A 127785-nucleotide genomic window follows, 5' to 3' on the forward strand; every position below is an offset into this window, starting at 1 on the left:
TTCCTCCCTTTCCCCTCTCACAACGGTCCCCCTACGCCGGGTCCTCCATTGTTCTTCCCCTTCCCCTCTCACAGCGGTCCCCCTAGGCTGGGTCCTCCATTTTTCTTCCCCTTCCCCCCTCACGGTGGTCCTCGGCATCTCGATAAAGTCCAGTAGGCAACAAATGCTCTGTAACTGGGAATATGATTGACAGCAAAATCGCAATGGGAGTTGCACTGGGGTCAATAATTCCCAAATTTAACACGTGGTGAAAGGCATTCTCAATGTGAAGGGCACTGTAATTGGGGTCAGGGGCTGGCAGCCAGAATGTAATGAGAACGAGAAAACCTCATTCTAAACAATGTGTGTCATCAAGGTTAATTGGTGCACAGTCACGTGCAACAGGAGTGTAATTGGGGCCTGGGAGAAGCAGTGAGCGTAATAGAGGTTAGAGAGTGAATGATTTACTGATGAGTATGATGGAGGTTAGGAGACGGCCCGTTGTAATTGTATGTTTCAGGTGGATGTGGGTTTATTTGTAACTTTTTAACAGCAAATTGAATTTCAAAGTATATAGAAATAAACACATATACAGAACATATAGTTCACTGAAAAGATTTTAATTGATTTGGAGCAACGTAGCTTTGTAGCCATGATACAGATCATCTAAACAGGAGACTTGGGTTTACACAACTGTTTATAAAATAGGAGAATGCAGGATAAAAACTAAAACCAATTCATGTACAATGCAAATAAAACAACTTAGTGGTCAGCAGAAGGTCAGTTATCAGACAGCTGGGTTATTATTTGTATCAGTGATTTTTGCCCTCTAATTGTGTCGTCTCCTCACTTGAAAGCACTGGTTATCATTGATGTACCACGAAATGGCATTGATAGTGGTCTGTCTCCTCATTAAAAGCAGAGTCTGGGCAAGGAGTGTCAGTAGAACATTTATTTCTTGAGACAGATTCCACTAAGTGTGACGTTACTCTCTCTGAATATCAACTAAAAACAGTTTCTGTTGGGATTCACTGGTAGACCAGGTGAGCAATCAAGAGCAGGAACTTTATTTATTTTCCTGAAATCCTTTTAAGATCGCTGGGTAAACTACGTACCATGGTCCCTACTCTGATTGCTTACCTGGTCCACATTTAGCGGCAAGCCCACCCACGTACCTGACTCCCGGTGTTTCCAATCCTGCCTCCGGTTACACATGCAGTATGTCTGGCCGATCTCCTACGTACACAGATAGCAGGTCTGTGGATAATAATGACTGGATGTGCAATAAGTGAACCAGAATGCTAATGGAGATTTATTGTTATAGTGGATTACTGCGCTATCAGAGTTGTATGTCTTGAATCATTTGGTAGTGGAGACTCAGGACTTCCATGATGTGACTAGCAGGTTCTAAAGTATTACCTGCTGCCTTTGTACATAATGCTCACTTTCCATTCCCAATCCTACATCAGTAAGCCAAGATCGGCTGCTCTGGCAAAGAGAGTATAAATCCGAGGAGGTGTCATCAAGCAATACTACACCATATCCAGACCCAACCTCCAGCAATGTGTCCAGGTCCAGGAACTCAAGCTTTGGAGGGAATGCACATAATAATCCCTAAGAATGACATAGTAAAATAGCTTCATTAATAAGAATGGCGATACAAGAACTTAAAAGAACCAAACCGCCCTCTCACCAGCTAGAGTGAGGTCCTGGCCTCCCATCTACCTTATCAGAGACCTTTGAATTATCTTTAATCAGACTTTATCTTGCACGAAATGTTGTACTCTTTAACTGTACAATGCAGACAGCTTGATTGTAATTAATGTAATCAATGTTTTGTCTTTGACTGGATAGCAAACAACCAAGGCTTTCCACTGTAGCTTGGTACACATGACAATGATAAACAAAGCCAGGGAGTTCAGCCAGAACAGAGGATGCTGAGAGGTGAAATTAAGGTGTCGGATGCTGCTGTGGTAACATCAGGGAGGAGGTCTTTCAGCCCATTGAGTTCATACTGGCTTTATGTAAGATCAATCAAGCTGGTTCTACTCTTCGCCTCCCGAGCCTCGCAAAAACTTCTCTTCCACGCACTATCTCCTCTCCTTCTCGGACACTCCTACTGGATCACCCAACTGCACATTCCACCCCAAAACTCTCGCTGCTTGAAGCAGTTTTTGCCAATGTCACCAATCACTTTCACTCCACGTCCTTGGTTTGCTACCCCTTTGCCAAAGGAAATCAAGTCTATCTATACCCTTTGCAGGGTTCGTACACTTGGAACAGCAAAAAATTCAAGGACTTTTCAAGGACCAAAAATCCCATCTTCAAAGACCAAAATCCAGCAAACATTGATGGTTTTTCCCAGTTTTTCTCCGTATAGGTGAGAAAATATTGTTTTTAAAACAGTTAATTTGGTGTATATATGGTTAATTAGTAAAAACTACGATGATTTTGTAGGTTTTTTTGCTTTATGCGGCGAGTTCCCCTCAACTCTCCCCGACTCTTTAACTTGTCCCGGAGCTGTGGAACCGCGGCTGGGGGACTGGAGGCAGAAGCTGCCGGCGAAGGTTCACCGGAGAGCGGATCGCCACTGACCCAGAGCCGGGACAAGGCGAGAGATAGCAGCGCCCCCTCGCAAACAACAAACCCAAGGAAACTTCCCTCCTCGCCGCCGCTCACCCCGGGGATGTGGGGCTTCTGAACAACAGCCACTACACTTGTGTTTATTCTTATTTCGCTGCACTAGAGGGAGATGGGGTTGGGGAAGAGAGTGGAGAAGCGGCGCAGATCTCGCTGGCGCTGGGAGAGAGAGGGGGAAGAGAGAGAGGGGAGAGACAGAAAGGGGAGAGAGAGGGCGTAGAGAGAGAGAGGTAGAGAGAGAGAGAGGGGGTCGATAGAGGTGGGTAGAGAGAAAGGGGGGTAGAGAGAGAGAGAGGGGGGAGGGAGAGAGAGAGAGAGAGAGGGGAGAGAGAGGAGGAAGAGAGAGGGGGTAGAGAGAGAGAGAGGGGGTAGAGAGAGTTGGGGGTAGAGAGAGAGTCGGAGGAAGATAGTCGGGGGTAGAGAGAGAGTCGGGGTAGAGGGAGCAGTGGGTGAGAGCGGGAGCGCGGGGAGGGTGTCAGAGGGTCCGGTGAAGGAGCGCCGCCACTTGCGGGAGCTGCTCTCTCCCCTCTCTCGCTCAGCGCCAGCGAGATCTGCGCCACTCCTCCACTCTCTTCCCCGGCCCCGTCTCCCTCTAGCGCAGCAAAATAACAAACACAAGTGTTGTAGTGTTGTTCAGAAGCCCTGGGGTGAGCGGCGGCGGCGAGGAGGGAAAAATAGGCAACAAAGACAAACATATCTAACAATGTTTCCTGACTTGTAATAAAAACACGCATTATAAACGATGAAAAAACGCCACATTACTGCATGAATGAATACTTTTATCACAAAAAGTGAATTTTCAAGGACCGCACGAGCCCTGCCTTTGTGATATTCCATCCCTTTGTCAGTTTTCTGCACAACCTCTTCAGTTGCAGGGAGAATGACCTCAGCCTCTCCAGTCCATCTACAGAACTGCAGTCCCTCATCCCTGGAATCACTTCAGTAAATCTCTTCCACACATCTCCTAAACATTCACATCTTTCCTCCAGCTCCGCCGAACCAGAGTTTTATGAAGGTTTATCATTATTCCTTGTTCTCGTACTCTTTGGCTTTATAAAGCCCAGGAACCTGAAAGCTTTTTTTAAAGCAACTTTCTCAATCTCTGCTGCTACTTTTAATAATTTTTGCAGAGATATCCCCAGATCTATTTGCTCTTATGCCTCTTGTAGCAGTTGTACCCCCTGATTTACACATCTCCTCCTTCTCTGCCCACCTTGTCAACCACTGTCCATTCCCCTAGCCTTCCCCCATTCAATGACAAGCATATTTTAGAATAGATAGCAGCAGCTTATCTGAGCAATCAATATTTGCATTAACTTTCTGGATAGATTAATAGAATCTAGATTATGCATGTCATTTCAGAACTAATTGGACATCATGAGAATGTTTATATTTACTTACTTAATAGACAGCAATTAATAATCCATTGACCTCTGACAAGCTTTAATGTGTATATTCATACCACTAATCGACTGATAAATAACTAATCCCTGGCAAATTATGTTTTTGTGCTTGCAGGACATATAACAGGACAAACTGCACGGTTGCATTTATACTATACAGACTAATGTTTATATGTGCATCACTGGCGTTTGAGGGTGTGCCATTACATGCTGAACTGCAAACCCATGTTGGAATGTACTACATTTACCTCACAGACTAATACTCTATTTACATCACTGATCACTATTATTTGCATCACTGACAGGCTATAACATTGTATTTACATAGTTGACCTCCCCCCACCCCAATCAGCTGCCCCAGGGTTCATATCAAGCATATTTGGCAGATGAGAAACCTGCCAAATCTCCCCTGCCACCCCCCCGTTCTGCAAGCTGAGCTCCTTCGGTTGGGAAGGCGGGGCTCTTTCTACCCACCTAATCTCACCTGCCCACCTTCTCAGACCAGAGAAGGCTGGCAATACCTGGCACCCCAGGCAGCACCTGTGGGTAGAGAAATTGCTGACAGTTCAGGTCACAGACCAATTTGTGAGTTTCAACAAAAGGTCATTGACCACTAGTGTTGACCTTGGCCTTTTCTCCAGATGCACCTGACATGAATTTCCTGGCATTTCCTTATTTATACCAGATTGTCAGCATCAATTGTATTTTGATTTTGGTATCCTAAACAGCGTAACTCTGCACAAAGATTGATGACTTCTTCAATATCCTTCCCCATAAATTGGTTCTTATCGCAACTACTCTTCGGATGAAGAGGTTCTGTGCAACATTCTTTTTCAGTCCTAATTCTCTGAATTTTACTTTTTAATTTCACTTCACAGAACACTTTGCTTGGGCAACCTAAATAATTGAGACTGAATTCTATTTCAACCATTGAGCTTAGAGAGAGGGTGGGGGGAGGGGATGGTGATAGTGGGAAAGGCAGATCTAGTGGTGATGGGCAGAATATGGGAATGCAGCCAAAATATGGGAAGCTACTCACACCCTCTGGGCTGTCACTTTGATGGGTCCCAGATGAGCTTATAATCCAGTTTACCAATTAATCTACGGACCATCCAATTTCAGAGTCAGGACAAAGTGATGAAGACAACAGTACAATGTACCAAAATCATCAAAAAATAATTGCCTCATGGATAACTGACGTTCTGCTTTAAATCTCGGGCATACTTTTGGCAAACAAGAGAATTTACCAAAACACAATGTGCTTTTTTAAATATATTACAGTGTATATAGGTATATAGCTATATAGTTTGTTGCTTTAAAATACAGGAGAAAGTGAGATACATAGAAAATAATGACGACTGCTGTGTGTGAATTCACACCTGACGCTTGTCCCTTGTGGCATTTTGTAATCTGCAATGCAAGCACATTTGTGGTTTCCAGAACGCACTGCACATGCGTTGGGTGATGTTCCGTGGGGTGGGTGGGGGCATGGATTACATAATTTGTTGATGGATCCCTCCCTACAATGGCTCCGTGCACAGGATCATCTCCAGCTCCTGCCGATATAGTTTGCCCCCATGAGACAGGGACAAGATATTTTTCTTGTATGCAGTTACTTTCTTAATATCCATCTCCTAGGAGGGGGGAGTTAATAAACAATGCATCAGATAACAATACTGGTCATGTCACATGTAATAATTATATCCACCACCCTCTCCTCTTGACTCCATCTTCCCTTTTATTAACCTTGTCAGCCTTCACCCACACCTCCCCGTCCCCCACCTGACTCCAGCTGCCCGTCATTTTTCACGCCTCCTCAGTCACCTACTGCTGCCCGTCTTAGACCTTCTCTCCTCTTTATACGGGCTAACGTTCTTCTTCACTCTCAGTTGACAGTTCCCCACCGCTCATAAATGCTGCTAAACCTGCTGAGTTCCACCAGCAGACTGTTGTCGCCTGTTCTGAAACTTGCGCTTGGGATGGTATGGTAGCTGTATAGAGTGTTTGTGCAGTGTAGACAGTCTTTAAACCTGACTACAATTGCAGCCTTCCTGGGAGTGTTTGATAGGGCACCATAGAATGAATTGTATTCTGACCTTTCCTGTTTCTGGACTGCAAGTGTGTTTTGAGATAGGATAGTATGATTCTTGCTTCTAATGTGCACATTAACTGTCCTACGAGTGGTTAATGGGTGAATATTGAGGGATCTTTAATCTGCATCAAAATTGTTCTGTTCCTGTGTTGGGCATGTCTGACAATTTCCAGGGAGCTAAATTGTTCTGTCTCTCCTTTGGGTGTGCTTGATGAAAGAGCAGAGGGCATGCCTTACATCCTATCCATGGAGAATGTTGTTGGCATGGAGTAGAGGTCTTTACTCTACATCTAACCCATGCTATGGATACCATGGGAATGTTGGGCGAAGCAGATGAGAAAGTCGCTTGAATTCCTAGCACCGATCAGGGTAAAATGAGCACCCATACTCTTGGATATTACTGCTTCATTCACCAAAGACCCACCTTTTTATTTCTCTCATACAAATCTCTCAGTAAAGCATCCAGCTCATGACTGTCGATGTAACCGTTTCCATCCTGAGAAGACAGACAGAAACCACAGAATGATATGGTGAGAAATGCCAGTCAACAGGAACAGTCAGAGGGCAGCCTGCTCTGCTGAGCAAGGGACAATGTTCTTTGTATCACAGCTCTGGGCTTTCATCTGAAAATCTTTTCTTTGTGGAAACCTTGACGAGCATCTTAATCCTCAGGGTCAGGTTGCTTTGCACGTTCAACGTGCACCTGCACCACCCCCAGATCCTCCTGAAAGCGGCAGGGGTAGGCTAGCAGAACCCAGGTGGCAACTGCTGAGACTGAGACCTCAGTGTCAGGCCATGATGCAACACCAACCAAACCCAACAGTGAGCATGTAAAGGTATTTCCCTGCAGATCTGACAGACACCCACTTTTCCTGAGGCTATGGTCTAATCTCTCTAAATTTAGGAACCATCCTCACAGGGTGTACACTGTCAAACTGCCCAAATCCCCGAGAATCATTTTCCATTCTTGTAAATTTAAGGCAGAATAGGGTCATCCTCAGCTCATCTATCTTACTATCTTGACCCAAACATTGGGCTGGTGGTTCAGGTATGGGTGTCCTGAATCTCTGGGACAGTTCACCTGAGACTTGTCCATCTTCAGAAGTGAGGGGGGGGGGGGGGGGGGGAGGAATGAAAGGAGTGTCAAATTCACCCATTAAGGTAAAAACCTGCGGATCCAGGAACAACTTCAATGGATATAACTACAAAGCAGAGGTGATAATTACCCTGTCATAAAATGTGAATATTGCATTGAACTCCTCTGCATTCAATTTCATGCCCTGTAAATGCAAAAAACATGCATTAGAAACATTTAACACTGTTTATTTTAGGTCAATTCTCCAGACTATAATCTCCACATTGTCTTATCTGTTTCAAGTTGATTTATGGCTTCTGTGTTTGAGCCCTGGAGTCATTTTTCCATCACCTCCCATTGCTCCTCCCTGAACACACAGTTGAGTGTAACAGATGAGGCTCGAGGGCTGGGAGAATGGACCCCCTTTTCCAGGACCCAATCTCAGCTGCAGGTGGGGACTCTTCCTCTAGGAAGACTGAAGGAAGGCAGCAGGAAGTGTGAGGAAGATGAGACTGGAGTTGTAAGTTAACCACTGGAAGTGCGGAGAGACTCCGAAGAAGCCAAGCTCTGTAACCACAATGCCCTCATCACTAAGACTGTCCTCCTCTGACACCTTGTTCCTGCTGTGAGTGTCGAGCACGGACACAGTGATTCTGGGACCAAAGCTACATGTCTTATCTTCTGAAAGTGCCTTCTACCCCAAAACTCAACCATAACAACCTCTACTTAACCCCACACACATCTCCTAAAGAGTCCAAGTAAAAATCTAACTCTCATGTTCACAGCTTTGGCCCGTCCTATTTAAAAAAAAAAAATTGGGGATCCGAAAGTTACTTCATTATTTCTCAAAATGAATAATCAAGAGTTTGTTACATACCATTGAGAAAAAATTAAACTTCACAAAATTATTTAGGAATTCTGTAACTCAACAAATTAGCCTCGGTAATGAAAAGTTCAAATTACAGAACTCTTGATAAATATTCTCATTTCCCAAACTAGAAGGGACCAAAGCCAACAAGGAAACCACCAACAGTTTTATTTCACAAAATAGCCAATGTTTCTGTAAAGCTAGTTTTACACAAAAGCAAGTTTGATGATCCACTCTCACCATTCAGCCCCATGAATGTGGGTTGCTCCACCAATTTTTAGCCACACAGTCCCGTCACCTCTCCTTCTGCTCTGAATGAGGGATTAATTTGCATGCAGTGTTTGTCTTTTCTCAGCTTCGAATGTTGCTTGAGAGAAAGGTGGGAGGTGGATGTGATTGTGGGGCTGCAAGATTGTAACTCAGAAGGCTGTGGAGGCCAAGTCAATGGATGCTTTTAAGGCAGATAGAAATAGATTCTTGATTAGTACGGGCATCAGAGGTTACGGGGAGAAGGCAGGAGAATGGGGTTGAGAGGGGTTAGATCAGCCGTGATTGAATGGCAAAGTAGACTTGATGTGCCTAATTCTCGTCCTATCACTTATGAGCTTCCTGAATGGCCTGACTCAGTTCTTCCAGCCGCAGTGAGCACCAGGTGTTCTCCTGAGGATCAGACACATGGTTAGGGCTGAGAATAGGAGCTTTGTACATTATCTGAATCATGGTGTAACTGCCCTGGGAGTGGTTGAAGAGGTTTTATACTCAGTATTCTCTTAACACCAAACACAATTTCAATCAACCACAATGCCCAATGTTTTAGGGTGGCTGTTATGGCACCCACGTTTGCCACCGTGACAGATGAAGTTTTGTGAGGCATGTTGGTAGTTTATAAGGAGGTGCACACTCCCTCCATTTACGCTGTCCTTCTCACAGCCTCGGGGCTCCCTGACCCCTATCAACTTTGACCAGGCATGGGCTGCTTCAACACTGAGGAAGCTTGACATCTTACAGGACCCACAGGCCATCCATTACCATTCACTCACATCAATGGAAAATGGTAGCAGTGTGTATCATCTACAGGATGCACCAGTAACTCACTAAGCCTTCTTTGACATCACCTTCCAAACCCACTACCTTTATCAGCTGGAAGGACAAGGGCAGCAAAGGTATGTGGACACCATCACCTGGAGGTTTCCTGCCAAGCCACACACCATCCTGAATTGCAAACAATGTGGCTGCAAGAGCAGGTCAGAGGTTAGGAACCCTGCAGCAAGTAGCTTGCCTCCTCACTCCCCAAAGCCCGTCCACCATCTACAAGGATCAGGTCAGGAGTGCGATGGAACACTTTCCACCTGCCTTAATGAGTGCAGTTTCAATAAACTCTATAACACACAGGACATAGCAGCCGCTTGATAGGCACCCCATCCACAACTGTTCACTCACTCCACCACCAGCGGCACTGCAGCAACTCACCACTTCTCCTTAGTCAGCACTTTCCAAACTCACCACCTCAAGAGCCAGAAGGACATGGGCAGCACAAGCATGGGGAACACCACCAGCTGGAACATGCCCTCCAGGCCACAAAGTTCTTGACTTGCAGGGTCACTATTGCAGGGTCAAAATCCTGGAACTCCCTTCTTAACAGTGTTGTGGGTAGCCCCAGACCTCAAGAACTAATTGCTTAATTTAACTCAGCACCACCTTCTCAAGGACAATAAAATGCTGGCTCAGTCTGTAAAGCCCAAATCCCTTGAATGAAAAACAAAGCTCCCAGGAAAAATGCAGCATTCCTACCTTCATTGCATTTAACCAGTGAAGAGTCAGCATTACACTGGTTGCCAACTTAGCAATCCTCCACAGAGCACTGACCGGGTAGAGTGATCTCGGTCATCCAGTCTGAATACTCCCAGGTTTCTAACACTTACTGCACCTGTCTGAGGAGTGTTGATGCGACACTGGAACAACAGATTTACTTTAAAAATGACACCCACTTCGGGTGGGATCTGTTATGCTGGGAAACTGCCGCTCTCCCCAGGTTTGGTGCTGAGATGCTGGTGTTGACTGGGGTGGTCGGTTGCTTAACACTGATGTGGAGATGTGACCGTTGCTGGGGCCTACCCCTTCTGCTGATGGGCCACCTGGATCCTACGGTTTCTTACATCATCCCACTTGTGATGGGACCTACTATCTCTTCCGAGGTTAGTTTGACTGCACAACTCTCCCCAGCCCGGCTGACTATGGTGACATGATCCATGGCCAGCAGCACACCTCTCTATATACAGTGAACCCTTCTTAGTGTTGACTATGTTAACTTACCCATTCCCAAGCAATAGGAGAGATACCAATGTATTATTTCTAATTCTTACTGGACGTGCCTTGGGAGTGTTTGGTGTGATATTGGAACAGAAGATTTACTTGGTGTTCTGCTTATGGTTTGCCTGGCCTGGGAGTGTATGACAAGGTAGTGTCGAAGAAGCCATACTCTGCATTTACTCTGCACTCTTCCCACCTTGTAAGTGTTTGTGTGGAGGAAGGATTAACTTGGTGCTGAATCTGTGCTGTTCTTGCCCGTTTGAGTGTGTGATGGGAGAAGAAGGGAATTTTGCTGGGTGTAACTCATGTTGAACCAACCCTGGCATTGTTGGATGAGCCAGATGGAGTTTTGCTTGGTTCTAAATCCTGGGAGTTCTAAATGCTAGAGAACCAACCATTCAGCCTCAGTTAATGGTTGATTTAAGAATATAAAGGACCCAGCTCCATCCATCGACCAGACAGCCATGTAAATCAGCCACAAAATTAGTGAAAGTCAGATGAAGCAGCTTTACACAGTAATAACCCTGCCCTGGGAGTCTTTGCTGGGACAGTGTAGAGGGGGGGGGGGGGGGGGGGAGGGTTCACATTGTTGATCACATGCCATTCTTGTCCTCTAATGTTTGATGGGAGAGGATTAAGGGAATTTGATGTGAGATTTGAGCTATCCTTTTGATGAGTCAATATAGAGTGTGCTGAACCCTGGAACCTTGACTGAAGAGAGGAGAGAGGAAGAGAGAGAGGACAAAAGACAGTGAAAAGGATTGATGTACTCATGGGCAGAGACACAGGCAGAAAAAGGGATAGAAACAGGAGAGAAGAGAAGTGGGAGAGAGATAAAGCAAGACGTTCGTAGAGAATAAATTAGAGGGTGAGAATGAAGTGGATGTACAGAACACCACAGTGAGACACGGAAGGACGGAGGGAGACGGCGACAAAAGAGGAGCAGATGCAGGTGACGAGCGGGAGGCCGCGACACCCTAGAGAGCAGAAGGAAGGCAAAAGATTTGATAAATGGGCAAGGGCAAGAACCAAACACAAAAACGGATGCACACTCCCACACAAATAAACATGCATACAAACATACAATCACATGCACACACCCACAATTACTGAAGGCTATTTGGTTAAGCTGAGGCTCACAATCTGAATGACCTCGGTACCTGCTCTGATAATCTACTCTATTGCCCTGCCCTGTTGTTGGATGATCAAGCTCTGGTTGGTTTTGTGGTTACAAACATGCCTGGAAACATCATCTCTTTGGGCAATGCTTTAATGTCTCACAGGACAGAACATAATCAAAAACCTGATCACATACATGAAAAGAAAGATAAACACACTATGCACACCAATAAACTATATAAAGTGTGGTAAATGCATGTACACTACTATATGGAGGTGTGATTAGCGTGTTGTTAATAGGCTAAACTTAGGTAATGGAATTATGGGTTAGTTCGTAGTAGAGTTAGAAAGGTTGTGATAGTCATTCTACCTACATTATGGGGAGACAGGAAACCATGTGAAGAAAGGGAAGGTCAGAGGAATAATTGAAGAGTGTTCTTCAACTGAAGAGCTTCAAAATCTCGTTTTTGGCAAAGTTCCATCGGCAGCTGGTGAACTGAAGAGATCAGCAGGGTCTGGAAGCATCACTCTGGAGTGGGATGGACACACCTGACTGGCTGGATAAAGGGGACAGGACAGCCTGGTACCTGTGGGCAGGTGGGACAGTTAGATCAATGATGCTGGTGCTATCAATGGGCTTACCCGGAATATGTCTTAGCAGAACGTACCTTGGCCGCTGAGTAGAGTCAGAGGGAAGGAATAATCACAACTTCATGACCCAATAGAGAAAGGGTTGGTTACAAATTTGTTTTTTATGCTTGGTCTGTTCATGGGGTTAAGTGATTGAGATAGTGACAGATGGGAACTTTTCCAACCACATGAAATTAAGGTTTCACCCTGAGCATGAGGGGAAACAGGCTGGCAGCTGAGTGGGTGTTTTCTGAGGACACCTGGATCAGATGAGGGGATGGAGCCTAAGAAAGAAACCAAGAAATATCTGCTGCCCACAGCCAATGCCAACATCTTGTGGTATACTGTCTAACTGACCTGTAACCTGCTATGGTCATTCAGTATCATTACACTAATATAATAACCACAATTTCTTCATGGGCTAATAACACTGTTCTATTCCTGGTCTTTTAGGCAACCTGGAATCCTTGGAGCCCATTATTGTCTTCCAATGTGCACCTCATACCTGAAGCAGGCCTTAACTGGAGGGCACAACCTGCTGTCACCTTGGTCATGAGGTGCATGCTGACCCAGGATTTTATCTTTTCCCAGCTACTTTCTTCTTTCCACCCGTGTCTCCTGTTGGCAATGTCTTGGGGCCCTTGATTAGCACCAGCCCCTCAACTCCATTTCTCTCCCAATCATTTGTCTGACCCATTAACCAGTTCCAAACAACCCTTTTCCACATTACTTCTCTCCCACTTCTCCATGACCAATCCCCCATCCCAACTGTTACCTCCACCTCTGACATCTTCCTGCTGTTGTCCACTCCCCATTCTGCCAGCCCACTGGAATATCCTGTTAGCTGCATCCATAGAAAGGATGGAGATTGCAGTCTGAAAGCCTTTGGTTTAATGTAGAGGGTCAGGTCCACCACCCACAGCACTCCACACAAGACTAGGCTGTACCCTCTGATGCAACAGTAGCAAAACTTAATTTCTAGCACTTAGTGGTGGCCTGATGTTAGTCTCCTATTTATTTAACTGGCCCCAACATCTCTAGTCACCATTCACAGAGATCGATCTGGCCGTCATATTACTTGGCCATCCATCTCACGCTGACTTTACACTCTTTGTCAGATCGCTACCTCTCCATATCAGTCTGTGCTCATAGAATTTTTGTCAAGGTCTTGTTTTTTTTTACAATTTCGAGGTTCTATTCTTTGTTCCCAGAGTAAGATCTGTCTGCAGCCTTTAAATTGAGCAAATCCAGCATTTCCTGGAACACCTGTGTTCTAAATATTGGGAATACTGATGCTTTGTTTCTGATCTCTGCCACCTTGGGCAGCCAACACGGCCACAGGGGGAACATGCAAACACCACACAGGCAGCATCAAAGCCAAGGACTGCACCTGAATCTCTGGAGCTGTGAGGCAGCAGTAATAACTGCTGCACCACAACGCAGCCCTCACATTGCCCAATTATTATTTATCTCCCTGTCTGGGGTAAACCCGAGTCCTGGTAAACTCAATTAATCATCACTTAATGATTAAACATGATCCTGAGATTATGACCACGTATTCACTCCCTTGCCAAGTCAGCTATTTCCAGAGACACAGAAGACTTCTCTAGCCTAAAGAAAGTTCGTGACCCAAAGCATTTTCTGTCAATTTCCCTACACAGATGCTGCCTGACACACTGGGTTCCTCCAGCAGTCTTGATTTGCTCAGCTATTTCCAGTCTGGATCCTCGCTCGATTCTATCCTCTTCTCATCCACGCTTTTGTCAACTCTAGACTGACAGTTTCAATGTCCTTCCATCTTCCCTTTTCTTCAATGACTGCTCCTCCAAGGCCCTGCTTCCCTATTCCCTGGACTACACCGATGTCTGTTTTTGCTGACCTGCTCTGATTTCTGGTTTTCCTGTGCCCACTGTTACTCCACATCCCTGAAACTTCTTCCAGCTCTACAACCTTCTTATTTCTGTGAAGCTCTAAATCTGTCCCTAGTGTTGACTGCTCTGCTACTGATGCCAATGTAGCTCTGGAATTCTGCCTCTAACCCTCTTTACTTTACCAGCTCCTGTAAGGCTCTACTACAATTTACAAGCTATTATCTACTTGTACTTGCCATGTTATTTAGTTTTGAAATTTCCTGTCTAAGATTTTATTAGTGAGATATATCGCGATGGTTAATGGTTCAACGTAAGTTAGGTTCTAAAACAAGGGGAAATGAACAGAGGATTGAAAGGGGGGGTGGATTGGGAGGGGGTGGATTAAAGGCCACAGATGTGAATAGGGTTTGGATTAAAGAGTAAGGAAGCAGCCGAAAATCTGGGGTTAAGAAAGTGGGAAGAACATTGAGAGGCTTCCAGAGCAAGGGCTTAAGACAACAGAACCGGAGAATGACCAGGGAGGCCAGCAGAGATTTAAATATAAATAACTGTAGAGAATGGCCAGAAGAATGACAGGAATGAGGCAGAGGGCTGTGGAATGAAAGGATGTGGGCAGAAGCTGGGGGGGGGGGGACATTAGAAAAAGGCTAAACCAGTTGAGCTGGATGCGCAGCTTTGTAGGTCAGCAAATTATCAACAACTTTTCTTGGGCGCATGAATGCATGAATAAAGTTAAACAGATTTTTTAAAAGCTCAAGCCCAAACACCCGTAACACAGAGGAAATGTGTTGTTAATATGGAATGTTGTAAGTGAAATTAAAATCACCTTAGCACTGAAACTTACCTTTGATCCTCTGTCATCCTGAGAGTAAAATAGAACTTCATCAATCTTTCACATATGTAATTAAGTTTTACCTGTAAAGAGCTCTGTTCTTCATGATGGAAACAAGTTAATTATTTATTTTCAATGTTATTGTGAGTGTTTTTCGGTGCTCAAAAACGTGTAGGAAGTCAGTGCTGGGAAATGAAACACCTGATGTTCAAGCTACCCAGTGTGAACAAAGCTCATGGGTCTGTTACAGAGGGTGGAGGCTGGGCAAGGGTCCCCTGGAGCTGCCCCAGCTTAGACTATTGCCCACTTCTGCCAGCCATTCTGGGCAGTTTCTCAGACTACTCGGGCACAGCAAGTTCTTTTGAAATCAACAGCCAGAGGAGATACAGATCTCCCATCTCATCTGGTGGATGAGAGGCCCACATTTCTGACCCACTCATACTTATTTTGTAAGTGTCCGAATAACCCCTCACCACACAAAAAGCCATGATCAGTGCAAGAACAGAGGAACAGGAAGAGACTATTCAGCCTCACAAATCCCTAATACTATTGAAGGCGATCGTAGTTAATTCTCGGACAAACTGCAAAAACATTTCTCAGTATCCATAAGAACAGATCCTCTTAAATCAACTATAATCGAATCAACTTGACGAAAGTAATCATACGGTGTAATCTTTCTCCATAATTTACGCCTTGTTGACTGGGTGTTATTCAGGTAAACCTATGCTGACCTTTGTCAAGATATATATGTCCTTCATATTCCTAGATTTGCTCTCAATTAACCTTGCTTCATCGGTGCCACTTTCTTGACCTCAGATTTTCTGCTCCTACTTCAGGCATTAATCCAATCTGTATCTGTGGCCTTATGCACTATCCATCCCCTCCCAATGTTTCAATCCCTCTGTGGGTCTGATTGATTCCCAGGCCATTGCATTCCCTCAAGGAAGCAATGGGCACATCGTTGAATATTTCCCCCAGCCTCCCAATAATCTTTCCCATGATAAACTGGGAATAGAGGTTCTGTTTCAGGAGTAAGATGTCAGGCATGTGAATGCCATCACCTACCAAGCGTAGCAGTGGGAGTGTAACTGGGGTCTCAGTATTGAAGATATTGTCTTGGGAGGGGGCACCAAGGTGAAGTGGAGACATAAAGAGTCAGATAAAGAAGGAAATAGAGGAGTGAAATGTAAAGCCAGAGGGAGAGGCAATGGGTGGATGTAGACAGGGAAAAGGGGGGCGGGGCAATAAAGGAAAATGAAGGATGGAGTGGGCAGCGGTGGAAATGAGCAGAAGGAGAAGGGGAAAGAAACAAGGTTGGTTCACTGAAGACAGACACAAAAGGCTGGAGAAACTCAGCGGGTTAGACAGCATCTCTGGAGAAAAGGAATAGGGATGTTTTGGGTCAAAACCCTTCTTCAGACTCTTTCCTCACCTATTTCTTTCTCCAGAGATGCTGCCTGATCTGCTGAGTTACTCCAGCATTTTGTGTCTCTCTTTAGTGTAAACCAGCATCTGCAGTTCCTTCCTACACACGAGGTTGGTTCACTTATCTTCCCAGTGATTTTGTAGAGCCAATGTTGGTGGGACCTTGCCAGTGCCTGGAGGTAAACCAGGAGTGGCTTAATCATGGGTCTGCATAATCTTGAGCCTCATGATTGCTTCCTGAGTTTGACCCTGACTTGAATGGCTTGGACCTTGTTGATCTTCTGCGGGCAGTTCTAAGGGTACTGGTCAGTTCATGGCTCCGCTTATTCCCAACTTCCATGTCTGAGCTTAGCTAAGCACAATGAGCTGGGGACAAAGCTGACACCACAAACTCTTGCTGTGCATATGCTTACACAACAAGGAGTCCAGTGACAAGTGCTTCATTTTGTTCGGTCAGCTGTACTGCACATCTGGACATCCAGCTCACTGTGGGGTAGCAAGAGAGTGTATTCTAGCCACAGTCATTGTTTCTGGTGCATAATGTAAGGCTCATGGTGTTGGAATATGTGTTAGCATGGATTGAAAACTGGTGGCTCATAGAAAACACATTTGGAATACATGGGTCATTTTGAGACTGGAAAGAGGTAAATAGTGGACTACTTTTGGGATCAGTTGTTGGCCTTAAATTGTTCAGTATTTACATTAATGACCTGGAGAAGGAATAGTATACCAGGTTTCCAAATTTGATGATGATATGAAAATAGGTGAAAGAGGATACCGTGATTCTGCAACAGAATATAGATAGATTGAGTGAGTGGACAGAAGAATGTCAATTGGAATTTACGGTGTGGAAGTGTAAGGGCATACATTTCAGAATGAGCAATCATGGGCAAATTATTACTTCAATGGAGAGACTGTAAGTGAGTAAAGTTCAGAAGGATAAGGTGTTCTGGTGCATGAATCACAAAAAGCTAGCTGACAGTTCCAACACATAGATAGGAAAACAAAAGGCATTTTGGTGAGGGTTTAGTTTAAAATTAGGGAAGTATTTTTCAATTGGACAGAGTGTTGTTGGGGCTTCACTTGGAATACTGCACACAGTTCTGGTATCCTTATCTAAAGAATGATAAAATAATATGAGAGACAGTTCAAAGGAGATTCACCAGGCTAATTCCTGGAATGAGAATGTTGTCCTACCAAGAAAGTCGCCTATTACGTAAATCAGCAATTTTCCAATAACTGAGGCTAGACAAAGATCTATCATGCTCTAGATTCCCTCTCTCACCTTGCAGCTGACTGTTATTTTTCCAATCTAAATACAGGAATAGGTCCAAAGTCAGGAGAATATTGGAGAATGATAGTGAAGGCCTATCACTTACATTGTCCAGCCCAGGCTGATGTGATGAAAGTCTATGTCTGCGTGAAATGCATTTAGAGGTGAGCACAATGTTTTTTCCATGCCAACAATACAAAATATCTTTATGGGCTTGACTGGTAATTTTACTCAGTAATTCTAGAGTGGGCAGACATTTGGAAGTGAAAATGTGACCTTGGTCCATTAGTCATGGAGAGCCACAGAGACTTAGAGAGACATAACACAGAAACACGCCTATCAAGTCAGCACCGACCATTTAGCACCCATTTTTATACAAGTTCTACCCTAACATATTTAATTCTCCCCGCATTCCTTTCAGAACCCCACAGTTTCTACCCCTCATTTACACACCAGGAACAATTTATAGCAATTAGCCTACCAACCAGCAGGTCCTCGAGGTGTAGGAGGAAACAGGAGCTCCCGGAGGAAACCCATGCAGTCAAAAAGAGACCATACAAACTCTGCACAATCAGTACCCAAGGTCATCATCAAAACAACACAACTAGCTGTGCAACTGTGATGCACTTAGAGTGTAGGACCTAGGGACACATGTGATACAAACTGATACCCATACCTGTCACCTGGTGCAAAGTGGGAATAGTTTCATTTGCCAGCACAGACATCCTCTTCTGGACGAAATGTGAAACTAACAAAATTCTTACCAAAAATAAATTAATTTAATGCAGCAGACACATTGTAAAGACACGAGACAACATATAGGACACAATGACTTGCTTCTTCTGATGGACAACCACAACTTGGACTTGTTTTTAATACAGCAAAACATGACAAAGCAGGGCTGAGGGCAGCAAGCAACTGTCAGGGAGCCAAGAAAGATGACGAAAGGTGTGGGTGCAATGATGGCAGAGAGCTAGTTGAATGGCTAGGCTTGAGAGGAAGTGACAGAGATAATAGAGCAATGAGAACTGAAGATGGAGAGCTTTGGAGGGGCTGGCGAGTATAGATGCTCATAACATCAGGATTTGCCATGTTTAAGATACAATTATTGTGGAAATGTGTCAGGACAGCAACATCGAAATTTGGAAATAAAAAAACAATGTATTGGAAGCTGCAATGAGACGAGACAAGAACTGGATGGCTGATTCATTCAGGAGCTGGAACCTGCATGGAGTGAAAGTTGGGGAATGAGGAAAAAGGAAATCTGAGCACAGAGATGCTGAGGGTAGGGTAGAGGGCAGTGAAAACAGAGTGGCCTACGTTATAGGAGTAAAAACGGGAGATGATCTCAGAGTCCAGGATTAAACAGGGACTAAGACTGCACACTGATGGCCTTAAACAAAGTGAGAAGTCACGACAGAGAGCAGGCTGAAGGCTCAAAGGTTGGATCACTGAGCATTCTCACCGGCATTTCAATGGAGACATTTCTAAATAATCCATTATCTGATTTTGAACAGGAGGCTTGACAACCCAACATGGTGATGGAATCAAGGGAGCTCCATACTGGGCTTCTGAAATCTGACCCTTGCTTCCTCAGTGTTGCTGTGATGCTATGTGTAGATGAGAGGCAGCAGACTGCTGACTGACCCAGAAGATGGATCTACTGCAGGAATGGTCCCAGCTGTATTTGGACAGGAATGAAAAAAATACTGGACAATGCTGTGGAGCTGGCGGTGGAAGACAAAAGGCTGATGTGTCAAAAACCATGAAGAGTTCCATGAAGACAATAACTGATCAGGTATCACAGTGCAAGTTAAAAAGTCCTATCACCCATAGGGCTTTTGCTATGTACGGATCAATGATCTGGGCTGAAGAAAGGATAGCAATGGAAATGCAGCAAGGGAGTGTGAACATGGATGCCTGTCCTTCAGAGTCTGGCCAGAATGTTTCATCAGAAGGCTTCAGCAATATCATTGGATGATTATTGCAAATGTTATGGGACAATGGCAAGTTACACTTAATGTCATTTCTTCTGCCTGTTACAAGGAACAGGTGGGTACATTCCATTCCACATTCCCTGATGGCCCATGGGTAAATGGGCCATAGAATTTATCTAAATTGTAAAACTCAAGAAGTCAGACCCCAAATTAAATCTCTGACGTGTTTAGTTAGGAGACCTCAGCTGAGTGTCAGGAACAGACATGACACCCTGGACAATGCAGGGGCAGTTGCTCCCAATCACTGGCCTGTGATAGAGAATGGATGTGTGAGGGCACTAGAAACGCTCAATGCACTGACTCTGCTGCCCTGCAAAGGTACCTAGGCAGCCATGGTTCAGGCGCACAGACGAAGGCTGAGCACGCAGGTGAACTTGTGTATGCGGGACTGCGTACTCAGCTTGGCAACATTTCAGGAAAAGGAGTAAAAAACAGGAAAAATCAAGCTCAGCACACTTACCTGGAACTTAAGCAAAAAATTTTCATGGACAGGTAATAAACTAAAGGAAGTAAAAAGAAAGAATTAGTCTTAAAGAGATAGAACACTGATCCTTACATATCATACAAAACGCCCCCCTGAACCGCATGTTTGGAGTGTGCAGAGGTACCGTCTGTTGTGGACTTGAGTGCTGTGCTGAGATCATCCTGGATCTCAGTCTATGGCACAGAAAACAGCTGTGGTGGCAGGAGACAGAGGGGGCTTGAATGGCCAGAATGCTTTCCAGAAGTACCTGTAGGGACACTCTCCCATGAAGCCTGTGAGCAGACTCCCTTCCAACACGAAGGACAAATTCCCTTCCAACCCTAAGGACAAATGTGCCAGCTCCTTGGGGAACTGGCACACAGGGTCTGCTGGTGCTTTCCTGACAATTCAACCCATTCACCCTGCACTAATGTTCAGCTTTTGACCAGCATGTAACCCCTTGCCTTTCGCCAAGTTAAACTTAATTTGCCACAGGTCCACTTGTTTGAACACTTTCCTTCTGGCTATCCTCCACAGCTGATTTTTTCTCCATATTTGACGGGTGTTATGTCAAGTCACAAAACTGACCAACAGGAAAAGAGCAAATCTTATCTTCATCAGGTCTAAATACTTCCTCTCACCCTTCCTTGATTCACATCCCAATTCCAATCACACCCTGCCAGTATTTTCATCTCCTGGGAGCCATCTCGAGAGACTAACTTACCGTGCCATCTCTGAAAGACCCAGCTTCCCATCGCTGTTTGCATCAAACATTTTCAGCTGTAATAGAAAATAGACATGGCATGGTGACTGATTCCAGCACCCACGTTTTTTTCTTTGTGCCAGCGGTGCTTGGAGAATGAATGGCGTTTGTTTAACAAGGAGTGAAGCCGCGGGTTAGGACGAGGGAGGATCCACAATCAGTTGGGAGAGTCGGTAGCCAGAGTTCAGGGTTTGAGAGGGGTAGCCAGGGAACGGAGGGTCAGGATGTAGGTGACTGGCACCAGATGGGTATGCCATGCAGCTGCAGGGGCAGCACTCTCCATCCAGAGACAGCAGCCGGGAGAGATAAGGGTGTTGTGGATCTAACCCATGCACAGCTACCACTCACTATTGTTTGTGTGTACTCCTGCAGTTTCTTGTCATCGTAGTGTCTGTTTGCTTTCTTCAAGAGGTCCATCAGGAAACTCTGAAGGGAGACATGGTCCAGGTTTAGTTATCTCACATTACAAACACTACTTGCAGCATACGACGTATCTGGTTTCTTTCAACCCTCCACTTCCAGTCAACGAGATGGTGGCAGTGTGTACATCAGCTCATCCGGCCACTCCCTTTGCCAAAATACCTCAAGGGAAAATCTCAGCTGGTTGTCAATGTTACTTTACCCTCAGTAACCGAGAGTACCAGCTAACCACCTCTAAGACAGGAGACGACTGACTTTTGTGGGGAGCCAGTTGAGTGACATCATGGATCGCTACCAAATAAAACCTGAGAGGCTGTAAACTGGCTGTCCCACTGAACGATGTCTGCCTGGCCACTATGACAAGGTGCTGAAGAAGGTGAGTGGCACACTTGTACTTCATCAGCTGTGGCATTGAGTAAAGCAGTCAGGACATCATGTTATAGTTGTACAAGATGTTTGACTGCACACCAGAGAAACGATGTGATTGAGCTAGAGAGGGTGCAGAAAAGATTCTCAAGGATGTTGACAGGGTTGGAGAGCTTGAGTTACAGGGAGAGAGAGAGGCTGGATGGGCTGGCACTGGTTTCCCTAGAGTGTAGGAGGCTGAGGAGGGATCTTATAGAGGTACACAAAATCATGAAATGCATAAATAGGGTGGATGGTCAGTCTTTTCCCAGGGCTGGGGAGTCTAAAAATAGAGGGCATTGGTTTAAGATGAGAGGGAAAAGATTTAAAGGGAACCAGAGGAGTAGGTTTTTCAACAGAAAGTGGTAGATATATGAAACGAGCTGCCAGAGGAGGTGGTAGAGAAAGATAAAATGACACACTTAATAGACATTTGGACAGGTTGATAGATAGGAACGATTTCGAGGGATATGGGCCAAACGCAGGTAATGGGATTAGGTCAGGTAGACACTTTGGTGGGCATGAGTTAGACCAAAAACCTGTTACCATGTTGCATGATTACAACTCTCTGAACACACCCTAATCATGCCAGGCATCGAGACTAAACCTTGTATGTGCAGAATTTGTCCTTAGGGTTGTGTTACTGAGTTTGATGTCTCCAAGCCACCCATTTAATGTGCTTGCGCCAATTCATATTCTGAGCCCCCTCCCTACAAGGAGGCACCATCTCTCTTCTGGCCTGGTGTGGACAGAACAAGCAATTGTAGGTTTGCTAGCAATGACGGCTCTTTGTCCGTGTATGCTGGTGGGTTACATGTGAAACAGGGAGAACCTGTGGCCCTGATCCATCAACCAGAGATTGTTGGAAAGACCTGCACTTGTATGGCAGCCTTCAGGACACAGAGAACAAACATGAATCATTGTAGAATGGCAGGAATAATGGTCCATTCTTGTCGGCTCACGGAATCATGTTCGCATTTCCCTGTCATCGCGCGCCAAGCCTGGACTGCTGGCAGGAGGAAACCCCTGCAGCAAATATGCTGCCCTGGCTGGACTTGTCCCAGAATTATCACTGTGCGACTTAATTAAACGTCTTCTACCATAATTGGATCTTTTACGGACTGATAAATAATAGTGGACATCGAAAGGGAGAGTGGACATCTCCAAGATTTCCCCTCTGGTTGTTTGCAATAACGTTAATTGGATTCATCTTTGAGTACTGGGAGAGAGCGGCTGAGGTTGTTGGTCTCCTGATTACTTTCATACCCTTCAGAATCATGTCCATAGGATGTCCTGGTGAGTTGCTGCCTGATTTTCTACACTTATTGTGTCCACCACAAATCACTGTAGTGTGGTGTTTGGTGTCCACCATGTTTGATTGCTGTTTACTAATTCCATACGGGACTCAGACATCTGTTAGTGATCATTAGGGTAAGTGGCTAGGCAGGCGTCACAGGGAGCTAATGGGACCCCACTGGGTGGGAGTGATTCTGAGCTCAGTTTCCCGCCACAGAGAGCCTTTATGTGGGCAACTCCCGGGGGAAGGTCCAGTATCCAAACGGTGGAGTGACTTACAGTGCCCTCCATACAGTTTGGCTCAAAGATCCACCATTTATTTATTTGTCTCTGTACTCCACAATTTGAGATTTGTAATAGAAAAGATCACATGTGCTTAAAGTGCACATTGTCAGATTTTAATAAAGGCCATTTTTATACATTTTGGTTTCACCATGTAGAAGTTACAGCAGTGTTTATACATAGTTCCCCCCATTTCAGGGCACCATAATGTTTGGGACAATGGCTTCACAGGCATTTGTAATTGCTCAGGTGTGTTTAAATGCCTCCTTAATGCAGGTATAAGAGAACTCTCAGCACCTAGTCTGTGTTCCAAACATTTGGACCATATCCCTCTAAACCTATCCATGACTCTATCCAAATGTCTTTTGCAATTGGACTCATCTCTCCCACCTTCTGTGGCAGCTCATTACACATACCCTCAACTCTCTTGTGAAAACCTACCACTCAGATCCCATTTAAATCTTTCCCCTCACTCACTCCACTCAAAAAGACTGTGACCGTCCAACTAATTTTCCCTTCACATGATTATATAAACAAGTTCACCTCTCAGCCTCCTTTACTCCAGAGAAAACAATCCCATCCTATCCAGTCTCTCCAGTCCAAGATACATCCCTGTGAACCTTTTCTGCACCCTCCCTAAATCACTTCTCCAGAAGCAGCTGCAGAACCTGCTGCTTCACACTTCGCTTTCTCTATCAACAGTTTCTTACCTAATCGGACTAAAGTGTGGAGGCAGGATTTGTTGAACACAGGGCTTGCTTCAATAATGCCCACTGTAATTGATCCACAGCCTGTCATTGTAGCTTGAGACTACCAACAGGTGTGGAGAGTGACCCTGAGTGAGGCAGGAATAAGGATTCAGAAAATAGTGTTTAGCAGAGTCTCAGCCCTTATACAGTGCCCTCCATAATGTTTGGGACAAAGACCAATCATTTATTTATTTACCTCTGTACTCCACAATTTGAGATTTGTAATAGAAAAATGGTTGAAGTGCACATTGTCAGATTTTAATAAAGGCCATTTTTATACATTTTGGTTTCAACATGTAGAAATTACAGCAGTGTTTATACATTTCAGGGCACCATAATGTTTGGGACACAGCAATGTCGTGAATGACAGTAGTCATGTTCGGTATTTTGTTGCATATCCTTTGCATGCAATGACTGTTTGAAGTCTGTGATTCATGGACATCACCAGTTGCTGGGTGTCTTCTCTGGTGATGCTCTGCCAGGACTGTATTGCAGCCATCTTTAGCTTATGCTTGTTTTGAGGGCTAGTCCCCTTCAGTTTTCTCTTCAGCATATGAAAGGCATGCTCAATTGGGTTCAGATCGGGTAATTGACTTGGCCACGCAAGAATTGACCATTTTTTAGATTTAAAAAACTCCTTTGTTGCTTTAGCAATATGTTTGGGATCATTGTCTTGCTGTGGAATGATCCGCCGGCCAATGAGTTTTGAGAAATGTGTTTGAACTTGAGCAGATAGGATGTGTCTATCCACTTCGAATTCATTATGCTACTACCATCAGCAGTTGTATCATCAATGAAGATAAGTGAGCCAGTACCTTCAGCAGCCATACATGCCCAGGCCATAACACCTCCACCACCGTGTTTCACAGATGAGGTGGTATGCTTTGGATCTTGGGCATTTCCTTCTCTCCTCCATACTTTGCTCTTGCCATCACTCTGATATACGTTAATCTTCATCTCATCTGTCCACAAGACCTTTTTCCAGAACTGTGGTTGCTCTTTTAAGTATTTCTTGGCAAACTGTAACCCGTCCTATTTTTGCGGCTAACCAGTGGTTTGCATCTTGCAGCGTAACCTCTGTATTTATGTTCATGAAGTCTTCTGCGGACAGTGGTCATTGACAAATCCACACCTGACCTGAAGAGTGTTTCTGATCTGTCGGACAGGTGTTTGGGGATTTTTCTTTATTATAGAGAGAATTCTTCTGTCATCAGCTGTGGAAGTCTTCCTTGGCCTGCCAGTCCCTTTGCGATTAGTAAGCTCACCAGTGCTCTCTTTCTTAACGATGTTCCAAACAGTTAATTTTAGTAAGCCTAAAGTTTGGCTGATGTCTCTAACAGTTTTATTCTTGTTTCTTAGTCTCATAATGGCTTCCTTGACTTTCATTGGCACAACTTTGGTCTTCATGTTGATAAATAGCAAAAAACATTTCCAAAGGTGATGGAAAGACTGGAGGAAAGACTAGGTGCTGAGAGCTCTCTTATACCTGCATTAAGGAGGCATTTAAACACACCTGAGCAATTACAAATGCCTGTGAAGCCGTGTGTCCCAAACATTATGGTGCCCTGAAATGGGGGGGGGGGGGGACTATGTATAAAGACTGCTGTAATTTCTACATGGTGAAACCAAAAGGTATAAAAATTGCCTTTATTAAAGTCTGACAATGTGCACTTTAACCATATGTGATTTTTTTCTATTACAAATCTCAAATTCTGGAGTACAGAGGCAAATAAATAAATGATGGGTCTTTGTCCCAAACATTATGGAGGGCACTGTACATGAGGGCACTGTACATCTATCGGATACCCAATACCTGCAGTATGTGTGGGCAAGAGTAGAGATTGTGCAGAGGAAAACCAATCTGACCACAGCCCCGTGGTACAGGGGATTATTCCATCTGAGGGAGTGACAAGGAATGTAGCAGTGATAAGGAACAATGGAGTGAGGTGAGGTGGTTACTGTTGCCGATAAACAGTCCTGAATGTTGTAATGTTACCCAACATTGGGGACTCTTCTTAGGGCTGGAGAGGAACGTAATGAGAGGGGAGAAACTCAGTTGCTGTGATCTAGATTGGAACCAGCAACAAAGATATTATAGGACAAAGTGGTGCTACTGAGGACTTTGGGATTAAATTAAAGAGCAGAACCACAAAAGTAATAATGTGTAGTTAGGAACTGCAGATGTTGGTTTACACCGAAGATAGACATAAAATGCTGGAGTAGCTCAGTGGGTCATGCAGCAACTCTGGGGAAAAGGAACAGGTGACATTTCGGGTTCTGAACCTTTTCATTCCTCTGGATTCCCTCGCCTCTGACTCCGAGTCTGAAGAGGGATTTCAACCCGAAACAGGAATCAGGATTCAGGGAGTAGCATTTGGAGGAACAAAGGCCCTTACACAACCAATGTTCAGAAGATGGAATTGATGGCTTTGTGGTCAAGTTTGCAGATAATACGAAGATAGATGGGGGGGGGGGGGGGACGGGTAGTGTTGAGGAAGCAGGAAATCTGCAGAAGGACTTGGACATCTCTCTAAATGGGAGAGTGGGTAAAGAAATGGCAAATAGAATACAGCATAGCAAAGAGTATGGTCATGCACTTTGGTAGAAGGAATAAAGGTGTAGACATTGCAAATACAATGCTAGCATTCATATTGCGGGGACTAAAATACAACAGCAAGGATGTAATGCTGAGGCTTTATAAGGTGCTGGTGAGGCCACATTTGGAATATTGTGATCAGTTTTGGGCCCCAAACCAGAAGAGGGATGTGCTGGTATTGGAGAGGGTCCAGATGAGGTTTACGAGAATGTTCCTGGGAATGATTGGGTTAACATATGATGAGCATTTGAAGTCTTTGGGGCCCAAACTCACTGGAGTTTAGAAGAATGGGGGGGGGGGGGGGATCTCATTGAAATCTAATGGATAATGAAAGGCCTAGATAGAGTGAACATGAAAAGGATGTTCCCAGTAATGGGAGAGTCTAGAACCAGTAGCCTCGGAATAAAATAATGTGCTTTTATAATGGAGATGGAGGAATTTCTTTATCCAGGAGCAGAGAGGGAAAAATAGATTCGCCATGATCAAAAGGCGAAGCAGACTGATTGGGCAGAATTGGGCTAATTCTGCTCCAATGTATTATGATCTAATGGTCTTATACCCAATTTTTGTTGTCTATATGGGCAACAGCAGAGAATGGAGGTAGGAGAAGCAACTGACCACAGCTCCCTGGTACAGGAGACGATTCCAGCAGAGTGAGTGACTCCGAAACTAGGAGTGATAGGAGACAGTGTAGTTAGATTAAGGTAGATATTGTTGCAGTCTATGAGTCTGTAATGTCTGTAATGAAGGCTGTAATGTCCCAACATTGCCAGGGTTAAGGACTCTTATTGGACTGGGAACAGAGTGACTTAGCTGTTGTGGTTCATATGGAACCCAAGGACAGAGAAAGGACAAGGACAGGAGTCTGCTCAAAGAGTATGAGCAGCTAAAATGGAAATTAAAAAGCCGAAGCACAAAAGCAATAACCCTCTGCAAACTAGCACAGGGTCAAGCAGATTGAAGAGCTGTCTGCATCAATCAAAGACCAGTGCGGGAGAAATGGGTTTCGATCCATGGGGCACATTAGAAGGTGAGCTGTTCCCTTGGGACAGGCTTCACTTGAACCGGGCTGGGGCCAGTAGTCAGCGAGTCAAACAAGTGCTGAAGCAAAGACTTCAAACCAAACAGGAGGGGACAGTCTGTTACATCTAGAAAGTTAAACAGAAAAGACAAGGCATGGGAGCAAAATTGGCAATTTTGGCATGCCGGAGTTCAGCCATGTGCTGTTTAACTCTAGGACAGTGTGTAGACACACTCCAATTGGAGTCAGAACCGGGAAAATCAATATAAAAGAGCAAAACGAAACTCTATCTGAACCTACACATATTTTGTAACAAGGTAGATATTAACAAGGGAGCTCTCACTGCCTCTCCCATCAGATGGAACAAGGATAGAACTCCCATGGTCCTCGCCTTTCTCTGCATCCAATACATCATCCTCCAACATTTCCATCACCTCCAACGTGATCCTCCTACCAGTCACATTTTCCCATCCCCATCTTTTTTCTGTAGAGGCTGCTCTCTCCCTTACTCCTTGGTTCACTCATCCATTCCCATCCAAACCATCCCCTCCGCAGGTACTTTCCCCAACAACTGTGAGGGATGTAACACCTGTCTTTATACATTCACCTTCATCCAGGGTTCCCAGCAGTCATTCCAGGTGAGACAGACGTTTACATGCACCTCCTCCAACCTCATCTATTGCATTCAGTTTTCCCAATGTTGCGTCCTGTACATCAGCGAGACCAAGCGTAGACTTGGTGACCATTTTGGCGATCGCTTGTGCTCGGTCCACCAAGATCTGTGGGATCTCCTGGTTGCTAACCACTTTAACTCCTCTTCTTATTGCCATACTGATGTTTCTGTCATGGGCCTCCCCCATTGTCAGAATGAGACCACATGCAAACTGGAGGAACAACACCTCATATTCCGCTTGGGTAGCTCACAACCCAATGGTATGAACATTGAATTCTCCAATTTTAGGTAACTACAAAACCCTCCCCCTCTCCCATATACTCCCCCCTCACTATCCATCCCTCCCATGTGCCCCACTTTGACTCACACCTATTTCTCCCCTCTTGCATCTACATTTCTTCTAGCTTTACTATTCGAACTTTCCAAACCTTTTGTCTCACAACTTCTGTCTTTAGACCTCTACCCTGTGTTCACCATCTGCCTATCAAAATGCTCTCTCATTGGTATCAACCCATTACCTGCCAGGCTTTGTCCTCCCCCTCTTCCAGCTTTCTTCACTCCAGCCCCCCCCCCCCGCCCCCAAATCAGACTGAAGTAAGGTGCCAACTTGAAATGTCACCTACCCATGTTCTCCAGAGATGCTGCCTGACACCCTGTTACTCCAGCACTTTGTATCCTTTTAGATTATTAATTAAATGAGTGGTTTAATTGCCATTACACAGATTCGGCTGGGGATTAAATAGTTCAAGGTTTTTCCAATAAAAGAAAAATGGAAAATGGAAAAGGAGAAGTTATCCTTGTGAAAAAGAACAGGTTAGAGAGAAAAATTCTTTACTGAGAAGAATTAGTTTTGGTGGAGCTACAGGACAGTAGAGGGCAGCAGACACCGTGGCAGATCCAGTCACCCAGCTGTAGTGGGAAAGCAGGGCCCAATATGAATTAGGCACGTGTTCCTCAGGTAATCACAGGGAATGTCACACATGAACTGGCCAGACTTAAATAGTAGTGATAGCGGGGAGGCAAAAGTAATAATATGACAGAACCTTTCATTTAGATTGAAAATAAAGACCAAGGATGTTAAATCTTGCCAGGATTTGAGGGTCTAAGCTATTGGGAGAGGTCGCCAGGCTAGGATTTTATTCCAGGGAATGCAGGAGGCTGAGGGGTGATATTATAGAAGGTTATAAAATCATGATCATCGAACACCCGTACACTAGTTCTATGTTATTTCCCTTTCGCATTCTACACACTGGGGGCAATTTACAGAAGCCATTTAACCTACAAACCTGCATTTCTTTGGATTGTGGAAGGAAACTGGAGCACCCAGAGAAAACCCACGCGATCACAAAAACATAAAACTCCACACAGACAGCACCTGAGATCAGGATCAAACCCGGGTCTTAGCCACTGTGAGGCAGCATCTCTACTGTTATATCACTGTGCTATTGTCAAGATTCCTGGGGATTGAGAATCTACAGAATTCAACAGAGAGCTGAGAAACTGAAAATGCAAGTAGACCACAAGAGGAGATTAATGAGGAACATGAGCATGGACTGGAAAAGGTTGTGGGTATAAAGAGGAAAAGGTAAACCTGGTTCCTTTTGTGGACAGGAAATTGTGGAGACAAAAAGGTTTGAACTGAATTTCAGAGCTGGAAAAAATCAATATCAGTACCACAATAGCATTGGAGAAATTAATGGGTCTCAAAGCCAATAGTCACCAGTGGTCGTCTGTCAAGATTCATTGTTTCTAGAATGGTTCCCACACATCTTAAAAATATATATTTCCCTTGTTCTTTGTGATAGATTTGTCAGGGAGGGGCGAGTATGGGAATATCTTTCTTTGTTTTGGAATTAGTGTCTCTGAGCCTGATTTCCTCACTGTCTGTCTTACTAACCAGATGAATTCGTCACTCACAGCCCTGCAAATGGGACATAAACACCAGCTTGCTTTTGTAGCCATAATCCTATTTGCGGGGACATACTTCAAAATAATGTCTGATTGCAATGATAGATCAATGCCTTAAAATTCTACAATAGACGACAGACAGTAGAGGTGCTCTGACAGCAGCAGCCCAAATCATCATCAGGAGGTTGGTAATTTTGAAGTGGGACCAGCCTGCAAAGTTTACATTCACAACCTCCTTCAGCTACAACTCTTGCTGATGTCAGCGTAGATTTAAAAAAGGAGACGTATCATCTTGAGTTCCATTTAATGTGATTTCCTGGAGAATAGGTTAAACTGCACAAGTACACTCCGTAACACACTCTGCAAAATAAGGCATGCTTATATAATACGACACAACTGTGCAGCCTCGCTCACCCAATTCCATACATAGCATTCGGGGCAGCAAGGTCCAGGTGACAGATTTAGTCAAAGAAAATCATACCACCAAGGCATCACGGCAGGGCTACACTTGGGTACAATCTCCAGCCAGGAGTACCTAGCCTAGAAGTTTAGTCCCTGACAACCTCATCAATAAACCCTGTCCAGATCACTCTATCCAAGAAGTGGAGTCTGGTATAATCTCAACTCAAATCCAGTTGAGCTTCAGATAATGTCAATAAAAAAATCCGGGAATTCAGCCATTGAATCCAGTCTGGGACCACTTCAGAAACCTCTGTCTGGGACAATATCAACAAGATTTCCACCCTGGAAATGAACTTCATGGAGCCTAGTCTCAGAGAATCTCACCAACAGATCTAGTCAGGATTCTCACTTAGGGACTGTCTCATTGTCATTTCCATTCTGGGACCTTCTCGTCTGGATATGCAGTCTGCGACAATCTTACCAAGTAACCAAACAGGACAATCTCTCCAAGGAACCCAGCCTGGGACAATCTCACCAAGGAATCTAGTCCTTCAAAATAGGAAATATTTCAAGAGAATCATATTGTGTCTGCTGGGATTTATGGAGTACCTTGTTACTGGGAGTATAATTCAGGGTTTGCTGTAAATAAAATGAAATAAATGTGTTGGCACCTTCAGTTCATTTGCTTCGATGTACCCGCTACAGTCTGAATCATATTTCCGCCAGGTCTGTAAAACAAAAAGAGATGAATTGAGATTAGATGCTGTGCTGGTAGGACCTTGTGATGATGGCATCATGAAATATACTCTCCCAGAGAAAGGGGAATTTTGGTCCTTCAGTTGACGTGTTGCATTTTGGGAAATCAAACCAGGGCAGGATCTTCACAGTAGATCCCTGGGGAGTATTGTAGAGCAGAAGGATCTAGGAGCACAGTACATAGTTCCTTGAAAGTCATGTCATAGGTAGAAAGGGTGTTCCAAGAAGGCTTTCGATACATTGGCCTTCATAAGTCAGGGTATAGAAGTTGGGATGTTATGTTGTGTCGTACAAACTATTGGTAAAGCCACATTTGTAGTTTTGCATTCAGTCTGAGTCTCCCTGCAACAGGTAGGATGTTTTGTTTAGCTTAGTTTAGAAATACAATGGTTCAATGGTTCTTTATTGTCACATGTGCACTGCACAGTGAAATTCTTTGTGCTTAGTTTACACACGTACAAATTGCCACAGCATGGAAAAGAGACATTCAGCCCACTACGTCCGTACCGACAAGCAATCACCCATTCACTAGTTCTATGCTGGACACTAGGGTCAATTTACCATATAACCTACAAACCTGCGTGTCTTTTGGAATGTGTGAGGAAACCGAAGGACCTGGAGAAAAAGGGAAGCATTAGAGTTGTTGCCTTACTGCACCAGAGACCTGGTTCCGATCCTGACTGTGGGTGCTGCTTGTATGGAGTTTGTACGTTCTTCCCATGACTGCGTGGGTTTTCTCTGGATGCTCTGGATTTCTCCCACACCCCAAAGAGTACAAGTTTGTAGGCTAATTAGCTTGGTGAAATTGTAAATTGTCCTTAATATGTGTAGGATAGTGTAGTGGGGATCGCTGGTCAGCACAGACTCGGTGGGCCGAAGGGCCTGTTTCCGCAATGTAACTCTAAACGAAAATAAAGCCAACACGATTACAGGGACAATGTACAAACTCCGTCCAGCCAACACCTGTAGTCAGGATCGAACCCAGGTTTCTGGCACAGTCAGGCAGCAATTCTACTGCTGTACCGTCCTGTTTTTGAGATACAGGGTGGAAGCAGGCGGGCCCACCCGAGTCCATGCCAACCAGCCAGCAAACATCCATGCACTAGTTCTATCCTACACACTAGGGTCAATTTAGGGAAGCCAATTAACCTACAAACCTGCATGTCTTTGGAATGTGGGAGCGCAGAGAAGATTTACGAGGATGCTGCCATGACTTGAGTGACACCTGTGGCTTTAAACTAAGTAGTGGGGGGGAGGGGTTAACAAATTGTGAATATGAAGATGAGGTAAAAAGGAATACAGGAGATATTGCAAAAGACTCTCGGAAGAATGGGAACAGAAGTTCTAGAGGGGAAAAGAAATTAAGGGCAGGGCCAATTGTGACCGATGTGAGAGGGGAGGTAAATACAGGTTAAAGTGTTGTACTTAAATGAGCATAGTATAAAAAATAAAGTGGATGAGCTTGAGGCTCAGTTAGTCATGGGCAAGTATGATGTTGTAGGGATCACTGAGACATGGCTACAAGAGGACCAGGGCTGGGAACTGAATATTCAGGGGTACACAACGTATAGAAAAGACAGACAGGTGGGCAGAGGGGGTGGGGTTGCTCTGATGGTAAGGAATGATATTCATTCCCTTGCAAGGGGTGACATAGAATCAGGAGATGTTGAATCAGTATGGATAGAAATGAGAAATTGTAAGGGTAAAAAGACCCTAATGGGAGTTATCTATAGGCCCCCAAACAGTAGCCTCGACATAGGGTGCAAGTTGAATCAGGAGATAAAATTGGCGTGTCAAAAATGTAATGCTACGGTGGTTATGGGAGATTTCAACATGCAGGTAGACTGGGAAAATCAGGTTGGAAATGGACCCCAGGAAAGAGAGTTTGTAGAGTGCCTTCGAGATGGATTCTTAGAACAGCTTGTACTGGAGCCTACCAGGGAGAAGGCAATTCTGGATTTAGTGTTGTGTAATGATCCTGATCTGATAAGGGGACTAGAGGTAAAAGAGCCATTAGGAGGCAGTGATCACAACATGATAAGTTTTACTCTGCAAATGGAAAGGCAGAAGGGAAAATCGGAAGTGTCGGTATTACAGTATAGCAAAGGGGATTACAGAGGCATGAGGCGGGAGCTGGCCAAAATTGACTGGAAGGAGGCCCTAGCAGGGGAACTGAAGGAAATCCACATTAGGCAGGAAATGGTTTTGGGTAGACTGATGGGACTGAAGGCTGATAAATCCCCAGGGCCTGATGGTCTGCATCCCAGAGTACTTAAGGAGGTGGCTCTAGAAATAGTGGAAGCATTGGAGATCATTTTTCAATGTTCTATAGATTCAGGATCAGTTCCTGTGGATTGGAGGATAGCAAATGTTATCCCACTCTTTCAGAAAGGAGGGAGAGAGAAAACGGGTAATTATAGACCAGTTAGTCTGACATCAGTGGTGGGGAAGATGCTGGAGTCAATTATAAAAGACGAAATTGCTGAGCATTTGGATAGCAGTAACGGGATCATTCCGAGTCAGCATGGATTTACGAAGGGGAAATCATGCTTGACAAATCTACTGGAATTTTTTGAGGATGTAACTAGGAAAATTGACAAGGGAGAGTCAGTGGATGTGGTGTACCTCGACTTTCAGAAAGCCTTCGACAAGGTCCCACATAGGAGATTAGTGGGCAAAATTAGGGCACATGGTATTGGGGGTAGGGTACTGACATGGATAGAAAATTGGTTGACAGACAGAAAGCAAAGAGTGGGGATAAATGGGTCCCTTTCGGAATGGCAGGCAGTGACCAGTGGGGTACCGCAAGGTTCGGTGCTGGGACCCCAGCTATTTACGATATACATTAATGACTTAGACGAAGGGATTAAAAGTACCATTAGCAAATTTGCAGATGATACTAAGTTGGGGGGTAGTGTGAATTGTGAGGAAGATGCAATAAGGCTGCAGGGTGACTTGGACAGGTTGTGTGAGTGGGCGGATACATGGCAGATGCAGTTTAATGTAGATAAGTGTGAGGTTATTCACTTTGGAAGTAAGAATAGAAAGGCAGATTATTATCTGAATGGTGTCAAGTTAGGAGGAGGGGGAGTTCAACGAGATCTGGGTGTCCTAGTGCATCAGTCAATGAAAGGAAGCATGCAGGTACAGCAGGCAGTGAAGAAAGCCAATGGAATGTTGGCCTTCGTAACAAGAGGAGTTGAGTATAGGAGCAAAGAGGTCCTTCTACAGTTGTACCGGGCCCTGGTGAGACCGCACCTGGAGTACTGTGTGCAGTTTTGGTCTCCAAATTTGAGGAAGGATATTCTTGCTATGGAGGGCGTGCAGCGTAGGTTCACTAGGTTAATTCCCGGAATGTCGGGATTGTCGTATGTTGAAAGGCTGGAGCGATTGGGCTTGTATACACTGGAATTTAGAAGGATGAGGGGGGATCTTATTGAAACATATAAGATAATTAGGGGATTGGACACATTAGAGGCAGATAACATGTTCCCAATGTTGGGGGAGTCCAGAACAAGGGGCCACAGTTTAAGAATAAGGGGTAGGCCATTTAGAACGGAGATGAGGAAGAACTTTTTCAATCAGAGAGTGGTGAAGGTGTGGAATTCTCTGCCTCAGAAGGCAGTGGAGGCCAGTTCGTTGGATGCTTTCAAGAGAGAGCTGGATAGAGCTCTTAAGGATAGCGGAGTGAGGGGGTATGGGGAGAAGGCAGGAACGGGGTACTGATTGAGAGTGATCAGCCATGATCGCATTGAATGGCGGTGCTGGCTCGAAGGGCTGAATGGCCTACTCCTGCACCTATTGTCTATTGTCTATTGAGGACCTAAGTTATAAGGAGAGGTTGGGCAGGCTAGGATTTTATTCCTTGGAGCGCAGGAGGATGAGGGATGATCTTTGAGGTGTATAAGATCATGAAGAGGCCCAGGAGCTGTTGGAGAGGTGGGAGCGACTGGAACAGCGTCCGTGCGGTGAGTGTAAAACCCGAGCGCGAGGCTTTGTTCCACAGAGGCCCAGGAGCCGTTGGAGAGATGGGAGCGTACCACTCTCTGCAACGTTCCATTAGCGCGTCACACTTGAAAAGTGACTTGAAAAAGGGAGCAGCTGATTGATGAGTAAGCGGGAGGAGCAGCTGATTGGTGAGTAACCCCAGGTTTGTATTTCTGCTTTCTGAAAGCACTTTGAGTTACGGGTTCTGGTTTTTTTAGTTAAAGGTACCGCTTAAAAGGATCACGATTTTTAAATCGGGAGTGTGCTGATTTGATTTGATTTAATTTAAGTGATTTGAGTTAATATAAAGGGTAAGCCATGTCAGCTGAGATCGGCCCCGTGGTTTGCTCATCCTGTAGCATGTGGGAAATCAGGGATACTGACTGTGTCCCTGATAACTACGTGTGCAGGAAGTGTGTCCAGCTGCAGCTCATGGTAGACCGCATTGAACGGTTGGAGCTGCGGTTGGATTCATTCTGGAGCATCCGCGATGCTGAGAAAGTCGTGAATAGCACGTTTAGTGAGTTGGCCACACCACAGGTAAAGGTTAAGCAGACAAAAAGGGAAAGGGTGGCCACTAGCCAGCGTAGCATAAAGAAGGTAGTGCAGGAGTCCCCTGCGGTCATCTCCCTCCTAAACAGATATACCATTTTGGATACTGTTGGGGGAGATGCCTCATCGGGGAAGGCAGCAGCAGCCAAGTTCATGGCACCGTGGGTGGCTCTGCGGCAAAGGAGGGGAGGAAAAAGAGTGGAAGGGCTATAGTGATAGGGGATTCGATTGTAAGGGGAATAGATAGGCGTTTCTGCGGTCGCAAACGAGACTCCAGGATGGTATGTTGCCTCCCTGGTGCAAGGGTCAGGGATGTCTCAGAGCGGCTGCAGAACATTCTGAAGGGGGAGGGTGAACAGCCAGTTGTCGTGGTGCACATTGGCACCAATGATATAGGTACAAAACGGGATGAGGTCCTACAAGGTGAATTTAGGGAGCTAGGAGATAAACTTAAAAGTAGGACCTCAAAGGTAATAATCTCTGGATTACTACCAGTGCCACGTGCTAGTCAGAGTAGAAATAGGAGGATATTACAGATGAATACGTGGCTTGAAAAATGGTGCAAGGGGGAGGGATTCAAATTTCTAAGACATTGGAACAAGTTCTGGGGGAGGTGGGACCAGTACAAACAGGACGGTCTGCACCTGGGCTGGAATGGAACCAATGTCCTTGGGGGAGTGTTTGCTAGTGCTGTCGGGGAGGATTTAAACTAATATGGCAGGGGGATGGGAACAAGAGCAGAGAGACAAAGGGGTAGAAAGTGAGGGTAGAAACAATAGGTAGCAAGGTGAAAAGTAAAAGTGGCAGGCAGACAAATCCAGGGCAAAAATCAAAAAGGACCACTTTGCAACATGATTATATAAGGGGCAAGAGTGTTATAAAAACAAGCCTGAAGGCTTTGTGTCTCAATGCAAGGAGTATTCGGAATAAGGTGGATGAATTAAATGTGGAGATTGTTGTTAATGATTATGATGTAGTTGGGATTACGGAGACATGGCTCCAGGGTGACCAGGGCTGGGAGCTCAACATCCAGGGATATTCTATATTCAGGCGGGATAGACAGAAAGGAAAAGGAGGTGGGGTAGCGTTGCTGGTTAGACAGGAGATTAACGCAATGGAAAGGAAGGACATTAGCTCGGAGGATGTGGAATCGATATGGGTAGAGCTGCAAAACACTAAGGGGCAGTAGTGAGGTTGGGGATGGCATCAAGCAAGAAATTAGAAATGCATGCACCAAAGGTGTAGCAGTTATAATGGGTGACTTCAATCTACATATAGATTGGGTGAACCAAACTGGCAGGGGTGCTGAGGAAGAGGATTTCTTGGAATGTTTGCGAGATGGTTTTCTAAACCAACATGTCGAGGAACCAACGAGAGAGCAGGCCATTCTAGACTGGGTATTGAGTAATGAGGAAGGGTTAGTTAGCAGTCTTGTTGTGCGAGGCCCCTTGGGCAAGAGTGATCATAATATGGTGGAGTTCTTCATTAGGATGGAGAGTGACAAAGTCAATACAGAAACAAGTGTTCTGAACTTAAAGAAAGGTAACTTTGAGGGTATGAGGCGTGAATTGTCCAAGATAGACTGACAATTGATGCTGAAAGGGTTGACGGTGGACATGCAATGGAAGGCATTTAAAGGTCGCATGGATGAACTACAACAAGTGTTCATCCCAGTTTGGCAAAAGAACAAACCAGGAAAGGTAGTGCATCCGTGGCTAACAAGGGAAATCAAGGATAGTATTAAAACAAAAGATGAAGCATACAGATTAGCCAGAAAAAGTAGCATACCAGAGGACTGGGAGAAATTCAGAGTCCAGCAGAGGAGGACAAAGGGCTTAATTAGGAAAGGGAAAATAGATTATGAGGGGAAAACTGGCAAGGAACATAAAAACTGACTGCAAAAGCTTTTATAGATATGTGAAGAGAAAAAGATTAGTTAAGACAAATGTAGGTCCCTTGCAGTCGGAAACAGGTGAATTGATCATAGGGAACAAGGAGATGGCAGACCAATTGAACAAATACTTTGGTTCTGTCTTCACTAAGGAAGACATAAACCGTCTGCCGGAAATAGCGGGGGACCGGGGGTCTAATGAGATGCAGGAGCTGAGGGAAATCCAGGTTAGTCGGGAAGTGGTGTTAGGTAAATTAAATGGATTAAAGGCAGATAAATCCCCACGGCCAGATAGACTGCATCCCAGAGTGCTTAAGGAAGTAGCCTCAGAAATAGTGGATGCATTAGTGATAATTTTTAAAAACTCCTTAGATTCTGGAGTAGTTCCTGAGGACTGGAGGGTAGCTAATGTAACCCCACTTTTTAAAAAGGGAGGGAGAGAGAAAACGGGGAATTATAGACCAGTTAGCCTAACATCGGTAGTGGGGAAAATGCTAGGGTCAGTTATTAAAGATGTGATAGCATCACATTTGGAAAGTGGTGAAATCATCGGACAAAGTCAGCATGGATTTACAAAAGGCAAATCATGTCTGACGAATCTTATAGAATTTTTCGAGGATGTAACTAGTAGAGTGGATAAGGGAGAACCAGTCGATGTGTTATATCTGGACTTTCAGAAGGCCTTCGACAAGGTCCCACATAGGAAATTGGTGTACAAACTTAAAGCACACGGTATTGAGGGTTCAGTGTTGAGGTGGATAGAAAATTGGTTGGCGGACAGGAAGCAAAGAGTAGGAATAAACGGGTCCTTTTCGGAATGGCAGGCAGTGACTAGTGGGGTACCGCAAGGCTCAGTGCTGGGACCCCAGTTATTTACAGTGTATATTAATGATTTGGACGAGGGAATTGAATGCAACATCTCTAAGTTTGCGGATGACACGAAGCTGGGTGGCAGTGTTAGCTGCGAGGAGGATGCTAGGAGGCTGCAGAGTGACTTGGATAGATTAGGCGAGTGGGCAAATGCATGGCAGATGCAATATAATGTGGATAAATGTGAGGTTATCCACTTTGGCGGCAAGAACAGGAAAGCAGAGTATTACCTGAATGGTGAACGATTAGGAGAAGGGGAGATGCAACATGACCTGGGTGTCATGGTGCACCAGTCATTGAAAGCAAGCATGCAGGTGCAGCAGGCAGTGAAGAAAGCGAATGGTATGTTGGCATTCATAGCAAGAGGATTTGAGTTTAGGAGCAGGGAGGTTCTACTGCAGTTGTACAGGGCCTTGGTGAGACCGCACCTGGAGTATTGTGTGCAGTTTTGGGCTCCTAATCTGAGGAAAGACGTTCTTGCCTTAGAGGGAGTACAGAGAAGGTTCACTAGATTGATCCCTGGGATGGAGGGACTTTCATATGAAGAAAGACTGGATAGACTAGGCTTGTACTCGCTGGAATTTAGAAGACTGAGGGGGGATCTTATAGAAACATATAAAATTCTTAAGGGGTTGGAGAGGCTAGATGCGGGAAGATTGTTCCCGATGTTGGGGGAGTCCAGAACCAGGGGTCACAGCTTAAGGATAAGGGGGAAGTCTTTTAGGACCGAGATGAGAAAACATTTCTTCACACAGAGAATGGTGAGTCTGTGGAATTCTCTGCCACAGAAGGTAGATGAGGCCAGTTCATTGGCTATAATTAAGAGGGAGTTAGATTTGGCCCTTTTTGCTAAAGGGATCAGGGGGCATGGAGAGAAGGCAGGTACAGGTTACTGAGCTGGATGATCAGCCATGATCATATTGAATGGCGGTGCAGGCTCGAAGGGCCGAATGGCCTACTCCTGCACCTATTTTCTATGTTTCTATGTTTCTATGAAAGTGAAAGATAGGATGAATGTGCAGTCATTATCCAAACTAGGGGACTCAAGAATCAGGGGACATAGGTTTGAGGTGAGAGAGGAAAAATGTAATAGGAACCAAAGGAGCAACTTTTTCACGCGGAGGGTGGTGTGTATTTGGAATGAGCTGCCAGAGGTGGTAGTTGCGGCAGGTACTATAACAACATTTGACACTAGCCGGGCGTGGACCCGTTGGCTCCAAACCTCTCCTGCGGGCCCGGCAACCCTCCCTCAACTGACGACACTCACCCACTCCATCCCACCTCAACCCCCCTTAAAACTCCCCCAGGGATGGGGCGGGCGAGGGGGGAGAGGAAAGGGGAGAGGGAGCCACTCACCCCGGCCCCGTGCAGCCATCGCGTCGGCCAACAGCAGGAGAGCTCTCCTCACCCACCCCCCCCTCATTGGCCGCCACTCCAATCACTCTGGCGGGTCCCGGCCCCCCCTCCGAGCGGCAACCCTCCCCCAACTGTGCACGTGCGGATCCGGCGACCATCTTACGTTAGTATTAGATCAACGGGCCCCAACAGCCTAGGCGCAGACCCGTTGGGTTCCCATTGTGACTTCCAACACAAAGGTATTACTGCGCAGGCACATCTGACAGGCAGGGAAAGTAGAAAAGGGATTTATTAAAGTTTAAAAAGTGATTTTTAAAGTTTAAAAAGTGAATCTAAAAACCATAACTCTCGTTTGTTTGTTCCTGAACTACAGCTGAAACGACAATTTTAGGCCCACCTTACTTACTGTCATCCCTTTGGTGCGAATGGAAGAAGTTGAATTGAAATCGGTGTTATATTTTAAAAGTTATTCACATTTTAAAGTTTAAATCTATCTTCTAGGGAGGGAGGGTGGGTGGGGGGGGGGGGGAGGGAAGGGGATTAGGGAGGATAAGGGGGGTTGAGGGGGATGGACTAGGGGGGAGGGGAAGGGAGAGGGAGGGGGCAGGGGGGGAGGAGAGGGTGCTGCACCAATGCAGGAGAGGTTTGAGCCCAACTTGGTCTAGTAATTTAAAAAATATAACAACCATTTGAACCGCAGACCAATGATGAGTAAGGTGGGCCTAAAATTGTTGTACTATCGTGGCTGTATTTCGGGTACGTACATCCAGACAACGGACAAACAAACAAGATAAGAGTTTTAGTAATATATAGATTTGGTCAGGTTTATGGATAGAAAATGTTTAGAGGGATATAGGCCAAATATGGGCAGGTTTGACTCGTGTAGATAGAGCATTTTGGTCGGTATGGACAAGTTGGGCCGAGGCCAACATGACTTCTGTGCACAGTAGGACGTGTGTTTCCCCAATGGTTCCCTACCTCCATGAACTCTCCGCTGGACCGTACACACTGCCGGAAGCACAGCAAGAAGTTTTCTTCTGTTGGGAGAATCTGGGCAAGCTGGAAGAGAATGGAGCGAGATTCATTATTTCCATCAAACATAGACGGCCACTGTCTTCCTCACCCAAGGCCCTGTGATTGTAGCCTTGCTTCCTACAACAATGCTGAATCTGGGGGTGGTGCCCGAGAGGGCCAGCAGATTCGGGGCCCCACAAGAACTCAGTTAAGCAGACACTCACCTCTGCGATCTCAATCCTCCCATCTGCATTCTTGTCATATTTTTCCATAAATTCCTTCATCTGTATTTCCTGTTTGTGTGAAACAAAACAATCCGCTCAGCCCAATGTATTGTCAGAGAGAAAGCAGGTTTAGGTTTAGGTTTGTTATTTAAACCTGATTTATTCCAGATTTACCCAACAGAGGGCAGATTCCACTGAAGTCAGAGCTCTTCTTTAATCCCTGCGTCTCCAGTAGGGAGAGACAGGGAGGGAGAGAGAGGGAAACAAACATATCCAGATTATATACCCACAGATTTTTATTAACACTAATCTTTCATTTACCAACACTGAAATATATTCTCCAGATTTGCCCTACTGCTTAATCTATTATTTCTAATTTTTAAAATGTGGAAATGTGAAACAATGATCCCTACATATACACAATACACACACCGCTATACATGTTCCTATCCCCTGCACACCTATTCTCATAATTATTCCACAAAATCCAGGCCCACTCAACATACATTCATTTCATTTACACACAGACTGTCAACCTCCATTTCATATGTGTACTCCATTGCCACAAATATCACAAGCACACATACTGTGAAGCATACTTCCATATGCCTACCCTGTCCATACACACACAGGTTCTCCTGTTTCACCCCATCTTCCTCCGCATTCAATTGATGAACATTTTCAATGTCCACCAGTTCCAACGAGATTCTGCTCTCCTCCCCTTTCAACATTTTTTGGGGATTGTTCCCTTTGCCGCTCTCTGATCTACACTTCCATTCCTACCAACCATTCCTATCTCATTTCACCTTTTCTTGCAACTGTTGGAGATGCAACACCTGTGTCAGACTCTAGTCCCAGAATAAGCAGCCACCTGCTGATTGTGGCAAGGCGTGCATGCTGTATCGGCTGCACAGTGAAGTCAGGTAGAATCGCTGACAACACATCACTCCCTGATGAGCTCCAGGCATTCTATGCTTCTTTTGAACAGAAGATTAGTGGAACGATGTCGTCCCAGTGATCAATGGAATGACAACCATGTTATCGATGGGTGCACTTGGCAGACATTAGATCGCCCTTCCTGAGAGTGAACCTGTGGAGAGTGACTGACCTGGACGGAGTCCATGGCTGTCTACTCAGAACCTGTGTGGACAGACCAACCGGCAATAGTATTCATCTTTAACCATTCTCTAGTTTAATCTGAAGTTTTCACTTGTTTTAATAAGACCATTATCATCCACTGTTAAAGAAAAACAAGGCGGAAACGCTTCAGTAGGCTGCTCGTGGTGCACATCAACTCCAGGGGGGGTTTGATAGTTACCTAACATTGGAGAATTCAATGTTCATACCGTCAGGTTGTAAGCTACCCAAGCATCAATGAATTCTCCAATTTTGAGGAGCAACCCCCCGCCCCCTCACCTCCACTTTCTTTTTCCCCTCACTCTCCCCTGTGCCACACCTGGACTTGCACCTATTTTTCCTTCCCCCTTCCCTTCCACCCACATTCCTCCCTGTAGCTTTACAATTTGCTACTCTTCAATCCTTTTGTCTCACACCTTCTGCCTTTTCATCTCCAAACATCTGCCTATCAAAATCCTCCCTCACCTGTAAGAACTTGCAGAGTTATGGATGAAGCCCAGTCCATCAGGCTAGCCAACATTCCCCCATCAACTTCATCTATTCTTCAGGAAAGCAGCCAACATAATCAAGGACCACTCACATCCTGATCATTCTCTCCCCTCTCCCGTTGGGCAGAAGGGACAAAGCTTGAAAACACATACCACCCGATTCAAGAAAAGCTTATTCCCCATTGATATCACTCTTCAACAAGGTGTCACATGCTTGGGAAGAATTCCTGAACCTTTAATCAACCTTGTTGCAGCCTATGCACTCTTTTTTTATCCGCACTTTTTCTATAAATGTAATTCATATACTCATATATGATCAGGTTGAAGAAAGGTCCGTCCATTTCCCTCCACAGATGCAGCCTGATCCTCTGAGTTTCTTCAACAGTTTGCTTTTATATTTCTATTCTTTTCCTGTTTTGCATGAATCTCCAAAATCTTCCTGGAAATGTAATTACTGAACAGTCACCATCTCTCCGTGAACCACAAAGTGCCGGAGGAACTCAGCGAGTCAGGCAACATCTGTGGAGGAAATGGATCGGTGTCGTTTCCAGTCAGGACCCTTCTTCAGACTGACAGTAGTAGGTGGGAGAAAACTAGAAAAGCAAGGGGAGGAGATGGGACAAATGCTGGTAAATGATAGGATACAAATGAGGGGCATAATTGGCAAATGGGTGGAATGTGACAAAGGCTAGATGAAAAAGATGCAAAAGGGATCAGATATAGAGAGGAGTGAAATGTAAAGCCAGGGGGAGGAGGGATATGGGAGGAAGGGGAAAGAGGGGAGACAAAAGGGAAATGAGGGACTCTGGAATGGAAGACGAGTGTATAAAGGAGAGGAAAGGAGCAGAATGATTGGAGGCATGGAGAGTCAGAGAAATCAATGTGTACCGGGAAGAGAGGGAGGTAGGGGGTAGGAGGGTATTACTTGAAATTGGAAAATAGGGCGGCACAGTGGCGCAGCTGTAGAGTTGCTGTCTTACAGCGCTAGAGACTCGGGTTCAATCCTGGCAGGTGCTGGTTGTACGGAGTTTGTACGCTCTCCCCGATCGCGTAGGTTTTCTCCAGGTGCTCTGGTTTCCTCCCACACGCCAAAGACGAACAGGTTTGTAGGTTAATTGGCTCCTGTAAATTGTCCCTAGTGCATAGGATAGTGCTAGTGTATGGGGATCGCTGGTTGGCGTGAACTCAATGGGCCAAAGAGCCTGTTTCTGCACTTTATCTCTAAAGTCTAAAATGTGCATACCATTGAGTTGTAAGCTATTGAAGCAGAATATGAATTGCTGTTCCTGCAGTTTGATGTGGTCTCACTCTGGCAATCAAAACGGCCCAGGTTAGAAAGGTCAGTATGGAAATGGGAAGTGAAAGTGGTTGGCAACTAGGAGATCTAGCAGCATTGACGTAGAGCGGAAATGTTCGGCCAAAGGGTTGCCTAGTCTTACGCTTGGTCTCGCTGAAGTAAAGGAGAATCAAACTTGAGTCACAAATGGAGCTGAACATCATGCAATCATCAGCGAATATCCCTACGTCATATGACTGAAGGAAGGAAAATGATGAAGCAGCTGAAAAGGGTTTGGCCTGGATGATAGCTTATTATTATTCAGAGATGTCCTCTGTTAAAAGATCAGTTAAGAGCTAACGTCTCAATTCCCAGCCATAACCATTAAGCAGACCTGTACTATTACTGAAGCTGAGGGATGTGAAGATCTCCGGGATGTAGGTGTCCTGGCAGCTCTTCTCTTCACCGACGCTTCTCAATGTCTTCAATGCGGCTCAGTAACTCTGAGCTGAGCATCCTCAAGCAGCAGGCATGGTTATCTGGAATCACAGTGGTGTCCAGAATCTCCCACATGCTGCAGTTACTGCAAGCCACCTGCCTTGCCAAATCTCTATGACCTTGATCCACTTTATAACATTTTTCTCTGCCTGACTTAGTTTACTGTTTTGTTTGCTGAATTGATTGTGTGCTGGGTAAATGAAGCTCATATAATAAATAATTAAAAGTATAACTCCACTTATTTTCAATTTCCCATTGGTTAACCAGATGTTTGTACAAAAAGGAACTGCAGATGCTGGTTTACACCACAAAATGCTGGAGTAACTCAGCAGGACAGGCAGCATCTCTGGGAAGGAGTGGGTGATGTTTCAGGTCAAGAAGGGTCTCGACCCAAAACATCACCCACTCCTTCTCTCCAGAGATGCTGCCTGTCCCGCTAAGTTACTCCAGCATTTTGTGTCTATGCTTGTCTAGACTTGTGGTTCTGTTTCTGAAATTGTCCAGGCTCTCTGTTTCCTCCTGAGGCCCAGGCCTTTGGTTTCTAATCTGAGAGGGACGGGATAGGAACACTTTATGAGAATGTACGAGACTGATTGTTCAGGAATAGATAGTGCCAGTGTCTGAGACTAACGGCAGAGGAGGGATTTGAACTCATCTCCTCAGGACTTTTGCCTGAGCTGCTGGACATCAGTTTAGTTACTGAACCACCAGGCTCCATGATGATGTTCGTCCTCTACACAGTATGATGTTTATTTAGCTGAACCATTTCTAGGCAGCTTCCAGCCACTTGGCTGTTGTATAGTACCTGTGAGAAGGGACCAATGGTCCCAGCTTTGGGTGATTGTGTGTTCAGACCAGGATATAATTTGCCCCCCAGCCTGGGGTACAAGACTCCAAGACCATAAGGTGTGAGAACTGTACGTTCATGAGTTGCGCTGTTGCAGACAGTCCACCCAAGCTGTCCACTACCTTTCAGCTGCTGAAGTTCCCTTTGATCTGCAGGTTTTGTTTAAGATAATAATAACTATGGTTTGAACCCAAGGCGGAATGGTTTCAAGTTTTAGAAGAACAGGGCAAAACCTTGCCAAGTTTACTTCTTTGCCAATGTCCTTGTACAAATCCTGGCAACCTCTTTTGCCTTTTTGTCAGGCACTGTTACTGTATTATTTGCAGGAAGGAACTCCAGATACTGGTTTAAACTAAAGGTATACACAAAAAGCTGGAGTAACTCAGCAGGTTAGGCAGCATCTTTGGAAAAAAGGAATAGGTGACGTTTTGGGTAAATTGTATTAGTGCTTATGGATAGAAGCAGCTGATCAATTCAATGCACACTCACAGGACATTCCCATTTTCCCACTAAATTGCTCTGTAACATACTTTCTCAATATTCATCTCAACTCCTCCCAGATTCTACCACGCACATACACTACAGACAATTTTCAGTGGCCAATTCACCTACCAACCCACACTTTTCTGGAGCACTTGGCAAAAACCCTGCAGTCAGAGGGAGAACGTGCAAACTCCATGCAGACAGCACCCAAGGTGCTGTGAAGCAGTTGTTTCATTAGCTGTGCCACTGTGCTAAGCCACATTAGAAAGTACTGAGTTCAGGCGGGGCGGTAAGGGGGTAGGGATTTTGAAAAGAGCTGGAAATAATGGCTTGTGTTTTTCAGATATCCGATTCACTGGAGTTTTAGCTCATCCATAATTGTTTTCTAAGAAATTGAGTAAGCTTGGGAAAGGTGGTGGATGAATGAAACAAGCTGCCAGGAAGTAGTTGAGGCAGGGAGCATCCCAACATTTGAGAAACAGTTAAGACAGGTACATGGATAGGACAGGTTTCGAGGGATATGGACCAAATGCGGGTAGGTGGGACTAGTGTAGCTGTGACATGTTGGCCAGTGTGGGCAAGTTGGGCCGAAGGGCCTGTTTTCACACTGTATCACTCTATGACTCCAAGCAGTGAATGAAGTAAGCTGGCTTGGGTGGCACCACCACTGACAAAGGGAAGTGGGTGTATCAGGATGAACAACAGACTCATCAGGGAAATGAGGTACAGAGACACTGGCCGCAGCGGAGGTGGAGCCAGAGGAATGAAGTCACAGTGAGGCAGATCGTGAAGATAGGAAATCGCAGGCCCATAACCCCACCTTCCTGCATACACCCCACAATCTCCAATTCTGTCAATGTCTAAACATTCGTCCATCTCTCCCTTGAATTCAATCAGAAGCAGAGTCTCCCGAGTATAGATAGAATAAAAGTTCGAGCCCCTCCCTCAGTGAAGGAATTTCTCCTCGACAGTCACGATGCCATCGATCTTGTTGCGTGACATGGAGACGTTTGAAGGAAAGATTACCCACATTAGCATACAGAAAATGTAAAAGAAAATGGATTTTTGAATTAATTTCCCCCACGCATTTGTGACAGCAATGCACCCGATTTTATTTATTCTCTCCTCACGCTCAAAGCCTGCAGCCGCGGTGATATCCTGGTGACTCTGCACTGTGCTTCCTCCAAGGTCAATGCAGCCTTTCCAAGCTCAGCACGCCAGCACCGTTCCGCTAGGGCTGTTGTAGTAGAGGAAGCTTCAGACTCGAGCCACAAACCAAAGCCCCAACCCCTGCAGTAGTATGAAGAATCTGTGGTCACCTCCAATTGCAACCTCCACCTTCTTACTGGGTACCACCTGCACCAACTTCCACCCCGACAGATCAGTGAGGGGGAGGGGTTGTTACACTGTGGGTCACAGTGAACAATAACACAGTGGTGATGCTGCAGGGGGTACAACTTATCTCCACAAGCTGCAAAATAATGAGCAGCACGATAAAGAATCACGTCTCCTTTAGAGGATGCAGAATCTTCTGGAACATCAGAGGAGATGCCAGAGCAAATGTCAAACACATAGTGCAGAGAAGGACAACAATTTAGGAACGGTGTCCCATGGCTGCTGTTTTACTGTCAGTCGCACTGGGTGTAGGGACTCGCCATTCCTCCTGCCACACTCCACATAAAGTGCAGGTCAGAGACACACGGGGACCGGTGGCTAGTGCCCACGACCATCTCATGCATTCTGACACCTCGTACAATGTGACCTGAAATCACGTAAACCTAATGCCACCACCCTGGATGAGGCAGGAATAACGATAAACACCAGATCAAAACTAAACACAAACTGTTGCATGAACTCAGTGGGCAGTCTAGGACTATCAATATCAGTGGAGGCAAATAGACAGATGACATTTTCTGAAGAAATGTCACCCATTCCTTCTCTCCAGAGATGCTGCCTGTCCCGCTGAGTTACTCCAGCTTTTTGTGTCTATCTTCGGTTTAAACCCGCATCTGCAGTTCCTTCCTTTACAAATGACATTTTGGGTCAGGACCCTTCATCAGACTGAAGGGTTCCAACCCAAAACACCATCTATGCATTTTACCCCCACAGATTCTGCCTGAACCACTGAGTGCCTCAAGCTGTTTATATTTTGCTCATGATTCCAACATCTTTCTGCAGTGTCTCCAATACCAGACCAAAGTGCAGATATGAAAGTGGTGTTTACAAGGCTTTAGATAGGCACATTGATATGTAGGGAATGGAGAGGTATCGATCATGAGCAGGCAGAGACTGATTTAACATTATGTTTGGCATGAACATTGTGGGCACAAAGTGTTAAGTTCCCTCCTCTCTGCCGGGTCCCTGGAGTGTGCTTGGATGCAGCCAGTCCCTCCATTTACCTGCAGGGACCTTAATCACTGCCCTTCAGAGGAGGTCAGAGGGCTCAGGGCTGCTGGTGAGTCCGCCCCTCTCCCCAGAGACCCAGCTTCTCCACAGTCACCCAATGCTGCACTTGCTTCAGGGACCCACCCACCCTCCCCTAGCCTTTCCAACCCCTCCAAGACCACCGCACCAGCTCGGTGTGTGTTATACCCCCATTCTCACAATCTCTGGTCGCCTGGCTCCTACCCCATCCCCAACCCTGCCTGGACCAGTCCTGCCCCCCACCCATCTTCTCTGGCCACCACCAGCCTTCCCCGCTGTGTCTGTCCTCTACCTCTCGGCTTCTCTCTCTATCTCTCCCTCTCTCTCTCTCTCTGTTCCTCACCCCAAGAACCTTCCAATGATGAGTTTTATTTGCCTCCATTCATTTTTTCCCACAAGTAACCTCCGTTTATTACTTATCGGTATCCCGCTTATTTCGGTCAGTTTCTCTGTCCCATTCCTGCCACCTCCGGCTGGCTCCCCTGCGCTCGCCCACCCCGTGGACCGCGTTCACCACCCTCCGATCTCCCCCCTCCACACCGCCACCCCCGCTCTCCGTCTCCATCTCGCCCACTGCATCGATCCATCAAGCTGCTGGTGTCTGAAACGCAGCCGCGTCCTCGACACACTGCGCTCAGCCCGATGGCGTGTGACCTGCCCGCAGCAGCCTGCGGTCGCCCGACACCTGCATGCTCCACCTGCATGCTCCACCTGGCATGCTCCACCTGGCATGCTCCACCTGGCATGCTCCACCCCACCAGGACCCCGGGAGAGTATTCTCCCTGTCCGGACCAGTCGTATACTCGCCCCTTCCCTCAGGGGTACTCACCACGCCGGCGCCTTTCCGCACTCGCTGCAGTTCTTGGATGAAATTCTCCAGTTCCTTGCCCTCAATGTACCCGTTACCTGCACAGAGAAGCCGCTGTCAGCCGGGGGGGTCACTCAGACAGCGAGGACTGCGCCCCTCCCTCTCCCTCCCTCCCACCCGGTCAGAGCGTGGGCTCGGGTGGGGGGGGGGGGCGGAGGGGGAGTCAGTGTTGAGGTGAGGGCAACCCGAGACGGCAGGGAGAAGATTGGTGCGGTGCCTCCAATTCTGGGCGGCGGAGACATCATCCACTCTCCCCGTGGAGCCTGGAGTGAGAAGCGGCTTGTGGGGTCCCTCGGTGTCCCAAGCCGAGCTCCGCGCCCCCCACCCCAGACACATCACCTCCCGAACCGCAACTCTAAAGCACACATTTACAAACTTTCAAAACAATAGACAATAGGTGCAGGAGGAGGCCATTCGGCCCTTCGAGCCAGCACCGCCATTCAATGTGATCATGGCTGATCATTCTCAATCAGCACCCCATTCCAGATAGAGCTCTTAAGGATAGCTGAGTCACGGGGTATGGGGAGAAGGCAGGAACGGGGTACTGATTGAGAATGATCAGCCATGATCACATTGAATGGTGGTGCTGGCTCGAAGGGCCGAATGGCCTCCTCCTGCACCTATTGTCTATTGATTCCTGCCTTCTCCCCCATACCCCCTGACTCCGCTATCCTTAAGAGCTCTATCTAGCTCTCTCTTGAATGCATTCAGAGAATTGGCATCCATTGCCTTCTGACACTTGATTTTACATTTAAATTTTGGGGATCTATATATTTTGGGACCGTACATTTATTGGAAATTGACTCTATCACTCCACGGTAGTATATATTACATATACAACTGAAATATTGGGATTGCATATATTTTGTGTCTCGCATTTGGGAAGATATCCTCGAGAGCTGAACACGGATCACCAGGGACGAGATGCCAGTCTCCGCTGCCCGGACACAGGGCGCGGCTCCCGGTTGCCGGCACCCAGTTTGCCCCGTCGGTCGCCGCGCCAGCCCACATTGGCATTGACCTTCAGCCGAGCCACTGGCAACCTCGCGGACACGCTGCGGTCCTGAGCACAACTGGGGGTGCTGGGGGAAACTCAACGGGTCAGGCAGCATCTGAGATGGGAATGGGCAAACGGTGTGTCTCGGGTCGTGACCAAAAGGTGCCCCGACTATCCCCTCGTGCTCGCAGGGCACCACCACCACCGTGCTCGCAGGGCACCACCACCACCACCACGCTCGCCGCATGCATTTTATGGTCCCAAATTTTTTTTTATTATGTTTGCAATAAATGAAATGTGGTTGAAAAAGAGGTCTCACCGTCTGCATCGTAATGTTTCCAGACTTCCAGGAACTGGGAGGCGGTGAGTTCGGCCAGGTTCAGGTAAGGTGGCAGCTGCCTCTCGGCCATCGTGTGTACAAGCCCGCGCCCGGCTTTGAACTGCAGTTGCTGGCGCCGTGAGCGCATCCCTTTTTATCCCTTTGCCGCCGCCGTTCGCCGAGCCACCTGCAGGGGCCGCCACTCTCTGGGACTTGCGGCGCCAAAGCTCCTCGCCGCCGGCTCCTTGTGCAGAAGGTGGGCGGGATGAATGCATTGCTGTGTGCGGGATGAATGCATTGCTGTGTGCGGGATGAATGCATTGCTGTGTGCGGGATGAATGCATTGCTGTGTGCGGGATGAATGCATTGCTGTGTGCGGGATGAATGCATTGCTGTGTGCGGGATGAATGCATTGCTGTGTGCGGGATGAATGAATTGCTGTGTGCGGGCAACGGGGCACTTTATATCTGGGTCGGTGCATGCACTGCTGTGTGCGGGCCACTCTACATTTGGGCTCGGTGCATGCACTGCTGTGTGCGGGCCACTCTATATCTGGGTCGGTGCATGCACTGCTGTGTGCAGGCAGTAGGACACTACCTCTGGGTTTCGTGCACGCACCGCTGTGAGCATTTAGGACACTATCCCTTTGTCTAGTGCAGGGCACTTTACATCTGGGTCGGTGCATGCACTGCTGTATATTGTCAGTAGGACACTCAACCCAAGGGTTTAGTGCACGCACTGCTGCAAGCACGTGCAGGGCACTTCACATCTGGGTCGGTGCATGCACTGCTGTGTGCAGGTGGCAGGGCACACCTGGACTCGGTGCATCCACTGCTGTGTGCAGCGGAAGACGTGGCACTGGGCTGGGTGCATGTAGCACTCATGTCTCTTGTCATCTGGAAGACAGATCAGCAAACAAGGAAACAAGGAACTGCAGATGCTGGTTTACAGGGAACAAAAGTGCTGGAGTAACTCGGGCTGCATCTCTGGAGAACATGGATAGGCAATGTTTTGGGTCGGGACCCTTCAGACAGTAAACAGGACTGTTTACTCCAGGTTCTAGTGTTTGCAGGTCCATTGTGGCCACAGCAGCAGCGTTCAAAGGACCATGTATTTGACTGTTTACCCTTGATGAAAGCTGCACTTAACTCCTGTCCTGAGTGATCTGTTCTCAGCTGCTCCCTCCATCCTTATTGGTCCAGTGAGGGGGGTTTCCAACTGGGTCCAACTTCTTTCTCAAAGCCCAATCTTCCTGAAATTCCCATTTTCCCCAACTCTTTGACACCGTGCAGTCACCCAACTGAGATCCTGAATGATAAACCAAAGCTTGTGACATCCAAAATATTATTCTTCCGTCTGAAGAGGTGTCCTGACACGAAATGACTTCTGCTCTCTCACACCACCTCTGTAGTTACCAAAGTCTGGTTGCCTCAATTCAGCAAGGTAGTTGTCTGCTCTGAGACCCTTTGACATATCTTTATCTTCTCAGAGAAGCGAAGCAGAGTCATGAAATACCTTCTTCAACAGAGGTTCCATCTACGCCAGGGCACCTTTACAAACTCCTTCTGGGTTGTGGTAACTGGATTATCTGCTTTGGGATGGGATCAAGGACACATATCAAAGGTAACTCCTTTTCTGGATGGTTGAAAGGGACAGGGTAAAATGGCAAGTATTGCACCTCCTGCGATGACATGGTAAATGCTGTGATAAGAGCAGTGGTTGGTGAGGTCAGAAGCCTGGAGCAGGGAATTGAGAGGCGAGCACTCCCTGTGAAGTACTGAAAGGGGAGGGGAAGATGTGTCCGGTGTTGGAATCTTTTTGAATGTGCTGGACAATTTACAGTTAATTGTTCACCATCTTTCTCTGTCCCATCTTCAACTCCATACTTACTAATGTAGGAACCAGCTTGGAAATGCTAAAGATAAGACTGAAACAGTTACAACCATATTTGCCCAGAATTGCTGTGTAGGTGCTCCATCACGGCTTCTTCCTGAGACCCCTGCTGTCATAGAAGCCAGTCCCCAGCTACTTCATTGCACTTTATCTGATATCAAGGAACAACCTGCTGGACTGTTCCTACATATCTGCATTGCACAACTTTTACATTATTTTGTTTGTGTTTTCCCTCTATACTCCCATGAACCCATCACCTCACTCTATCAGAAATATTCCCTTTGTCCTATCCATCTGCGACACTAGACACAGCAAAGGCTGTGGGATCGGCGGCACGGTGGCGCAGCGGTAGAGTTGCTGCCTTACAGCGAATGCAGCGCCGGAGACTCAGGTTCGATCCTGACTACGGGCGCCGTCTGTATGCAGTTTGTACGTTCTCCCCGTGACCTGCGTGGGTTTTCTCCGAGATCTTCGGTTTCCTCCCACACTCCAAAGACGTACAGGTTTCTAGGTTAATTGACTGGGTAAAATGTAAAAATTGTCCCTGGTGTGTGTAGGATAGTGTTAATGTGCGGGGATCACTGGGCGGTGCGAACTTGGTGGGCCGAAAGGGCCTGTTTCCGCGCTGTAGAATCTAAATCTAAATCTAAAAAAAAATCTAAAGATCTGAGCGGTAGCATTCAAAACTTTTAATCTAAAAATGGCAGCACCTCTAGCTGATCCAGAGCCACTACAAAACTTGCATCTACCCGGCAATGGGAAAAATATCTCAGGCATAACTTGGCCTCAAAGCTGGATAAATCAAATCCAAATAATTACTCACCGATTAGTCTACTCTCAATTGTCAAGAATGATGGAGTATTTCCACCGACAATGTTATCAAGCACCAATTACTCACCAAAAACCAGCTCACTGTTGCCCTGTTTGGGTTTTGACAGGCCATATGACTCCAGACCTCATCACAACCTTGGTCTAAACATGTACTAAAAAGCTATATTTCAGACATGAGGAAAGAGTAACAACTTCTGACATAAAAGCAACATTTGACTGCGTTTGGCATTGAAATGCTCTGGTGAAACTGATAACAATGACCATCAAAGAGGAAACACTCCAGTGGTTGGATTGCTGGAGTACCTTGCTGAAAGAAAAATGGTGCTGGTTTATTATTGTCACATACTGAGTTACATTGAAAAATGTTGTTTGCATGCTATTCAGTCAAATCATACTATGCATGAGTGCAACCAAGTCATAACAAGTACACAGATAGCATAAAGAGAAAAATACTAGAATGTAGAATATAGTGTTACAGTTATGGAGAAAAAGTCAAAGGTCTGTACTAAGGTAGCCTGATGACAACAGGGAAGAAGCTGTTTCTGAATCTAGTGGTAGGTGCTTTCAATCTTTTGTATATTCTGCCTTATGGAAGATGAGGAAATTGACTGGGGTGAAAAAGGGCCTTAACAATATTGGCTGCTTTCGAAGCCAACATGACACGTGGATGAGATGGTGGTGGGAAGGTCGGATTGTGTGATGGTCTGGACTACATTCATAATTCTCTGCAATTTCTTACCGCCTTGTGCAGAGCTGTTGCCAAACCAAGCTGTGATGCAACGAGATAGAATGGTTTTTACTGTGCATCTGTGGAAGTCGTTAAGAGATAATGGTTCAATGGAACTTTAATATCACATATACCGAGGTTCAGTGAAATTTATTTTGTATATAGTTCAGTACAAGTATCACCATATGTAAGCATTTAGATATCTCTTAAATAAGTATCTTAGATGCAGTACCAGTGAATAGCAGTAGTACACTGAGACAGTATACAGAGTCGCAAGGTTTTAGCACCATTTTCAACTCCCAGTTGTAAGTGCAGGTTTCTTGACCTGACCATGAAGGCCCATTGTCCTGGCAGCGTTACCCGGTTGGCTTGGTCAAGCGTTGCCATGGTGTCCTCTGCCGCTGCTCCACTGCTGCAGGCCCACCTCCATTTATCATTTACAAGATGTAATGTGGTTACTTGTCTCGGCTTCTCCCACAGCATCCTCTAGCACCAAGAAGTGGAAAGGCAGCGGTCTCATGGGAATACCACTGCCTGCTGCATCTCCTCTATGTCATGCACCACCCTGAAAAATTGGTAATTGTGGAGAGAGGATTACAGCAGAGTGCTGATCAGAGCAGGGATGTTGGTCAGCGGGAGGGATGGTGATTGGTATGGGGGTTCAGTCAGCAGGAGCAGTGCTGATTGGGATGGGGTATCAGGGTGGATGTGAGTTTGGCAAGGGGCTATAAATTGGGCAAGATTGGACAACCAAAATTAGAGTGTCTGCCAGGGGGACAATCAAAGGTGGACATCTGTGACTCTCAAACATTTTCCTCAGCAACTGTGAGCAAATTCCTAAATATGTAAATACTTCCTGTGGTGGTTTGGAATTTCATTGATCTCTATGATGTTACATTTTACACCTGGAACCCATTTTACACCTGGAATTTATTAGTGCCAGAAATTTCTGCTCAGTGCATGGAAGTTTTTAGATACCTGTCCAATTGAGCACGGATGTGGATGTCTGCACAGCTAAAATCCCAACTCTCATTCTAACTGCACCCTAACAGCAATGTCCAGCAGTGAAGGGGGAATTCTGCAGTATCCCAGTAGTTATCAAGAACCCGCTTGGGCTGGGTGCAGTTTCAGGAACTCCATTTGTTCCGATGGAGAGAAATGGATGTGAGGGAGCACAGTGACGCAGCCAATAGAGCTGATGCCTCGACAGCGCCACTGATTCCTGACCTTGGGCACTGACTGTTTGGAGTTTGCACATTCTCGATGCGGCCACTTGGGTTTCCTCCAGGTGCACCGGTTTCCTCCCACATTATAGAGACGTGCAGGCCAATAGGTTACCTGGCCCCAAGTGTAAACCTGAGTGATAGAATTGGGGAGGGGAAGTTGATGGAATATGGGGAAATGTAAAAAAAATGGTTTAATGTAGGATTAGTGTAAATGGGTAATTGATGGTTGGCTTGGACTTAATCGGCCAAAGGCCCTGTTTCCCTGCCATATCTCTATGACACCATGAGAGCAGTAATTTACATTTGTTGTTTTAATTTAATATTTAGCTGTTTTCTAATGGGGCGACCGTAAGATACTAAGTTCTTACCAAAATTGAACGACGGGAAATATACTAATCTATTTGTCTTACTACTTCAATAAACGACTAATTAAACTGAAACATCGTGAAGATCTCTCTGTTGTTGTTTGCATCAAGAAATATCACTCCACTCCTTCGTCATACGGTAAGCTTTGGGACTTTATTGGGAAGACTAAAGTTGCCGCTACATTGTAAGAACTTATCTCAGCCGGTGTGAATAGATCAAGCGCTATCCTCAGTGAGTGAATATAAAGTAAACCTGTCTCTAAGAGTCATTTAAAGTTGTAAGTGGCTCTAGGAGAGAGACTGGAGCTTGGAAATCGACTAGCGGAACAGGGATTGTTTTGTTTTGCAAGCCTGTACCGAATACAGACTGATAGAGGGTCATTATCTGCGTTAATCTGACTACGGAGATTGCAAACTTCGAAAGCCAGTGTATAGCATTAAGCTTTATTGAAAAAGCTGTTTTTCAGAAGTTGTATTGGAAAGTTACAACTAGAAAATTTAGGAATGCTGAGAACAAAGAAGTGACCTTGAACATGGCTAGTTATCAATTTTGTTTTGAATTCCATTGAAGATACCACTTTATGTCTGCTCGTAGGAAGGCTAAGGTAGACCTGGCTGTTCTCGCAGTACAGCTGACTTCATGGAAGGCAGGCATGAGATTGAGGCACAGGTACAGGAAATGGAAGAAGAGTGGAAGAGAATGAAAGAAGAACAGTAGAGAAGATAATTGGAAATGGAAGAAGAGCAGAAGAGAAAAGAAAAAGAACGGAAGAGAATGGAAGAACAGATGAGAAGACAATTGGAAATGGAGGAAGATTGGAAGAGGAGGAATGAACAGTTGAGAAGAAAGAAGGAACGATTGAAGCTAGATGCTAAAATGGCAGCAACCAAGACAAGACTCAGTGTACTTGATGCTATGAAATTAATAAGCAGCTTGATAGTATCTAATGGGACAAATTCTTATGTGGATAAAGGAACTGCTCAAAGGGAATTATCAGCTAAATTAAAGTCACATGTAGCTGAATGCTTGGCTGATCAAAAACAAAGAGTATAAAGAAAAGATGGATTTTTTAAAGGAGAAGAGAATCTGATTTGGATGTTTAAAAATAGGTCACATGAGCAAAGGCTGCAAGAGTTGTTCAGTTTGTGTTATATGCAAAGGAAATCAACCTGAAATATTTCACATGGAATGAAAGGATAAAGAAAAGAAACCAATACATACAGAGCAGAAGGAAAAGCAGGAAAAGGCAAGTGTAAGTGATGCTGTTCTTCCATCTCAAATGTGTGAACATATTGGGGCCGGTGAAGAAGCTTGCATCTTCTCCATCGTACCAGTACAAGTAAAGAGCCACAAGGGGAGTACAGTGTTGCAAACATACGCATTTTTGGATCATGGAAGCTCATCTACCTTCTGCACAGAAAGCTTGATGAGAAGGCTGAACATTTCAGGTCCAAGGAGAAAAATTCTTCTGTGCACCATGAATCAAGTGAAGCCTGTGACCAGTCGTCTTATCTCAGGTTTGGAAATGTCTTGTCTCGATAAGGATGATTTTGTTCAATTATCTGATGTGTTTACATTTAAGACCATGCCTGTTTCTCAGTTAAACATTCCCAGACAAGAAGACCTGAAGCAATGGCCTTACTTGAAGGATGTCAAGATTTCTGAAATAGACTCTGGCTTCGACCTACTCATCGGGACAAATGCTTTAAAGGTATTGGAACCTTGGCAGCTGATCAATAGCCAAGGGGATGGACCATACGCTGTGAAAAGTCTGCTAGGATGGGTCATTTATGGTCCCTTGAGAAAAGACCATGACAGCAGCTGCCCTGCTGCTGTGAAAACCCTGCTAGGATGGGGAACTTGCAGGTGGAACATGCTGGGAATAACCAACTCATGCAGTGTTGTGATCCCACTTCGTCAACCTCCATTTAATTTTGGGAAGGGGGTAGGAGCGATGGTAAAGCTCCTCAGATATTAATTAGTCAAACAGGTCAATTGGGAAGAAATCTGACAAAGAGATGGTGCTGCAGATTATGGATTAACAAATGGGCTGCTCTTGTTTGAGAACATAGATAATTAAAGTATTTATAAAATGATGTTCCCTGTTATCAGGAAAGTAAATGGCAGATGGTCAATGGGAATGAAGTGAAACAAGGTCAATAATAGCTATTCCCAGCTCTTCACTTTCCACAGTCAATATTTTATTTATCTGTTACTCTGGGGAAGAAATGTTGAACATATGTCTTTGGGAACATAGATAATTAAAGTATTTATAAAATGATGTTCCTTGTTATCAGGAAAGTAAATGGCAGATGGTCAATGGGAATGAAGTGAAACAAGGTCAGTAATAACTATTCCCAGCTCTTCACTTTCCACAGTCAATATTTTATTTATCTGTTACTCTGTGGAAGAAATGCTGAAGTACAACTTATAAATTATGCTGCACATGACTATTGTAAAATGCAATAAACATGTAAACTTTCTGAATTTTAAAGAGATTAGGCAAGTTACTGAATATTGTAACACATTTTTGCCGACGTTCAGTAGAAATGATCCTGATTGGTTGAATAATAGCCTCATACACCAGTTCCAATGCACAGAAACACACGAGGCTGCAAAGAGAGATGGACTCAAACTTGTCCATAATGGGCACAGTCCTCCCCCCCATCAAAAGCATCAACATGAGGAGCTGCCTCGAAAAGGTAACATCTATCATCATAGACCTCCACCATTCATCCCATGCCCTTTTCTCACTGCTACCACTGGGCAGAGGTACAGAAGCTTAAAGTCCCACACCACCAAGTTCAAGAACCACCAAGTTCAATACAACAAGCATTTCCTATTTGTCTTATCAATAATATGAAGACCTACTGATGTTACAACCCAGTTCAGGGATTCTTGCAGGCTAAGAACTGCTCACTGCAACTATGTCCTGATGATGCAGATAGGTTCAGTTGAGACACTGAGACGACGTATGGACTCCTGTTCAGAAAATCAGGTGGCCATAATGGTTGGAGCTGATCTTTGGATGACTGGTGTAATTAATGCTGTCTCTTGTGGAAAAAGATTAAAGTTCCAGCCCGTTTAGGATGGAGTCCAAACATCCGTGTTGTTACTCCAATAAAATGTTAGTGTTGATGTTTTGGATGAGTTGGTAGGCTATTATTCCAGGTATTGCTGTATACCCTTTTCTTTCCTTGAGATATCGGGCATGTTAGTGTTTAATTTCCCATTCCAAAGAGACACGAATTTGGACAGTTAATGCTAGAAAGCTAAAATATAAACAGAAAATGCTGGAAATACTCAGAAGGCCAGATTGCATCTATGAAAAGAGAAACAGAATTAATGTTTCATTGAATTGAATTGAATAAGTTTATTGGCCAAGTATGCACACACACAAGGAATGTGCCTTGGTGCTCCGCTCGCAAGTAACAACACGAACATACAGTAAACAATTAAGAAAAAAGAATAAAACATTATACAATACTGTTTTTTAATTACAGACTCAGGGTTCAGATAAAAGACAAGACATTACATAGAATAAATTACATACAAAAGAACAATAAATGACATACAAAAGTATAATAAATTACATACAAAAGTACAAAAAATTACATACAAAAGCACAATAAATTACATACAAAAACACAATAAATTACTTACAAAAGCAAAATAAATTACATACAAGCACAATACATAGTTTAAAACCAAGAATTAAAAAAATCAGTGTCCTACAGCGCCACAACTATACCAATCTCTCCACAGCTGGGATTGGTAGCGTGTAGTGCTAAACCTTATGTTAATAAGGCCAAGCTGATTTCATTTTCAGAATCATTAATCCGGCACATAAATTTATATATAAGATTTCTTAAGACAGTTTGTAAAGTATTGACTCCTGCAGCCACAAACATTTCACTTGCACTACATCATCTTGGTCTCTTAGGTAATATTCCCATAGCATCATTATAAATTACCGAAAGTCTCTGCAAACTTGCTTTTCTGTAGTTTGACCACAAGTGTGCAGTATAGAGTGGTACAATATGCTCTGAAAAGAGACATCTTCACTCCATCTGTACACACACTGAACTTGCGTAAGAGAATGTTTCCTTGTGCATAAATCATGCTGTTTTGCCTATAAATATCCTCATCATCCGTCATTTGTTCTGTAATAAAATGTGCAAGATATTTTACCTTATTACAGACACTGAGATTATTATCAGACAATTTAAAATCAGGAAATTTTAGACATTTATCCTCTTTGGTTTGACAGATCATAACAACATTCTTACTGGCATTATATTTGATATCATGTTCCACACCACACATAGAAAATATAGTAAGAAGCTGTTGGAGACCAGTGCAAGATGGACTAAGGACCACAAGATCATCTGCATACATAATATGGTTCACTAGAGTATTATTAATCATGCACCCAGTATTACAGGCTTTCAATTACTTGGACAGATCATCAATATAGATATTAAAAAGAACTGGGGACAAAATTCCCCCTTGTCTGACACCATTGCTAACCTCAAATGGGGCTGAGACCCTATTGCCCCATTTTACTTGCATAGACTGGTGGGCATATCAGTAAGCTAGAATTCTCACAATGTATTTGGGCACCCCTCTTTGACTCAATTTAACAAACAACTTTCTATGATTAACATAATCGACGGCTTTGGAAGCACGTAAGAACTGATGAATTTTTACCTCACATCCTTACAATTAACACTATGACACATAATTGCATCTTTAGGTAGATGAATATTGCTTAAGGATTTATCTGTATGAGCATAATAGGCTAAGATGTCTTCCTTTATGAGGGTTGACCAGTCCAGTTTTCCTGTGTTAACACTATTTCCATCTCTGAATACCACAGGTAGATGTTCAACATTTATTGATGGTATATCAGGTATGAACAGGTATATGATCAGTCATTGCTGCCCCATACAGAATGTCCATACACCCCAATGAGGCATGTGCCTCAGTTGTACTAATACAATGGTCCAGCCATCACGTAGTGTGCCAGGCCTCACTAATATAAGTATAAGTTTCTGTAAGTAAAAGCACTTTGCTTAACAATATAAAATTATTATCTTGACAGAACTGAGCCATATGATTGGCAAATAATGAGTTCCTGTCTGAGATATCTCCATTCGTATCCCCAATGACATATACAGTAGAATAATTATTGTTTTGAATAAAGGAATTGATGAAGGCAAGCCTATTTAAATATTCATCCACATTCTGATGGCATTCATAGGGTGTGTACACATTTAGAATGACAAATTCCTTGTCGTTGTGAGCAAAGTGTATTGCAATACACCAGTCAGCATCAAGCCTAACCACGTTTATTGATGAGTCAAGCTTTTTGTTCTGTAGAATAGCCACCCCCCCCCCCCCCTGATATCCTACCTCTGACTATTCCCATGCCAAGGTCAGTTGTAGACTTCCCAGACCCATGAAAGTTATCACTGAGAGAGTTTAGTTTGTCCAAGTCTTGCTTTGCTAAGAATGTCTCTTGCATACATAGTATGTCACAGTTCTCCAGAAGGTTGTCCCACCGCCTCAATACTGACCACACAATATATCCCAATCTATCAGTCACAGTCACCTGCTGTGGCGGAAAGTTTTAAAGCAGAGATTCTTGACAAAAGCACCACCTCACACAATGGATCTCAAGTGCAATTCCCAGCCAGAGCTGGTGGATCAAGACAGGAGTCAATGCCACACACTTCCAATGAACAATCTCTCCACATGGCATCACAGAGGCACATTGGAGCAGATCAAAACCACCAAAGGAAAAGCGTTGCTTTAGCATGCACATCTAGAGCCATTAGACACGTTCCTGGAGTTTACAAGAATAAGAGGTGACCTTATTCAAATGTGTAAGATTTTAAGTCGGTTTGACAAATTAGAGGTTGAGATGTTTACATTGGCAATTGATTAATTCATCAGGAGTAATCTGGAATAGTCAGCATGGCTTTGTGCATGGAAATTGTGCCTCATGAATTTGAATTCGTTTTTTTGAAGAGGTGACCGAGAAGATTGATGAGGCCAGAGTGGTAGATGATGTCTGCATGGACTTCAGCAAGGCCTTTGACTAGGTATCACATGGTAGGTTGATCCAGAAGATTAGACCACATGGAATCAGGGTAAAATTGGCTTGAAGGTAGGAGACAGAGCATAGTGGTAGAAGGTTGTTTTTAAGACTGGAGGCCTGTAGTAAGTGGTTTGCCATAGGGATCAGTGCTGGGTGCACTGTTGTTCTTTATTTATATTAAAGATTTGGATTTGATTGTCGGACATGGTTGGTAAGTTTGCGAATAATACTAAAATTGGTGGTATAGTGGACAGTGAAGAAGGTTATCTAAGATTACAAAGGGATCTTGATCAACTGAGTCAATGGGCCAAGGAATTACAGATGGAATTTAATTCAGACAAATATGAGATGTTGTAATTTGATAAGACAAACTAGGGCAGGACTCGCACAGTATTTGTTGGGACTCTGGGCTGTGTTGTAAAGCAGAGAGACTGTGGGGTGTCGGTACATAGTTAATGAAAGTAGCAAAACTGGTGAGCAAGGACTTTTGTCAGGCTGTTGTACACAGATGACAGCTCAACCTTCAACACCATCATCCCTACCAAACTTGTTACCAAGCTCAGGGAAATGGGTTCTGCAGACTGTTTCTCTGTGCAACTGGATTGGACTGGTTGCCAATTCACTATGAATTGGCAACAACATTTCCTCCTCGATTACCATCAGCACAGGAGCACCTCAACTCTCTGTGCTCAGCCCCCTACTCTACTCACTATATACCCATGACTGTGTAGCCAGCAGTTCCAACTCCATTTTTAAATTTGCTGACTACACCACCGTTATCGGACGAATTATGGATAATGAAGAGTCAGAGTATAGGAGAGAGATTGAACGTCCGATTGAATGGTGCCAGAACAAAAACCTTGCTCTCAACATCAATAAAACCAAGGAACTGATTGTTGACATTAGAAGCGGAAGGCTGACGATCCCCAAACCTATCTTCATTGATGGGTCAGTGGTGGAGAGAATCCCAAGGTCCTGGGCATGCACATATCTGAGGATCTGTCCTGGACCTAGCACATTCATGCAATCATGCCCATTAACACCTCTACTTCCTCAGAAGATTGAGGAGATTCAGTATGTCAACAAATACTCTCTTGAACTTCTACATGTTAGAAGTGTATGGTGTATGGTAGAGAGCATATTTAGGCAACTCAAATACCTGGGAACAAAGGAGATTACAAAAAAGTGGTGAAAACTGCCCAGTCCATCACAGGTACTGATTCCCTATCATCGAAGGGATCTATAGGAGGTGCTGTCTCAGAAAGGCAGCCAGCATTAACATCACCCGGGCCACACTCTTATTTCATACATGCCTTCAGCAAGAAGGTTTAGGAGTCTGAGAAATGTAACGTCCAGTTTCAGGAACAGCCTCTTCCCAACTGTCATCAGACTATTGAACACCACGAACTCCAACTAAACTCTGAATTATGAACTGCCTGGTTGCACTAGGGACTTTGGGCGTTGTTTTACATTACACTATATTGTTTTAAAAAATATTTTGACCTTATTTTTTTGTTTGTTTATTATACCATCTATTGAGTGCTATGTTCACAAACCTGCTGTGCTGCTGCAAGTAAGAATTGTTCCGTTTCGGTACATATGACAATAAAACACTCTTGACTTTGGCATGCTTGCCTTCATCAGTCAAGGCATTGAATACAGGAGTTGGGATGTCTGCACAAGATGTTGATAAGACAACATTTGGCGAACTATTCTCCTCACCCTGCTATGGCAAGGATGTCATTAAACTGGACAGAGTGCAAAAAAGATTCACAGTATGAGGATGTTTCCAATTCTGGAGGATTGGAGCAATAAGGGGAGGCTTGACAGGCTGTTACTTTTCTCCCCAGAGTGTAGGAGGCTGAGGGAGTGTATGAGTAGTATATAACACCATGAGGAGATGGATAAAGTGAAAAGACACAATCTTTTACCCAGGGTAAAGGAGTCTAAAACCAGAGGACATAAGGTTAAGGAAAGAGAGGAAAGATTTAAAAGGGATCTGTGGGGCAGCCTTTTCACACAGAGGGTGGTGGATATACAGAACAGGCTGCCAGAGGAAGTGATAGAGGCAGGTACAATTATAACATTTAAAGACACCTGGACAGTCTGCTTTTCTCCCATCAAGCCCTGCTAACCCATTCAGGACACACACAGTTACTTCAGATTTACACTCTGGGTGTTCAGTAGCAATGCTCAATGTCTTGCAAGCTGATTGACATCATTGCTCTGCCCAACCCCTCCAATGACACATACATGGAAGTCCTCTGTTCAATGCCATGCTGTCTGCACTGAAATGTCATTTGAATTTCATGACTGATTTTCTGTTTCATATCAACTGTTTAATGAATGAAAAAGACATGCATTACAAATCTTAATTTCTAGGCTTGAATATTATAGTCTTATCTTGAATGCAACCACCCTGTGAATGGAACATCATTCTGGGAGTCTGGAATTGCAAACTTAAAACCAATAGTACAATAGAAATGTTAAGGGATAGGTGGAATCTCAGTTTAACATCTCATCGGAAGAGCTCCTGGCAATGCATTGTTGATTCAACTGTGCAGTGCACTATTGTCTAATGTTATGTATTGAAACATTGGTCTCCTGATTCAGAGATAGGAGTCGTACATATGGAGCTGAGCTGATACTGGACGAAGTCACTAGATAACATGCAGTGGCGTGGCTGATCAAAGGATGGGGTTGTACAGTTATTGTAGAATGTGGCTTAAGTTTTGGGGAATTGCAACCTTGAACATACTGAATAAAATGAATTTAAAAGCCTTTTGATGAAATGAATGAATGAAGGTGGAAAAATTCCAGATTCTCAAAACCTAAAGAGTTATTGAAAAGTTTAATTGACTTGGGCTTTGAGACCGCACTACAAATGATGGGATGTGGTTTCCATTCAAATAAAGAGCAATGCCAGTAATGAAGAATATACCTCTCTGAATAGCGTAATAACAGACTGAAGCAAAACAGAGGCAGACTCCTCCACCCATCAACCATGCACAGTCCAAATCAAAGGGGTTAACATTTCAGCAAGTTGCTCTTCCTGTAAATACCTGAATTGCGATGGGATTGAGAATGATGTGGATTATTGGATTCTGTGTTGAATGTGATAGTTTGTGAGTTACATGTGATGCCAACCTGGTTTTATAACTAAGATCATCCCATTTGACTGTGTTTGACCCATATCACTCAAAACCTTTCCTATTCATGGACTTGTCTTATTGACTTTTCAATATCACCATTGTATCTCCCTCCACAATTTCCTCTGCAGTCCATTACATGTACACACAACCCTCTGTATGAATAAATTGCCCCATGACTCATTTTTAAGTCGTTCTCTCACAATTCAATGCCCTCTGCTTCGGGACTCCTATATTCTGGAGAATGACTGTGAGCATTCATCTTACCTATACATCTCATGATCTTGTATTGATCATGATCAATCTCCTATGCAGGGGGAAAAAGTCACAGCCTATCCAACCTTGCTTTAAAACTGAAGTCCTTGAGGTTACATCTTGGTGAAAAATAATTGGAAAAGGAATGTCACACAGGAAGTTAATTGGGATATTTATAGGACATGAAATTAGATGGTGGTATCGGGCAGTCAATCCCAGCTCTTATTACTCAACTTGAAGAGTGTGCAAGGGAAGGTGAGAAGTCTTTACATTTCCCTCTCCAAGTTATAGCCCATCATTGACTAGGTGGTCCAGGGTCCATGCTTGATGGTGAAATAGTTTTCTGTTATTCTTGAGGCAAACCCTCCAATTTGTCAGTTTCCCCTCCTCCTTCTTTAGTCAGAGGGTGGTGAATCTGTGGAATTGTTTGCCACGTAATGCTAGGTATTTTTAAGGCAGAGATAGATAGATTCTTGATAAGTACAGGTGTCAGAGGTTATGGGGAGAAGGCAGGAGAATGGGGTTAGAAAGGAGAGATAGATCAGCCATGATTGAATGGCATAGACTTGATGGGCCGGATGGCCTAATTCTACTCCTATCATTTATGACCTTATGATCCTAAAGCCAACATTAATTGCCCAACATCTTACAGAGTCATACAGCACAGAAATAGACCCTTCAGCCCACCATGCCAATGCTGACCATCTACACTACTCCATTCTTCTGTGCCTCAATAAATATTTCCACTATCTAAATACTTGTGAGGGGGAGGACAGGTGAGGAATTAGATTAGACAGCAAATCCCAGCACAGAATGATGGAACAAAAGGTCTTCTGTGCAAGATCAGCAGATGGATTCTAGTCTCCGAGACAAGCAAGATCCCAATCCATTCATCATCACCACACTGTTAACTCTTCATTCCTCACAGCCAATGAGTGGTTGGATAACTAATTATCAGAATTTTACTGTAAAATTTAAAAAGAGAGACGAAAAGTAAACTTTGCAACGTTAGAGTCTGGGATGCAGGAATTGCAATGGGGAATAACAAAGATTTTGTCTGTCTTCACGGAAGACATTGCCAATGCACACCAGATCAGCAGTTAACCGAGGGTCAAACGGTAGTCAGAACAATTAACATCATAGAAGATAAAGCACATTTAAAATTAATTAAAAATTAATAACCAGTTCTGCAGAAATTTCCACAAAAGGCATCAAGCAAAGCACTTAAGTGCCAGCAATGGTGGTCAGATGAACTTGGGTAATCATAGACCATTGCGTCACTTGTTGATCAGTGCTGGAACACACCTGGCTGTTAAGCCTAGATACTATCCTTCATTAAAGTCAGTCACATCTCTCAGCTGACAGAAACTAATGGAAATACCCAGATGGAACTGTGCAGAGGGAAGAGCTGAGTTAATGAACACCTGATAATAGCCTTTCACCTGAAGTGGCCTGTTCTGACACAAACTGGAAAGGCTGGTTATCTAAATTATTGAATTCAACGTTGAATCCAGAGGACTGCAGCATGTCCAGTTGGATGAGGAATTGTTACCAAAGCTTAGACTGGGCTTCATTGGAATGGTGTAAGCGGCCAAGGGTAGGAATGCCGTTACTCACTCTCTTCACAGATGCTGCCTAATCTATTGGGTACAACCACCGTTCTCCTTTATTTCTTTGTTTCTTCTTTAATCTCACAGTTAGACAATAGGTGCAGGAGTAGGCCATTCGGCCCTTCGAGCCAGCACCACCATTCAATGTGATCATGGCTGATCATTCTCAATCAGTACCCCGTTCCTGCCTTCTCCCCATACCCCCTGACTCCGCTATCCTTAAGAGCTCTATCTAGCTCTCTCTTGAATGCATTCAGAGACTTGGCCTCCACTGCCTTCTGAGGCAGTGAATTCCACAGATTTACAACTCTCTGACTGAAAAGGCTTTTCCTCGACTCCGTTCTAAATAGACAATAGACAATAGGTACAGGAGTGGCCTACCCCTTATTCTTAAACTGTGGCCCCTGGTTCTGGACACCCCCAACATTGGGAACATGTTTCCTGCCTCTAACGTGCCAACCCCTTAATAATCTTATATGTTTCGATAGGATCCCCTCTCATTCTTCTAAATTCCAGTGTATACAAGCCTAGCCGTTCCAGTCTTTCAACATACGACAGTCCAGCCATTCTGGGAATTAACCTAGTAAACCTACGCTGCATCCCCTCAATAGCAAGAATATCCTTCCACAAATTTGGAGACCAAAACTGCACACAGTACTCCAGGTGCGGTCTCACTAGGGCCCTATACAACTGCAGAAGGACCTCTTTGCTCCTATACTCAACTCTTCTTGTTATGGCCAACATTCCATTGGCTTTCTTCACTGCCTGCTGTACCTGCATGCTTCCTTTCAGTGACTGATGCACTAGGACACCAAGATCTCGTTGTACGTCCCCTTTTCCTAACTTGACACCATTCAGATAATAATCTGCCTTCTTATTCTTACCACCAAAGTGGATAGCCTCACACTTATCCACATTAAACTGCACCTGCCATGCATCCGCCCACTCACACAACCTGTCCAAGTCACCCTGCAACCTCATAGCATATTCCTCACAGCTCACACTACCACCCAGCTTTGTATCACCTGCAAATTTGCTACTGTTACTTTTAATCCCTTCATCCAAGTCATTAATGTATGTTGTAAATAGCTGCGGTCCCAGCACCGAGCCTTGCGGTACCCCACTAGTCACTGCCTGCCATTCTGAAAGGGACCCATTTATCCCCACTCTTTGTTTTCTGTCTGTTAACCAATTTTCTATCCATGTCAGTACCCTACCCCCAATACCATGTGCTCTAATTTTGCCCACTAATCTCCTATGTGGGACCCTGTCGAAGGCTTTCTGAAAGTCGAGGTACACCACATCCACCGGCTCTCCCCTGTTCTTTCACAGCTCAATTTCTTTCCAATCTGCTCTTGTTTCTCTCCCTCTATGTACACCTCTCCAGATAGAGGGTTTAACAAGCCATCACCACTCTCTCTCAACCAACACCACCACACTTGTGTCATTCAGTTTCTCTTCATCTTCACTATCGTAGACCTTCTGTTCATTTCACCCCTTCCACTTCACAGCAACTTAAATGTGTTTGATTTCTCACTTTGCCCAGTTGGTGTGAAGGGTTAGAAACCTGAAACATTTAGTGCTTCACATATGCTGCCTGACTGGGCAAAGGCTTCTAATTTTACTTCACATTTCCTACATCTGTAGTTTTTTTAACTTTGCTCAGCTGCTCTTAATTTTGATGCATTTTGCTTTGTCAGAGATATCATTGATGACTGTTCCACTGGGCTTTAATCAAGACTATTGGTAGTACAATTGTATTTGTATAAAAGGACCCAAAGAGCACTGGAGAATCCATTGAGCATTTTGTAGTTTCAGAGATGTATTGCACAGAAACAGAACCTTCATCCAAATACATCCAGGCTGATCTTTTTGCCCATCTATACTAATCCCATTTGCCCACATCAGGACTGTAACCTTTCATGCCTTATCTATTTAAGTGTCTATCTAAACTCCTAAATATAGTAATTATGTCTGATTCCAACTCCTCTTGCAGCAAGTTCCAGATATCAACCATTCTGTAAAAAAATTACCTCTCTAATCTCCTTCAAATCACCCTCCCCTGACTTTAAAATCATGCTCTCTTCTCTGACTATGGGGGAAAAGATTTTGAATGTCTATCCATGACGCCTCTTACTCTCATAATCTTACATACTTCCAGCAGGTCACCCCTCAGCCTCCTTCGCTCCAAGAAAAAAAGCCCAATCTATCCAATCTCTCTCCGGAATTAAAACACTTCTCTCCAGGCAAGATCCAGCGGAATCTCCTCTGCACTGTCTCCATACAACCACATCCTTCCTATAGTCTGCTGACATGAACTGTTCATAATACCACAGATGTGGTCTGGCCAATGTTTGTAAAGTCACCACATTAAGCCTGAGCTCATATATTCTATGCTTGATTCTCACCCCTGCGAATTTATCAACCCTCATGCTTTCCATAACATTTAACACCTCACCCTTCTTAATACTCACATGCTTCAGACTATCACAATCCCCTCCCCGAACTCACTATCTTCCACATCCTTTTCCTTGGTAAATGCAGATGAGAAGGATTCATATAGGACCTGACCCACATCCCCTGGCTCCACTTATGGATGACTTCTCTGGTCCCTATGGGGACCCAATCTTTCTCTAGCTGCTTCTAATTTAGTTGTACAATGACTTAGGGTTCTCCTTAACTTTACCTGTCAAGAAGATTTTATGACCTCTTTTAGGCCTCTTATTTTCTTCTTGAGTACTCTCCCAACCCTCTACATTCCTCTAGGGACTCCCTTGATTGTACGTGTCATATGCTTCCTTTTTTCCTGATCAAACATTCAATGTTCTTTGTCATTTAAGGTTCCCTAATCTTGCCATCTCTCCCTTTCATCCTCACTGGAACACGCGTCACCAAACGCTTGCCAACTCTCTTTATATAGAGAGAGTTAGAAGGTAATTTACACGAAAACATTAAATGTTCGGGTCAGTTTACTTTCCTTATATTAACTTAATTCTAACTAAAGAAAAACCTTACCCAATTTTTACACACATTCCCATTTTTACACAGCTTGTAGCCAGTCTGAGCACAGCACGATCCCACAGACAACTATGAGATTTGAGTTTACGGAGAGGTGGGAAAAGCTGTTTTTTCTTCACTAGAGCATAGGAGGATGAGGAATGACAGACAGGTTTATAAAATCATTAGGGGCATGGATAAGGTGGTTGGTCACAGTCCTTTTCCAAGGTTAGAGGAGTCTAAAACTAGAGGGCATAGGTTAAAGGTGAGACAGGAAATGTTTACAGGGGACTTGAGGCACAGCGTTCTTACACAGAGGATGGTGAGTATTTAAAATGAGTTGCCAGAGGAAGCTGTAGAGGCAGATACATAATTACAACATTTAAAATAAATTAGGGCAGGTTCTTGGATAGGAAATGGCTCTAGGCCTATGGACGAAATGCAGGTGAATGGGACTAGCTTCGAGGGGCATCTAGGTAAACATGGACAGGTTGGGCCGAATGGCCTGTTGTCATGCTGTATAAATCTATGACTCTTTTTTGACTGATGCTAAATATTATTCAGGACACTGGGAGATCTCCTCTGCATTTCTTCAAACATTTTGGGGAAAAGATCACCTATGTTTAGTGTAGATGTGGACTTGATGGTCAGCATGGATGTGGTGAACGGAAGGGTCTGTTACAATGGCCATAATCCTCTGCCTTTGACCTCACTACATGGGTTTCATGCACAGGCATGGGAAACATCTACATGAGGCCCTGTCTGAAGAAGGCAGCATCTATCATTAAGGATTCCCGCCGTTGGGGCCATACCCTATTCTCACTGCTACCATCAGGCAGGATGTACACAAGTCCCACACCAGCATTTTCAGGAACAGTTCCATTTTTACAACTGTCAGGTTCTTGAACTGATCTGCACAGGCCTGATTCTACCTTAGCTACAGACCATCTCTTGCACTACCATTCACACGTTTTTTTCATAATGTTTTAACACAAATATCTTGTTTTTTATACAGCCCTTTTTTGGCAGTTTGATGCGTATTCTGTGCATAATTTATACTTTTTGTGCATTTGACCGAGTCCAGGTATCTGCGATGCTGCTGCAAGGAAGAATTTTATTGCAGATGTACATCACCGTTTTTGTGCATATGGAAATAAACTCGACTTGACTTGCACAGTAGCAGGTTTGTGGTCAATACTCAGGAAGTAGCAAACGCTCTCGCTAAATTATTTTAATTGATCACCAACTACTGTCATTAGTCGAGGACTTGCTTGCAGGATATTGCCAGAGCATTAGAGAGCTGGAGTGAGCACAGGGCTCATTAACCAGCCCTCACGCTGGGTTTCTAATGGCAGGGCTGCCCAGCCTGACCTATTAGTGAGATAGGAGGAGGCAGTCGCTGGCCAGGCCACGGCTGACGGAGGCTGAAGGAAAGAGGACTCCTGCCGAGTTTTGCAGAAACCAGGTCACTCTCCCCCATGCCTCTGAGCAGCAGTGGTTGGTGGGGGGGATGGGGGTTGGGAGCGGAGAGGAGGGTGTGTTCTGTGGCGCTGGCAAGGCCAACATTTATTGCCCCTCCCCCCCTTGTCGGTATCTTGAGAGGGTGGGGGTGCGGATGGGCGGTGGGCAGTCATTGTGAACGGCTGCTGGTGAGGAAATATGACACAATCTTCACAGCTCCGGCACAGCTTTCAATTAACTGTTTGAGGATCTAGACTTCAAGCCTAACACTAAACTCTTGGTCTGCCGGGTAACAGGGAACCCTATAGCTTTTGAGCTATAGAGTCCCAGAGTCGTACAGCACAGAAGCTTTGGCCCACCTAGTCCATGCCGACGTCTTATCCATCTACTCTAATCCAAGATTAGAGCCGTATCTTTCTATGCCTAAGCCTAAGTGTCTGTCTAAAAGCCTGTTAAATGCAGTGATTGTATCTGATTCCATCACCTCCTCCGCTGCTCCTGTAACTAACGTCCGTCAATCCAGGCAAAATCCTGGGGAATCTCGATGAGTCCGTGGAGTGGTGTTGGATGACAGAGCTCCAGCCCCATATGTTCATTGTTCCTCTTGCAGAGTCAATGGTTGCTGTCATCTTGAACATAGCCCCTGATAATTCCCAGCAATAGCAGCTGATTCTTAGGGAAGGGGGGCATCCATTTCCCTCTCTTTCAGCAGAGACCAGTAGGTGATGTGGGCATGGGGAGATGCTGGGGGTCCCAAGGATTGAGGGAGTCTGCTGCTCCAGTCACATTTCTTCCACAGTACCAAGCCAGGTTTGGGTCTTGATGTTGTTCAACTGCTGCCTCCTCCGTTATCCCTCAGTTCAGCCTCAGATCTTGATCAGTCAGTGTGCTATCTTTGCAGTCATTGCCATGGGAACACCAGTAGCCTGTGGGAGAGTGAGTGTGCAGGGAGCTCCAGTGTGCAGGGAGAGTGAGTGTGCAGGGAGCTCCAGTGCTAGGATCACTCAGAGGATGGACACCCTTCAATTCCTTTCTGAGAGTATCCCATGTCTCTCACTCTGATGAACCACAAATGCACATAAAAGGAAAAGAACTTGGGTCTATTCACAAAATGCTGGAGTAACTCAGCAGGTCGGGCAGCATCTCGGGAGAGAAGGAATGGATGACGTTTCGGGTCGAGACCCTTCTTCAGACTGATGTCAGGGGGGCGGGACAAAGGAAGGATATAGGTGGAGACAGGAAGATAGAGGGAGATCTGGGAAGGAGGAGGGGAAGGGAGGGACAGAGGAGCTATCTAAAGTTGGAGAAGTCGACGTTCATACCACCGGGCTGCAAACTGCCCAGGCGAAATATGAGGTGCTGCTCCTCTAACTTCCGGCGGGCCTCACTATGGCACTGGAGGAGGCCCATGGCAGAAAGGTCAGACTGGGAATGGGAGGGGGAGTTAAAGTGCTTGGCCACCGGGAGATCAGTTTTGTTAATGCGGACCGAGCACAGGTGTTCAGCGAAGCGATCGCTGAGCCTGCGCTTGGTTTCGCCGATGTAAATAAGTTGACATCTAGAGCAGCGGATGCAATAGATGAGGTTGGAGGAGGTGCAGGTGAACCTTTGTCTCACCTGGAATGACTGTTTGGGTCCTTGGATGGAGTTGAGGGGGGAGGTAAAGGGACAGGTGTTGCATCTCGTGCGGTTGCAGGGGAAAGTGCCCGGGGTTGGGGTGGTTTGGGTATCCTTCCTTCAGTCTGAAGAAGGGTCTCGACCCGAAACGTCACCCATTCCTTATCTCCCGAGATGCTGCCTGACCTGCTGAGTTACTCCAGCATTTTGTGAATAAATCGATTTGTACCAGCATCTGCAGTTATTTTCTTAAAGAACTTGGGTCTAAACTTAAATACAACAATATGAGGAAAGTTGGCTGGGAAAACAAATGTATAGTTTCAGATGGTTGATCCCCTCCTGCATTGGGGGTTGAGTCTCAGTAATTCTCCGTTGTAGAGGGTTAGAGACAGGGTCACAGGGTCATGCGGTATGGAAACCGGTCCTCTGGCCCACCACTCCCACAGCAATCAGTGGGCTTCCATCCATGTTAACCCAACTTCCAGCAATTGGCCTCTTGTCTTCAATGCCTGGCAATTCAAATGCCAGAATCATAGAGTCATAGAGCACGTAAACAGGCCCTTTGGCCCGACTTGCCCATGCCAACCAAGATGCCACATCTACACTAGTTGACCTGCCACATTTGGCCAATATCCCTCTAAACCTTTCCTATCCATGCACCTGTCCAAATGTCTTTTAGATATTGATATAGTAGCTGCCTCAACTACCTCCTTTGATAGGTCGTTCCATATATCCACAACCCTCTGTGAGAAAAAGTTGCTCATCAAGTTCCTATTAAATCTTTCCCCTCTCACCTTAAACCAATGTCCCCTGGTTCATGATTCCCCTGCTAATGTAGATATTATTTAAAAGCAACAATTCTACTCCCACCACTCTCTCAGGCGGTGTATTCCAGGTACTCACCACTCTCTGGGTGAAAGATGTCCCCCTCAAATCCCCTCTAAATCTCTTACTCCTTCCCCGAAATCTATGATCTCTAGTTTTACCGACCTCTAAAATGGAGACAATGTTTCTTGCTACCTATATTATCCATACCCCTCATAATATTATATACCTCAATCATGTTCCCTCCTAATCTCCTCTGCTCCATGAAACGAGACCCAGCCTCTACAGTCTCTCCTCATAACTGAAATGTTCCATCCCAGGCAACATCCCAGTGGATCTCCTCTCCAGCTCTCCATTGCTATCAAATCCTTCCCGTAGTGTTGGTGAGTAGAACTGCACACAGTCCTCCAGCTGAGATCTGACCAATATACACAGATCTACCAAAACATTATGACCACTGACAGGTAAAGTGAATAACATTGATTATCTTGTTACAATGTCACCTGTCAAGGGGTGGGATATATTAGGCAGCAAGTGAACAGTTAGTTCTTGAAGTTGTTGTGTTGGATGCAGGAGAAATGGGCGGGAGTAAAGACCTGAGCGATTTTGACAAGGGCCAAATTGTTAAGGACAGACGACTGGGTCAGAGTATCTCTGAAACGGCAAGGCTTGTGGGGTGCTCCCGGTCAGCAGTGGTGAGTACCTACCGACAGTGGTCCAAGGAGGGACAAACCACAAACGACAGGCTGTTGGGCGCCCAAGGCTCATCGATGCGCGAGGACAACGAAGGCTTTCCCGTCTGGTCCGAACTGACAGAAGGTCTACAGTGGCACAAGTCACAGAAAATGTTAATGGTGGTCACGGGAAGAATGTGTCACAATACACAGTGCATCGCACCCTGCTGCATATGGGGCTGCACACGGATGACCAACAGCATATTAGGCAGGTGGTCATAATGTTTTGGCTCATCAGGTCATAACGTTTTGGCTGATCGGTGTATTATAAAGTTGGAGCATCACCTCCCTCCATTGTATTCCCCAACAAATGAAGGCCAGTATCGCAAATGCCTTCTTAACCAAATATGCTGCCACCTTCGAGGGCCTTTGGACTTGTATTCCAAGGTCCCTGTGTTCCTCAATACTTCGAAGAACTCTACCATTCATGCTGAATGTTCTGAGCTCGTTAGTACGGCCCATTTCATCAACACATCAATATCATCCTACAGCTTAAACCCATCTCCCTCAGTGTCAACAACTCCACCAATCTCAGTGTCATCTTTAAGCTTACTGATCACACACCAACATCCACATCCATATCATTCACTTTTATTACAAACAGCAAGGATCCCAGCACGATTCTCTATGGAACTCCGCCAGTTACAGTCATCTAATTACAAAAACAGTCCTCTACCATCACATTCTGTCTCCCATTGTCAAGCCAATTTTGGATCCACTTTGCTAACTTTCCCTGGATTCCATAGGTCATAAACCTTTGGAAATTCTCCAACATTGTGGAGGTACTTAAAGAGGAGATGGAAAAACCGTTGAAAGATAAAGGCGTGAGAGGTTTCAGGACATGGGATGGAATGCCATTTTCTCACAGCTCTCAGCTTAGCTTTGCGTTTCTGGAGTCTGTGTGGAGTCCAATGTGGAACGGGAGGTCACCACACCAGATAGGGATGTCCAGGTCCTCTCCGCCTTCCCATTCAATGTGGAAAGCAGAGGTGCTGTAACCTGCGAGAAGAATGTCGCTGGCAGTTGTCTGCTAGCCTGGAGTAAGTTCAATCTGTTTCACTCACCACTGGTAGACCCTCTCGACGGGGATTAAATGAAACAGGCGAGATGTTTGGAGAATAATAAAATAGCCTGAATTTCTCTCCATTTGGGAACTGTTCCTTCAGATGAATTTGCAAAAGGTGAGAGAGGGAAGCAAGTGAATCAGTCAACCATCTGTTGTGGGAAATTACCAGAGGTTGCACATAAAAATAGAACACCTTGAAAATGTGTTGATCAGGGAATAGCTCATGTCCAACAAATGGGAGTGAATTATTTGAAGAGCTGACTAAGGGATAGGGATATGCACAGATGTCATTTGTAGGGATTTGAAATGCCCTCAAGATTATCATTGCATGAGAGACTCTTAGTTTTTGGATAGAAGACAAGTTATGAGTAGCAGGGGATGGGAAGGATAATGAGCATCTAACCAAATTAACAGGTATGATGTAACCATCTGTGGCATTGGCTCGGTTTGTTTGTTCTTTTCTTCCCCCTGTCAGAGACACCCCCCCCCTCCCAAATGCAGTTTGCATCTCTAGAAGGAGAAAAGTTTGGTCCCTTGGCTGTAGCTGTCAGTGATATTCAGTGCCGGCATTTGGAGTTTATAATAGAAATCGTTCCATTCTCCATCACTGACATCCCTCATCTTCCCCTGCACAAAGGAAAAAGATGAAACTCATTTACTCTCAGAAAAAGAAATAAAAACCAATCTACTGTATTAATAGAAGTTTTTAGTATTCTGAGCTTAAAGGGAATAATAATGAAATGGAGCTGAATGTTTCTTTGTGATTCCATGCAAAGCACAGATGGATCCAGAAAAACAATGTCAACACACTCTGATTTCATTTTAACTTTGCTAATTGACCCTCTGATGACAAATAAAATCTTTCATCTTTAGCGTGGTGATACTGTCTGCAGGATATTGTGTTCAGCAGTGCACCAGGTTTGTGAATGGTCTCCCAGCAATTACTGTGGCCTGCAGGTAGAGGTGAGCTCAGTGTCAATTACTGTGTGAGTGTCAGGCATATGGGAGCAGAGTATATGCCGAATAACAATGTGAAAGTTCTTCCAAACCATACTGCTCCAGTTCATGCTTCAGTTCAGTTCAGAGGAAATCCATTCAGAGTTCGGCTTCTTGTCTGCGAATGCAAGGAAATCAATTTTGTCCCATAAATCTCACAATCTGAATACATTCTAAGTTTGAAGTCTGAAGAAGGGTCCCTACCTGAAACATCACCCATCCTATGTCTCCAGAGATGCTGCCTGACCCACTGAGTTACTCCAGCACTTTGTGTTTATCTTTGATGTAAACCAGCATCTGCAGTTCATTGTTCCTATGTTCTCAGTTTCCCAGGCATTGCCTTAATACATCTCTGTCTCCAGCAGCTTTGCCCCTCTTTTTACTTCTCTTCCTTTGTCTTGGCTTCTTCCTGTCACTGTCCTGGTGTCATCTCTGACCACTTCCCCCATTCCTCTCCTTCCCCTACTCAGTCTGCTTCCTTTACTTCCTTTCGAACAGCCAAACTTCCAATCTTGGTTCTCTATTCACTGCACCATCAGACCGATCATACCCAGCGTCTACTCACCGAGTCCGGGATCTCTCTCAACCCGTCCTGCTTCACCAGTGTGGCTCTCATCTCTGTGCCCTCCATTGCCAGGATTGCCAGCCTGAACAGAGCTGACTGCCAGTCACCCGCAGATCCTGTCAGAGCTCGTGGATTACTCAAGAATCCACTTGTCCTTCCTGGATCATCCCGAAACATTCGATCAATCCCTGCATGTCTTCACCATAAACCATCTTAGACCCCACTCCATCACTTTCTTTGTTACTCCCAAAAGCAAGTGCTTTTGTCCCAAGACAATCAGCTGTCTTTCTTCCTCTCCCGAGTCCATTGGCCCAAATGTCTTCCAAACTCCCTCCCATCCCCACCGTGAACCCACCCTACTGGGATTTCTCCCTTGAGGAGTGAGGGATAGAATTGGGGTAGAGTTGATGAAAATGTAGGGAGAATAAAATAGGATTAGTGCAGGGCTGGTGCAAAATGAGAGTTAGATGGTCAGCATGGACTCTAATAATAATAATAATAATAATAATAATAATATTCATTTATTGTCATTGCAACGAGTACAACGAAATTAAAAAATAGCCAATCCTGACGGTGCGTAAAAACATATATGCAATAAATGCAAAAACAAATAAATACAATTATATTAAGTACAAAAGTTTTAACAGTGTTGCCTAGTGCAGAAGGTAGTGTTCAGTTCTCGTATGGCCCTGGGGTAAAAACTGTTCTTAAGTCTGTTTGTTCGGGATTTGATCGACCTGAAACGTCGACCAGAGGGCAGATGAACAAACAGACGGTGGCCGGGGTGGGATGCATCTTTTATTATTTTGCCTGCTCTACTGAGGCAGCGTAGGCTGAACAGGTGCTCCAGGGGCTCCTATGGGCTGAATAGTCAATTTCTCTGGTGTATGATTTATATATAATATTTTAAAGTTCATATTCCTTGCGTGGTGTGGTGCCAAGTTTTACCTGTGCCGCTCCTAGGGATCTTTTCCTGCACTAAATCCACATGTAGCTGCCGTTGTTATCTTTGAACCGACTCGCCCTAAGAAAAATACAAAACAGCCGCTTGCATCTCATTGAGTCATAGAGTCATAGAGTCCTACAGCACAGAAAGAGGCCCTTCGGCCCATCGTGTCCGCGCCGCCCGTTACCAAACACAAATTTTAATCCCATTTTCCCACATTTGGACCGTAGCCCTGAATGTTGTAGCATTTCAAGTGCCCATCCAAATGCCTCTTAAACGTTGTGAGTGTTCCCGCCTCCACCACCACCCCAGGCAGTGAGTTCCAGACTCCAACCACCCTCTGGGTGAAAAAGTTTTTTCTCACATCCCCCCGAAACCTCCCTCCCCTTACCCTGTATCTATGTCCCCTCGTTGTTGAACCTTCCACCAGTGGAAGAAGTTCCCCGCCATCTACCTTATCTATGCCCCTCATGATCTTGTACACCTCGATCATGTCCCCTCTCAGCCTTCTCTGCTCCAGGGAAAACAACCCCAGTATGCTCAGTCTCTCCTCATAGCCGAGGCTCTTCATCCCTGGCAGCATCCTGGTGAATCTCCTCTGCACCCTCTCCAAAGCTATCACATCCTTTCTATAATGTGGTGACCAGAACTGTACACAATACTCCAGCTGTGGCCTCACCAGTGTTCTGTACAATTCCATCATTACCCCCCTACTTTTATATTCGATGCCCCGGCTAATGAAGGCCAGTATCCCATATGCCTTTTTGACCACCCTGTCCACCTGTCCTGCTGCCTTCAAGGACTTGTGTACCTGCACTCCAAGGTCCCTCTGTGCCCCTGTCTTCCCTAGGGTCCTTCCATTCATGGTGTACTCCCTCTCCAAGTTATTCCTGCCAAAGTGCATCACCTCGCACTTTTCAGGATTAAATTCCATCTGCCACTGCTCCGCCCATCTGACCATCTCATCTATATCTTCCTGTAGCTTGCAGATCCCTTCCTCGCTATTCACCACCCCCCCTAACTTTGTGTCATCTGCAAACTTGCTGATCATGCCCTGTACGTTGACATCCAGATCATTAATGTAGATTACAAACAGTAAGGGACCCAACACCGATCCCTGCGGCACCCCACTGGACACCGGCCTCCAGTCACAGAAGCAACCTTCTACCATCACCCTCTGCCTTCTATCACTAAGCCTGTTTTTTATCCATTTTGCCAAGGTGCCCTGGATCCCATGGGCTCTTACCTTCTTGACTAGTCTCCTGTGTGGGACCTTGTCAAAAGCCTTACTGAAATCCATGTATACCACATCCACTACACTACTCCATCTACCTCCTTGGTCACCCCTTCAAAAAATTCAATCAAGTTAGTCAGACACGACCTTCCATTAACAAAGCCATGTTGACTATCCTTAATTAACCCTCGATCCTCCAAGTGAAGACTGATTCTGTCCCTCAGAATCTTTTCTAGCAGCTTCCCCACCACCGATGTCAGACTCACCGGCCTGTAGTTCCCAGGTTTATCCCTACTGCCCTTTTTAAATAATGGCACCACATTAGCTATCCTCCAGTCCTCCGGTACATCCCCTGTTGCAAGAGAGGCTCTGAAAATTTGTGCCAGAGCCCCCGCAATCTCCTCCCTTGCCTCTCTCAGCATCCTGGGATACATCTCGTCAGGGCCCGGAGACTTATCCACTTTTAAGCCTGCCAGAGCCTCCAGCACCGCCTCCCTGTCAATAGCAATATGCTCAAGAACATCACAACCCTCCTGCTCCATTTCTAAGTCCACATCGCCCTCCTCCCTCGCAAAAACAGATGCAAAAAATTCATTTAAAACATCTCCTACATCCTCTGGCTCCACACACAGCTTTCCACTATGGTCCCTGATGGGCCCCACTCTTTCCCTCGTTATCCTCTTACCCTTGATATACTTATAGAACACTTTGGGATTTTCTTTTATTTTGCTCGCTAGTGCTATCTCATGGCCCCTTTTTGCTCTCCTAGTTTCTTTTTTAAGAACCGCCCTACACCTTCTGTATTCCTCTAATGATGTCTGTGCCTTAAGTTCTTTATGCCTTCCAAAAGCCCCCCTTTTTTTCGAATCAATCCTACTATATCGTTCGACATCCAAGGTTCTTTGGACTTGTTTGTCCCACCCTTAAACTTTAGGGGAACATGCTTCCTCTGTACTTTTTCAATTATTCCTTTGAATGACTCCCACTGTTCTGATGCGGTCCTCCCCACGAGAAGCTGATCCCAGTCCACCAGGGCCAACTTCTGCCTTATCAGATTAAAATCGGCCTTGCCCCAATTTAGAAATTTTCCTCTTACCTCTGGTCCCTCTTTATCCTTTTCCATTACCACCTTAAATATCACTGAATTGTGATGACTGCCTGTGGAATCTTGCTGTGTGTAAATGAATGTCCCAAATTCATTTGCCATGAGCCATCTAAATGGACAATGAAGCTATTCGTTGGGCTTATAACTGAAGTCTCTCCTTGTGCAATGAGTTGAATCTTTCACCGTGGAGTCCTTTCCAGTGAGATTCCCCCACCCACCCAACTTTGCACATTGTTCACAGAAGCACAATGGAGATTTGAGACAGCACTTCAGATTATTCAGCTTTGAACTTTTCAGAATCTATTTCTTTGAAGAGCCTTGTATTAAAATCCGAGACGGATTTTATTGCAGTGTCAGTTTGGTTGATTCCTGTCACTAGTGATTTTGATCTTCCTTTATTCCCGCACATTTCAAGCTTTGTCCCATGGGGATTCTGACAACCTCCTGTCTTCTGACAATTAATTTCTGGCAGAAGACAGTTTGAAAATGTAAATCTGCCTTGCTCAGTGTACCGTAACCCCTGTTCCACTGCTGCTAAACTATACTTTCATCAGGCCAGAATTAGCAGCGCAGAGGAGCTGCAGGTAGTGCGGCTGTCTCACAGTTCAAGAGAGCCGGGTTCTTTCCTGGCCTCCCGCAGAGTTTGTGCGGAGTTTGCATGTTCTCCCTGTGACTTCCCCAGGGTGTTTTGGTTACCTCCCACATCTCAAGATGTGTTGGTTGGTAAATTGTATACTGTAAATGGCTCCTTGTTGTAGGAGAGTGGTAGGAACATAGGAGAGGTTATTTGGCATGTGAAGACGAACAGGTTACAGGGAAATAAGTGGGGACAATAGACAATAGACAATAGGTGCAGGAGGAAGCCATTCGGCCCTTCGAGCCAGCACTGCCATTCAATGTGATCATGGCTGATCATTCTCAATCAGTACCCCGTGATCACATTGAACCTGTAGAGACTCAATAGGCTGATGGCTTTTTTTCTATGTTGTAAGAGGGAATGGGAAATGGTTGGAACCATATCCCCATAGTTACTCTGGTTTTACCCCCTCAGAAACATCCCCCCAATCTCCTATCCTTCACTTCATTTGTCTCCTTCCTAGTTCTGATGAAAGGTCTTTGACCTGAAACATTAGCTCAGTTTCTCTTCCCACAGAGGCATCCTGACCTGTTTGTATGTCTGGCATTTCCAAGTTGAGTCGAGTTTGTTGTGAAATGTACAAGCACGGAGAGGTACAGATACAAAGAAAAGCTCCGTAGGATTTTCTATTTCTATTTAAGATGTGCAGCACATTGATACAACCTGTTCATTGAGCTGTATTTCTGCTGCTCTGACATTCAGATCTTGTACTGCAGTTTTAATTTTGTGTCCGTACGGATTTCATGGATCTCATAGGGTTTAATGCACATTGTCCAAGTATACACTTCAGAGCCTGACAGAGAGGGTGCCGACTTGTCTGTAATGCCATCTTGGGGTGAAATTCAGTTCAGTTCAGTTTTCAGTTCAGTTCAGTTCCGTTTTAGTTTATTGTCAAGTGTACTGATGTACAGTGACAAGACTTTGTTGCCTGCTAATCAGTCAGCAAAAAGACAATACATGATTACAATCGAGCCATCCACTGTGTTCAGATATATGAAAAGGGAATAACGTTTAATGCAAGATAAAGCCAGTAAAGTCTGATCAAAGACAGTCTGAGGGTCACCGATGATGTAGATTATAATTCAGGACTGTTCTCTAGTTGCAGTAGGGTGGTTCATTTGCCTGATAACAGCTGGGAAGAAACTGTCCTTGAATCTGGAGGTGTGCGTTTTCATACTTCTGTACCTTTTGCCGAATGGGAGGGGAGAGTAGAGGGAATGGCCAAGGTGCAACTCGTCCTTGATTATGCTGCTGGCCTTGCCGAGGCGATGTGAGGTATAAATAAAGTCAATGGAAGGGAGGTTGGTTTGTGTGATGGTCTGGGCTGCATCCACAATTCACTGCAATTTCTTACGTTCTTGGATGGAGCTGTTCCCAATCCGTGATGCATGCTGGGAAAATGCTTTCTATGGTGCATCTGTAGAGGTTGGTGAGGGTTTTTGGGGACATGCCAAACTTCCTCAGACTTCTAAGGAAGTAGAGGGTTTGGTGTGTTTTCTTGGACATTGCTTCAATATGGGTGGTCCAGGAGAAGTTGTTGGTGATATTTACTCCTAGGAATTTGAAGTTTTCAACCATCTCTACTTCAGCGCCATCAATGCAAACTGGGACATGTGTACCACTTCACTTCCTGTAGTCGATCACTATCTCCTTTGGGTTGCTGACATTGAGAGAAAGGTTATTGTCTCGACACCAGTACATGAGGTTCTCAATCTCCTTCCTGTACTCCAACATCATTATTTGATATCCTCCCCACAATGGTGGTGTCGTCTGCATATTTGTAAATTGAATTAGATTTGCACACGGCTGCACGGTTGGGGTTGTACAAGGAGTAAAGAAGGGAGCTGAGAATGCATCCTTGCTGGGCACCAGTGTTGAGGATTATTGTAGAGGATGATTAGTCCCCGACCCCCACTGATTGGGGCGTGGTGATCAGGAAGTTGAGGATCTAGTTGTAGAGATGAGTGCTGACTCCAACTCCCACGAGTTTGGTGATGAGCTTGGATGGTAGAATAGTGTTTAAGGCAGTGCTGTGGCCTATGAATAGGAGTATGATGTAGGTGCTCCGGATGAATATGGACAACAATGTCTACATGGAAATATCCCAACAACAGTCATTACAGAGGAGAAAGTTGAGATGAAACATCAGAGCTTTCTCCAAGGATGCCTGCACTATCTTTAAAGGAGTCATGGAGGATTTCAAATGCCATACTAAAATCCATGTTGACAACCTATAGTGGCCTACCTTCATAAATCACCTTCATAATTTCCTCAAAAACCTCAATCACATTGTAAGAGATGACCTGCATCCACTAAGCCATGCTAACTGTCCCTAATTAACTCATTCTTTTCCAAATGGAAGTAAATCCTATCCCGAAGAATCTTTTCTCTGACCACTGATGTGAAGTTCATTGGCCTATAATTTCCCTGGTTTCTCTCTACTTCCTTTCTTAAACAAAGGAACGAGCTGCCAAAGGAGGTTGATGAGGCAGGTACTATCATGAATGAATGAATGAATGAATGAATAAGTTTATTGGCCAAGTATGCAGATACAGGGAATGTGCCTTGGTGCTCCGCTCACAAATGACAACACAAACATAGTTAACAATAGTCAATAGTCAATAGTCGTTTATTTGTCACATACACATAAATGTGTAGTGAAATGAAACATTACCCGCAGTTCAACAATAAGACCAATAAGAATAATCAATAAAAATGCAATAACACATACAATCACAAACTACACCAAACCAAAAGAAACATCCATCCCAGTGAGTCTCCTCCAGTCACCTCCTCACTGTGATGGAAGGCCAGAATGTATTTTTCTCTTCCCCTGCCGTCTTCTCCCGCGGTCAGGCTGTTGGAGTTGCCACGTCGGGGCGGTCGAGGCTCCCGACATTGAAGCCCCCGCCGGGTGGTGAAAGGTCCGCGGCCTATTCCAGGCCGCGCCGGACGGTGAAAGGTCCACGGCGGGCCGACCCAAGCCCCGCGATTCGGGGCGGGCGAAGACGCTGCCGCTGCCCCTGCTGGAGCTCCCGATGTCGGCCCCCACCCAGGGGCCTGCGGGCTTCCGACGTCCATGCGGCCCGCACCAGAGCCTCCGGAGAAGAGTCGCAGCCGCTCCCGCAGCATCCGAAGGCAGCCAGCGCCGCAGGTGGTGAGTCCGGGCTGCGGGCTCTGCGAACCAGAGCCCTGGTGGTCCCAGGTGCATGGCCGGTGGTAGGCCGCAGCGGGAACGGAGACACGACACAGAAACAAAGGTCGCGTCTCCGTTCGGGAGAGACAATGTTACAGTTCCCGTTCCCTCCCACCCCCCACATAACATACAAACACTACACCATATTAAAACTACAATTCAGACAAAAACAACAAAAAACACAAAAGACAAACGGACTGCAGGCAAGCCGTTAATTAAGAATAAAGCATAAACACATCAAAACAATAAGGATACACCATTACGGTCTAAACATGTGGGTGAAAATAAACCAGAGCAAAAAAGAGACTACAGACTTTGGTTATTGAGTAGAACTATCACTCATGGAAAAAAGCTGTTTTTATGTCTGGCTGTGGCTGCTTTGACAGTCCGGAGTCGCCTTCAAGAGGGAAGTGCTTCGAAGAGTTTGTGGCCAGGGTGAGAGGAGTCAGAGATGATCTTGCCCGCTCACTTCCTGGCCCTTGCAGTGTACAGTTCGTAAATGGGGGAAGGTTGCAGCCAACAACCTTCTCAGCTGTGCGAACGATCCATTGCAGCCTCCGGATGTCGTGCTTGGTGGCCGAGCCAAACCAGACTATGATGGAGAAGGTGAGGACGGACTCTACGATGGCAGTATAGAATTTAACCATCATTGCCTGTGGCAGATTGTGTTCTTCAGTTGCCGCAGGAAGTACATCCTCTGTTGGGCCTTTTTGACTGTGGAGTCGATGGTGGCCCCCCATTTAAGGTCCCTGGAGATGATGGTTCCAAGGAACTTAAATGACTCCACAGATGTGACTATGGTGTTGTTGATGGTGAGTGGGGGGAGGGGAGGGGGGTCTCTTCGAAAGTCTACAATTAGTTCCACTGTCTTGAGAGCATTGAGCTCCAGGTTATTGCGATGGCACCAGGACGCCAGCTGTGTCACTTCCCATCTGTAGGCAGATTCCTCCCCATCCTGGATCAGTCCAATCAGGGTAGTGTCATCCGCAAACTTGAGGAGCTTGACAGAGGAGTCTGTGGAGGTGCAGTCGTTGGTGTAGAGAGTAAAGGAGAGGGGAGAGTACTGAGCCTTGCGGTGCTCCTATGCTGAGGGTCTGCGGGTCCGAGATGTGCTTTCCCAGCCTCACATGCTGCTTCCTGTCCATCAGGAAGTTGATGATCCACTGACTGAGGGGTTCAGGCACAGTCAGCCGGGAGAGTTTGTAGTGTAGTAGCTCTGGCACAATGGTGTTAATGCAGAGCTAAAGTCCACAAACAGAATCCTGGCATAGGTCCCCTTGTGGTCTAGGTGCTGGAGGATGAGTGCAGGCCTACATTGACTGCGTCGTCCACCGATCTATTGGCCCTGTATGCAACCTGCAGGGGGTCCAGCAGGGGGTTTGTGATGTTTTTCAGCTGGGCCAGCGCAAGTCTTTCAAAGGTCTTCATGACCACAGAGGTAAGTGCGACAGGCCTGTAGTCATTAAGACCAGTGATCCTTGTCTTTTTGGGTACAGGGACAATAGTGGAGACCTTGAAGCAGGCAGGGACAGTGCAGGTTTGCAGGGACTGGTTGAAAATGTCTGTGTAGATCGGTGCCAGTTGTCCGGCACAGAGCTTGAGGGAGGAGGGGGAAACATTGTCCGGTCCTGGAGATTTCCGGCTTTTCTGTTTTCTGAATAGCCTCTCCACCTCCGCAATTTCTATTGTTAAACTTATCATAACGTTTAATAGACATTTGGGCAGGTACATGGATAGGATATGTTCAGATGGATATGGGCCAAGCGCAGGCAGGTGGGACTAGTGTAGAAGGGGTATGTTGGCTGGCATGAGAAAGTTGGGCCGAAGGGCCTGTTTCTATGCAGTATGACTCCATGACTATATATCACCAGTCTTTCATCCTTGCCCGGTCTAAATCGTGGAACTCCCTCCCCACCAGCCCCATGGGGACACCTTCAGCAGCTCCCCATCAGCACACCATTGCCTTCTTGAAGACTGTTCAGGATGGGTAGTAAATATTGGCCTAGCCAATAATACCCTCACTTAGAAATCTATATACTAAAACTCTCGTTTGTTATCTTGTTTGTGTCTGAACTTCAGCCAAAACAGTACACGATAGCGCAATAATTTTTTGTCCCACCTTACTCACCATTGTCACTTTAGTGATAATGCAAGTAGTTGTATTGAAATCGGTGTTATATTTTAAATGTTATTCACATTTTAAAGTTTAAAAGGAGGGGAGGAGGGGGGAGTGGGGGAGAAGGGAGAGGGGAGGGGGGGGGGGGGGTTGAGGAGAGAGGGGAGAGGGGAGGGTGCTGCACCAATGCAGGAGAGGTTTGGGCCCAACGGGTCCACTTGGTCTAGTAGCTTTTTAAAAATGATGCCATTCTAGAAGTAAAGTGGGATCCTTTTTAACTGGTGCAGTGGTTTAATTGAATGTTGAAGACAACGTGACATTATGTTCCCAGTTCCTTGAACACAAAGAGCTCGGAGCAAATTATTTGCTGGATTATGTCCAAGTTATTTGCATGTGTAGTTTAGCGGCTATCTTTACTGACACACATTCCATGCCATCTGTTTGAGGTGAGATGGTGAGCTCTAGAACGAGTATTTTCTTTTCTGTTGCAATTTCATTCAGTACAGGTAGCTCTGCAATAACGCATGCTTCCATAACACACATTGGATATAACACAAATGGTGAATTAGGGAAACTAGTTGCAATACTTCGGCCAAATTGGTTAAAACATTATTTTAACCAGGAACTAGAGATCCACTTAAAAGTTATTTTGGAAATTGACAAGAAGGCAAAAAAGCTTTCTGGGGGGAAAACTATCCATGTAACCTCCTGCAGCAATCAGACATAGAATGGTGGGTGGTCGGTGAAATTAACAAAAGATGGCTTCTATTGACCTTTGTGCAATGTTACTCTATTAATAATGTAACATGCAGCCAGCCATTAGTATTTTTGGTTTGCGGTAACAGAAATAAAGTTATTGCCATTAAAAATACCTTTATTTTAAAATATCCAGTGGGAAAATTAACTGTGTTATTGTGAGTCTGAAACATTCTGCACCTAACCCATTTTTTCCCATTCACAGTTGTTTTTATAATGTGAGGTTTCTTCAGGACACTACTATAGTGTTGTAGCGATCATAGAAAGTGGTCCTAGTTGTCGAACCCTCAGATTGGCCAGCAAGGTCACGTGTGGGTGCGACCGTAGGGATTGGTCCAGAGACCGACACCGCTGATTGGACAGCGTGGTCATGTGCGCTTTTGGCGCCCAAAAAGAGTCAGTTGGGAGACATCTTCGAAGAGAACAGTTAGTTTTAATGGTTGTCTGTAATCTTGTTAAGAAAACTTTGTAATCGAATATTGCTGTCGCAATAAACTTCTTCAACAAAGAACAAGTTTCCAGACTCGCCATAGTGTTACAGTAATATTATCTGGACTTTTTTTTAGAGCAAAAGTATTATAGATATTGGAAATCTGAAGAGAGAAACATCAATAGAGGTAATCAGTCTCAGGTTGATGACCTTTCATCAGAACTGGATCAGCAACACGTCACTGCACAGATGCAGCCTGACCTGCCTGGTTTTCTAGCATTGTTACTTTATTTTTGAAGATTGTCCCCCCCCCCCAAAAAAAAAAAGCACACCAAAATGAATCTGCGTAACTTCTATTTTAATCTGCCAACATTGTCTATACACTCTTGCTCACATGTTAGTATCAAATCATTCCATTATCTCTGAAACATCGTCCTGGTTTTGTGGAATGGCCAGTGTGACCTTTAGGATTCTTATTTCGGCTCAGAGTAAAGAAAGAGTTACAGTGTTACGACAGTCAGCCAGTGTTACTGTTAAAAACAAGGTGTCACAATAAACAGTGTTACAGTGAACAGTGTTACAGTAAACAGTGTTACAGTAAACATGACATTTGTAGTAAAGCGCTACAGAAAAAAGGGTTGCAGTAACCACGGTATTACAGTATACAGTGTTACAGTAAACAGCCAGTGTTGCAGTAAATAGCCACTGTTACGGTTAAAATGGTATTATAGTAAACAGTGTTGCAGTGCACAGCCGCTGTTATGGTAAACACAATGTTGGAGTGAACAGTGTTAGAGTAAACAGCCAGTGTTACAGTGAACAATGTTACAGTGAACATAGTATTACAGTAAACTGTGTTACAGTAAACATGGTATTACAGTAAACAGTGTCACAGTAAACAGCCAGTGTCACGGTGAACAGTGTTACAGTAAACAGCCAGTGTTACAGTGAACATGGTATTACAGTAAACAGCATTACAGTAAACATAGTGTTACAGTAAACATCAGTTCCATAGACAAAGTCCAATGTCCTTGTTATAGTAAGTATTACAGCCAGTGTTATAGCAAATGGCCAGTGTTACAGTAAACAGCCAGTGTTGCAGTGAACAGCTGGTGTTACAGTAAACACAGTGTTACAGTAAGCACATTATTATAGTAAATAGCCAGTGTTACAGTAAACAGCCAGTGGCCATAGAACAGTGGATGAAGCAGCACCTGTAATCTCCTTACAAAGGCAGTCAGATTACTTCTCATGAAAAAGGAATGTTAACAAGCCTGGCAGGGAGCAGGTGAAATGAGATGACTTAACATCAGATATCTCTCCCAGTGAGTCTCCTAGTAAACATCAGTTTAAAATCAGCAACACTAACTTCTGTCCAGAATTTGCCCTGATGTGCTATCTTACAAAAGGATGTGGCTGTGCTGGGGAGATTTTTAAGGAGATCCGCAAAGGTCCGTGCTAGAACCTCTGGTGTTTGTGATATATATAAATGACCTGGATGAAAATGTAGATGGATTAGTAAGTTTCCAGATGACACCATATTGCTGGAGGTGCGGACTGTGAGGAAGGCTGCCAAAGTATACAGTGGGATATAGGTCATCTAGTGAAATAGCCAGATGGAGTTTAATCCAAACAATTGTGAGATATTGCATTTTCGGAAGTTGAAAGTAAGGAGAAAATATACAATTAATGACCGTCCAATTCACTACCACATTGCGAACATTGGAACTTATCTATGGAACTGCTGTGCTACAATGCAAGGAACAATATTCCGCTCTCTGCATCATGCCTTTTACTCTACATATTGTACATACGTTTGCCTTGATTGTAGTTATGTATTTTATTTATCCGGTCTAGCTTACAAAACAAAGCATTGCATTGTACCTCGGCGCACGTAAAAATGACGCACATTTAGCAGGGCATTCGACAAAGTTCCACACGGCAGGCTGTTCTGGAAGATTAGATTGCATGGGATCCAAGGGGAGATAGCTGAATGAATAGAAAATTGGCTTCATGGTGGAAGGTTTTATTTCGGACTGGAGGCCTGTGACTAGTGGTGTGCCTCAGGGTTTGATGCTGGTCCCATTGCTGTCTGTCATCCATATCAACGATTTGGATAACATACAGGCATGATTAGCAAGTTTGCAGATGACAGAGAAGTGGATTATGTTGTAGATAGTGAAGATGGTTATCAAAAATTGCAGTAGGACCGTGATCGGTTGGGCAGGTGGGCTGAGGAATGGTTGATGGAATTTAATACAGAGAAATGTGAGGTGACACATTTTGGGAAGTCTAACAAGGGCAAGAACTACACAGTGGATGGTAGGGCTCTGGGGAGTGTTGTGGAGCAGAATAATCTAGAAGCACAGGTACATAGTTCCTTGAAAGTGGGGTCACAGGTAGATGGGGTGGTGAAAAAGACTTTCATCAGTTGGTCTTCATCGGTCAGAGTATTGAGAAGAGAAATTGGGCAGTCATGTCACAGTTGTATAAGACATTGGTGAGGCCACATTTCAAGCATTGTGTTCAGTTTTGGTCACCATGTTATAGGAATGATGCGGTCAAGCTGGAAAGGGTGCAGAGAAGATTTACGAGGATGTTGCCAGAACTCAAGGGCCTGAGCTATAGGGAGAGGTTAAGCAGGAGAGGACTTGAACTGGAGGTTTGTCTGGTTATTTGGAATTTCAATGTAACATCCCCTCTTGAGAAGGAGTGTGTGGTACGCGGAGGTGTCTGTACATAATGTTCCCAGTATCATCCAGCCATTTTAAGCACTGCCCCAAATGGACAGCCAAATGAAGTCGCAAATCAGAGGCAACTGAGAAAGTAAAATGAAGACACCAGAGACTGAAGATGCTGTAATCTTCTGACCCTGATGCAGGGTCTCGACCCATACTACTGACCATCCCTCTGCCTTGACAAAATCGGTCTGACCCATTGAGTTCATACAAACATTTTATGTTTTGCTGTGAGACTGATAACTTTCACTTTTCCTGAAATAATCACAGACACCCCTCACTCATCATCTCCCCGTAATCAACATCTAGTAAATGGGGAACACCATGGGAGCAGCCTCTCAATGATGGCGGACCTCGATGGTGAAATTCACCCTCTGGCTGACCGAGGAAGAGAGGGTTGAAAGATGAAGGGTTCAAACCCAGCACCAAATACATGGTCAATCAGGCTGCAGTGACTCCTGCCCTCCTGTTTAATTCTACCGACAGCAGCAAACCTGGTGAGATGCCACCAATGTGGTATCTGCAAAATCCTTCAGGTCTTCTGGCAGGATAAGTGAACCAATGTCAGCATCCTCTTTCGGACAAACATCACCAGTAGCAAGGGTGTAATACAGCTCCTTTTTTTAGTTCAGTTGAGTTTAATGTCACGTGTATCGAGGTACAGTGAAAAGCTTTTGTTGTATGCTAACCAATCAATACATGATTACAATTGAGCCGTCCACAGTGTTCAGATACATGATAATGGGAATAACGTGAATAATGTTTAGTGCAAGATAAAGTGCAGTAAAGTCCGATTAAAGGTAGTCAAGAAAGGTGGGCAATCCATATCATTCACATACATAACACAAGACTACGAGGTGGACATTCCATTCTAAACTCTGTCACTGGAAGATATTACCAAACTACCCACCCACCCATTAACCACCTCCTGTCCCATCTGTGCCACAGCTGCAGTTATCAACCACCTCCAGAGCCCACAAACCAGGATGGAAACATGTCATGTCGATCCTGGGAGACCTACACGAGAGAAGATGACACTCTCATGCTAACATTCTCCCGGGGCTCAAGGGGACTGAGGAGCCCAGCTGGAGTTTGCACCACTTACAGTTTGGGAGTCTGGTTTGAAAACAACTAATGCAGCAGAGAACCAAGCAGCACTTCTTCAAAGAGGGGCGATGCCAGTGTATGTTTGGAACAAGGACTGTTCGGTGTAACCAGCAAGCATTGCTGAGGCCCATGCCATGAGTGGCCATGGCTACACCTTTAACTTGAAGAGGGAAATGGTGTCAATGTATGTTTGGAACAAGGACTCTTCGATGTGGGGGATGGTGCCAGTGGTACTGACCTAGCATTGACAGCTACACTGTCTGGTCTAGGAAAAGTAATGGAGCTGCAGTCAATTGGTATCAGAAGAGCTCTGGCTCCCTTAACAGTAATCAGTATGAAATAAATTAAGTGTATCTGCAGGACAATGCTTTTAAAATAAACAAGCTATTTCTCAGACATAAGCCATTAGTTAGTGCGATTAGGAACAATAGAGTTAAACAATAGTGGTAGCAATAGAGTGTAGAAGAGATTCATCAGGACATTGCCCGGATTGGAGGCCTGGAGTTATCAGGAGTGGTTTCACAAGCTGAGTTTAATCTCATTGGAACGTAGGAGGTTGAGGAGTGACCTGACAGAGGTTTATACAATCATGAGGGCATAGATAGGATAGATAGTCATAATTCCTCTCCCAGGACAGGTTCAAGGTGAGAAGGCAGCAATATGAGGAGTATGTTTTTCACATAGAGGATGGTAAATATCTGGAATGAGCAGCCAGAGGCGGTGGTGGAGGCAGATACAGGTACTTTTAAAATGCATTTGGACAGGCACTTAGGAAAGGTGTAAAGTGTGTTGGTCTAATGTCGGTAAATGAGATTAGTGTAGATAAGTACCATGGTCAGAGTGAGCCGAAGCATCTGTTTCTGTACTATATGGTGTTATGTTTCTGTCTATGATTCTACTGCACAAATATTAACTTAGAAATACTCAGCACACTTCTATCTCCGATGCTCTGTTAAGCAACCTATTGTTATCTCTATGGCCCCGAGGGAGGAGGTATGGGGGAAGAGAGATAGTATGAGAAAGTAGAGGGGGGTGGTGAGTGGGAGGGAGAAAAAAAGAAAATGGGATAGTCCATTACACTCCTGTACACAATTGACTCCTTCCCTTTTCTCTCTCTCTCTTTTTCCCCTCCCTCCCTCCCCTCTTCCCCCCCTCTCTTCTCCCTGTGTCTGGGGTTGGTTAGGAGTATACTGTGTGTGGTTAGAGCCTAGGGTGCGTGGAATGTATTCAGTTGATGGGCTGGGGTAAGTAGGATGTGTATGGGGTGGCTGGAGTGTGTGTGGGACGTATACAGGGTGGGTGGAATGTCTACGGAGTGGGTGACAATGTTCAGGGTGGGTGGGACGTGTACAGGGTGGGTGGGACGTGTATAGGGTGGGTGGGACGTGTATAGGGTGGGTGGGACGTGTCTGGGGTGGGTGGGATGTGTACAGGGTGGGTGGGACGTGTATAGGATGGGGGGAACGTGTACAGGGTGGGTGGGACGTGTCTAGGGTGGGGTGGACATGCCTGGGTGGAACGGGTACAAGATGGGTGGGATGTGTATAGGGCAGGGGGCTGGGTGGGGGAATGTGTCTGGGGTGGGTGGGGTGTGTCTAGGGCGGGGGGGATGTCTGGGGTGGGTGGGATGTGTCTCGGGCGGGGCGGGGGGGGGGGGGTGGGGTGTCTGGGGAGGCTGGGTAGGAAGCAGGCTCTGTGGAGGGAGGTGTGGTGCTGAGGAAGCTGCAACCCAGCAGGTGGGGATTGTGCGCTCGGTGTGGGGTGGGAGGCCTGGCCTGCTGCTGTTGATCTTTCTGTGCAGGTAGTGAGCGATGCTGCTCTCACTCCATCTTCTCCACCACCTTGGCCACCAGTCTTTGCAGGTCGTGAGCCCGGTCGTGGGCTACCCGCAGTACCTCCTGGTGGTCAGCCTTCACTCGACTGTCGTAGTCCATCACTGCCTGGTTGGTGATGAGGGAGATGCCGAAGACTCGCATACCAGAATGCCGGGCCACGATCACCTCCGGCACTGTGCTCATACCTGCAATGGGAAACACTGTCAGCACCTGGTCCCACACAATGGCTGAGGAGGGGGGGGGGGGTGTACCTGTCCCACCCGAGCCCAAAGTCCAGTCTCCAGTAATCCAGTCTAGATCCTAACGAGTCCGGCCCAGATCTCCACTCATCTGCTCTAGGTCCCCATAAGTCAGGTCCAGGTCTCCGTTTTTCCTGACTACATCTTAATGAGGGTCTTCAATGCGATAGATAGTAGCTCAGGACCGCTCTCTAGTTGTTGATAGTGATTCCGTTGCCTAATAACAGCTGGGAAGAAACTGTCCCTGAATCTGGAGCTGTGCGTTTTCACACTTCTGTGCCTCTTGCCTGATGGGAGAGGGGAGAAGAGGGAGTGGCCGGAGTGAGACTCATCCTTGATTATACTATCATATCATATCATATATATACAGCCGGAAACAGGCCTTTTCGGCCCACCAAGTCCGTGCCGCCCAGCGATCCCCGTACATTAACACTATCCTACACCCACTAGGGACAATTTTTACATTTTACCCAGCCAATTAACCTACATACCTGTATGTCTTTGTACGTCACCTGTACTGATGGCCTTGCCAAAGGAGAGTGAAATGTAAATGGACTCAATGGAATGGAGGTTGATTTGTGTGATAGTCTGGGGTGCAGCCACACAATTCTCCGCAATTTCTTTCAAACTTTGATGAAAGGCCAGCGTTTTGGATCACTTTCTGTATCTACCCATAGCACTTCAATGAACATTTGAACAAGGGCCCTCAAATCTCTCAGGAATGCCACTGCTTCTGACAGTGAACCATTGAGCAAGTGTATTGCAGTCCTTTGAGGTCAGAACCAGATGGCTTCTCATTTACCTGCATTGAAATGGACTTGACACAGTTTATCTTTATAACGTTGTGGCCCCTCCACAATGCACTTCTCTTTGTGTAGTTGCCTTACTAGGTTTAGCTGCTCTCCATCACATTGTTATATACCCGTTAAGTGGTTTTAGATTTAGAGATACAGCGCAGAAACAGGCCCTTGGGCCCACCGGGTCCGCGCCGCCCAGCGATCCCCGCACACTAACACTATCCTACACCCACTAGGGACAATTTTTTTTACATTTGCCCAGCCAATTAACCTACGTACCTGTACGTCTTTAGAGTGTGGGAGGAAACCGAAGATCTCGGAGAAAACCCACACAGGTCACGGGTAGAACGTACAAACTCCGTACAGACGGCGCCCGTAGTCAGGATCGAACCTGAGTCTCCGGCGCTGCATTTGCTGTAAGGCAACAACTCTACCGCTGCGCCACCGTGCCGCAGGTGGTCTTGTTCCAGCAGGTAACCTAGTGGGACACCACCTGCAACATAAAGGCTGCCTATTCCATCTGCTCTATATCTTCCCACTCAGCCAATTCTCGAGCTTGGTTGATGGATCCCCTTCCATTCCAGGGACTGCAAATGAATCTTTAATGTGCGGTATTGTCAAACTTTCCTTCATAGATTTATAAATAATGTCACAGGCAATCCACTGCTTCATTCACCTCCTCTAAAGATCAGCACGGCCATCGGACACAATCTTCCCTTTACGTATGTTCCCTGACTGTCTCAACCAACACCAAATGCTCTTGGCGTTTGGCCATTCTGTCCTACTTCTGAAAGCAAGTAATTTCCCAAGAGTCAAATAGTGGTACAGCACGGAAACAGACCTTTCAGTCCACTAAATTTATGCTGACCATCAAATTCTACAGTAACCTCAATTTATCATCCCCGCATTCCCATCAACTCCCCTCAGAGTTTTCTCCTCACTAGGCTTCATTTATAACTTCCAATTAATTTATTAACCTACCAGCCTGAATGTTTTTTGGGATGTGGGAGGAAATCGGAGGACCCGGAGGAAAATTTGATTTCACAGGGAAAATGTGCAAACTCCACACAGACAGCACAAGAGGTCAGGATCCAACCTGGGTTTATGGAGCCATGAAGCAGCGGCTCTAACAGCAGTGCCGTCCAGTTAATAAAGAGCTGATTGGTACCCTTCTCTCACCTTTCACTCTCAGCACAATCATTAATAACCATTTTTTTAGCTGATGCTCACAGTCACTGACATGATTGCAAAGTACTTTGCTTGAATCCACTATAAGGTTTATTAAAGCTCTGGTATTAAAGGAGATCAAAACCCCATAAAGCAGCTTGAGCAACCCACCATCATTATCCTACAGGCAGCCCCGTCGTAAACTGGCGGTCTGCTATTCACTGATTCCTTGGCCTTCACAAGATAGGGCAATAACAAGCATTAAAATGGAGATACAAGACACTGTAAATGCTAGAATCGAAGAACAAAAAAAAACTGCTGGAGGAATTCAGCAGGGTAGGCAACATCTGTGCAGGGAAATGGACCGGAGATGTATGGGTTGGGACTCTACTTCAGACTGATGTTGTGCATCTTGCTATGACTCTGAAAGATATATAAAACTATGATGGGTGTAGTCAAAGTAGATTGAATTAACTTTTGCCAATATCAGTGGCAGATAGCTAGAGGAATTAGGGGAAGAGATTTAGAGGGGACCTTAGGGGAACCATTTTCACGTGAGCATCTGGGATACACTGCCAGGGAGAGTGGTGGAATCAGAGTCACTGACATGTCTAGATGAGTCAGAAGGGTCTCGACCCCAAACGTCACCCATTCTTTCTCTCCAGAGATGCTGCCTGTCCTGATGAGTTACTCCAACTTTTTGCATATATCTTCATGCCTGGAAGAGTACTTGAATCACCCAGGCATAAAATGCTGTGGGCCACGTGCTGGAAGATGGGATTAATTTGGATGGCTGCCCACTGGCTGGCATGGACATGGTGGGCTCAATGGCCTGCTTCCATGCTGTATGACTCCATGACAGGAGCATTCTAGCTGTGGTGGCAATTCCCCTGTTTTACTCTTACCTCCCAGCAGGGGTCCCTGTGCTGCCATCAAGAGGAGTATCCCAGAGAGGAGGTGATAATTTAATCCTGAGGTCCCGCACTAAAGAATGTGAGGTAGATTCCTTTACCATCTCCATGACCCTGGACTGTGTGGCCTTGCTCGCTGCTGCAGTTGAATGACTGGAGCTACTTACAAATGACAATGCAGACACAGGTGGTTGAAGTGTCCAGGCCAATCTGGTGTGCTTTCTCCATGCAGGCCTTTGCCCTTTACAGTCTAGTACCATGGATTTACTCAAGGCAGAGGTTGGAACCCATCGCACACCTGTTCCACAGGCCGAAGGCCACACGAGGAACTGGCATTTGCCGTGCTGAGTCACCCAAGGTGACCTGGTGTTGGGTCTACTACGTAATATATAATGGATGATTGGAGATCTGGCACAAAACCTGTGGTCTACTCCTGGTCCACTGCGTACCAGTGATCTCTGCCCTCCTGTTGCTTATGAGGCCCAGACTACCGACAGAGGGACAACTCAAGGCACCAGAGAGATATCACCAGCATTCTCTCATTGTCATCCGCTGGAGGCTGTTGAGAGTCAGAGGCTTGGGACAGCTGTCACAGAATGGAAGAATGGATCGTGTGCACAGCCTGAACACACACATAGAGGTTGCTACATTCAAGGGTTGGTTAATAGTCTGTAAAATTCTCTGAGATTGTGATGGAATAAGCTGTCAGAGGAGGTGGTTTGCAGATACGATTACAATGTTTAAAAGGGGTTTGGACAGGTACTTTGCTAGGAAAGTGGGTAGTGTAGGCAAATTAGATTACTGTAGAGAGGCATCACAATCAGCATGGACCAGGTGGACTGAAGGGCCCGTTTCAGAGCTGTACTAATCTCCGATTGTCTGGCCTCAAGTATAGAGATTGAGAACACATTAGACTAAGGAATGACTTTCCAGAATGGGTTGATCACAGGATAAACCAGACGAGCATGTGATTTGGGACAGTATTCCAATTCTTTCAGCTTCAGAAGCAACCATCTATTAGGAAGTTCGCACTCTTCACTGAGACCCAAGGTCTCAGAGGACTAATTAAACATAAGCAGCTGGCCATCTGGCTATCGTGGGCTAAGAAGCAACGGGTCCTCTCCATGATCTCCAATGGCATCTGAGCCCTCGTGCACCAGGTAGAAGGGCTAGTTGTTAACCATGGTAACAGGAGACAACTAAAGGCTTAGATTAAGCCATCCAAATGATGTTAACTGGTCACATGACTAGTGTGAAAAATTGGGTCCTTGCACGAACTGTCAGCAGTTCCACACTCCTCTGCACCTGATTGGTTCAATAGCAGGCATGAAGATACTGTGCAATTAGTTGAGAGGAAGAAGTGACACTGTGACATCAAATAGCCTCGCAATGGCACTAGGACTGAGTTGGGTTGGATCAGGATGTGGTGCCATCTCATTGAGGACAAGGGAAGAAGCGGGAGGTAGATGGGTCCTGGATAAAGGATACAACTCCATATCAAATTCTGGACCAACAAGAGAACCTGGGATCATAAAGACTGGCACTCACAGAGACCAAATCCTGGACCCTTAAAACAGAGTGAAGCCCCAAGTCTGACCAAGTCTATTTTCTCATGTCTTGACAGGTAGTACGCTATGCCAGCTGTGAGCACTTAAGACTTGGTCTTTGTAATTAAGAGTTTGAATAAAATTAAGATTACCTTCACCAGTTGTCATGGTGATTGTAATCTAATTCAACGCCGCAAAGGACAAGTGAAGCAACCTCAGCATCCTCTCGCAGGCCAACATCCCGAATACTGAGCCCGCGTTACATTCGGGCATCCACACTGGGCGGGCCATGTCATTTTCTCCAGGTATCTGACCTGTCACAAGAGATTGTGCCAGGCAGAGGAAGGAAAAGGTTCAGGGATGTTTCTCAATGCTTAAAAATGAGAGCAGACTCCTGGGAATCTCTGGACCATGGCCACTGGAAGAACAAGGACACAGGTTTGGTTACCCTGGTAGAGGAAAGATGCAGTACAGGAGTACAGAAAAGATTTACGAGGATGCTGTCAGGAATTCAGGGACCGACTTAGAGGAAAGGGTTAGGCAGGTTGTTTCCTGGAGTTCAGGAGGCTGAAGGAGTGATCTTATAGAGGTATATAAAATCATGAGGGCATAGATATGGGGAATGCTCAGTTTTTTCCCCCCAGGTTTTGGGAATCAAGAATGAGAGGGCATAGATTTAAAATGAGAGGGGAAAGATGTAATAGGGACCTGGGGGACAGATTTTTCACACAAATGGGCGGTGGGTATATGGAACGAGTTGCCAGAAAAAGTGGTTGAGGCAGGCACAATAATAACATTTAAAGGACATTTGGACAGGTACAAGGATAGGAAACGTTTAGAGGGATATCGGTAAAATGCACAGTTGGGACCAGCATATAAGGTTATCTGCATTTTGATGGAAGGGGCTGTATGACTCAATTATTCTGTGACAAGAAAACAGGTGCAGGAGAAGGTCACTCGGCCCTCAAGTCTGCTCCAGCATTCAATCTGATCAACTCCTCTTTTGCACCAGTTCCCCATAACCCACAGTTTTTCAATCTTTCAACCAGCATTAGGGATGGGTATTAAAAAGCTGGAATCCACATGTTGGGACCACATGGAAAGATTGGAAGGAAGACAACACCTCACTAACCACCAGCTCCCCAACAGCCACCTCCCGCCCCATCTGTGGAAGTGCAGCACTGTCCTCACGGACACCTCCCGTTGGGAATGATGGTGGTCGGGAGAGAAGGGGAGGTTGGGGTGAGGGGGTAACAGATCAATGCTAATGCACTGTCGAAATCATATCATATCATATCATATATATACAGCCGGAAACAGGCCTTTTCGGCCCACCAAGTCCGTGCCGCCCAGCGATCCCCGTACATTAACACTATCCTACACCCACTAGGGACAATTTTTACATTTACCCAGCCAATTAACCTACATACCTGTACGTCTTTGGAGTGTGGGAGGAAACCGAAGATCTCGGAGAAAACCCACGCAGGTCACGGGGAGAACGTACAAACTCCTTACAGTGCAGCACCCGTAGTCAGGATCGAACCTGAGTCTCCGGCGCTGCATTCGATGTAAAGCAGCAACTCTACCGCTGCGCTACCGTGCCGCCTGGGCATTGCCTGTAGAAGCAACTATGAGCTAGTGGATTGCTATAAAATGGCAACTGGTGCACTGGAGCGATGATAAGAACATAACAAATATAAATAGGAACAGCCTCATCTGCCCTGAGAGCTTGCTCATGGTTGATCATTGCCTCGGCACTGTCTGTGTGGAGTTTGCACGTTCCCCGTGTTGCCTCCAAATGCTCCAGTTTCCTCCCACATCCCAAAGAACATGCGGATTTGTAAGTTAAATGGCCGCTGAGTGGATGCGACAGTAGGATAACATAGATAACATACAATTAGTGTGAACTGGTGTCCGGTGGTCGGCGTGGACACTGCGGGCCGATGGGCTTGCATCACTAAACTAAACTAAACTAAACCATCATTCTACACTATCTCCACATCCCTTAATTTGAATGACCCCAATGAATGAGCCTCCACACCCCTCTTGGACAGGGGATTCCAAAAGTTCACTATCTTCTGGATGAAGAAATCTCTACTCATCCCAACCTAAACATTTTACCTTTTACTCTGAGATTGTGACCACTTGTTCTCGACTTTTTGGCCAGGGGAAAACATGTTTCATGCATCCAGCCTCTCAAATCCCACAATTTTCTAGGTCTCTTATTTTTCAAAAACACTATAGAATACAGGCCAAGTGTACACAATCTCGTGCATACAACAAACCCAGCATTCTTGGAACCAGTTTAGTGAATCTACGTCCTACCAAAGTTGTCCAGGTAAACCCTCCAGATCTATTGAAAGAATAAGCAAACCAATGCCAGGGTTCTTACCCAGGCAAGCGTTGCCTGCGCCAAGTCCCTGATTACCCCACTCATTCTCAACACCTGACTCCTGAAGCAGATATGCTATACCAAGATCTGATATGCAAGAAATTAAAGCCTAACAGAGGAAAGTTTCAAGGATCTCAAAATCTCCTTGAAAAAATGCAACATCCCTAACGATCTTTGGGAATGTCTGGCCCTTGACCACTCCAAATGGACAGGTTGACACAGAAAACCAAAGTAAATAGCAGGAGGAACTTGCTTCCTCCCAAAGGCCCATAAATCAAGCAAAATCCCTGCTTTGTCTGTGGCAGATTGTGCAAGTCTCATGAAACTAGAATTGAAGCAATCATACTCACTCCCAAGAGGTAGCTCAAGAAGAAACTTTCACCAATGTTCTTTCGGGAGACAAACCCAGTTTGGCCACCAAGTGACACCAGAAACAAGCCAATGTTGTTGGCCTGCAGTTGTCTGCTGATATTACCTGGTAGGCTACTCAGCTGTATCCAACCTTTCCAAAGAAAGTCGTTGTAACAGTAGACATAGGCCCTCACCATCCTCTCACGCCTGACAGGAGTTGGGTACGAACCTCATCCTTGCCAGCCTTTCTACTGTGAAAAATGAGTAATTCAGAGAGCTATTGCATTCCATCTCCACACATGATCAGTTAGCTATTACATCATCTGTCAGGAAAGTATGTGGAACTGACCTTAGAACTTTGCAGGAAGAATGCCAAAAGCCCTATCAACCTGAACTAGTTCAGAAGAATGAATGCACTATTGGGCAGTTAACTACATAAAGCTTGTAAATATATATATCTACATACTAAAATTCTCGTTTGTTTGTTTGTTTGTTTGTGAACTACAGCTAAAACAGTACACGATAGCGCGACAATTTTAGGCCCACCTTACTCACCATTGTCCCTTTGGTACTAGTGGAAAAGGTTTCATTGAAATCGGTTATATTTTTAAAGTTATTCACATTTTAAAGCTTAAATCTATCTCCGAGGGAGGGAGGGGGGAGGGAGGACGGTAGAGGGAGGGGGGAAGAATGGAGTGGGGGGAGGGGAAAGGGGGAGGGGGAGAGGGGGTGGAGGGAGGGGGGGAGCAGTAAAGAGAAACTGAGTTAATGCTTCAGGTCAAAACATTAATTCTGTTTCCCTCTCCACAGTTGCTGCCTGACCGGATGAGTGTTTCTGTTTCTATTTTCAGCATGGAGTTTTTATTTTTAACCATTTTTATCCCTTCCACAGATGCTGCCAGACCTGTTGAGTTTTTTTCTGTTTCATTTCTGATCTCCAGCACCCACATTGCTTTGCTTATAAAATAAGGTTAGGTTCCACGCCGACATTAATACTTGAATATATTATTGAGGTGATTAACTCCTGCTTCAGAATACTTCTCTAAGATTGGTTAGCAAGTCCCTCACAACTTTCCCTTTATTTGGGACCTAACCTAAGAAGGAAAAGGTACTTAAAAAAAACAAAATTCATCTGAACTAGCTATGTAAATACTGCAGCTATAAGAGTAGGCTGGGTATCCTATGTCATTAGGCATATGCTAGGAATGTGTTGGAATACTCCCCACTTACCTAGACGAATGTGGTGTCAAACATTCAAGAACTTCACCAGACAGCCTGCTTGATTGCCATTCCACAATATACCGTAAATGTTTGTTCCCTCAACTGCTGATAAAACTGATGATAAGCATTAATATTTTAATGCCTCACCCTATAATGATTGTTATCTTCTCTGAAGAAGGCCATTAAACCACAGAGTTCAATAATAATAGTTCAAAGGCAATAAATGCCGGTCTTGCAAATAGAAACTGCAGATGCTGGTTTACAAAAGAAGAGACAGGTTGCTGGGGTAGCTCAGAAGATCGGGCAGCATCTCAGGAAAACATGAACAGCAAAGTTCTGGGTTGAGACCCTTCTTCAGAAGATCTGAAGAAGGGTCCTGCCTCAAAATGGTGCCTATCCATGTTTTCCTGAGATGCTGACCGACCCACTGAGCTATGTCAGCACTCTGTGACTGCTCCTGTAAGTGTTGTCCACATTTCTGAATGGAGTAAAAAAAAACACAAACTACAGTTTGGTTACATTCATGTGTACATTGGGAAATTTTGTTTCCTTGCTCCCTAAATAAATGATTTCCTGGTCATTATTCTGGCTGCTTATATATGCCACGTGCCAATCTCATGTGACATCTTCAGAATATTACTTGTCAGAGTATGTTGGACTTCAGTGAACCTGTTGATTTTGTTGAAGCAACATGAGATACTCGAGCAAGTATTGTGCCAAACAACCAAAGCTCACCTTGCACCATTCTAGCCAAGTGTTGGGAAATCAATGAATTACAGCTGTTTATTGCAGATAAAAGAATTAGCCATGACGTATATCTTGCCTTTGAAGTTGGTACAATCAGTGGGTTGGGAAGAGTCACATCATTTTCTGAAGGTGGAGAACTTGAGAGATAAGGTGTAGAGATAAAGATTTGGGGTTGTTCAGAGAGGAAAAGGTGGGCCATCCTTAAAGATGTTTTATTTTCTTTCCAGAGGGAGAGTTACCCTTCCTTAATGCAAACCCTGATAATTTTATCAGTATTGGACTATCTGATCTTAACTCCATTTGGCTTCTGGAATTGTTTTTGAAATTAGCAATGAAGAGTACCGCATAATTACGTGACTGTACTGAATGTAGCGTATCACTTTGAGGAGGGCACATCCCTCTTAGTCAGAGGGTTGTAAGTTTAAAAAAGTCACAAAGTGCAGGAATAACTCAGCTGGTCAAGTAGCATCTGGAGAACATGGATAAGTGACGTCATGGCTCTGGACCCATCTTCAGCCTGATTGTGATGGTGGGGCAGAAAGCTGACGAAATGTATTGTCTTTTGTGCGGGTAGTGTGCGAACTTACCCACTGCATCTGCTCCAAATGTCTTCAGCATGCGACATTCTGACACTGTCTCGTACGATGGTCCGGCAACCATGCAGTATACCCCCTCGCGGACAAAGTCTTGGTATCCCAGCTCCAAGGCGCTGTCCAAAGCAAGCCGGCGATAGTTCAGGTCATAGGCATCCGACATGCAGGGGAATCGTGGACCAAATCTGAGAGGAACGGGGTTGGCAGTCATTTATAAAACATTCTGAAACCTCCAAAATAGACCACAGTAGCATACAAAATATTTCACAAAGTATGTAATTTTCCCCTCAAAGCACTGTGCCATTTGGTCTAAGATTCCTCAAAATGCATCTTGATATTGGGAAGATACAACATCCCTGACTGGAACTCTGACAGGGTTGCAGAGCTGTACTTTATTTTCATCATTCAAGGGATGTGGGTGTCACGGCCTGAAGCAGCATTTACAGTAATTGCCCATCTCTAATTGCCCTTGAGAAGGTGGTGGTGAGCTATCGTCGTGAACCGCCACATTCATAGGGTCGATCCACATGCTGTTAGGGAGGTAGTTCCAGAATTTTGACCCAACGATGGTGAAGGAATGGTGATATATTTTCAAGTCAGGATGGTGTGTGGCTTGGAGGGCAACTTCCAGGTGGTGGTGTCCCCATGCTTTTGCTGGCCATGTCCTTCTGGGTGGTAGAGGTGTTGGATTTGGAAGATGCTGCCGAAGGAATCCTGGTGAGTTGCTGCAGTGCACCCTGTAGACGGCACAAACTGGTGGTGGAGTGAGTGAATAGTTGTGGATAGCGTTCCTGTCCAAAGGGCTGCTACGTCCTGTATGGTGTTAGGCTTCTTCAGTGCTGCACCCATCCAGGCAGGTAGAAAGTATTCCATCAAACTCCTGACTCGAGCCTTGTCGATGGATGTCAGGCTTTGGGGAGTTGAGAGGTGAGTCACTGGCCACAGGGCCCCTCTCTGCTGACCTGCTTTTGAGGCTTCATTGCGCACATGTGGCGGCACGGTGGCGCAGCGGTAGAGTCGCTGCCTAACAGCGCTTTCAGCGCCAGAGACCCGGGTTCGATCCTGATTGTGGCTGTCTGTATGGAGCTTGTACGTTCTCCCTGTGACCTGCGTGGGTTTTCTCTGAGATTTTTGGTTTCTTCCCACGCTCCAAGACGTACAGGTTTGTAGGTTAATTGGCTTTCTATAAATATAAATTGTCCCTAGTGTGTGTAGGATAGTGTTAGTGTGTGGGGATCGCTGGTCGGCTGGAAAAGGCCTGCTTCCTCGCTGTATCTCTAAACTAAACTAAACATGGATATTCCAGTTCAGTTTCTGCTCACTGGTAAACCCTAGCATCTGGATAGCGAGGAATTCAGTGGTGATAGTGCCATTGAATATGAAGGGGTAGTAGCTGGACAGTGCACAGAAATAGATCCTTAGCCCACCCTCTCCATGCTGACGATAGACACAAAAAGCTGGAGTAACTCAGCGGGACAGGCAGCATCTCTCTCTCTCTCTCTCTCTCTCTCTCTCTCTCTCTCTCTCTCTCTCTCTCTCTCTCTCTCTCTCTCTCTCTCTCTCTCTCTCTCTCTCTCTCTCTCTCTCTCTCTCTCTCTCTCTCTCTCTCTCTCGAGAGAGAGAGAAGGAATGGGTGACTTTTCGGGTCGAGACCCTTCTTCAGACTAAGAAGGAGTCTGAAGAAGGGTCTTGACCCGAATCATCACCCATTCCTTCTCTCCAGAGATACTGCCTGTCCCGCTGAGTTACTCCAGCTTTTTGTGTCTATCTTCAGTTTAAACCAACATCTGCTGTTCCTTCCTGTATATCTTCCTGCTGACCATCAATTACACAAGTATTCTCATTGCATTTACCAGCATTTAGTCTGTATGTCTGGTGATTCAAGTGCTTGCACTTCCTGGTATCTGTATAAGCACTTCCACAATGCCTCCACCACCATGTACAAGGCAGACACCAATGAGCATAATTGCCTCAAATTGAATCACAAATCCTCCTTAATATGCTGCCATGTCAAATAAACTAAATCTAATATTCCACCAAAATAAATTAAAATATACAATATGTTTCAAAATGTACAGCATTATTCCCTAAACTGCCTGGCATCATCCTCAAAATATCCTATGATATTAATTTGAAATTAATTTGACTCCCCAGCCAAAATAAACTGTAACATTACCTCAAAATACACAAATCTCCCAATTACATATTGACATCCAACAGCTTAAAACATACCATAATATCACGTCAGCTTAAAAAACAGTACCCTCCCCTTCTCACCCTCTAACTGAAGATGTATTGAAGGACTTCACGTGCAGAGGGGATCAATGGTTTGCAGTGACCTCAAACCCTTACAACAAAGGTGCACCAGCACATCTGCTTTTTTAGAAGTTTAAAGAAATTCGGCACATCACCGAATACTCTAACAAACATCTACAGATGCACTGCAGAAAGCATCTGGACTAGTTGCATCATCACCCGATATCGAAATTTCAATTACAGGAATTCAAGAAGTCGCAGAATGCGTCAGGTTTCTGCAACAGTGCACTGGCTGCTCAACCAAAACTGTTGGGTTTCTCTGTGTAAACTGCGGCTCTTGCTTCTCGTGCAATCGTCCCCACAGTTGTGCAATGACTTCTCACAGCTGCCAACGTTGGCCTAGCAGCGCAGTCTCTGTTGCCAGTTCTTAAAGGGACACTCCACACTGCTGCAACTAGAAGGGAGTGCTGCTCATGCATGAATGGAGGGGAGTGGGTGGGTGGAGTGCGCAAATCACAATCCATACCAATGATTGGGCAAGGAGATAACATGCAGTGTATCCAAGTTTGCTGAACTGCCCACCCACCCACCCTGCACGGGGGGGGGGGGGGAAGAGTTGGGAAGGCGAGGACTCTGCGAGACTGCACCGGTCGCCGCGGACTCACCTCTCATCGTTGCTGCCGAGGAGGGGGTTTAACCCCGAGATGCCCGGCAGGTTAATGTGGTCCTTGATGACCATCAGGTCACCTACTTGGGACTTCTCGCCCAGCCCTCCAGCAGCATTGGTGACGATCAGGGCCCGGGCTCCCATTAAATGGAAGACGCGGACTGGAAAGGTCACCTGTGGAGGAGCAGCGCAGCACGTCAATCTGTTGCTCGTGGAGGAACCCGACTCCCTGGTGCAGCCAGTGCCTCCATCCAGCTGCCCAACCTCACAATTACAAATCCACTTCCGACTCCCAGGTGTACAAAACATAGATGCCAGAAATAGCAAATACATTTAACACTCTTGACACCTTTGACAGAAGGCAAAGATCTGCCAGTTTAGCTATCTGTCAGTGACTGTCAGGGCAGTTTGGGGATAGGATCTCTGCATGATGCCGCCTGGGGCCCAACCGGTCACCACTTTCATTTCTCAACCACTCTCCCTCCCCCCCACCCCCCCCCCACATCCCACCTCACCCTTACCTCCCACTTACTATAAACCAATTTTGACTTTTCTTCTAAAGATAGACAAAAAAAGATGGAGTAACTCAGCCTTCTCGTAGACAGAAGAGTAACAGACCCTTCTCGACCCGAAATGTCACCCATTCCTTCTCTCCAGAGATGCTGCCTGTCCCGCTGAGTTACTCCAGCTTTTTGTGTCTATCTTCGGTTTAAACCAACATCTGCAGTTCCTTCCTACACTTCCCCTTTCTTTTATGCTCTTAGTCAACTCCACACTCTTTTGGTCCTTCTCATTTCCTTTTCTCACTTCCACTTCAAAGTTTCTGTGCGAAGCCAGGCTCTCAACCTGACGGGTTGAGGAAGTCAAATAGAAGAAAATGTGATCTGATATCCTTTACAGAGCCATGGCTGCGGGATGATGGACTGAGCACTGAGGGGGCCACGATATTTGGGAATGTCAGGAAGGTAGAGGGGTGGCTCTGTCAATGAATGAGAGTATCTGGACTCAAGAGAGTCGACCAAAGTTCAGGAAACCAGGACATAGCAGCAGTCTGGTAGGAATAGAAAATCATACATGGTATCATGAATAGGAAATGACCACACGATAGGACAGTCTGAAGAAGGGTCTCGACCCGAAACGTCACCCATTCCTTCTCTCCTGAGATGCTGCCTGACCTGCTGAGTTACTCCAGCATTTTGTGAATAAATACCTTCGATTTGTACCAGCATCTGCAGTTATTTTCTTACACGATAGGACAGAATATGAGGAAATAAATAATGGAGTATTTCCTAATGGTGACAGATAATGGACTGGGGCTGGATATTAACCTACTGGAAAAATCACATCGGGGAAGATATTCAGGGTGAGAAGTTCAGAGATTATTTGCAGGATAATTTCTGAGAATAATTTCTGTATCTGGAGCAGTTCGGAGAAAGCTCACTTGACTGAGGTGAAGATGAAGTGAATTTATTTCTCTCAGAGCGTCACGAGTCTTTTGCTCTCTCTTCCTCAAAGGGCGGTGGAAACAGAGACTATGGGTATAAGACTGAGGTAGGTAAATTCTTGATAAGCAAGAGGGTGAAAAGGATAAGCAGGTTGTCTTGAGGAATGGATGCACAGCCTTTATAAACGGGAGATTAGAAGCACAAGAGTGTGTGATTGAAACAAATTTGGAGAATCTTGACAGGGAGGATGATTCCACTTGTGGGAGAATCCTGATCGAGGCTATAACAAAAATAAGGGGTCATCCATTTAAAGCAGGGATGAGGTCCATCACGGAGAAGTTATACTTCACCCTTGTTAGAACTCATTTGGACTGCGCAGTTGCAACATGGGATCCACACACAAATAGAAACATTTCTTCCATCGAACGTGTCCAAAGACAGGCAGCTCAATTTGTTACAAATACTTATGAGAGAGAAGCGAGTGTTACCAAACTTCTAAATTCATTGGGGTGGAACCCACTCCAAGACAGACGCAAAGCCCACCGTTTGACCTGTTTTTACAAAATGTTAAATGGTCAGCTCGACATAGATGACCAAATCTACACCAAACCCAAACCTATCAGGAGCAGACGAGGGCATTCTATTCAATTCGAGATACCAGCTACCAAGACAGATGTGTATAACAATTCATTCTTCCCTCACACAATTAAAGCATGGAATAATCTTCACCCTACTATAGATACTCAACCAGACGCAACTAAATTTAAGGTAGCTCTTCTTCTCCAAGAAGCCCTTCTTGCTTAAGTCCATACTCTGCCACCTCCAGTTTAAATTCCATCTGGAATATTTTGGAGGACCAAAAACCAAGAAGTGAATTTGTTTTCTTTTGGAGGGCTACACACAGCACAAAGAAGCACACATAATACACACACCCAACACACTCTCACGTCAAGCACACATAGAAGTACAATAGGCACACATAGGCACACACAAACACCAACCAAGCCTACACAGTTACACCTTGCATAAACACAAGCACACACCCAACACACACACACACCCAACTCACATATATACCTTTTTGATACAGTAGCCTTCGTAAAGGTGGAAGCGGCCCTTCATGAAGACGCACTGTTTGCCACTCAGTTCCCCGAAGACCAGTTTTCCCTCGTGCCCTGGAACTTAAAGACATAGGACAGCATTCAATAGATTTATCTCTAGCCATGACCCTTAAAGTAGCCTTCAGCCATATTCTGGCTGAACACAAGGCAGATTTGAGTGGACAATGGGAGGTGTTTGTCACTGATCACCCATGGAAGGACGAAGGAAATTCTCCTCCCTCCTTCGCTGCTGCCTCTTCTTGGGTGCCTGCTGTTGGTCAGATATACTGGAAGAATGTCGAAGATAAAACAGCACAGGAACAGGCCCTTTGGCCCACAATGTCCAGGCCGAACACGATACCAAGTTAAATTAATGTCGGCTGCCTGCATATGATCTATATCCCTCCTTTCCTGCATATCTATATGCCTAAATAAAGGCCTGTTAAATGCTATAATTGTGTCTGCCGCCTGTCTAAATCTTTTCCACTGAGTATTTCCAGTCAACAATGGGTCAGTAGTATTTGTGTTGTCCGGCTGTACTGAGGAACGTGGAAAATGCTTTTGGTCAGGTGTACTGGGAGAACATAGTGTTTTTGTTGTCTGGGTGTACTGAGGGACTGTTATGTGTGTTTGTTGGCTGGATGTATTGGGGGACTGTAGTGTCAGTGTTACTGGGTGCCTGTAGTGTATGCTGTTGGTCAGGTGTACCTGGTTATGAAGTGTGTGCTGTTGGCCGGGTGTACTGGGGGAACATAGCGTTTGCTTTTGATAGGGCATACTGGGAGACTATAGAGTGTGCTGTAATTTGGGTAGTATGTGGGTTTGTCAGCTCTACTGAGGAATGTGGGGACTAGGATGAGATGTACTGGGGAATTTTAGTGTGGCGGGTGTCTGGTATACTGGGGGACTGCAGCATGTGATGTTGGTCTGGTATACTGGGGGGCAATAGAATGAGCTGTAGTTCAGTTCACTAGTATGTAGGATAGTCAGCTATACTGGGGGACAGTGGGGACTGGGATGGGGTGTATTGGGGAACTGTAGTGTGTGCTGTAGTCTTGTATACTGGGGGACTGCAGTGTGTGCCGTTGGTCTGGTGTACTATGGAAATGTAGTGTGTGTGTGTAGTCTAGTATACTGGTGAACTGTAGTGTGTGCTGTAGTCTGGTGTACTGGGGAACTGTAGAGTGTGCTGTAGTTTAGTATACTGTGGAAATGTAGTGTGTGCTGTAGTCTGGTATACTGGGGAATTGTAGTGTGTGCTGTAGTCTGGTATACTGGGGGACTGCAGTGTGTTGTCGTGCTGTCCTGGGGACAGCAGTGCGTTATTGGTGCGGACAGCGAGCCTGCTAACCTGTGCTCTGAGGGAATCCCGGGATCTTCTCGTACGGGATCTCGGTCTTGTTGCTCAGCAGGTCGGTGAGTCCCCCGAGGCCTGACCCACAGATGACAGCCAGACAGGGCCGTGTGCTGGTCTGGGCCAACAACCAATCAGCAGTTTCCTTACAGTCATCAAATGGGATGCTGCAATGGTGAGAGAGGAGAGAAGGTGACAGTGTGCCGACAGCGGTGGGGAGGATGGGGTGGGGTGGGGTAAGGGTAGCCCCGGAGATGGAAGCACAGAAGCAAAATAGGCCCTTCTGCCTACAAATTCATGCTGGCCATCAAATACTAATCTTCACTCATCCAGCTCTTGGTCCACAACCTTCTCTGCCTCAATGCTTCAAGTGTTCGTCCAGATATTTCACAAGAGCTGTGAGTGTCTCTACCTGGACCACTCCCTAACGTACGACATTCCAGATTCCAGCCACCCAAGTGGGAAACGATGCTTTCCTCTGATCCCCTTTATCCTAAACCGACTTCTTCTGGTTTTTTCACATCTCTTTTCTCAGGAAAATCTCTAAATATTTATCCAATCAATGCCTCTCCCCATTTATACACCTTGATCAGGTCCTCCCTCAGCCTCCTCAGCTCCAAGGAAAACAGACCCAGCCTTTTCAATCTCTCCTCATGTGACATTTCACCTCAGGCAGGATCCCAGTGAGTCACCTCTGCCTGTTATCGTGTCCTTCCCAACCTTTTGAAAAAAAGTATTTTCCCCCCTCACCTTAAATCTATGCCCTCTAGTTTTACACTCGTCTGACTATCTACCCAGTCAACGCCACCCATGATTTTATATATCTTTATAAGATTACCCCTCAGCACCCCTTGCTCCAGAGAAAGCAGTGCCAGCCTATCCAGTCTCTCCTTGCAGAGCTAGCAACATCCATGTGGAAAATCTCCGCATTGTCTCTAGCTAAATTACATTATTTTGAAAGATTCAATTAAATTAGTCGGACAGGATCTTCCACCAACAAATCTGTGCTTTATATACCTTATCAATCCCTGCCTTTCCAAATGCAGATTAATCCTGTACCTTTGATTTTTTCCCCCCAATAACTTCCCTACCTCTGACGTTCGACTCACTAGCCTATGGTTACCAGGTTTATCCCTTCTTGAATAAAGGAACCACATTTACTGTTGTCCAGTCATCTGGCAACTCACTTGTGATCAGCAGATTTAAAAATCCCCGTCAGGACCCAGAAATCTCCTCCCTTGTCTTCCATAGCAATCTGGGTTAGATCTCATCTGGGCCTGGTGATTTATACTGTTATCCCCATCATAACATCAAACATCTCTTTTTTTAATATGATCCAGAATTTTACCAATTCCCACCCAGAATTCTCCAATCACAATGCCCATCTCCTTCGTGAAAATTGATGTGAAGTATTTATTTGCGAAAGGACAGAGACAGGGGTTGATTGTGAAGGATAAAGGGTGATGGTGTACCGGAGACAATGAGTGTAGTATTTGGCTGGTCTGTGCTGGGAAAGGAGAGGGATGGGGTTGGGAAGAAGTGGGGTTGAGGGGTGGGTTGAGGTGTTTGCAGTGGGATCCGGGTAGGGAATAGATTCATAGTGTCACACAGCAAGGAAACAGGCCATTTGGCCCAATGCGTCTGTGCTGACCAAGTTGCCCAATCTTGTCAGTTCCATTTGCCTTTGGCTGGCTCGTATGCTACTAAAGCTGGGGTAGGGTGAGGCAGGAGTGTAAGATGCACAGGGCGGGGCATGGGGAAGGATGCTGAGGTGAGGTGGTCTAAGTAGGAGAGAGTTGGGCGCGGCGGTTTCCGTGACGTGTGGTATAGGATGAGTGGGGTGAGGGAGGAAGTAGGTGGATGGAGAGAATGGAGCGAGGAGGCCAGGTGAAGGGGAGGTATTTAGGGAGAGAGTGGGAAGTGTTAATGGACAGTTTGGTTCTCATTCCCAATCATTTGGCTGACAGTGATATTGTGCTGAGTGACAGGAGTATCAGGGTTTCGTCACTCGTTTCTAAAGTTTGACATTTATAAGGTGAGACTGGGGCTACAGATTAAAGCAGCCAAATATTTTATGGCAGCTGTTAACAATAGGTTTCCAACAGTGTGCTAAATGCACTGTTCCATGCGAATGAGTAGTATAACTTTGGAGACTTTGGCATGCGTGACAGGTCAGGGACTCTATCCAAGTTACAGGCAGCAATGCAGTTAGAGCCCTCAGTAAATTCTCCCCAGACATGCAGTCGTGGGCAGGAGACTGAGGTCAGGGACTGAGGCTGGTTGTGGAGGGAGGTTCTGCTGAGGAAATGAGGTCCACGCCTATCTGCGAGACACAGACCAATGTTCAGTGGTGGGATTGTGGATCAGTAGGGGAATTGTACGAGAGTTGATGTTGAGCCTTTGTGAGGAGAGGTGCTCCAGATTAAGTTGCTGGAGCATTGAAATATTTATACAGTTAAATTAACATCCTATGCTCAATGTCAATGTGGAACGTTAAATGGTAGGTTTCTGCTTCATCGGTAAAAGGATCTCTAAATGTAAGTCAGGTTATTCACAAACACAGATATAAATGCAGATACAAACACATATATGCACACAGATGCGTAAATGCACATACAAAACACATGCACAAAACCTGAATTGCTGTCTCTGGAGTGCTGGAGGCTGAAGGACTTACTGGAGGAGTTTAGGTCGTTATGTAGGTTAATTGGCTTGGTAAATGTAAAAATTGTCCCCAGTGGGAGTAGGATAGTGTTAAAAATTGTCCTGGTTATGAAGTGTGTGCACAAGATACAAGATACAAGAGGCTTAAATAGGATTGGCAGTCAGAGTCGTTTTTAAGGTGGAACTGTCGAATACTATTAAAAATATGCATAGCATTTGGGGGTGGTGATATTTGGGGAGTGGAGATACTTGAGGGATGGGGGTGGGGATGTTTGTGGCTGTGGGGACATTTGGGGATGTTTAAGCAGGGAGGTTTGAGGGGTCTGGGGTTATTTGGGAAGATCAGCTGATGGCAGCTGCATCGGTTTGATGTACTGGTTTAATGGCTTTCATTACCCACAGAACCTGCCCAACACGCTGTCTTGGGACAACAGCATGTCCTCCAACCAAGTGACAAGAGGCCGTGGTCCTTGGGACCTTCGGTGGTCATGTCCTTGGATACAACTCCCGCCTTCTCACTGCCAGCTGTACTCCGTCCTTACCCGTCAGTGAAATGTTGGCCAGATATCTATTGCATTGTCAAGGCAGCCCCCCCCCACCGACCCGGCTAGGACCAGCTCTGCCGCTGCTGATACCCTCACAGGCTTTCTGAAGCCTCCAATCATGACCATTCTAACATTCGGTTTTCTTCCGACCTCTGATGAATGTATCAGAATACATCCCATTTACCCGGTGCCATGAACTGCCCGAAACGCGAGTCAATTTCCAAAATTCTCACCCACACTTTTAACTATCTTCATTCTCTTCTACTCTCCCTGCGAAACCACTGCTTTTACCAGTGGCGTTTTCTCATCCTTCCATCAATGACAGATGCGTTTTCATAGCCATGAACGTGACGTGATGAAGGGTCTCCTACCTGAAGTATGAACTATCTAATTAAATCTAATTTCTGAACAAACTTTGCCATAGCATCATAGAGAGATACAGCATAGAAACAGTGCCTTAGGCCCACTGAGTCCACACCAGCAACTGAACACCCATTTACACTAATTCTACAGAAATCCCAATATTTTTTATTCTCCCCACATACCCATCAGTTCTGCCCAGATTCAACACAGTGGGGGTAATTTGCAGTGGCCAACAAACCTATTAAGCTTTTGGGATTTGGGAGGAAACTAGAGCACCTTGGGTAAACCCATGTGGTCACAGGGAGAACATGCAAACTCCACACTGACAGCAACCAAAGTCAGGATTGAACCTGGGTCTCTGGAGATGTGAGGCAGCAGCTCTAGTGCCACTGTGCCACCTTTCTGCATCACTGCAGCTCACTTTTTTTGTGGCTTACTACCACCTTCTTGTGGTAAACCAAGGATTACCAAGCTCTTGGTTGGTAAACCTCCTCTGAAGTACCTCAGGATATCTTCCTACCTCGAAGGTGCTTTTCAAAGGCAGGTTATTGTTACAATAAAAAGAAGAGGATTCTTGGTATATAAAACAAGAAAACGCGGGAACCAAACCAAAATTTAAGCTGGGTCCATGCGGAGAGATCGGTTCAATAAAAGGCAACCGATTGATAGTGAGAGAAAAATACAGGTACCCACGGTTTCAAAATACCCTCGAAAGGAGAACTGAATTGGCCCAGATGTTTCTGATACTCCCTGTAAATGCAGCCTCTCCAGGATTATCAAGCCTCAGCTCCGTGTTATTACAGTTAAGCTTGCTTCATTTCTTTGATGGGATTACTGGCAATGTTCCTTCTACTCACTGTGTCGTGAGATTGCCTTTCTATGGTATCTACCGTGCACCTGACTGACACACATCAAAAACACCAGTTGGATGTTGAGTGTAAGAAAATAACTGCAGATGCTGGTACAAATCGAAGGTATTTATTTCACAAAATGCTGGAGTAACTCAGCAGGTCAGGCAGCATCTCAGGAGAGAAGGAATGGGTGACGTTTCGGGTCGAGACCCTTCTTCAGACTGAGGAAGGGTCTCGACCGGAAACGTCACCCATTTCCTTCTCTCCTGAGATGCTGCCTGACCTGCTGAGTTACTCCAGCATTTTGTGAAATAGTTGAATGTTGAGGTTATTTCTGTACTTATTGACAAAGGGTGTCGACTCCAAAACCCAGTCAGTGCAATTATTCTGGCTGGAGAGGTCCCTCTGCACTGGCTATGTAGAGAGGAAGCACACACCCTCGCCAAATACAGCAGCATTAAAACACACTCACTCATGCACTCTCTCTAAAAAATTGCCTCATATTTAAAAAAAAGATCCACACGAAAGCACTGCAAACCTTTGGAACAAGTTATACGTAATTTATAAGATGGCCCAGGATGACTCCAGTGTGACTCCTTTACAGGGGAAATTCATGCTGACCCCCTTACTAATCAAGAATATGTCAATCTCCGCCTTAAAAATACCCAATGGCTTGGCTTCCACAGCCGTCTGTGGCAATGAATTCCACAGAGTCATCACCCTCTGACTAAAGAAATTCTTCCTCATCTCTTTTCTAAAGGTACATCCATTTATTTTGAAGATATGCCCCTGGTCCTAGACTCTCCCAGTATTGGAAATATTCTCTTCACATCCACTCTATCCAGGCCTTTCACTATTCAGTTGCATGATCAATAACCCTCTGCATTTCTTTACTCCGAAGGCTTCATATTTAATAGTATCGTTGAAATGCATATGATTGTGTTTTAAGCTATAACATGTGAAAGAAGTGTTGAGTTTTAAAGAAAGAGGGAGGGAAAGAAAGGAGAGAGTGGGGAGGGAGAGGGGGAGAGAGAGGGGAAAAAGAGGGCAGAGAGAGGGGGAGAGAGGTGAGAGATGGGGAGAGAGAGGAGAGGGGGGAGAGGGAGAGGAGAGAGGGGGGAGGGGGGGAGTGAGAGGGGGAGAGAGAGGAATGGAAGGGGAAGAGGTGAAAAAGGGAGGGGGAGAGGGAGAAGGGGGGGAGTGGGGGAGAAAGAGAGAAGGAGAGAAGGAGAGAAATAATGAATGAGGGGGTTCAAAAGCTGTTTGTTAAGTCTCTGCTGGGTGGAAATTTGTATTAATGCTCTGTTCTGTCTATACAGCCAGAAATAGAATATGACTAAGAGAAAGAATGTTTGTTATTTGGTGTGTAATTGCTGCACCTCATAAGCCGAGTGAACCTAACTCTACACAACAAAAAATCTACCTTTTGCCTTTGTTCTCTGAATAATTATTGATGTTGTATTTCATATTCGAAAGGAACTATTTATACCTTTAAGTATTGTCTGCAAAGGTTCATGAAGAAAGAAAGCACAAGCCATGATTTTGTTATTTTCAAGCCCTGTTCTCGTTATCTCTTTCTTTGTTCTTTGAATTAATATTGGAACAATCGCGCGCACACACGCTTCACAAATTGAAATGCTGCCAGTCAGGATGAATCTGCAGAAAAGTTAATCCTTTCTCTGATCCAATTAACAACCCAGAAAGAGTAGGGTCTCAGAAAAATAGCAGCTGTTGAGATAGTGGACACATTGCTTTTAATCTTCCAAAATTTCGTAGACTCAGGGAAAATTCCATTTGACTGAAAAATGAAAAGTGAAACTTTATTATCGAAAATGAGAGGGAGATTAAAAGCAGGAAACTGTATGTCAGTTAGCTTAACATTGTCAAATGAAAATGTTAGAATCTGTTATTAAATATGCCATAGAGGGTTACTCATGAAAATATACGTTAATCGGGTAAAGTCAACATGGTTTTGTGAAAATGAAATCATGTTAGACCAACTTATTGGAGTTCTCATGAGTAATGTGTACTGTGGATTTAAAGGAGGGGGGGGGGGGGGGCAATGGATGTACTATACTGAGATTTCAAGAAGGCATTCAATGAGATGTCATATTAAAGGTTATTGCAGAAGATAAATTATCATGGGATGGGACGTAAGGGAGAATAACTGCTGGCTAACAGGAATCAGTGAGCATGCATAGATGAACCTTTTTCTGTTTGGCAGGATGTAATGAGTAACATGCCACAGGGATCAATCCCGGTGCTTCAATTTCCTACTATTAATACAAATGACCTGGGTGGAGGAACCAAAGGTTAGTTGCTCAACCTATTGGTGACACTCAGAAACATAGGAATGCAAGTTCTGACAAGGCCATAAGGAGGTGACAAAGAGGCAAAGACCTGGGCAATGGAATATAATGTGGAAAAATATGCAACTGTTTGTTTCATCAAGAACGAAGCTTTTTAACCCAATGGCAAGAGATAGTTGGGCTCTGTGATGTAATGTAACTCCTGAAGTACAACACAACTATGAATTAATGAATATTATAGGAAGTTAACACCATGAGATATTGGTGTTAGCGGCACGGTGGCGCAGCGGTAGAGTTGCTGCCTTACAGCGAATGCAGCGCCGGAGACTCAGGTTCGATCCTGACTATGGGTGCTGTCTGTACGCAGTTTGTACGTTCTCCCCGTGACCTGCGTGGGTTTGCTCCGAGATCTTCAGTTTCCTCCCACAGGTTTGTAGGTTAATTGGCTTGGTAAATGTAAAAATTGTCCCCAGTGGGTGTAGGATAGTGTTAATGTGCAGGGATCGCTGGGCGGCGCGGACCCGGTGGGCCGAAGGGCCTGTTTCTGCGCTGTATCTCTAAATCTAAAAAATCTTTTAAAAAAATCTAAATTCCACTGTGCACTGTGTGTAGAACAAATTAGTTGCATTCCCCAAGAGATGTGGGAGTCGGTTAATATGTTAGTCCAGAGAAGCTGACATTGAGAGAGGATTTGATGGTGGACAAGATGGTGATGGATCTAAAGTGGTGTGGAAGTGTTCCCATTAGCAGATGATTCCAGAACCAGAGGATAGAGATAGAAAGTGAAGGGCAATAGATAAGGGAGGAAAATCTTTCCTATGCAATGCGTGGTTGTGACTGGAATTTCCCTGCCCAGATGGTGGGTGGAAATAGAATCAATCAGAGCTTTCAAAAGGGAATTGTATAGGCTTGTGGAGAAAGTAACTTCAGGCTAACAGAGAAGAGTGTGGATTGGAACTGATTAGATGTCTGCACAGGGCTAGCACCAACACGATGGGCTGAACTGTCTCCTTCTGCATTGTAATAAGCTACCATCTGATTGTGATATTTTAAAGTTAAAAATAATGATGGCACTAGATTAATATTGTTCTAGTGACTTTTCAAACTATTAGGACAAAATCTAAGAAATTGCATCTGACAATATCTAATAAACACACAAAGATGTTTACCCTTTCTGCTGTATTTTTAATTATTAAACGATGAAAATTTGCATTATTACTTCAATACACAATGGATGTTCAGTGTCGTGAAATGTAAATTTGTGTACTGCATTTTCTTAAATTTAAACTTTCTTTGTTGAAGATAAATTGACGCTTTAGTCTCTTGGGCTTTTTAGAATTCTTACGATGAATTGTCTGCTTTTTGTTGAAAGAAGGGCATGTTCTTGGTCCCTACACAAACGCTGCCAGCATAGCAAGTATCCAAGAGCTGATCTGCAGACAGCAGCAGGTATTAAATACCAGGCGACAATCTTCACAACAGGTATTGCCTTACAGACTTCATCCTAACTCATTCCAGGCTCTTTGTTATCTTTTATGATGGGGCATCAAAACGAGGAGATATGGAAATTATCCACAACATTACTGCAGGCATTTTAATGAAAAATAGCACTTAAAATCACCAAGCCTTCAAATCATTTATTGTTGAAATGGGAATTAATGAAATAAAATGGATCTGCTTTATAAAGCACTTGAGAAAAGAGTACTTCCCCTGAATTTTTAATTAAAAAAAGATTGTTGGAAAGCATTTCTGGATTGTCAACTGGATGCATTAAGGAAGAAGGTGAAAATCACCAGACCAATGACAGGCATCATCAACCCAGAATACTGATGTAGTCAAATGGAGTCAAACAATATGTGGACAAAGAAATGATCCTCTCCCAAACATAGTATGTCAATAACTGGGCCCAGGTGAGGCTTTGTCTACGGAACTAATGCACTACAATGTGCTATAATGCTGACAACTATATTCTGCGCTCTACCCTTTTCCTTTGCTCGATCTATTGTACTTGAGTTTGACTTGATTGTCATCATCATCATCAGTCTGAAGAAGGGTCTCGATCTGAAAAGTCACCTGTCCATGTTCTCCATGGAAGCTGCCTGACCAGCGTTACTGCAGCACTTTGTGTCCTATGTGTAAACCAGCATGTCTAGTTCCTTCTTTCTACTTCTTGATTGCATTTATATATGGTATATCTGACCTGTTTGGACAGCATACAAAACTTTCACTGTGCCTCAGTACACGTGACAATAATAAACCTAAACCTAAGAAAAGGGATTGAATGCTTGTTAGTCTCAGCTGATCTGACTGAAGGAGGTGTTTCAGAGGGAGATGAATGAAGAGAGAGGAAAGACAAATCTAGAATTGTGCCACCAAAGACCATGGTCACTGAATGCTGGATATAGCAAGATTGTCCGGCTGCAGTTGTGGAGGGCAATAGAAGCTAAACTCATGTTATTGATCGATGACGTTCCATCAGAACTGGTCAGAAGCAACATTAGCTTCAGCTCTCTCTAAGGATGCTGTCTGACCTACTGAGTTTCTCCAGGAGGGAGGGAAAGAGAGTGGGGGGAAAGGCAGGGAGAGAAGATGTTAGCTTTTGAATACTCAGATGTATGCTGTCCAGCACAGGGGCCAAACCTGCTGTCATCAGACAGCTGATAAAGGAGACTGTGGGGGTAGGGAAGGGTTTGTCAATAGAACAGTGTGGTGGAAGGGAGGGGAGCAGGAAGGATAGGAAAGTGATGGGAATGAAAAAGAGGGAGATAAGAAGAGCGAGAAAGGCAAAGCTGGAGGAAGAGAGAGCATGAGACAGAAAGAGAGAGAATGAGAGAGTGAGACACAGAGATAGAAACAGAGAGACATCAGTATAGCTAGATAGAAAGAGAGAGGGAGAGGGAATGAGAGAGAGAGAGATGTGGAAGGACGGGGAGAGCCAGGGAGGGAAGGAGAAAAAGAGGAGAGGAAGAACAACACTTGGTGGAAGCCCCAGTGCAAAACGTACTGTGATGGGGGAGGGCTATAATGTCCATCATCAAAAGTGTCCTGGCAGTAGCTGCACTCCTGAGGGACACAGCTGCTGCAGTAAAATCTGCAGTAGTGGTGAGCGACCAACACGAGGGGTAAACCTCCCTGACCTTGTCCTCACTGTCTGCCTACCGTGAATCCATGAGCGCACTGCCAGAGGTGGCCGAGAGAACACAAAGCCCTTTCGTCACCAGGTGGATGGCCTGTACAGTGTGTTCTGTCAGTGAATTGTGCTTTGATTACAACTTGTTTACTCAAACTATCCTGCTGGTTTCTGTTTTGCCATATCTCACTGAGAGGAAACTGAGGTAAAAAAACAAGTGGAACTTGCTCAGTTTTCTTTGGTTCATTAACATACCTTTTTGAAATAACAGTTGCCTTAGCAACCACCATAAAAAATATACGCTCGAGTTAAATTTAGGCAGGATTCCAAGGAGAGAGAGAGAGAGAGAGAGAGAGAGAGACACACACACACACTCACACACCAGTAACTCTCTGCCCACCAAGCTTCCCCATCGATACTAGCCCCACCAGATCTATACTACTGCACTAAAACCAAATGGAAAATAAGTTCAGCAATCACACACAAGAAACCGGTCCCTGTGTACAAAATAACCCCACAGATCCCCATTAAAATCCATTCTCTCATCTCAGACTTATTGCCACAATATAGGAAGGGTGTGGATGTGTTTCTGCTGGAGAGAGCACAGAGGAAATTCAGATTGTAGTGCTATCTGAAGTTAGTGCAAAAAAAACAAAATACTGCAAAGATTGTAGTGCTATCTGTTTTTGTACCCATACCTTGGGGGAATGATTTTGATTCTCTACCCTATCTGTGCCTCTACATAATCTATCAGGCCACCCCTCAGTGACTTTTGCTTCGGGGAAAACAAACACAGCCTGTCCGATCTCTCCCCATAACTAATCCTCTTCAATCCCGGCAATATACTGGTGAATCTCCTCATGGCAATGATAGATATGACAATAAATGCAAAGATTGTAGTGCTATCTGAAGCAGTGCAAAACATATCAAAGTGCTATAATGGAATAACCGACTGAGGTAGAGTTTGGTGTAACAAAACAAGGCAGCACCTCCAGAAAGAGGTGATCTGATCTATGACCTTCCTCACAATATATAACACTATCTATGTTCACATCAGGTTTTGCATATTACATAAATGACGGTTGAAAGGGTGTTGACGATTGGAACAGCCTTTTTGATATTGCCATTAAAAGATATGAGCAAATCCAAGCAGGGCAGTTTGGGAAATTGGATACCATACATCTGATAATTTGTGGTTGGTGACAGGAACAACTGCAGTAAAAGTCCAACTGGAGAATAGACAAAAGACAATAGACAATAGGTGCAGGAGTTGGCCATTCGGCCCTTCGAGCATGGCTGATCATTCACAATCAGCTATCATTAAGAGCTCTATCTAACTCTCTCTTGAAAGCATCCAGAAAATCGGCCTTCACTGCCTTCTGAGGCAGAGAATTGCAGAGAGAACCAAGCAAGGAATCCTTACCCCTTGCTCCGCAACTCCTTTGGTCATTCATCCGTTCCCACCCACATCGCCCCCTCCCCAGGAAATCTAACACCTGTCCCTACCCATCCTCCCTCACATTCATACACGGACCTCAGCAGTCCTCCGTGGAGAGACAGAGGTTCATGTGCTCCTCCTCTAACCTCATCTACTGCAGTTGGTGCTCCCAACGTGGCCCCCTTTATAATAGTGAGACCAGGTATAGACAAGGTTGTGGCGGCGCCCGGGGGCTAGGCCACTCCCTTGGTCATTCCACTCGGCACTCAGTGGACAGGAGGGATTAGGTCACTTCCTGGGTCAGTTCCCTTGGGTCAGGTGGTCTGGGACTATAAAAGGTTTTGGGTGTGTCGACTCAGGAGTTCTTGAGTGCGGTGTTTGTGTGCCTTAGGAAATAAAGTATATCTACTACTCACCTGGCGTCTGGCCTGATTTCCGCGGTGACCGCACCCACTACACGGTGACCGTTTTGCCAAACACGTGCTCAGTCTGCCAAGGCCTGCTGGATCTCCCTGTTGCTAACCAATTTAACTCCTTTCCAATCCCATACTGACCTTTCTGTCCTGGGCCTTTCTCTGTTGCCAGAGTGAGGCCACATGCAAACTGGAGGAACAGCACATATAACGCTTGGGTAGCTTACTACCTAATGGTATGAACATTGAATTCTCCAATATAAGATAACTAATGTACAACACCACCCCACTTGCCCCACCTTTTTCCTCTTCTGTCCCACCTGGATGTGCACCTGTTTCTCCCTCCTCCCGACCCCTTCCACCTATATTCTTTCCTCTAGCTTCACATTTTGTGCCCCTTCTATCCATATCTCCTTTTCTCACACTTTTTCTCTTTTTATCTCTGGCCTTTGTCCAACCATCTGCCAACCAAAAACTCGCCTCATCTCTATCCACCTACATTTGCCAAACTTTTTCCAACCCCCACCTCTCTCTGAGGTTTCTTCTACCCTCCCCCCACCCTCTGCTTTACTACTATCAGTTTGAAGAAAGGTCCTGACCCGAAATATCACCTATCCATATTCTCCAAAGATGCGCCTGACCTGCTGAGTTACTCCAGCACTTTATGTATTTCTTTGTAAACCAGCATCTGCAGTTCATTGCATCTACAAGAAAATCCTTACCGTGTTTGCTCCATTGCTGACTCCATTAGAATGCCTCGTGCTTCACACGTAATGATCTCAGGGCAACCGGGGTATAAATGACACATTGTGTACAGACAAAAGGAATCTGATGTTTTGAATGTATCACAATGGCCAAACAGTTCACAGTGAAAAGAGCTTTGTGTTTCTGTGTTGGTTTATTCTGCAGTACAATATTAGCAATAGTCATGGAGTCACAGAAATGTACAGCACAGAAACAGGCACTTCAGCACAACATGTCTGATGCTGACCTATTTGCCCATCTACATTAAAAGGTTTGGCACAGCAAAACACAGAGCAAAGCATGCAGTTCTGGTCTCCATATTATATAAAAGACACTAAGACATTGGAGAAGGTATAAAAAGATTTACACTGATAAAATCAGGTCTTGACTATTGGCAATGACTGAAGCAACTGTGGTCTTTCCCCTTGAATAAAGCAGTCTGAGGAGTTACTTTATGGAAGGCTGAAAATTGTGAATGGGTTTGACAGGGGAGATTTAGAGATGGTGACACTTGGCAATTGGCCCAAAGGCAGAAACTGGGAGAGTAAGATGTATGAAGTAAGGAGAATAAGGAGTTCATAAATCCAACTCAGGAGAAACCACTTTCTCAGAGTGGTCAGAAATCGGAACTTGCTTTCAGATGGAGGAGGAAAGCACAGGTACATTAACGAAAAGTGTTAAGTACAGGAGGGAGAAAGAAATAGGATATTCTCACACGAACCATAAATATCCCCGGATACTAGAAACCTTATTGTGGCCCTTGTGCTTTTTATCTGCACTTTCTCTGTAGCAGTCAAGCTATATTCTGTACTCAAAATGCTGGAGTAACTCAGCAGCTCAGGCAGCATCTCGGGATGTTCCCGAGATGCTGCCTGACATGCTGAGTTACTCCAGCATTTTGTGAATAAATCGATTTGTACCAGCATCTGCAGTTATTTTCTTATACTATATGTATTCTGTACTCTCTTTCCATCTTCTTTGCACTATGTGATGAATTTGTGTATGGTTTTATTGTATTTATGAATGGCATGATTGCATACAAAATCAAGTTTAACACTGTATCTCAGCACATGTGACAAAAATAAAATAATACCAATATCACCACCAAACCATAAAAACAGGAGTTTGCGTATGCTGGATCTGGATCAAAAAATAAACTGCTGGAGAAATGCAGTGGGTCAGGCAGCATCTGTGGAAGCAAAGGGGTGGTCAACGTTTCAAATCGAGACCATATATTAGGACAGATTTTCGAGGGCGGATAGCTATTGTAAAGGCGTGGGAGAAACAGAGGCGAGTTCATACCACCTATCGTGCCCCACCCCACCTGATTCGACCTATCACTATCTCAACCTCTGTTCCACTCCTCCTCCTCACTTTTTTTACCCTGGCTTCCCCCTACACTCTCAGTCCTGATGCAGGACCTCGACCTGAAACATCACCTTCCATCCCCTTCACCATCCGGTGTGACTTCTTGAAAGTGCTGGGGATCTGGGTCAGGGGGGCCAAAGCATATAAGAGAGAACAAAGTTGGAGAGAACAGCCAAGGTGAAGCAAAAATAGGGTCTGTTGAAGCAGCATTCCCTCTCGATAACCAGAAAAAACCTGGTCATCAGGTGGGAGCTGCTCTCGGGGCTGTGCACTGGGTGCATGTCTGGCCCATCCCCCACTCCTCTGCCGCAGAGATCACCCAGGCTGTCTTCCAGTTCATTTGGGGATCAAAGATGGAGCAGGTCCAACTGATCACGTTGCGCAAGTCAGCAGACAACAGGGGCAAAAAGCCCTCATCCTGATGGTCATCTTCATATGTGGCTGCATCAGGCTTTGCATAGAGCCAAAGTATTGTGAAGGATGGGCCTGGCTCTGATGCCACACAATGTGCCAGTCAGCAGGACATTGCCACACCACCTGTCCTTTGTGGAAAGGTTCTTCCGGACAAACACCTTTGACCACAAGTCCATCGGGCAGTGGTCGGCACGGAACATCCTGCAGGCACTGCAGGACAAGGACTTGATGGATCCTGTGTCTGGTTCCCTGAGCAGACTGCCCAGCCTGTCTGACGAAATGCCTCAGAACTCACCACCAAGCACCGTAAACTTGGTGGTGAGAGGGGCCCTCCCAGTCAGATCCTTCCTGCACCACCGGAATCTTTCTGCCAATGCATGCTGCCCTCGGGACGGCAGCTCTGGAGAGGAAATGTTTGCCCACTTTTCCCAGATTGTGGATTTGCAAAGAGAGTCTGGAGAATGATGCAAGGGTCCCTGCTACGGGTTACCCTGAACAGTTCTATAACAGAGGACTCTCTGATTTACAGACTGTTCCCAGGGATACATTCGGAGAAGGACATCAAGTGATGCTGGAAGATCATCAACTCAGTGTATGCCGCTCTTTAGTCTGGCCAAAGCTTATTCCCAGCAGAGCAAGATGTCCATGAGGGAATGTTGCCAACTGACCCATTCCAGACTGCAGGAGCACATGCTGAGGGGCTCAATGAAGCTTGGCACAGCTAACACCAAGGCTCTGTGGGGACGGACCACAGTCTAGCGTCCCTCTGCTGCTGGACATTGGGGGGGGGGGGGGGGTAGGGCCTGGTAGAGACACCGCTCAAACAAGGGAAGGGATATGATCCCCAGGGGGGCACATGAATGGCAGGGGTACCTGGTATAAGGATAATTAGCAAACACTACCAAATATAACACTAACAAATGTATAGACGCTGAGAATTTCGGAAGAGTTTGGCACTGTTCTTGTTTTGTATATATTTTTTATTATGAATAAAGTTTATTTTGGGGAAAATGAAAATCTCTTTGCCTCCTCGGATGCTGCTTGACCCGCTGAGTTCTTCCAGCAGTTTGTTTTTTACCCCTAGAAAATAGCTGGTCTGAACAGCTACAATGAACATTCCGAAAAAACCCCAGAAACTTGCAACTTTTGCTTTTTCATTCCTTGTATATTCGAGGTATAAGTGTAATATAAAATAATAATCCAAACTTCACACTTCCCCACCCTTGAATCAGTGCCTGTAAATTGCACATTTAATTTTTTTTTGCCAAGCCACACATTGACCAGTAACGGAACTGGAGTAACCATATCCTCAATGTGGCTACAAGCGCAGGTCAGAGACAAGGAACCCTGTGGCAATTAACTCTCCTCCTCATTCCCCACAGCCTGTCCACCATCTTGAAGGATCAGGTCAGGAATGTGATAGAATACTCTCCACCTCCTGGATCAGTGCAATTTCAACAACATTCAAGAAGCTCAACACTACACATGGAACTTAGAACAGTACAGCACGGGAACACTTCCTTTGGCCCACAATATTTGTGCCAAACATGATGCAGAGTGCACTGATCTCATCCGCCTGCACATGATCCCTATCCCTCTATTCCCTGCACTTTATCATGCCTATCTAAAAGCATCCTAAATGCCACTGTCCTATCTGCCTCTACCACCACCTCTGGCAGTGCATTCCAGGCCCTCACCACTTTGTGCAAAAAAACTTGTCCTGCACATCTCCATTGGACATTTCCACCCTGGGAAAAAAAGGTTCTGACTGTCTACCCTATTTATGCCCATACAGGACATAGTAGTCAGCCCGACTGCCACCCTTCCCACAAAAATCCACTCGTTCTATTAGCAACAGATAGTAACAATAGTTTGTACCATCTACAGGATGCACTGCAGCAAGTCTCCAATACACATTGGAGAGCATCTTCTAAACCAGCTAGAAGGACATGGGCAGCAAAACATGGTAACAACTGTAAATTACCCTAAAAGCCACACACATCCTGACTTGGTAATTAGTCTCCATTCCTCAACCGTCCCTGGGTCAAAATGCTCCCGACCCAGTATTGTGCGTTCACCCACCCACACACCAAGGACTGCGGCGGTTCAAGAAGGCAGCTCGTCAATGCCTCCTCAAGGGCAATTAAATATTAAGTATTAAATACTGCGAACCCCACATCCTCGCCAAAAATTGTGAGTCGTCCAAGGGGATTGATGGAATTTAGGAACGGGGTATGTAGGTTAATTGGCTGGGTAAATGTAAAAATTGTCCCTAGTGGGTGTAGGATAGTGTTAATGTACGGGGATCGCTGGGCGGCACGGACTTGGAGGGCCGAAAAGGCCTGTTTCCGGCTGTATATATATGATATGATGATATGAGACCACTAAAATGATGATCGAAAGCAGCATCGTCGCTGCCAAAAATTGGGCATCCCCCCCCCCCCCCCCCCCGGGAGTTAAAGAGTCGGCCACTGCAAGGTGCTGCCTTGTTTGCAATGTAGCGGCGTCTCTGTATTCCTCGACCTTAAGCGGACGGGAGCCACCGAACTCTGGGCCATCATCTGGATTGGTCAAGGTGTGGGATAGATAGCAAGAGGTGAACACTTCGATTGATTCACAAAATGCTGGAGTAACTCAGCAGGTCAGGCAGCATCTCGGGAGAGAAGGAATGGGTGACGAAACGTCCTGAGACATCCCGAGATGCTGCCTGACCTGCTGAGTTACTCCAGCATTTTGTGAATCAATCGATTTGTACCAGCAATAGAGGGATCTGCAGTTATTTTCTTATACAAGAGGTAAACACTTGCCGCTGACTGTGCGTTGGGAGAGGGACGGGCCCGCCCCCCTACACGGATACATGGCCCGATGCTCGGCAGCGTTTGGCTGATACACTGAGGCCCTCGTCCCTCTAGAGATGGCATGCATCTGTCGCCAGTCCCCAGCCCCCAGTCCCCAGCCCGGCTCACCTGCACTCCACCGCGGCCATTCTCCCAGCGGCTCCAGTCACCCCGCACCACTGCGCTGCACCTCCTCGCCCTTGATTGTCACTCTCTCCCTTCCTGCTTCAAGGGTAACTGCGGGATCAACTCGCCCTGCCGCCGTCAAAGGAGGGAATTAGACTGCCCCGCCCTGACGTCAGGGCAAAGGTCCCGCGACCCCAGATTAAAACGATTAAAACTATTTTAATTTCACAAGACAATGCGACTTGGACAGAGGAGCGCCTTGCCTCCCCTGAACCCGTAATAAAGGGTGTTAAAAAATAAACGGGGGACTGTGACATGTTTTCATTCAACAAACAACCCCCTCCCCACGCAAGAAGCCCCGACTGTAAAGTTAAATTGGGAGCATGGATTGTCTTAATTTGATTTGGGTCTCCTTGGATTTAGACAGGGGTATCTATCAGACGTGTCCGATCTTAAAATGGTCGACGTGGAGTAAATGCAGTTCAGATGGAGTGATTTCATATCATATCATATCATATATATACAGCCGGAAACAGGCCGTTTCGGCCCTCCAAGTCCGTGCCGCCCAGTGATCCCCGCACATTAACACTATCCTACACCCACTAGGGACAATTTTTACATTTACCCAGCCAATTAACCTACATACCTGTACGTCTTTGGAGTGTGGGAGGAAACCGAAGATCTCGGAGAAAACCCACGCAGGTCACGGGGAGAACGTACAAACTCCTTACAGTGCAGCACCCGTAGTCAGGATCGAACCTGAGTCTCCGGCGCTGCATTCGCTGTAAAGCAGCAA

The 127785-nt window shown here is 45.3% G+C and overlaps 2 protein-coding genes across 3 annotated transcripts; both read right to left on the reverse strand.

The window, feature by feature from the left end:
- Positions 1-588: 588 nt before the first annotated feature.
- Positions 589-50645, reverse strand: calb2a (calbindin 2a). 2 transcript variants are annotated; one of them, XM_078400645.1, is made up of 12 exons: positions 50480-50645; positions 49125-49201; positions 41143-41211; positions 40883-40963; positions 31164-31220; positions 21089-21166; positions 20702-20757; positions 19975-20014; positions 14832-14849; positions 7341-7394; positions 6539-6610; positions 589-5656 (listed from the first exon to the last, which is right to left on the reverse strand). In XM_078400645.1, exons 1-12 carry the CDS (start codon positions 50625-50627, stop codon positions 5543-5545), a joined length of 864 nt encoding a protein of 287 aa, XP_078256771.1. In that variant the 5' UTR covers positions 50628-50645; the 3' UTR covers positions 589-5542. The 2 variants fall into 2 exon arrangements, with proteins under 2 accessions (XP_078256771.1, XP_078256772.1); XM_078400646.1 differs by lacking the exon at positions 14832-14849 and having other exon boundaries at positions 50480-50642.
- A 36985-nt stretch (positions 50646-87630) lies between these two features.
- pnp6 (purine nucleoside phosphorylase 6) lies at positions 87631-127453 on the reverse strand. The gene is made up of 6 exons (XM_078400647.1): positions 126993-127453; positions 109785-109954; positions 108411-108514; positions 105887-106062; positions 102960-103150; positions 87631-93185 (listed from the first exon to the last, which is right to left on the reverse strand). Exons 1-6 carry the CDS (start codon positions 127010-127012, stop codon positions 92986-92988), a joined length of 861 nt encoding a protein of 286 aa, XP_078256773.1. The 5' UTR covers positions 127013-127453; the 3' UTR covers positions 87631-92985.
- Between the last annotated feature and the right edge of the window lie 332 nt (positions 127454-127785).

Source organism: Rhinoraja longicauda, chromosome 6 (genome assembly GCF_053455715.1).
Source record: "Rhinoraja longicauda isolate Sanriku21f chromosome 6, sRhiLon1.1, whole genome shotgun sequence".
NCBI classification, from domain to species: Eukaryota; Metazoa; Chordata; class Chondrichthyes; order Rajiformes; family Arhynchobatidae; genus Rhinoraja; species Rhinoraja longicauda.

Bases quoted from the DNA above. Each gene is read 5' to 3' on its own strand.
- calb2a (XM_078400645.1), bottom strand. From the start codon at position 50,627: ATGCGCTCACGGCGCCAGCAACTGCAGTTCAAAGCCGGGCGCGGGCTT. The intron at 20,015-20,701 runs GTAAGTTAGTCT...TACTTCCTTTAG, and splicing joins GGTCTTTCAGAGATGGCACG to TTTATTACCTGTCCATGAAA. The intron at 5,657-6,538 runs GTGGGTCTTTGG...CCCCCCTCCTAG, and splicing joins TGTATGAGAGAAATAAAAAG to GAGATGGATATTAAGAAAGT.
- pnp6 (XM_078400647.1), bottom strand. From the start codon at position 127,012: ATGGCCGCGGTGGAGTGCAG. The intron at 108,515-109,784 runs GTTAGCAGGCTC...TATGTCTTTAAG, and splicing joins GGGATTCCCTCAGAGCACAG to TTCCAGGGCACGAGGGAAAA. The intron at 93,186-102,959 runs GTAAGTTCGCAC...TTCCCATTGCAG, and splicing joins ATTTGGAGCAGATGCAGTGG to GTATGAGCACAGTGCCGGAG.